General features: G+C 42.0%; 1 protein-coding gene across 1 annotated transcript; it reads right to left on the bottom strand.

Annotated features, from left to right (window-relative positions):
• Nucleotides 1-64,438: 64,438 nt before the first annotated feature.
• On the bottom strand, nt 64,439-113,251 carry CAVIN2 (caveolae associated protein 2). The gene is made up of 2 exons (XM_063430174.1): nt 112,439-113,251; nt 64,439-66,895 (listed from the first exon to the last, which is right to left on the bottom strand). Exons 1-2 carry the CDS (start codon nt 112,931-112,933, stop codon nt 66,128-66,130), a joined length of 1,263 nt encoding a protein of 420 aa, XP_063286244.1. The 5' UTR covers nt 112,934-113,251; the 3' UTR covers nt 64,439-66,127.
• Nucleotides 113,252-144,179: the final 30,928 nt, after the last annotated feature.

Raw genomic sequence — 144,179 nt, 5'->3', positions numbered from 1 at the left:
AACAGACCTCTAGAGAGAAAATATGAGTCATAGTTTATCCTAATTAATCGTTGCCATGGTAAAGGATCTTGATGCCAGCATTCAGATCTTTGCAAAGATAGCACAACAAGTTAAAGTGGATGTTTAAGCAGCTATTGAAAAAACAGTTTGTAAAATGTGTTTTATAAGTGTAGTCATATAATGTAAATAATCTTTAGAATATTTACTGTTTTTAGTGAAATTAGTAGTTGTGTCAGAAACACGTAACAGAATGATAAATATATTGTATCTATAATTAATACTTTTTTTTAAAGCTTTTAATAAGCACACATATTTTTGTTAAATTAAATGTAAATCATTCTCATTAAGCACTACTACTTCACTATCCTGTGACAGAAATAGCACTGTTTTCATAAAGACTCAAAACATAAATGGCATTAGTTTAAGAAGGCTTATACTACTCCAAGAATCTCCAAGCAAGAACCTCACTCCACAACAAACAGGCCCACATTTAATAAACTTTCCAAATGATTCAATACTGTTAGAAATATTTTCCAAATCATGTATCTAGAGGAGTCACTGTTTTTAAAAAAATATATATTTGTAGAAATTTTTTTCATAATGTGAATAGCTTATTAAATCACCCCTCACACACAATGAACCCTCACAAACACCGAACCACACACACACACGGCCCACCTCACACACTACACACCTCACAGACATTGCACCATACACATATATGAAACCAGGGGGCTATATAGGGCCCGGGGATGAGGCACCTGTGACAGGAAGGGATGCAAAACCAAGGAGTTGGCTAGACTCCAAAATACAGACATTAGGCTGTTAGAGTATGATCTGCCAAAGACTGGGTAAATTGACGTTGAGGTAGGCTTATGCAATGTATGATCATATACTGTAACTATACACCCATTATTTCTGCCTAGATTAGAAGTAAAAAAAAAAAAAAACTAATAAAATCTGTCAACATTGAAGTTGCTGTTTAGTGGATAGGTGAGTGCGCTGGATTTTGAGTTTCTCTGTATTGCACCACACACAAACATACACACGGTACCTCTCACACACACTGCACCCCTCACACACAATTAACACTGCACCCCTCACAAATAGTGATGTCCCGAACGGTTCGCCGGCGAATAGTTCCTGGCGAACATAGCAAGTTTGCATTCGCCACGGACAGCGAACATATGCGATGTTCGGTCCGCCGGGCGAAAAAAATTTTTGGGCCAAATTTACTAATACTAAGTAAAAATTACTTAGTATTAGTAAATTGTGCCCCTACTCGCAATACCGCGAGTAGGGGCATGTCTATTAAACAGTGAGTCCCCTTATTGTTATTTTTAGGGCCCCCACCCACCGCTCAGGGGTGGGGGCCGGGGGGACAGTAGGTCCCCCCTTATTGTTATCATTATGGCCCCCACCCACCGCCCAGGGGTGGGGGCCGGAGAGGGGGAGGACAGTAGGTCCCCCCTCATTATCTTTATGGCCCCCACCCGCCGCCCAGGGGTGGGGGCCAGGGGGGAAGGAGAGTAGGTCTCCTCCCCCCCCATTCAACCACTATTGTGGCCAGATAGAGTCCCTGTGGGTTTTAAAATTTGCCTGCCTACTGAAGTCTAGGGCAATTTTATGTTCGCGACATCACTACTCACAAACACTGCACCCCTCACACATACACACTGCACTCCTCACACACATATCCATTGCACCACACTGCACCAAACACACACACACTGCAACCCTCACAAACAATTTACACCCCTCATGCACACATTGCACCCCTCACACACATTGCACCCCTCTCACACATTGTACCTCACACACACATACTGCAGACATCACAAACACTGCACACCTAACATACAATACACCCCTCACAAAGAGTGCAGCACACACAAACACTGCACACTTCACAAACACTTCACCACAGATACACCACACACCTCATGCATAATGCACACCTCACGCACACAAACACAATGCACCTCTCACACACACACATACACACACTGCACCCAGGGCCAGCCTTAGGCCTTTAGGCCCCCTGTGCGAAAAATCTTCACAGAGCCCCCCCCCTTTTGGAAATAAAATCTTGTGCGCTACTTCTCCATTTATCACAGAGCTCCACAACAATAAAACTCACAGTAATGTGGAGCTCTGTGACAAGATCATACACTACACAACAATATAACTCATAAGTAATGTGTCTATTAGTATATCACCGAGCTCCCTAACTATACAACAGAGTAATGTATATACCAGAGCTCCACTGTAATACATCTCACTATAATATGATGTAATGTTTGTGTTGTCTGTGTATGTGATAGGTGTGATGACTGTGTGTGATATGTATGCTATGTGTTGGCTGTGTGTGATATTTGTAAAGGGTGTATTAACTGTGTGTGGTATATGTGTATTGGTTGTATGTGATATTTGTGCTGGGTTTATTGGCTGTGTGTGATGGGTATTTAATTCAGATAAAAATATGCATTTAAGCCTATGTGTGAATGCAGGTGTTATGTGCACACAGTCCCACAGTCAGATGCACAGTTATACATATACACTGTCAAATACACCACATGCACACAGTCGCAGGCAGATAGTCGCAGAAACACACAGGTACAGACAGTAACACACATACACAGTTACAGGCAGATAAACATACTCACACACAATTACAGGAAGACAGCCACACACACACACACACACACAAACACACACAGGCAGTCACACACAGACAGCCACACACAAACACACAGGCAGATAGCCACACACACAGAGGCAGACAGCCACACACAGAGGCAGACAGCCACATACACAGGCAGACATAGAAACATAGAATGTGACGGCAGATAAGAACCATTCGGCCCATCTAGTCTGCCCAAGCACTCTACCTGACACCATAACCACTGCAGACCCCAAGAACCGCCGCAGCTTGGTTGGGGTCTCGCTGTCTCCACCCACTCTGGACCCAAGACCAGGGTCCGGCTTCCAGTAGGTGGACCTCTCCGAATTCTAGAGGGCAGGAACAGGAACAAGCTCTTAGTAGAGCTTAGTGATTATACCCTGGGGAGTATAGTGATTATAGCAATCCCTATACTGTATTGCTCCAATCCCCCAAACATGAGCCGAAACTTCATGAAGGTACAAGATAATCTGAACTTTTAATGACCATACACTGGCTTTTATGCAAGTCCCCATGCAAGGGGACATCCCACAGGGTGGGACACAGTACAACCAATCATTTACAGGCAAACCGTAAAACACACCCAGCACAAACATACAATCCCTCCCCTCTGCCTGTGATATAATTACTGACCACAATGGGTTAATGTAATTTATCAGATAAAATACACTTTTTATACATATACTGTAACTTTAACCCCTTAAGGACCAAACTTCTGGAATAAAAGGGAATCATGACATGTCACACATGTCATGTGTCCTTAAGGGGTTAAAAATATGCATCATATTAACATAAAATATTCGGAATCAGCATACATTAAATATAAACATAACCAAAAATCATACAAATCCCTCCAGTACATAAAAAGTTAGACGGAAGTCCTTTATGACCGACCGCAAGCACATTTTCCTGCCCAAAACAGTTCCATAGATTTGGGCTGTGCGGCAGGTCTATTTCCGATGTTAAAGGCAGTTCACTTAGAAAAACTACAAGGCCCTGTTCGTGCAAATAGCATAGTGTAACATGTCGTTCGAATTGTCGAACGCACTTCAACTTTAGCCGAGGTGTCGAAGTGGAGGAGACGGTAAGGGTCAGTGGTGTTCGTGCATTTGTGTAGTCGATTTTAGTTCCATGGATCTACTAGCACACATCGCTGACTGTGTTCGACTAAATTAAAATGGCAACCACCACGTGTTCCTTTGTCGAATGGCGGCCACTTCGACAACTTCGGCACTTCGGCTGCATCCGAAGTGCCATATAAAAAGTACCAATCCTTCCCCATAGTATTTAAAGGGCCAAAAGTAGTGAAATACTCTCTGGTATGGCTGAATAATGATTTAAAGGGCCCAATCTCCCAGGGGCTATAGTACTGCGGAAGGAGGCTGGCAATCAGGCTCCTCCAACAGCCAGGGGAAAAGGGCAGCTTGTCACCTAACCATCCAGTGACAAAAGGCGTTTTGTCACAGTTCTTAAAGGGCCAGCAGCAGCATAATAAAATACAATATGTCCAAATCTGTTATTTCAAGGGCCAAACTTCCCAGGGACCATAATCACATGGTAAGAGGCTGGCAAGCAGTCCTCTCCAGGCAAAAGTGGCGGGGCTGTTTCCGCCACACATACTATTGTTGTAATATAATATAATTATATATATAGTTTTGTAAATACTCAATTCAGTTTGATAACTTGGGAGACTGGTGTTTTCTTTGTACACAAATACAGTACCAGACACTTTAAAATGTCACCTGTATCAAAGTGTTCTTTATATTATTGATTTAATAGCAATATTTAACTATGCAATTTACATATTCAATTCATTTTGCATCTGTACCATCTAAAGCAGCAGTTTTGTCAAAACATTAAAATGAAGGATAATAAATAGCCTGCATCATTTTCATGTCCAAAGTGTATGCAAATGTAAGAATATCAATGAGGTAAACTAACAAACTTCAGTGACATAAGCAACATTAAATAATGTGTCTGGGAAATATTCTAGGTGATTAATGAATGTTTTTGTGAAGCATAACAATGAATTTAATAATCAGATTTTTACTTGCCTTAACTGATGATGTTTTGTAAAATATTTCAGCTTTCTGAATCCCTTTTATAATCTCATTGATCTATGTCTCAACGCATTTTCAGCTTACTGAACGTGGTAACCATTCTTAAAAGACCAGCCTATGTGCAATATAAAACACTGCCATTTTTTTTTAGAAACTGCAATGTTTACATAGTAGGGTTAAATACACCTCTAGTGGCTGTCTTCCTGACAGCCAATAGAGGCGCTTGCACTGCACTGACCAAGTAAAGCTCAGTCAAATCATGGGGCTATATATATGGTGTAATATGACAACATATGGAAGCATTATGATAACAAATTGGACAGTATAGACCAATATAGTCACTTGTTAATGTGCAAAATAATTACATGGGTTATATTGCGATATATATATTCTTCTAAACTTTATTATTCTATAACTGAAGCTTGACATTTTTCTGTCTATATATAAGACTCAACAAAGTATATTTTAACACTAACTCTATGATAACTAATTAGAAAAAAAATAGCATAACATACCAAAGGTGTTAATTTTTGTTGAAATTCATTGGCAATGAATGGGTTAAATGCGTTATTAAATTTATTGATTAGTCAGGTGAGGTCTCTGACTTATTTCTTAGAACAGTTAGGTGTTTTTTTAAGGCTATTACTGTGTTATTAATCAATCTTTTGGTCTTCCTGCTCTTGCAGTGCAGCCAGGAATTAATTAGCCTTAGAACAACCCATAATATGATATTGATTTGCAAGGTCTCCACTTTCATCCAGCACATCAAACTAGCAAGGTTGAATTCCTGTAGATCAAAATGTTGAAATTCTTTTTTTTTGGCAGGATTAATGACATAAATAAGTAGCAGCATATCTCATCACTACTTTCCTTCCTGTGATTGGCTGTCCTGTTGACGAGACCATTATATCAGAAACCTTCTAGAGGACATAGAGGTCATCTGCAACATTATTTGGTATGAAGTCATAATTTTTATAAACCAGAAAATTAGACGTTCACCGAAAGAAAATGTTAAAATAATCTAGCTATAGCGTTCTCTTTCAGACAGGTTGGAAAAATTAAATGTGTCTGATCCCTGCCAACGAGCACACAAACAAACACATGCACACAGTACTTTATTTTCATATAACGACATGTATGCCTCATTAATTCAATGAAAGAGTTTATAGTGATGTCGCAAACATAAAAATTTCGGTTCGCGAACAGCGATGCGAACTTCCGCAAATGTTCGCGAACGGGCGAACCGGGCGAACCGCCATAAACTTCAATGGGCAGGTGAATTTTAAAACCCACAGGGACTCTTTCTGGCCACAATAGTGATGGAAAAGTTGTTTCAAGGGGACTAACACCTGGACTGTGGCATGCCGGAGGGGGAACCATGGCAAAACTCCCATGGAAAATTACATAGTTGATGCAGAGTCTGGTTTTAATCCATAAAGGGCATAAATCACCTAACATTCCTAAATTGTTTGGAATAACATGCTTTAAAACATCAGGTATGATGTTGTATCCATCAGGTAGTGTAAGGGTTACACCCGCTTCACAGTGACAGACCAAACTCTCCGTTTAACGCACCGCAAACAACCGCAAACAGTCCATTTGCACAACCAGAAACTCCCCATTTGCACAAGGTTGGATACCAAGCTAGCCATGTTCCGTTCCTTGTCCTCACTGATGTCATTGAAGGTCTCTCTTCCTCCACCCAGGAAGCGAGAGATGGAAAAATATGCTTGGTCGGTCCTCCTACTTCAAATTTGGGGCACTGCGCGTGCAATCTAATGTGCCACCAGATAGGAGTGGTGTGTTAAGTAGTACTATTCTTATCAGTTTAATCCCTGTTACGTCCCCTATCAGGGGACGTGTATATAAGGCATCAATTTTAGGAAGCGGGAGATGGAAAAAGATGCTTGGTCGGTCCTCCTACTTCAAATTTGGGGCACTGCGCGTGCAATCTAATGTGCCACCAGATAGGAGTGGTGTGTTAAGTAGTACTATTCTTATCAGTTTAATCCCTGTTACGTCCCCTATCAGGGGACGTGTATATAAGGCATCGATTTTAGATAGCGGGAGATGGAAAAAGATGGTTGGTCGGTCCTCCTACTTCAAATTTGGGGCACTGCACGTGCAATCTAATGTGCCACCAGATAGGAGTGGTGTGTTAAGTAGTACTATTCCTATCAGTTTAATCCCTGTTACGTCCCCTATCAGGGGACGTGTATATAAGGCATCGATTTTAGGAAGCGGGAGATGGAAAAAGATGCTTGGTCGGTCCTCCTACTTCAAATTTGGGGCACTGCGCGTGCAATCTAATGTGCCACCAGATAGGAGTGGTGTGTTAAGTAGTACTATTCTTATCAGTTTAATCCCTGTTACATCCCCCTCATCAGGCCTTTTTTAGTCGAATGTATCGCCCACTGTCAGTCCCTTCGGGATCCATCCCTCATTCATCTTAAGAAAGGTGAGGTGATCTAGACTTTTTTGACCTAGGCGACTTCTCTTCTCAGTGACAATACCTCCTGCTGCACTGAAGGTCCTTTCTGACAGGACGCTTGAAGCGGGGCAGGCCAGAAGTTCTATCGCAAATTGGGATAGCTCAGGCCACAGGTCAAGCCTGCACACCCACTAGTCAAGGGGTTCATCGCTCCTCAGAGTGTCGATATCTGCAGTTAAGGCAAGATAGTCTGCTACCTGTCAGTCGAGTCATTCTCTGAGGGTGGACCCCGAAGGGCTGTGGCGATGCGTAGTACTTAAAAAGCTCTGCATGTCCTCCATCAACAACACGTTTGTAAAGCGTCCTGTCCTTGCCGGCGTGGTCGTGGGAGGAGGAGGATTACTTTCACCTCTTCCCCTGTTAGATTCCCGTTGTGCTGTGACATCACCCTTATAGGCTGTGTAAAGCATACTTTTTAATTGATTTTGGAACTGCTGCATCCTTTCCGACTTGCCGTAATTCGGTAACATTTCAGGCACTTTCTGCTTATACCGGAGGTCTAGTAGCGTGGACACCCAGTACAAGTCGTTCTCCTTCAGCCTTTTTATACGAGGGTCCCTCAACAGGCACGACAGCATGAAAGACCCCATTTGCACAAGGTTGGATGCCGAGCTACTCATGTCCTGTTCCTCGTCCTCAGTGATCTCTCTGAAGGTATGTTGTTCCACCCAGCCACATACAACACCACGGGTACCAGATAGGTGACAACGAGCACCCTGGGATGCCTGTTGTGGTTGGTCTTCCTCTTCCTCCTCAAAGCCACATTCCTCCTCTGACTCCTCTTCCTCACAATCCTCTTCCAGCGTTGCCGCAGGTCCAGCAAGCGATGCTGATAAGGCTGTTTTTGGTGGTGATGGTGACCACAACGCTTCCTCTTCACATTCATCTACGGCCTGATCCAGCATTCTTCGCAGGGCACGCTCCAGGAAGAAAGCAAATGTTATGATGTCGCTGATGGTGCCTTCGGTGCGACAGACTAGGTTTGTCACCTCCTCAAAAGGACGCATGAGCCTACAGGCACTGCGCATGAGCGTCCAGTAACGTGGCAAAAAAAATTCCCAGCTCTGCAGAGGCTGTCCTAGCACCCCGGTCATACAAATACTCATTAACGGCTTTTTCTTGTTGAAGCAGGCGGTTGAACATTAGGAGTGTTGAATTCCAACGTGTCGGGCTGTCGCAAATCAAGCACCTCACTGGCATGTTGTTTCGCCGCTGGATATCGGAAAAGTGCGCCATGGCCGTGTAGGAACGCCTGAAATGGCCACACACCTTCCTGGCCTGCTTAAGGACGTCATGTAAGCCTGGGTACTTATGCACAAAGCGTTGTACGATCAGATTAGACACATGTGCCTTGCACGGCACATATGTCAACTTGCCCAAATGCAATGCCGCCAACAAATTTCTTCCGTTGTCACAAACCACTTTGCCGGTCTCCAGTTGGTGCGGAGTCAGCCACTGATCCACCTGTGCGTTCAGGGAGGACAAGAGTGCTGGTCCGGTGTGACTCTCTGCTTTCAGGCAAGTCAACCCCAAGACGGCGTGACACTGCCATATCCGGGATGTGGAACAGTCCCTGGGGAGCTGGGTTGTGCCGTTGATGTGGAGCAAGACGCAGCAGCAGAAGAGGACTCAGCCGAGGAGGTTATGGAAGAGGATGAAGTAGGAGGAGTAGAGGAGGTGGCAGCAGGCCTGCCTGCAAGTCGTGACGGTGTCACCAACTCCTCTGCAGAGCCACGCATTCCATGCTTGGCAGCCATCAGCAGGTTTACCCAATGCGCAGTGTAGGTGATATACCTGTCCTGACCATGCTTTGCAGACCAGGTATCAGTGGTCAGATGGACCCTTGCCCCAACACTGTGTGCCAGACATGCCATTACTTCCTTTTGCACAGTCGAGTACAGGTTGGGGATTGCCTTTTGTGCAAATAAATTTCGTCCGGGTACAGTGGCGTACACATGACCCATGGGGCCCTGGTGCGAAAATTGATCCGTGGCCCCCCCCCCTCACGCTTACTCTGCGCGGGCCGGGGCAGCAACACATGGCGGCGGGCACCTGGTCGCAGGGGTTGCAGGGCTGCGACCGCGGTATGTACGCCAGTGCATGCAGATGCACACACACTTAAAGGACCACTACAGACACCCAGATCACATCAGCTCAATGAAGTGGTCTGGGTGTCAGGTCCCTCTAGTTGTAACCCTGCAGCTGAAAGCATAGCAGTTTCAGAGAAACTGTTATGTTTCACTGAGGGTTAATCCAGCCTCTAGTGGCTGTCTCACTGACAGCCGCTAGAGGCGCTTCCGCCATTTTAAGACACTGAACGTCCATAGGCACAGTATACGCTGTGAGCCTGACACACACGCTGGCAGACAACTAACTGCTATTCAATCTATTACAGTCAAAAATAATTTTTTATTTTTTTAAATGTACACTACTGTTACACCAGATATGAGTTGCACTGGTGTGACACTGTGCCCTGGCAGGCCCTGAAACGCACACTAGTGAAGGAAACTGACTGCTATTATATTACAGTCAAAAAAGTTATTTTTTTGTTAAATGCAAGCTATTGTGACACCAGATATGAGTGGTGGCACTGGGCAAGTGGGCATAGTATACGCTGTGAGCCTGACACACACGCTGGCAGACAACTAACTGCTATTCAATCTATTACAGTCAAAATTATTTTTTTATTTTTTTAAATGTACACTACTGTTACACCAGATATGAGTTGCACTGGTGTGACACTGTGCCCTGGCAGGCCCTGAAACGCACACTAGTGAAGGAAACTGACTGATATGATATTACAGTAAAAAAAGTTTATTTTTTTTAAATGCAAGCTATTGTGACACCAGATATAAGTGGTGGCACTGGGCAAGTAGGCACAGTATACGCTGTGAGCCTGACACACACGCTGGCGAGGGGGCGTGGTTTAGGTGCCGACCAAGATGGACGCGTGAGAGAAGAGCTCCGCTCCACCATCCCTCGTATCAGCCCTTAACAGCGCTTACCAAGGCTAAATGGGTCGCACGAAGCGACCAGACAACCCCCAGACTCCAAGAAAACAACTTCAAAGACCCCTGGACACTTTTCTGCACCCGCATCCTACCACGAGCGGGGAGCCGAGCAGCCCCAAGATGGCGGCGCCGCCTGCCGCGGACTCTGACACCGCTCCCTTCGAGAGGATCGAAGAAAAACTGCAGACCCTAACAGCAGCAATGGTCACTAAAACCGACCTACAGGCCCTTACCACATCCATCCAAGAGGCGGTACGGGCGGAACTGGCGGGGCTCCGCACAGAAGTAACCGCACACACAGGCCGCATCACTGCCATGGAGGAGTCTGCTGCGGCCCTCCAAACGCGCCTCCAAACTACAGACACAGCCATGGCACGCCAGGGAGGGATGCTCTTGTCCATGAGGAGGCACCTTGAGGATGTAGATAACAGGGGCAGGAGGTGTAATATCCGAGTCCGTGGCGTACCGGAATCGGAGGGCACCGAGAACGTGGAGGGGGTGCTGACGGAGTTATTCCACTCAATACTCCAGACTCCCACCTCGCACGTGATTGAATTTGAAAGGGCCCATAGAACACTACGACCGCGAACTGCGGAGGAAGGCCCGAGGGACATCATCTGTTGCCTACATTCCTTCCCAACGAAAGATGCTATCATGCAAAAAGCACGAGACCGACCGGCATGGCCCTATCGGGGGGCACAGGTATCGTTATTTAATGACCTGTCCCCGTTAACCTTAGAAGCACGCCGCGCACTCCGCCCGGTCACTACTGCCCTCAGGGACCGCCGCATCACGTATAAATGGGGATTCCCATTCGCCCTCATGGCACGACAAGGTAACCGCTGGATATCTCTTAGGGGGCCAGAAGACATACCGGGTTTCCTGGACGAACTCGGCCTCCCCCCGCTGTCAGTACCGAACTGGATATTGGGCCCCCCAGGCCTGCCTCCAAGACCGCAAAGAGGGAGCAGACGCAGGGAAGCCAGATCCCCACCACCTGAGCTCACCAGGCGGCGCAGAAACCCAACCTCACCTGAAGAATAAGACTCCTACCTGATGAAGACTACCAAGGATCAACCTGGATATTCTCACTTTCCCCGACCTGCTCTTTGCCCCATCACAACGTCATTGCAGTTCCAGCCTACCTAGGACATACCTCACTTTCCTACCATGGGAAGAATGTTGCCTGTGTTCCACACGCCCGACGATGAGGACGGACTACTCACAGCTGTCACCCTCAGGTACATTGGGGTTATTTTTTTCTACATGGGGCCCCCTCCGAGACTATAGACTCCTGGCGCTATATCTGATACGGTGCCGCTCCCCCTGCATTATCCTCTCCGCCCCCCTGATCCCGCGGCTACTGGGGCTCTGGAAATATTTCTGGGGTGGGGGGTATCGGGTTGAGGTCTTTGGGGGAATTTTTTTTTTTTTTTGGGGCCAGTCTCCGAGCTGCTTACCGATACCAGCCTTGGGACATCAGTCCAGACGGCAACATAGCAAGACACGTGAATATGCAATCCCGATGTTACTTATATGGACTTTATACTACCTGATATAAGTTTACTTACTGTTTCTCATTTGTATTCTATCTAAATCTATCTCCGTTACATTACTGTTGGGTACTGGGTACGGGGTCTTTAGTATTTCACCCATGCCATACGGGCCACCTGCTGCAAAATGGTTATCTGTAAATGAGCTTTGATAGTGCACGGCAAGACACATACACCTCAGACCTCTATGAGCCTCCCCGGTGATTGATGTCTAACCATAACTATGGGGAATGCCACGCACACACTGCCCACTTCGTGATCACAACGTGTCTGACAACCCATTAGCAATCCCTGCATCGGGTGGGCAGGGGCGACGATGACACTGACCCTGAACTCGGGACCCACACAAACACAAACCCACACTCCTAAGGGGGATAGATGGTTTTATTCCTGGGGTGAGAGGGCCGTACATATACTGCGAAGTTAACGTAGCTCGGAGGGAAGCAGGAACACGGGGAAAGATGCACAGGAATTCAGCGGGTGACGCATAGTCTACAGGGATCTGAATCAAGACACAGGAGTAGTCTTTATTTTATAACATTCTATGATTCATAATTAGTATTCCATGTTTTCTATCTTGTTTAGTACTTTACTTAAAGAGTTGATATGTCTGGCTGTGAAACAATATTGTGATGTTGAAAGCTAATACGATATTGCATATAATGTCTGTACACGTTTGACACATGTGACCATTTACACACGACGCACAAGTAAGCCTAGCACACAAAATAGATAAGAGGGAGGAGACGAGTAATCTCACATTCCCTACATTCCTGACACCTTTCGTTATCCCCTTCACTACTACATCTGGTGCGGACTCTGCACCACGCTACCCACACCTTCACTAGTGCTCAGGCTTCTCAGCCAGGCTGTAGGCTTTCCTGACCTCAGGGCAGGTCCCAGGTCTGGTGCTTATCGGCACTGGTTGCAGCACTTGTTCCTCCCTCCCTCCCCCACCCCCCCCCCACCCCCCTCCTGAGGGAAAGGACCTAATTCGAGTAATTCCCCTAGACTCAGGACGCACCCGATCATTACAGACACCCACTGTTAGTAGTCGGGATCTCTCCAACCCCACTAGTTACATTCATTGACCGACTCAGCTCCCAGCCGTCTCGAACTCCTGAGGAATCCCCCCCCTCTGGTGCCTCACAGGCTAACTCATCTCTTTCCTGCCCCCCTCCCCTTCTTCCACTCCCTGGCGCGGACCTTATTGGGGGCCCTAGACCTGACTGACGCTCGAACCGCATAGATCGCGATTTGGCCATGGCGTACCGTTGCGCCCCCCTGAGGGTCCTCACACAAAACTGCAGAGGCTTAAATGCCCCAGAATGCAGGTCGCATTTACTTAGAGCGCTGAAGAAACAACAGATCTCGATTGCCATGCTACAGGAAACCCATTTCAAGGAAGGCTCGGCACCCAGATTGCACAATAGGCACTATCCAGACGCTTACTTCTGCAACCACCCATCGGCCCACAGGGCGGGAGTAGCTATCGTAGTGGCGGCCGAGCTATCGTTCCGGGAACTAGAGCGAGAAACTGACCCGCAAGGGCGATACCTCTTTTTAAAGGGCGTTATGTACGACAAAGTTTACACTTTAGCGACGATATACGCCCCCAATAAGAAACAGGCCCCCTTTCTACGTAATGTCCTACAAAAACTGGAAGATTTTACGGAAGGGATCCTCCTGGTAGGAGGCGATCTCAACGCTCCTTTAGATCCGACACTAGACTCATCGTCAGGGCACAGCTGCCTGCAACAACGCCACATTAAAAGCATCCGGGACTCTCTGAGCTCTATGAGGCTAGTCGACTGCTGGAGAACCCTAAATCCCACGACTAAGGACTACACGTATTACTCAGCCTTACATGACCGATACTCCCGCATCGATTTCCTCTTTATTACACAGGAAGGCCTATCTAGGCTACGTAAAGCCGATATCGAACCGGCTGCATGGTCAGACCATAGTTCCGTTATAATGGAACTGGAGTCCCCTCTATTTCGGCCATCTAGGTGGACATGGCGACTTAACGAAACTCTCCTGTCAGACCCAGGGACCAGAACACAAATTGCTCAAGAGCTGGAACAATTTTTCAGGGATAATGATACTCCCGGGATATCCCCCATCACCATCTGGGAAGCCCATAAAAGTGTCATCCGGGGAGTACTCATACGCATAGCCACGATCAAGCGACGAGAAGCGATGCAAGCAATGACCGACCTCTACCAATCTATTGCGCTCCTGGAACGCCAACACAAAAGAACTCATCTTAACGCAGTATACGGCGAACTGATGGAAAAGAGAAGAAACCTTAGAGAACTTATCCTGAAAAAGCACCTCAGGACGCTACAGCGCTCGAAAGGCTTCTACTACGCTCACGCGAATAAAGGGGGCAAATACCTGGCAAGGATTCTAAAGGGCCCTTCACCTCACAGACAGATACACAAAATACGACTCGCGACAGGAGAAGTGTCACCCCTACCACAAAAAATCGCTGAGGAATTTAGGGTATACTACCAAAACCTGTACAACCTGCCTTCACCTGGGGACAGTGGATCTCCGACACGACAGACTACGCGGATCCAGGAATACCTACGCAGCACCATCGCGAACACAATTACCCGGGACGAGGCCTTGATACTGGACTCCCCGGTTAGCACTGAAGAACCCGCAGCAGCTCTTAAATCTTCCAAAACTGGCAAGGCCCCGGGACCGGATGGCTTTTCGGTCGGGTACTACAAAAAATTCTCGGATACCCTACTTCCATGGCTGACCAAGGCCATTAATGAAACTGGGGAAGGGGGAAACCTCGGACTGGAATCACTGGCAGCCACCATCACGGTTCTATTAAAGCCAGGGAAAGACCCGCTAGCCTGCTCTAGTTACCGCCCGATCTCACTGCTCAATGTGGACGCTAAACTATTTACCAAGGTCCTGGCCACTAGATTGAAACAACTCCTTCCAGATTTGATCCACGTCGACCAAACCGGTTTTATCCCGGGCAGGGAGGCTAGAGATAGCACTCTCCGACTCTTCTCCATTCAGCACCACGTCAGGCGATCGAAAACCCCCCTAATGCTGTTGTCGACGGACGCTGAAAAAGCGTTCGATCGCGTTAATTGGAACTTTATGATAGCGACTCTCCAACAGATGGGATGCGGACAAAGGCTACTCACCTGGATAGCGGCGTTATATAGCAGACCCCGGGCCACGATTAGAGTCAACGGAGCCACGACAACCGACTTCCCAATCAATAACGGCACCCGCCAGGGGTGCCCGTTGTCGCCCCTGCTGTTCGCAATGACACTAGAACCACTACTTCAATCGATCCGCTTGAATCCTGACATCCAGGGATACGAATGGAAGGAGAGGTGTCATAAGGTAGCCGCTTACGCGGATGATCTGCTTTTCTTTATACGCAACCCCAGAACCACCCTACCTTGCCTCCTCTCTGAAATTGAAAAATACGGGAAACTATCTGGGTTCAAGCTCAACCTTGCGAAATGCGAAGCTTTGAATCTCACGCTACCCTCCTCAGAATACGATTCACTGAAACCACACTTCGCGTTCCGATGGTGTCGGGACAAAATGAAGTATCTTGGCCTCTGGATACCCACTGACCCGTCGGATATATACAGGTTCAACTTCCAACCCATGTCACAAAAAATAGTCGCTGACCTGACCAAATGGTCATACCCGCACATCTCCTGGCATGGTCGTATTGCTGTTCTGAAAATGAACATACTCCCGAGACTCCTCTACCTAATGCAGACCATCCCAATTGCTCTGCCAACATCCTTCTTTTCTCCCCTGAAATCGGCAGTTATCCGTTATGTGTGGCGAGGAACAAGATCCAGGCTGCGGTATGACATACTCACCCGACCCAGACAGCGAGGAGGCCTAGCGTTGCCGGACTTCAAGAAGTACTACCAAGCCACAGTACTACAACGTATCCTGGACTGGCACGCTAAAGCACCTTGGAAACAATGGGTGGAACTGGACAGGGGCCTTATAGGCCCTACGATCGAGGCTAAGATCTGGGGAGGCGATGGGCATACTGTATCACAACACCGAGGGGAAGGGACAGTTCTACAAACGATTCAGGGATGGAGGACCATGAGAGACCAAACTCACATCTCTCCCATTCCTAGCCCGATGACCCCCCTGACACATAACAAGTCTGTGGGTGGAGGGCTCCCGTCCGGCGCATGGCCTGTCCCAACCACTGGGTCATATATCCCAATATACAGAGTATTGGGAGCTGGGAAGCTTCGCACTCTAGACTCGCTGCTGGACGGTGAACCTCAGACCCCCATCATCGTCCTACGGTACATACAACTGACACACTACTACAACGACATGCCCCACAAGGATCGCTTACACCGGAACCTATCTTGGTTCGAAAACCTCTGCTACGAGGGCGACCCCCTGGACCACGCAATCTCGGTACTTTACCAGAACCTTATTACAGCCGACATACCCACCACCGGTACATTCCAACGACAATGGGAAGAGCAACTGGGAATGACCTTCACAACCCCTCAATGGGATAAGGCACTCCTCTGGCAACAGAAGAGCTCTATGAGCTCGCATTATCAAGAGGTAAATTATAAGTTGATCTCATCGTGGTACAGAACACCGACAAGACTGCACCAGATCTTCCCATCCATCTCTCCTACCTGTTGGCGCTGCAATACGGACAGGGGCACTATGGCCCACATCTGGTGGTCGTGTAGAGTCATCACCGCATACTGGACAATGATAAGAGACGAGATAGCGTCTATCTTGGGGGACGTAGTAGACTGGAATGCAGGGCTAGCGTTACTCCATATCTCGACGCAACCAACCCCGGTATATAAGAAATCGATACTCCGGCACCTCCTGAACGCAGCTAAAGCTTCCATTCCGGTACACTGGAAGACTACTAAGATACCCACTAAGGAGGAATGGATACAACGAGTCGAGGATATACAAGCAGCTGAAGCGGCATATGCCTCCCTAACGGACCGTGGAACTAAACACGCAGAGATGTGGTTCCCATGGTTCCAATATATATCGCGATACCGGTTAGACAATGGTACTGCCGGGGCAGTGGAGGGAACGTCTGCGGGGATGGGTCCCTCATAATAGACCGCGACCAACCCTAACCCTCCCCCCCCCCCTCTACCCCGCCTTCTCGCCCTGCCACTTTCCAATCGCAATTTAGTAAAACATGCCTGTGAGGTGCTAGTATAGGGGAACTCGGGAGCGGAGAGGACGGTGGTGGAACACCTGCACAACAATGCACACTACCAGTTCTTAACTCATAGCACACGAGGCGTTATGCCACTACTACCTATCCCCAAAGCCTATTTACTAAAGTCTCAAGTTACACACTGACCGCTACACTGCATACCATAACACACAGAAATACCATGTCCAACCATGGTCCCTACACCTCCCTCCCCCCCCCCCCCCCTCCCCTTTCCCACCCACCCCCCCCCCCTCCCCCCCGTTCTCCCTAATAACCCGAGCACGGGCACTGATGCTTATAATCTCGAACTACCTGCACCATAGCATAAAGAACATAACCTTCTCCATCACGACCTTAATATCACACACTGCGCAATTACGCAGTAGATAGGAAGGAGACAATCACCCACTTAACACGCACTATACCCCTTTAATCCGTACATGACCTCAGACTAGGGGGATTAGGTTACAGTAGAAAGATACGTCGACGAACCTATACCTCAAAATGCGACTGATCACATCCACGACCCATGCACCACTACACCCGAGCACTGACGGACCCGAGACTGGACCGCCTTGGGAGAGAAATCTGAATACCGACCTTAGACGGAAGGGTTACACCTGCTTTCTGCCGACAGGCCAGGGGAAATGGCATTCACTGCTCCCCCGTGGGGTGGTCTTGTTGAGATCAGCGAGACCTAGGATAAGGCCACTTTCACAAACCCAATCGCTATAGCTCGGTCTCGTGGGCAATGGCGGGTAAAAAGACATGGCTACCTGATCTATCCAAATTGTTAACTATAGAACACCAAGTGGACCCTCCTATACTATATCCTTCATTTGAACGATGGAATTATTCTTAACTGCACTTGCAGGTATAAACAGACTGTGATTTAATGTTAACCATGTGCCATACCCTTACCTTTAAATTTCCGATCTTACTATTCATTGTGATATAAATACATAAAAAATGTTCTTACATATATGAAGATAAACAATGACGAGAATACAAAAAAAAAAAAAAACGAGGCAAAGACCAATCACACATGCGAACTGTTAAGTTGTAATATTGATGTTAGCAAACTCATTGTTCAGATGCACCGTCGATTTATTCATGTTAAATTTTAAACATATTGATATTGTCGGTACAACATAAGTCATGTTACGCTGATATTCTTTCCTCAATAAAGATTTACAAAAAAAAAAAAAAAAAAAAAAAAAGACACACGCTGGCAGACAACTAACTGCTATTCAATCTATTACAATCAAAATTGAAGATTATGCTAGCTTTAGTGTACAGATAATCTTAATTTTAATAATGACAGGAGGCGAGTATTTTGCATAATCTTTCTTTACTATCTCCATAGCAGCAAAGAAAAGAGTGACATAACTTTTAACCAATCACAATATAGAATAGGGTATAAGAGGTGTGACCTATGACATCATTTCCTCTTTAAAATTGCGACATCACAAGGTAATAATGTAGAAAATAACAGAACATTAGAAAAGTCCATAAAATAAGAAACTGGAAACTCAATCAGAATAAATTGAACCGGAACAGGTAGAATGCAGATGAAGGCATCCCATTTTCAAACGATGGTCTCCCTAGACCTGATGATAAATCTCCTGATGCGATGATGACGACATCTTGTATGGAGACTTTAATGATTCCGTGTAACTTCTGTTTAAGCTGAAACGAGAGTATAAGGTGCGTTAGAGTCCAGAAATGATTGTCTAAAACAATGAGTGTCTGTCCCGTAATTCAACTCAATATTGTCTAATAAAATGTTAATAAACTAAACGTCCTCCCTTAATGGTGTTAAATAGGTATCCCACCCCAAACAGTATTTACATAGAACCATAAGTGAATGAAAATAAGGCATTGAAACAAGTGCTACCGAGTTAGGCATTATACCCCCATATGAGAGAGCCAAGTGTTATAAGTAGAAGTGAAGATGAAAGGGAGGGAAGATCGAAAGAGAACAGGGAGGGAAAATACTCGCCTCCTGTCATTATTAAAATTAAGATTATCTGTACACTAAAGCTAGTATAATCTTCAATTTTATCACATGACAGGAGGCTTCGTATTTTGCAATTTCAACGCTGTGAAAGAAAAGAAAATGCCGGGTTATCAAGAGGACGAAAGTAGAATGTCCTGAAGGTAGATTCTCTGGTCCAGTCCACCGCTCGTAAGATGTCCGAAAGGGACGCGCCTGCCGCATAAGCGGAAGAGGCCGCTGCGCCACGCACGGAGTGTGCTCCGAAAGCTTGGTCAATACCGGCAAGGGACAATAGCCATCTAACCCATCTGGCCAGTGTAGTAACCGAAACCGGACCATAAGGGCGGACATAAGAGATGAGAAGCTGTTGAGTGGAAGGCTGCCGCAACGTCGCGGTGGCTTCCATGTATTGACGGAGGGTTGAGACCACGCAGAGTTGAGGGTCAGAAGGGAAGAAAGGGTAGAAAACCGAGTGAGAGTTGGACTAAGTGCGACGTGAGATCCGAAAGGTGACACCCGCCGGACAGAAGGTAAACGCGTTGGCGTCAAAGGCGCGTACGTCCGATACCCGTCGGAAAGAAACCAGACAGAGCAGGAGGGTGAATTTTGCGGTAAGCTGGCGGAGTGACAGTTCTTCGTTGGGAGGCAAATTTTGTAAGAATTGGAGGACCACACCAACGTCCCAAAGTCTAGAGTATTTGGGTTCCGGGGGGCGCCGTAGCAGTCTGCAGATGAGCGGGTCCTTACCAACAGGAGTCCCCTGAGTCGGAGTATGAGCCGCTGAGATGGCCGACCGTACCACATTGATGGAACGGTAAGATTTTCCGGCAGTGAAGAGTGAGGTCAGGAAATTCATGATGGAGTGAAGGTGCAGTAAAGGGATTGAGGGCCCGTCCCACACACCAACTTGTCCAGGAATGCCATGCTGATAAGTAGCACCTCCTTGTTCCTGGTGCCCATGAATCCCATAGCAGGTCCTTAGTTTCCTGCGATAATTCCTTGGTTCTCCAAGAGCCCCGGAAAGAGTCCAGGCCACAAGGGGCAAGTGTTCCTGCAGGACTAGTGGATGAGGTAGGCCCAATGGGCTCCTGAGGATGGTTGGGGCATCCGGTAGGAGGAGGGGATCTTCGATTGAAAGTTCCAGAAGGTCCGGGTACTATTGCTGGCTCTGCCAGAGCGGCGTGATGAGAATTATTCTCACTCCCTGTAGATGGATCCGGTGAAGGACCCTCGTTATCATTGCGAAAGGAGGGAATGCGTAGGCACCGTCCCTTGGCCATTGTTGGAGAAACGCGTCCGTTGCGAGGCTCTCTGGGTCTGGGAGCCAGCTGAAGAAAACCTCTGTCTGTCGATTGTTGCGGGACGCAAATATGTCTATGGAGAGAGGGCCCCTCTGTGCATCCAGTAGCGCGAAATTATGAGGGTCTAGCTGCCAATCGCTGGCGTCCCGCCAGTGGCGTGAGTACCAATCCGCCATCGTATTGGAGTCTCCTGGTAAGTGCTCTGCCAGCAAGGTGATGTTGCGTGGAAGGCAGTAGTCGAAGATCTCTTTAGTGAGATCCGCTAGTGCTCGAGAACGAGTGCCTCCAAGGCGGTTGATCTATCTGACCGCTGAGACGTTGGCCATGCGGAGTAGGATGCAGCAGTTGGATCGATCCTTTGCCAGGCTGCGAATGGCGAAGGACCCGGCCAAGAGTTCCAGGCAATTTATGTGCATCGAGAGCTCTTCTGAAGTCCAGACTCCTCCTGTGGAGGTGGTTCCGTCTGTTGCTCCCCAGCCTGAACGACTGGCATCCGATTCCAGCACGAAGTCTGGCTGGTTCCCGAATATGGCCCTGCCATTCCAAGCCTGCATGCAGTTCAGCCACCAGTGTAGTTCTTCCCGAACCTCGGCCGACATTGGAACCGGTTGGTCGTATGTTGGTTGCCTGCAAAGGAAACTTGCCTTGAGGCGCTGCATGGCCCTGTAGTGCAGGGGTCCGGGAAAAATGGCCTGGATGGATGCAGAGAGAAGGCCCACAATCCGTGCCAGTAATCGTAGGGGTATGGTAGTCCGACAAAGAACTTTTCGGATCTCCCTGCGGATTGCCGTTATTTTGGTAGCCGAGAGGTGGAGAGTGCATGATGTGGAGTCTATTACGAATCCGAGGAATTGAACTGATTGAGCCGGGGTCAATGTGGACTTGGGACGGTTGACGACAAAGCCCAGAGAGTCCAAAAGGTGTAGTGTTTTTTCCGTGTGTCTCCGCAGAGTCTCTGCATCCTCGTTGAAGATCAGGATGTCGTTGAGATAGATGATGCATCTTATGCCTTGGGATCTGAGCTTCGCCACTACTGGCTTCATAATCTTGGTAAAGCACCACGGGGCCGAACTGGGGCCAAACGGGAGACAGGTGAACTGCCAGGGAATCCCGTGCCAGAAGAAGCGGAGGTAGGGACGGCTGCTTCTGTGTACCGGAATGGTAAGGTACGCGTCTTTGAGGTCCAGACGAGTGAACCAGTCGTCGCGTCGAAGCAAGTCCCGGAGAAGATGTATACCTTCCATTTTGAAATGACGGTATACCACGTGAGAATTGAGCTCCCTGAGATTGATAACAGGGCGAAATTCGCCGGTTTTCTTCCTGACCAGGAAGATATTGCTGTAGAAACCGGTGGCATCCAGAGCCAGTTGGATGGCACCCTTGGAGCGAAGTTCTCGGAGTTCCGCGTCTATGAGGCGGGCATCTGCCCATGTAGTCTGGATCGGACGTGGAGGGGCCAGCTGGAGCGGGGTCGAGTCGAACTCTATTCGATAGCCCTGCACCGTCTGGAGTATCCATGCGTCTGAAGATAGTTCTTTCCAGTTCTGGAAAAAAAGAGAAACACGACCTGCGATATGACAGGAGGTTAGAGACAGAGTAAGATTCCGACTTACCGTTGGAGAATCTTGCCCGTGAGCGTCCTCGGCTGCCTCGGCCACGATCAGATCCCCTGAATTGGTGGAATCTATGTCGGCTAGATGAATCCGAGTAGTACATTTGCTGAGTCCTTGTTGTACGGGGGCCAGATGGCCAAAAACGGCTGGCGGCACGGCCCCTCTCCCGTCCAGCCCTTCCAAAAACACCATGGGTATGAGAGCCGCGGAAGACTTTCCGCATCGAAGATTGTGCCTTGTTAAGGGATGTGAATATGTTGACCCTTTTATTTAATTCCTTAAGGAAGGCCTCTCCAAATAATTTACCTTGTGCTAAGGGTCCTAATTCCTTGTCCCCCAGTTCGACCAGTTTTTCCTCGATACGGTAAAGTGCTGCTCGGCGCCTCTCCGAAGAGAGCGCTACATTGGTGTTCCCTAGGAAACAGAAACACCTTTGTGCCCATTCCCGGGTATCTCGTGCCCATTCACGCACCGTATCTGGGGTAAAAGTATGAGCCCTCTCGTAGGCTTCATCCGCCATATCCATGATTCTGGCTAGTGGCCCAATGGCATCTAGCAGTTTGTCTTGCGCTCCTTTGAAACCGCGCTCTATGCCCTTGCGCGGATCCCGACCCCCTCGGGACATGAATGTAGTCATATGCGGGTCAAATTCGGGGGTGTGCGTTACTTTGTCTGGGAGACTAGGCCGAGGGCATTCGGATCTCATCCGGTTTCTAACTTCCTTGTCCAGTGATTTTGTGAGCCAGAAGTGCATAAACCTTGTCAGACGCTCAGGTGGTGACCATTCTTCCGAACGGGGGTGCCGGATGTTTCGTGGGTCAAACATTTGAAGTCCCGAATTATCGAGGAAAATCTCCATGCCCTCCTATGGGTTATCCATGGATGTTGCCATGGAGTCCTGGGGCTCACCCAGACCCTGTTCCCTTATACAGTACAGGCTGCCACCTGCCATTCATCCAGCACAGCTAGTGCCTGAGTGGGTTCTACATCTTCCTCACCTGAGGAAAGTTGTGTGAGCTCGTGGGTTGCACGAACCGTGGCTTTCCTGCGATCAGCAGGGGCTTTCCCTTTAGCCTTGCGTGGGGTTACATTGCCCTTCCAATGGCGCTTTCGACGTTGTGAACGTTCCCTGGAGGAGTCGGAGTCGGAGTCCTCGGAGTTCGCTTTATAATGAACCCATTTAGAGATGGGCTTGGGGACTTCAGAGTCTGTCTGGAGCGACTTAGAAGCAGCTTGTTCCATAGCTGCAGCCATGGCTGCTGTTATCATGGCCTGGAGGTCTGAGGTTTGTGATTCCTCCATTATAAGGAATGAGAATTCGGGGCTCACCCGATAAATTGCGTGAGGGCACTTAGGCACAATAAGTGGAGAGGCCTGGGGACCGGGGTGGTATAGTATCAGGACTAAATAACCTGAGGTTAGAGACCGGTAGGTCGTAAAGAGGAGAGGGCTGTTTACTGGGGCTCACCCAGGTAATAGGAATCCTGCCTAAACAGGTCCGTTTAGCAGCATAAAATGGGGGCTCACCCCAGCCAGAATAAGGTGCAGACCAACTGGCTAAACCAACCCCTAAAGTAAGGCACTAACCTGGTCCCACTGGATGAAAAAGGTCAAGATTTTCAATTGCTTGCAGGATTGCTGGAGCAGAAAAATCAGGCAGTGTTTATCCCTTTAAGATGGCCGCCGGACTGACAGCCTAGTGTGGGGAGGATAGTACCTCCCCTAGTTTGGGCGGCAAAACTGAAAGTTTGCAGTTCATATAGTTAAACTGCCGAACGTGCGAAATGTAAAATGGATGTGAATGCCTTAAAGAGGCAATCGCGTCAAACTACCGAACGAAGCGTTCGGTAGAAAGAAACGAAAGTCAATGAGCGATCGCATAGAAGGACCGCGGCATTCGCATAAAACAGGCGAATGCGCCAAAACTACCGAATAACGCGTTCGGTAGAAAACTACCGAAAATGTGGTGCGCGAGCGCACAGAAAAGCCATTGGCAGAAACAGAGACATGGAGGGAAAGTATAGACGGCGGTGAAGCCGTGAAAGACACCAAGGGAGCCAGTCAAGGTCCCATGGTATACAGATAGGGTATGAGAAATAATAGTGTAAATATTAAAAGGTACAGTAATAGAACAAATGCATGAATAAAATATATTAAGTATAGAGAACACAAAATATAGAGGAAAATACATAGGTCACACCTCTTATACCCTATTCTATATTGTGATTGGTTAAAAGTTATGTCACTCTTTTCTTTGCTGCTATGGAGATAGTAAATAAAGATTATGCAAAATACGAAGCCTCAGTCTGCTTTTTTTTTTTTAAAAAATGTACACTACTGTTACACCAGATATGAGTTGCACTGGTGTGACACTGTGCAAATAAAAAAAAAAAACAGACTGATGTTCTAGCCCTAAAAAGGGCTTTTTGGGGTGCTGTCCTTACAGCAGAGATCAGATGAGTCCTTCAGGACTGTAGTGGACACTGAATACACTAGCCTAGCTATCAATTTCCCTATCAAATCAGCAGCAGCTACACTGTCCCTACTCTCACTAAGAATGCAGCTTCACAATGAGTGTAAAATGGATGCTGTCCAGGAGGTGGGAGGGTCTGGGAGGGAGGGTCTGCTGCTGATTGGCTGGAATGTGTCTGCTGACTGTGAGGTACAGGGTCAAAGTTTACTCAATGATGATGAATAGGGGGCGGACCGAACAGCGCATGTGTTCGCCGTCCGTGGCGAACGCGAACAAGCAATGTTCGCCAGGAACTATTCGCCAGCGAACAGTTCGGGACATCACTAAGAGTTTACTTTCCAATGTTATGGACTACTCTTGTCAATTGGCAGCATACATGGATGTTTAATGTGGAATAAAATAAAAATAAAAACTAATCATATTGTTCTTTATGTATTCATAAACCCTAGAACTCAACAACAATAAAACTCAAAATGATGGAATAAAATGAAGAAGAATAAAATGACCTTGTAGGCTTATTGCAGTGACTGAAAAAAAGACAGAGATAGATAAGGGATGAAGCAGAAGTTTACTGCATATTTAGACAGATACCTGTTTGAAAGCTGAAATAGCTTCCTAGTCTCCTAGTTTTTATCCAGATTCCTGTTCACTAGTTTCTTTTTCATGAAATGAATTATTAATTAAACAACAATCAGAAAACTTTCAAAAAGTCCAGACTAATTTAAGCCAAATGTTATTGATCTTCAAGCTTGGCACCATAGCTAAGGTGCCAGGAATGATGCAATATTTTACAATCAATATAATTTTGCTTATGCCAGATTGAAGTTTTTCCAAAGAGGATTGCCCACTTAGTACAAAATAAGCCATGTCTGGGTTTGCCGAGATGGCATTCACCAGAAAAAGCTTATGTATTTATTCAGAAGTTTCCTTTGAAATACATGGATATCAGTGTCAGGTTTGGTATCAAACTTAATTATCAATATAATTTGGTTTAGGTCATATTGAACTTTTTCCTATAGAAGGATGCCCACTTAGAAGAAAATAAGCTACATTCAGGTGAACCAAGATCTTTTCTTTTTTATAAGAAAAGGCTTGAATATTTATTTAGGATATCCCATTAAAGTGCATGTTTGATAATACAGTTGTTTGATGCAAAGTTTGTTGCTATATTTTGCAATCAATATCATTTGGCTTAGGCCACATCTTTGTCATATAGAGGGATTCCCAATTAGTAGAATACAAATTAAATATGGATGAACCAAGATAGGGGAAAAGTATCATTTGACTCAGACCAGAATGAACTTTTGAAATATAGAGGGTTGTCAGATTAGTAGAAAATAAGCCAGATTTAGGTGAGCCAAGATGGTTTTCATAAGAAACAACCTATTTATCTATACAGAATTTCCTAATGTTTGATCTTAGGGTGCTAGGTTTTGTGTCATATTTTAATGTTTCCAATCGAGTGATGTCCTATTATTAAACAAACCATATGTATTAAGGCCATTTGGCCTGTAATTGTGGGAGGGGCTTGTTATTCACTCCTAGCCTACTTAAGGGACACCCCTTACCTGGCTCCATACCGTTTGAGGTCAGTGTTGAATGAGGATCCACTTCCGGGTTCTCTCAGACGCCATCTTGGTTTTCAGTATCCACAAGTATTTCCGCGGCAAGCTGTGTCCAGGAATCCTGTTACAGGCCTTTCATCTGTCCAGCCTCTCTTGGCCCCGGTCATCGTCGTAGATCGCATCCCAGGGATTCCTAAACCATAAGTTAGACCTACCTGTCACGCCAGGATCGGTTCCCACGGCGTCCGGTACAGCACGGGTCCTCACTTTACAGTCTTTTTCCCTGTTATATGTTGCAAATTGGACAGTCTCTTTGTGAAATCATTTCGTGCAATATTCAGCAATTTCATTGTATTGGTTTTAAGGGGTATCATTTCACCTAAAGCTGTTCCGTGTTTTCGGCGAAATTTGAGCTATCCTTTCGGTTATTTCGCCTTTCGGCACTTTTTCGTGATATGCTTTCGCACGCTTGCCTGTTCACATGGGTTTCCATACGCGTAAACTGTTCGATTCATTTCTGTTTTTCCCTTGCCATAGGGTTTCGGTAATTGTTTGTTCACGTATTCGCATAAATCCTTTTCGTAGATTACATACATCATTTCATGCCTATACCATTCGGTTAAACGAGTTTTATGCTTACTGGATATAGACTAATTCTATTTGCTGTTTAACGGTATCAGGGTTGTATTTGGTTTCCATAGCAAACCAGTTCACATATCTGTATGGATTATTTGACTCCCGCGCTTTTCAAGGGTTTTCCATACTTATACATTTCAGTCATGTTTTTCAGCCTACGGTTACAGGCCTCATTTCTGTTTTTAAACTATGACCCACGACATATACATGAGGATATGGTTTCCTTTTCCCAAACAGCGAATTCTCGGGTGGAATCACACGCACTGATCCAACCAATCATATGTCTTTGCATTACAGTACTATCATATACAACTTTACATCATCACTTTGGAGAATTGTTTTCACCCCTTCCCCTTTGTTGTTAATTATATGTCGGCATGGCTCATCTAAGTACAGGCCGTGGCCTCCCCCCCCCCTTATTACTCCACCCCCATCATACATCCCCTCTGTTTCTAGCCAGAATCCTGGCATTAGAAGACGCTGCATCACTTGGCCTTTTAGTAACATTTATGTTGTCATGGCATTCACTACACTTTCGTGCCATTTACCAGTTTATCTCCATAATCAAGTCCTTAAAACACCTCTGCTACGGGCTACACAGACTACACCATCCCCACACAGACCACACTCACTATATTACCTTTTTTACCCATTTCAGGTTTTCCAGGTTTATATTTCACCATACGAATTCGCAGTAATATACTCATACTACCAGGTACGTACGCCTGCTCATATAGTATTCTTACACACATTTCATCCCCCCCAGGTTAGAGTACTGGCAACAGGGTCACAGGCTCCCCAATAGGTATTTACCCCTTCTTGGCATTTGCCATCGGCTAGTGGTCCCGCGAGGCCAACACCCCGCCTCAATGTTCGGAGGCAAACACCCATTGGGCCACACATGAGCTAGTCGCCTCGCATGTCGCATAGAGAGGGCCTCACCTATCACTCCCTTCCCCTGTTTTCTGTGTTACAGTCACCGAGAGGCCTACAATCCTGCCACTACGATGGGTGGCCTCGAATCCCCTAGCACCAATGCATAGATAGAGCCTCTCAAGCCACTTGGCAACTAGCAGGGCCTCACTTGTCACCAAACAGGTTTAATGCTTCGCCATCCGGCTTAGCTAGCCTGCCAGTTCAATCTCTGTGGTTTTCATACACTAATTAATTGTTTTGTTTTTAGTATGTCTCAAGAAGGGGTAGAGGATTTCCTCTGCCTAGCACCCCGGCTAGAGCAATTACTCCTACATGAGGAGGAGAGGTAACCAGTCCAGCATCAATCAGATCCTGGACGATCCCTTGTATAACCACTGAATTTAGGAGATGGCAAATCCCCTACCCCGCTACAGCAAGGAAAGCAGAGCTTTTCAAATTACTATGCACTTCAACTAACATCATGAATGCTGGGAAAGGGCCCAGCCACTCCAACCCGGGAGACATAATTACATGTGGTCATCACTCATGGCGTCCATGAGCAAGGTCAACTCCCGGCTGGAGAGGCTAGAGTCGGTCACCACGGCCCTTACCCTGGCCGGGCCACCCGCTGTTGCTTCCCCAGCACTGGCCGACTCGCTATTAGTTGCTCCAGCCATCACCCATGAGGACCAGGAAGTTACCCCTGCTCATATGATCCCTGAGCCCCTTAAAAAAGATATCCTGGAAGGTAAAGACGTCAACCTGGCTTCTCTGCTTATTGCCTCCCAGGATATTGTGGAAAATAAGACTTGCATATGATATGCATATGATGATGTGTCTGTTGTGGTCAGATCTAGGGATGCCTGCCTAAACAAGAAACTGACTATCCCCGAGTTTGTACTGGCCTTTTATGACTACCATAGGTCTTTTTCTGCAAAAGTGTCTGGGGCCTTCTCCCAGTATGGAACAAGATCCAAATGCCATTTTTGGCAGACACTTTGCAGGTCTAAGAACACCGGCTTGTGCGTACTGCTCCATACGACAAATTTCTGTCCCACCAAGGCGGACGAACATGCTTCCACGCAAGGAACTAGTACCTCTGGTGTTTCAGAGAAATTGACCAGAGACAAACTGGGACGCCCAATCAAGTTTCTGGGCAAGTCCCAGATATGTAGTAATTTCAATGTCGGATCTTGTAATTATAGTGGATGTAGATTATTGCATATCTGTTTAAAATGTTTTAGGGCACATGCCAAAACCATGTGTCCAAATAAAATGTACCCTAAGCCATACCTAACGTCCATTAACATTTCGGTATTTACAGCAACAAAAATAAATTAATCACAAATTCTACAGGCCAGGTAATAAAAAAATAAGCACTTTGGGTGATACCATAATACAATATGTGTAAATTTATAATAATCTATACACTTACAAGAAAGAAACGGAACATTGGCTTATCACCCACTACAGTGTTGCATCTACAGAGAACTTTAAGGCTCCTTGAAAGGTTCTTGAACATAAACAAAAGACACTACATAGTGCACACTGTAACATTTAAACACATCTTTAATAGGTATTACACATAGAGAGTAAAAGTGGTATTCAGGCCTTCCCCACTTTAAAAGTGATACATTTCTGGGCCCTGTTTGGTTAGTTCCAGAGTCAATGATCCACCAGATAATGGTGAATGAGGGTAGGTAAATGACACACAATTAACATATAAAATACATTTAAAACCAAATATGGAAATAAAATGAAAATAGTGGTCCCTACGCATTTCATCTGCCTAGCACGGGCTGCTGCAGGAAAAAACACCAGCATCGTCCAAGTTCCATCTCCCTGGGCATTTAAATTCCCTTATGGTGCAAAACCAAAATGTTTATAGTCCATGTATTTATATGTTTATTAACCCCCATTATTTTTGCCAAGGTGAGGTGTTTTTAAATAAAACCATTACAATCTGTAAGATCTGAAATCATTGTTTAGTGAATAAGCGAGTGCGCTGGATTGTGTATTTTGTATGTTGTGTGTATATATACCGTATATACTCGAGTATAAGCCGACCCGAATATAAGCCGAGGCCCCTAATTTTACCCCCAAAAAATGGGAAAACTTATTGACTCGAGTATAAGACTAGGGTGAGAAATGCAGCAGCTACTGGTAAATTTCTAAATAAAATGAGATCCTAAAAAAAATATATTAATTGAATATTTACAGTGTGTGTATAATGAATGCAGTGTGTGTGTATGAATGCAGTGTGTGTGTATGAGTGCAGCGTGTGTATGAATGCATTGTGTGTATGAGTGCAGTGTGTGTATGAGTGCAGTGTGTGTATGAGTGCAGTGTGTGTGTATGAATGCAGCGTGTGTGTATGAGTGCAGTGTGTGTATGAGTGCAGTGTGTGTATGAGTGCAGTGTGTGTATGAATGCAGTGTGAGTGTATGAATGCAGCGTGTATGAGTGCAGCGTGTGTATGAGTGCAGCGTGTGTATGAGTGCAGCGTGTGTATGAGTGCAGTGTGTGTATGAGTGCAGTGTGTGTATGAATGCAGTGTGAGTGTATGAATGCAGCGTGTGTATGAGTGCAGCGTGTGTATGAGTGCAGCGTGTGTATGAGTGCAGCGTGTGTATGAGTGCAGCGTGTGTATGAGTGGTGTGTGCGTGTGTATGAGTGCAGTGTGTGTGTATGAGTGCAGTGTGTGTATGAGTGGTGTGTGTGTGTGTGTGTGTTGCAGAGCCTTGGTGGGGGGTGGGCAATTTTTTTTTTATTATTTAAATTTTTTTTATTATTATTATTTATTATTATTTGTATTTATTTAATTTAATTATTGTTTATTTTTTATTATTAATTATTTAATTTTTTTTTTTTATTATTACTATCTTTTTTTTTCGTCGCCCCTCCCTGCTTGATACATAGCAGGGAGGGGGGCTCCTTTCCTGGTGGTACAGTGGCATTGGCAGTTCAGTGGGGTGAGAGGGGGCTGCAGAGAGCGTTACTTACCTTTCCTGCAGCTCCTGTCAGCTCTCTCCTCCTCCGCGCCGTCCGTTCAGCTCCCTCTGTCAGCTCCCAGTGTAAGTCTCGCGAGAGCCGCGGAGGAGGAGAGAGCTGACAGGAGCTGCAGGAAAGGTAAGTAACGCTCTCTGCAGCCCCCACAGCCCCATTGTCTGTATTATGGCAATGCAAATTGCCATAATACAGACATTGACTCGAGTATAAGCCGAGTTGGGGTTTTTTAGCACAGAAAATGTGCTAAAAAACTCGGCTTATACTCGAGTATATACGGTATATGTATATATAAATATATATATATATATGTATATATATATATATATCACACAAATGATGGCACTCACCCTTCCTAATAGAATAAATAGTAGAGGTGCCCTGGTGCAATCTCATGCTAATAAATAATTGTATTGAAAAAAGATGCACTCTTCGGTCTTTTTGAAAGTATAAACGGTCTTTAATCCATAGAAGGTTTACAGGTTGCTTGATCAACGTTTCGACCCGTTCGGGTCTTCCTCAGGATCAACATGTAAACATAAAATCAGAATATATATAGAAAAAGATAGAGTGTACTCACCAGTTGTGATTAACTCCCTCATCCCTTCAATCCGAACCCAGAAGTGAAAACCGGAAGTCACGTGACGTGCAAAATTACGTGAGATTGTGATTCCAGTGAACGTGGTTGCTAGGAAACCAATGAAAACATTAAAGAATTGGTCTCATATCAGTCCGTGTATTGCGTGGATTATGGAGTATGTGTGGCTATTTCTTAAATTGTATGGGTATAAACAGTGTACAAGATCTACACAAAATCACTTAGTATATGTGTCAGTGAATAATATATACAAAAATATTGTGAAATGAAAAAAAGTGTCTTATGTGAGTAGACAAACGTGCACCAAAATATCTAACAGCCATAGTGAAGCAGATTTGTGTAGTTAAACATATACATAGATAACACAGAATTAAAACATAAATGCCTGCCATGGACAGAAACTAGGGTATATATGTTGTATATTATATTTTCCATAAACGGTCTACTACTATTTATTCATAGACTTAAAGGCAAAGGTAGGAGTAAATTAAAGAGTCATGTTAAATATAACACAGAATGACACTAAAAGACGCAGAAAAGCTTAAAGGTATTTAGGATGTCATTAACTAAGAAACTGGGAGCATAATTATTTTACATTATGTGAGACAGTCTAGGTTTTATCAGATTTGTAAGAACTTTTCATATATATATATATATATATATATATATATATATATAGATAGATAGATAGATAGATATATGTATATATATATATATATATATATATAATCAAACCAGGAATAATTGGGTTGCACTCACGGTCTTGGATAAAAAGTTATAAATTTATTCCATAAATTGATGCAAAATCGACGTTTCGGTCCTCTCAGGGACCTTCCTCAGGATCAAATGACATACATACATACAACAAATATCGCCTTTATATAGCTATAAAATTAATACTTAATTGACTTACCCCAGGTGCAAAGAGTTCAACCGCGGCGTTCTCCATTCATAATTACGCATGCGCGAAATAGACGCGACCTTCCATAACCCGGAACTTCTCCGTAATGACGTCACTGAACGTCGTTTCCCTGGTTACGCGGTATGCGTTACCTAGGGAACTATTCTACACAGGAAAATCGCTTGCAGGTTATACTCCGTGCACCTTGGGACCAGATCGAATAAACAGACAATTTAAATATTTGATAAAAGGACTGTATGTTATGCTATTAAAGGATACTACATTAAACTAACATTATACATTATGTATTTTAATACAACTAATGAATTAACATTGTACAGTATGTATTTTAATACACCTAATGTCCTTCATTTACTAAATAATAAAGGAAAAAATAAAGAAAAAATTACTTGTGATACCTCCATATTAATATATGATGTACACCTGGATAGTGCTTTGATTTGTATGCACGCCTGCAAAAAGGGGCATACTTAACTGTCAATATACAAAATAATAATTAAACAATTAAAAAATCACTAACTTTGCAATAAGTATGTAAGCAATCTATAAATATATTCAAAAAATAATCAAAAATATTACTATATAGTGATGAATTGTGTAGTGACTTATAATAAATAATATACAATGTATAGGCATCCCTGTATTAATCGGGGATTGCGTGCAAGTTTTATTAAAGCTAACTCTCATTAACTTTGTGTGTTGAATGCCAGTGTTGGAAGAACCTTGTAAATGTTATTCAGTGTTCCCTATATAGTAGCAGTGCATACAGTTATATGACCGTCTCGCTGGATATACTGTGTAGGATATTTTCTTCATTTAGATTAATAGTACATTTATTGACAATTTATTAATTGTAACTATAATGTATCTATCTGAATTACTATGACATATTGTATAGTCTTAATTGATCTTTCTGTAGATATTGTTTCTACATCTAAGTTTCACTTTTTTATAGTGCCAACTCATCGAATTCAATAAAGAAAAAATGTGCCATTAATATTCCTAATCACAGTTATCTACAAGCCTACAACGGTTCATTTTTAAAATCAAAAAACACAAGCAAAAATAGAGCTTATTAGAGAAAGGAATGATACGAGATCATTTCGTTGAGTCCTTTTGGAGCAACTGTGTCGAGTAGATATATCCAATACGTCTCTCTGTTGAGAAGCATCTTGCCTCGGTTTCCCCCACGTCTTGGTTCCGGGATATGATCTATCGCCGTAAATTTAAGAGATGCTAAAGGATGTTGATTCTGCAAAAAATGTTTTGCGACCGGTTTGTCGCTGGTGCCGTCCCTATACGCTGTACGGATATTCGATCTATGGCCGCGTATACGTTCACACAGTAGGGTCTGTGTTTTACCTATATAGGACAAACCACATGGACAGGTTAATTTGTATATAACAAACGAAGTTTTGCAGGTAATAGTATGATTTATCAGGAACTTCTTACTGGTATGGGGGTGGTTAAATGTGCGGGATGGGACCATGTGGCTACAGGTCACACATCCCAAGCATCTGACGCTTCCTCGATGCTGTATCTTCCCCTGCCGTACATAACTTTGTACAGGATCAGTTTTAACCAATAAATCACGCAAATTTTTATTTCGTTTGTAACAAATTAAAGGTTTCTGTTGAAAAGTTGATGGTAGTGTGGAGTCGCAGGCCAACATATTCCAGTTATCTCGGATAATATTCGATAATTGAACTGAAGAATCATTATATGTGGTTGGGCAAATTAGACGATTCTGTGTCTTCACAGAGGTTTGTGGGATAAATTCTCTCGCTTGTTTCAATGCTGTTTCCAATTGTGTGTGGTTATAACCTCGATTAAGAAACTTTGTTTTCATCTGTGTTAGTTGTTCTTCCCTAATTCGAGCATTGGAGTTGTTCCTTATGGTTCTGAGGAACTGTGCTTTAGGTAATGAAGCTTTGAGACGTTCCGGGTGTGCGCTTTGAGCATGAAGAATAGTGTTGCGGTCGGTGGGTTTGGTATATAGTGAATACTGTAAATTATTCTCCTCCACCCAAATGAGTAAATCCAGAAAGTGTACTCTGTCTTTACTTATTTCTGATGTGAATCGGATTGGACTGTCGATTTTATTCAAATCATCTACCATCTGTTGGGCTTCTTGTATTGTCCCGGTCCATAATACAAGCAAGTCGTCGATAAATCTAAAAAATCGAAGTATTTTATCTCCATAAACTGGTAAGATGTTAGTTGTTTCATATATATACATGTAACCGTTTGCATAAGCTGGGGCCATGGCCGCACCCATTGATGTACCGGCCCTTTGCATAAACCAGTCTTCTTCGAATCTGAAATAATTATTAGATAGAGCTAGTTCCAATAATTGTAATGTGTATTCAATAGGTGGACCGCTGTACGCCTCTGCTTGTGTCAAAATTTGTCTCATAGCATCAATACCTTGTGTATGGGGAATGACAGTGTATAGGCTTTTGACGTCCATGGTTATAAGGACAATTTCTTTGTCTTTAAGTTGTATAGTTGACAATACCTTAATAAGTGAAGGGGTATCCTTAATACACGTGTCCAATTCCAGTACGGGTTGTTTAAACAGTGCATCTAACCATTTGGCAATAGGTTCCAACACACCCCCTACCGCTGAAACGATTGGCCGTCCCGGGGGGTGTGTTGGATCCTTGTGCATTTTAGGGATAGTGTATATGACTGGTGTAGTGGGAGTTGTATTATACAGATATTCTGCCTCTTTTGGTTCCAAATATCCAGCCATCAAACCCTCATTCAAAGAGACATCTATTTTAAGTTGTACCTGAGTCGTAGGATCTTGAGGTAATTTCTCATATGTTTGCTGACATTGAAGTTGTTGTCGTATTTCTTGTGCGTAGTTTTCGTATTGCATCACCACAATACCTCCTCCCTTGTCTGCCGGACGTATGATTATACTTGGATCTTGTGCAAGATTCTTAATAAGGTTCCTCTGTTTAAGTGTAAGATTATGTCGTTTTATTTTGTCAATCTTGATATGTTCCTTGGTCTCATGCATAATTGTAGACATATATGTTTTTAAAGTTGGATTATTGGAGACAGGGTCAAATGTCGATTTAGATTTGAAAGAAAAAAGTTGTTTTGGTTCTTGTGTTATCGCCTGGGAAGGTCAGAAAATCCTGGAATTGGAATCAACACATGCACTTCAATTGAATTCGGCTGAAGGCTTAAAGCTACAGCAAACTCTTAAGGAAGAAGTAGCAAGATATCAGAATGAGCTTATTAAATTTAAAAAGCAGAAAATGGAGCGAGTAAAACAAGACTACAGAGAACATACAGTTTATAAATGGTTATCGGGCGGTCACCAAAGATCCAGACGCCCAAGAAAACGTATACAAAAACCTAATGTCTCTACAATAGATATAACATCAGGAGAGTCCGCCTCAGATACTGAAACGAATAAACAAAAGACTTTTTTAGGAGCAGTGGGAGGAGCCAGTATAACAAGAAGCCAAACAAAAAGCCAAGACGAACCAACATCCGGAGAGGACAGGGTGGTAAGATCTATCAGCAACCGCACAAAACCCCCTCTCAAGAAATAATACCAGTATTCAACTTATCATCAAGAGAACTCACACAAGAAGAAAATGAAATTTTAAGCAAAGGATTATCATTCGTACCTACATCGAAACCACAATTATTCAAATGGAACACAGAAATGTTCAAGTTTGGAAGAAACTTACGCCTGAAGGAATATTATGCAAAAAGACCTTCCCAGGCGATAACACAAGAACCAAAACAACTTTTTTCTTTCAAATCTAAATCGACATTTGACCCTGTCTCCAATAATCCAACTTTAAAAACATATATGTCTACAATTATGCATGAGACCAAGGAACATATCAAGATTGACAAAATAAAACGACATAATCTTACACTTAAACAGAGGAACCTTATTAAGAATCTTGCACAAGATCCAAGTATAATCATACGTCCGGCAGACAAGGGAGGAGGTATTGTGGTGATGCAATACGAAAACTACGCACAAGAAATACGACAACAACTTCAATGTCAGCAAACATATGAGAAATTACCTCAAGATCCTACGACTCAGGTACAACTTAAAATAGATGTCTCTTTGAATGAGGGTTTGATGGCTGGATATTTGGAACCAAAAGAGGCAGAATATCTGTATAATACAACTCCCACTACACCAGTCATATACACTATCCCTAAAATGCACAAGGATCCAACACACCCCCCGGGACGGCCAATCGTTTCAGCGGTAGGGGGTGTGTTGGAACCTATTGCCAAATGGTTAGATGCACTGTTTAAACAACCCGTACTGGAATTGGACACGTGTATTAAGGATACCCCTTCACTTATTAAGGTATTGTCAACTATACAACTTAAAGACAAAGAAATTGTCCTTATAACCATGGACGTCAAAAGCCTATACACTGTCATTCCCCATACACAAGGTATTGATGCTATGAGACAAATTTTGACACAAGCAGAGGCGTACAGCGGTCCACCTATTGAATACACATTACAATTATTGGAACTAGCTCTATCTAATAATTATTTCAGATTCGAAGAAGACTGGTTTATGCAAAGGGCCGGTACATCAATGGGTGCGGCCATGGCCCCAGCTTATGCAAACGGTTACATGTATATATATGAAACAACTAACATCTTACCAGTTTATGGAGATAAAATACTTCGATTTTTTAGATTTATCGACGACTTGCTTGTATTATGGACCGGGACAATACAAGAAGCCCAACAGATGGTAGATGATTTGAATAAAATCGACAGTCCAATCCGATTCACATCAGAAATAAGTAAAGACAGAGTACACTTTCTGGATTTACTCATTTGGGTGGAGGAGAATAATTTACAGTATTCACTATATACCAAACCCACCGACCGCAACACTATTCTTCATGCTCAAAGCGCACACCCGGAACGTCTCAAAGCTTCATTACCTAAAGCACAGTTCCTCAGAACCATAAGGAACAACTCCAATGCTCGAATTAGGGAAGAACAACTAACACAGATGAAAACAAAGTTTCTTAATCGAGGTTATAACCACACACAATTGGAAACAGCATTGAAACAAGCGAGAGAATTTATCCCACAAACCTCTGTGAAGACACAGAATCGTCTAATTTGCCCAACCACATATAATGATTCTTCAGTTCAATTATCGAATATTATCCGAGATAACTGGAATATGTTGGCCTGCGACTCCACACTACCATCAACTTTTCAACAGAAACCTTTAATTTGTTACAAACGAAATAAAAATTTGCGTGATTTATTGGTTAAAACTGATCCTGTACAAAGTTATGTACGGCAGGGGAAGATACAGCATCGAGGAAGCGTCAGATGCTTGGGATGTGTGACCTGTAGCCACATGGTCCCATCCCGCACATTTAACCACCCCCATACCAGTAAGAAGTTCCTGATAAATCATACTATTACCTGCAAAACTTCGTTTGTTATATACAAATTAACCTGTCCATGTGGTTTGTCCTATATAGGTAAAACACAGACCCTACTGTGTGAACGTATACGCGGCCATAGATCGAATATCCGTACAGCGTATAGGGACGGCACCAGCGACAAACCGGTCGCAAAACATTTTTTGCAGAATCAACATCCTTTAGCATCTCTTAAATTTACGGCGATAGATCATATCCCGGAACCAAGACGTGGGGGAAACCGAGGCAAGATGCTTCTCAACAGAGAGACGTATTGGATATATCTACTCGACACAGTTGCTCCAAAAGGACTCAACGAAATGATCTCGTATCATTCCTTTCTCTAATAAGCTCCATTTTTGCTTGTGTTTTTTGATTTTAAAAATGAACCGTTGTAGGCTTGTAGATAACTGTGATTAGGAATATTAATGGCACATTTTTTCTTTATTGAATTCGATGAGTTGGCACTATAAAAAAGTGAAACTTAGATGTAGAAACAATATCTACAGAAAGATCAATTAAGACTATACAATATGTCATAGTAATTCAGATAGATACATTATAGTTACAATTAATAAATTGTCAATAAATGTACTATTAATCTAAATGAAGAAAATATCCTACACAGTATATCCAGCGAGACGGTCATATAACTGTATGCACTGCTACTATATAGGGAACACTGAATAACATTTACAAGGTTCTTCCAACACTGGCATTCAACACACAAAGTTAATGAGAGTTAGCTTTAATAAAACTTGCACGCAATCCCCGATTAATACAGGGATGCCTATACATTGTATATTATTTATTATAAGTCACTACACAATTCATCACTATATAGTAATATTTTTGATTATTTTTTGAATATATTTATAGATTGCTTACATACTTATTGCAAAGTTAGTGATTTTTTAATTGTTTAATTATTATTTTGTATATTGACAGTTAAGTATGCCCCTTTTTGCAGGCGTGCATACAAATCAAAGCACTATCCAGGTGTACATCATATATTAATATGGAGGTATCACAAGTAATTTTTTCTTTATTTTTTCCTTTAGTATTTAGTAAATGAAGGACATTAGGTGTATTAAAATACATACTGTACAATGTTAATTCATTAGTTGTATTAAAATACATAATGTATAATGTTAGTTTAATGTAGTATCCTTTAATAGCATAACATACAGTCCTTTTATCAAATATTTAAATTGTCTGTTTATTCGATCTGGTCCCAAGGTGCACGGAGTATAACCTGCAAGCGATTTTCCTGTGTAGAATAGTTCCCTAGGTAACGCATACCGCGTAACCAGGGAAACGACGTTCAGTGACGTCATTACGGAGAAGTTCCGGGTTATGGAAGGTCGCGTCTATTTCGCGCATGCGTAATTATGAATGGAGAACGCCGCGGTTGAACTCTTTGCACCTGGGGTAAGTCAATTAAGTATTAATTTTATAGCTATATAAAGGCGATATTTGTTGTATGTATGTATGTCATTTGATCCTGAGGAAGGTCCCTGAGAGGACCGAAACGTCGATTTTGCATCAATTTATGGAATAAATTTATAACTTTTTATCCAAGACCGTGAGTGCAACCCAATTATTCCTGGTTTGATTCTATCTACAACCCCATGGGAAGTGGCACCCGGCAAGTAACATTTATACTATTTATTTTTTGAGCAAGAGTGCATGGACTATTTCATTTTTTGTATATATATATATATATATATATATATATATATATATATATATATATATATATATATCTCCACCATTGTATTAGCATCAAGGAGAAGTTTAGGTACTTAGACCCCATCATCCTATCCCACATCCAAGGAAATGATGGTGGACATAACAGTGATAAGTGTCCAATGTCAAAAAAGAGGTATAGAGCTGCATCTCAGGTTAAGATTGAAAAAAAAATAGTACGACATAATATCCAGGAATTTCAAAAAATGTATAAAAAAGGAAGATAGAAAATATAAATAAAAATATATAAAATAAATACAAAATGGAGATAAAGGTGAATGTTAAACACATAAAGAAGTAGAACATTCAAGAATCTACAACCTAGAAATGTCCATAACTCCGTACATTAGAAGAGTATAGAACTTAAAGGTATATATTACAACCTTATTTGCAATAGCAAATTAAAGAAAAACTGAGTAAACAATGTTTTCATTAAGTCCTTTTGGAGTCACGGTGTCAAGTCGATGGATCCAGCGTGCCTCTCTTTGTAGCAGCATTCTGGATCTGTCTCCACCTCTAGGTAAAGGAGGGATATAGTCGATTGCTGTGAAACGTAAGGTTGGTAATCTATGTCCAAGAGCGAGAAAATGTTTTGCCACTGGTTTGTCGCCAGGGGCGGACTGAGAACCCTCAGGGCCCCCGGGCAAAATAAATCAAGGGCCCCCTTACAGGCCCCACCCATACTCCGCAGCAAGCGCCACCCATGTCCCGCCTCCATGCACTGCCTCCAGCCACACCCTACACAATCTTTAGACACAAGGAACAAAAGTGCAATAATCCCTTCAAGGCCCCAGTAGAGACTACAATTGAGGGCTAATGGGCCATGGAGGGGGATCTTTCTAGCAGAGGCTATATCAGTGTCCTTTAGAGAGTGTGTTAGAAAGAATACCCTCCAGGCCCTATTAGAGACTACAATGGAGTCTAATAGGCTTGGAAGGGGGTCTTTCTAACAGAGGCCATCTCAGTGTCCCTGCTGGAAACAGTCGCCTCCAGGCCCCAGTAGAGACTACAATTGAGGGCTAATGGGCCATGGAGGGGGGGAGCATTCGAGCAGAGGCTATCTCAGTGTCCTTTAGAGAGTGTGTTAGAAAGAATTTCCTCCAGGTCCCATTAGAGACTACAATGGAGTCTAATGGGGCCTGGAGGGGGGTCTCTCCAACACTCTGGTTCCTATTCACAATATAGCAACACAACATAGCTCGCTGATACCTAGGCCAAGTTGGCTCCTCTTACCTTAATTACTGTTGCTGGCTGGCAGTCTGTGGGCTTGCTGGAAGGCTGTGGGCTTACTGGCTGCGGCTGGTAGGCTGTGGGCTTGCTGGCAGGCTGTGGGCTTGCTGGCTACTGCCGGCAGGCTGTGGGCTTGCTGGCTGCGGCTGGCAGGCTGTGGCTTGCTGGCTGGCAGGCTGTGGCTTGCTAGCTTTAAGCCTAACTGGTGGCCTGTGGGCTGGCTGGCTGGCTATTGGCCAGCCTGTGGGCTGGCTGGCCAGCCTGTGGGCTGGCTGGCTGGCCGGCCTGTGGGCTGGCTGGCTTGCTGGCTACTGGGGCACTCGTGTATTATTTAAAGAAATAATCCATGCACAATAACCACTACTGCTCTGTGTAGTCGTTATGGTGCCAGGAGGGCCGGGCCCCCCTCCTAGAGTAAGTAGTCAAACCGTTTAAGAACAGTTTAACAACTTACCTGGGGTCTGCTGGGATATGAGGCTGTAGTAGGGTATAGGAGCAGTGGTGCAATGTGTAAGGGGTGCAGTGTGTGTGTGAAAGGTTCAGTGTGTGTGAGGGGGTGTAGTGTGTGAATGTGTAGGGTGTGGGGGGCTGTGTATGTGTGTGGCAATGTTAGTATGGGGGGCTTTGTGTGTATGGGTGGGCAGTGTATGTGTGTGTGAGGCAATGTGTGTAAATGTGTATGGTCTGTGTGGGGGCAGTGTGTGTGTATGGGGGGCAGTGTGTGAATGTGTATGGTGTGGGGGCAGTGTGTTTATTGGGCTAGAGTTCACTCTCACCACTGCGACCACCAGGAATACCTGGTGGTCACAGTGTTGAGAGTGAACTCTAGCCCGTAGCTCCAGGGCTAGAGTTTACTCTCGCAAGAGCCGTAACGTTGCCGTGGTAACCGCGGCAACGATCTGTGCTCGCGCAAGAAGGACCCAGAGGAGCTGCAGGCTGAGCTCCCGGGTCCTCTCTTCCTCCCTCCCCTGCCGGCTGCCCGCACGGTGCCTGCGGACAGGGAAGGGGGCAATTGCCCTCCTCTTACTCCCCCCTCCCCCTCTTCTTACCCCCCTCCCCCTCTTCTTACCACCTTCTTACTCCCCCCTCTCTTCTTACTCCCCTCCCCCTCTTCTTACTCCCCTCACCCTCTTTTTACCCCCTCCCCCTCTTTTTACCCCCCTCCCCCTCTTTTTACCCTCCCTCCCTCTCTTCTTACCCCCTCCCTCTCTTCTTAACCCCCCTCCCTCTCTTCTTAACCCCCTCCCTCTCTCTTCTTACCCCCTCCCTCTCTCTTTTTACCCCCCTCCCTCTCTTTTTACCCCCTCTCTCTTTTAACCCCCCCTCTTTTAACCCCCCCTCTTTTAACCCCCCTCTCTCTTTTAACCCCCCTCTCTCTTTTAACCCCTCTCTCTTTTAACCCCCCCTCCCTCTCTCTTTTAACCCCCCTCCCTCTCTCTTTTAACCCACCCTCCCTCTCTCTTTTAACCCCCCTCCCTCTCTCTTTTAACCCCCCCTCCCTCTCTCTTTTAACCCCCCCTCTCTCTTTTAACCCCCACCCTCCCTCTCTTTTACCCCCCTCCCTCTCTCTTTTAACCCCCCCTCCCTCTCTCTTTTAACCCCCCCCTCCCTCTCTCTTTTAACCCCCTCCCTCTCTCTTTTAACCCCCCTCCCTCTCTCTTTTAACCCCCCCTCCCTCTCTCTTTTAACCCCCCCTCCCTCTCTCTTTTAACCCCCCTCCCTCTCTCTTTTAACCCCCCCTCTCTCTCTTTTACCCCCTCCCTCTCTCTTTTAACCCCCCCTCTCTCTTTTAACCCCCCCCTCTCTCTTTTAACCCCCCCTCCCTCTCTCTTTTAACCCCCCCTCCCTCTCTCTTTTAACCCCCCTCCCTCTCTCTTTTAACCCCCCTCCCTCTCTCTTTTAACCCCCCTCCCTCTCTCTTTTAACCCCCCCTCTCTCTTTTAACCCCCCCTCCCTTTCTCTTTTAACCCCCCCTCCCTTTCTCTTTTAACCCCCCTCCCTCTCTCTTTTAACCCCCCCTCCCTCTCTCTTTTAACCCCCCTCCCTCTCTCTTTTAGGGGGGCTCTCTCTTTTACCCCCCCTCTCTTTTAACCCCCCTCCCTCTCTCTTTTAACCCCCCTCCCTCTCTCTTTTAACCCCCCCCCCCCTGCCTCTCTCTTTTAACCCCCCCCTGCCTCTCTCTTTTAACCCCCCCCCCCTCCCTCTCTCTTAACCCCCCTCCCCCTCCCCCGTAGCGTGGCCGAACGGCTTTCCGGTCCGCGGTGCCCGGCCGGAGTGATAGGAAGGTGCACACTGTGCACCTTCCTGTCAGTCCGGCCGGGTACAGTAAACAGAAACGTCTGTTCCGCGCGGAACAGAAGTTTCTGTTTCCTGTACCCGGCCGGACTGACAGGAAGGTGCACAGTGTGCACCTTCCTATAACTCCGGCCGGCACCGCGGACCGGAAAGCCGCTCGGCCACGCTACAGGGGAGGTGAGGTGAGAAGCTGCAGCCGCCTGAGCGCTCTTAGGAGAGCGCTCAGGCGGCTGCAGCATTTAAAGGGGCGGCCGGGCCCCCTGATGGCGGGCCCCCCTCCCGGCCGGGCCCTCGGACCACGTCCGAAGTGCCCGACCGGTCAGTCCGCCCCTGTTTGTCGCTATAGTTGTCACAGAATGCAGTCGTGATAGCAGATCGATTCCCCCGTATCCGGTCCCTAAGGGTGAGGTCAGTCTTACCCACATAGGATAATCCACAAGGGCAGGTGATTAAATAAATTACATGGTCAGTGGTACAAGTGATGTAATGAGAAATATTAATTCTTTGGCCATTATGAGGATGGACGAAAGTGGCTCCACTGACCATGTGACTACAGGTAACACATCCACTGAATTTAAAACACCCTTTTTTGACAATATTAGTGGCACTTTGATAGCAATGCCTGGGATAATTTCTTGTAAGAATGTCTTTAAGGTTTCTGTTTCTCCTGTAGCTCAGCATAGGTCGATTCTGAAATGACTTAGGTAGTTGTTTATCCGTTTGTAACATACCCCAGTGTTTGTTGATGGATTCTCTAACTCTTGAAGTATCCGTGTGGAAAGTTAAGGGTAGAAATATCCTGGATGTCAATGTTGCTTTGGTTATCCTGTTCTTTTCAGATTCCCAAATTTCTTTAGCTCGTTTTTGTGCTGCTTCAAGAGTATGAAAAGGATATCCCCTGACCCTAAATCTATTCCACATTTCCTGAAGTTGTGTTTCACATTTTTCTTTAGTGCTGTTGTATCTGTATACCCTCAAAAATTGAGGTATAGGTAGGGAAACTTTGAAGTTTCTTGGATGGAAACTTGAAGCCAGTAATAAAGTGTTACGTTCTGTCTCTTTTCGATATAAGGTAAATTCTAGCTTGCCCTGTTGTTTGAATATAGTCACATCCAGAAATTCTATAAATTGTATATCACAAGTCATACTTAACTTCACTGGTGTGGGAGCTTGATTGATCTCTTGTATCATTGAATCCAATTCTTCCATATTACCCATCCAAGGCAGGAAGATGTCATCCACAAAACGGTCATAGTGTTTGATCCGATTTCCATACTTTTGTAAAATCTGTGTATTTTCAAAAACAAACATAAAAGCATTGGCATAAGATGGTGCCATTGCTGCACCCATAGCTGTCCCAGATAATTGTAGGAAAAAAAAAATCAAATTTGAAATAATTGCAAGATAAAGCATGTCTTTATGTATAAATGTATAGGAATTCCATTAGGAACTCTATGGGTGGTCCCGAATAAAGTGAAGATGAACTTAAAACATCTCTCAGAGCCTGGACACCATCATTGTGAGATATGACTGTGTACAGGCTCTGGGCGTCCATTGTAACTAGCAGACATGTTTCCTCAATGTCAGGTGTTTGAATAATTAAATATATATAATACAAGATCCAATGTACCCACTCATTCACTAAACAGCAATTTCAAACTTATTAATAAACATATAAAAACATGGACTCCAAACATTTTGGTTTTGCGCCATAAGGGGATTTAAAAGCCCAGGGAGATGGAACTTGGACGATGCTGGTGTTTTTCCCTGCTAGACGGATGAAATGCATAGGAACCACTATTTTCATTTTATTTCCATATTTGGTTTTAAATGTCTTTTATATGTTTTTAAATAAAACTATTACAGTCTGTAAGATTTTAAATCATTGTTTAGTGAATAAGCGAGTGTGCTGGATTGTGTATTTTGTATGTTGTATATATTGGCCCCAGCAGCACCCTATAATGTAGGCATGTTCAAGTAAGTGCAGACCTCTTTGTTTCATTTATATATATCTATAAAACAATTTGGGCATCTATTTTGGGTTTGGTGACTGATATAAAACGTACTTGTATATCACATTTTCGAACTGCGATGCCAAAAATAAACGAATATCCTAGAAATGTGGAGTTTTTACACAATCAGGAGAAACAAATATATTTTGAGGTGTGTTTTTTTGTTGTTGTTTTTAGCTAAAAATATTATATGAAATATATGAACAATTTTATTTTATTTATTTTACAATTGCCTTAGTCTTTAAAGGGTTAAAAAGTATTACAAGTAGATTCTATGTTTGGGTAACTAAGGACATCACTGAGAAACCAAGACTACCGTCATGATGTCAACGTTAGGGAAAGGTATTGAAGATGCCATGTTGGAAAAATCAGAAGCAAGCAATAAATAAACAATACTTAAAGTGAACGAGACCCATGTAGACATGAACGACTTTAATTTAAACTTGATTGAAGATACACCACTCTTTAGAAACAGAATTTATTGTTGAATTTATTCACTGTACAGGCATTCATTGCACTTTATTCTGCCCTGAAGAAGTTGTTTTTATGGCGAGGATTGTCCTGGATTCTCTATCTATAGGAATGGTTGTTGAGCTACTCATTTATTTATTTTTTGTCCATCTATTTTTTTTTTATTTGAGGCAATGATAAGGTCCAAGTCAATCAATTGGGAGTAATAGCATACATACTGAGACTTTAAAGTTTTGAAAGTACAATAACACAGTTAATGTGTAGGTAAATAAACATACAGGAATCTACTCCAGGCTAAACCTGACTCAAAAAACACAAAAAGAAAAAAAAATGACACAACTAAGACACATATATCAACATAACACATTATGCCTCCATTAATAAAGGTGTTCTAATCCTCATAGGTTATTACATCAATATATACAAAAAATAAAAGACAACAGAGTTTCTGCAAAGCTGTGAGGGGGAGAGGTATAAAAATGCTCAGGGGTATATTTGCAGGCATTTATATCTATTTTGAACTCAGGCCTGTTGCATTTTTGTTAGCCATGCTTGCCACAAAGCCTATCTTTTTTAAGCATTCAGGAACTGGATGCTTAAATCTCTTTCCATCCTTAGCTGTAAGAGCATTTGAGCTTTAATTAGCTCCCATGATAATTCTTGCATTTCTTTTCCCAATTGCGTGCAAGTATATTCTTCTATGCAAAAAAAAGTGTATAATAAAGCTCTCATTATTTTGTGAGATGTTTGGCCAATGCATATCCAGCAGTGCGACTTCAGGTTTCCTCTATACGATTACCTTTGTCTTATCCAAAATATATTGAAGGAGTAAGTGTAATGCTTTCTGAATATATGGACAGCTCCACCATATATGAAGGTAGGTCCCTTCTTAGAGGCAACATCGCCAGCACATAGAAGGGACATTCTGATGCATCCGTACTATTCTATTGGGACCACGTACCACCTGCTTATAACTTTATAGTGGGTTTCAACAAAGTTCAAGCATTGTACTTGTTTACGAGTAATATTGAGAGCTTTACACCATTCTCGATGATCTAGGAAACAATTCAAATCTTTTTCCCATACTTTCTTCTAGGACAGGCTGTCTGAGTGATTTATCCTTCTGATTACTTCTATTGCATTCGCTAAAACCTTAGGAACTACCTCATTTAAAAAATATATATTTTAGTATCTTTGGGGCATTTGTGGTGGCTAGAGTTAGTTGTTTTTGTAAAAAATATGTAACTCTGAGATATGGAAAAGTGTCAGAGTGAGGTAATTGGAATTGTTGGACTAGAGTCTCAAATGGCATCAGATTATCTTGATATAATATTTGGGACACCTTATGGATACCCCGCTCTCTCCATCTAGATAGAGATATATCATTTATATTTGCTTCTATTACATCGAGCTTTAAAGAGTCTAAAAATGCATATTTAATCCCTATTTTTCTTTTAATCTCTTCCCATACAGGGAGCACTTGATCCAGTATTTTGTTATTTTTAATATCAACTCCCATTATTTAGATTTTTTTAGTGTTCCAGATAAGACCGGTGGGGTTCTTCAGACCTACATCCTCCATTTCAATTTTGTACCATCGTGGTTTGTAGCTGGGTTCTATAGATATGAGTTATTATATTCGCCCAGTAAATAAATCTTATATTTGGAAACTTTAGACCCCCATCTGTTGGTTTAAGAGATAAAACTGTTCTATTTATTCTATTTTTTCCCTTTGTTAATAAAGGTTTTTAATATTATTTGGAAGAATCGTTAACCAACTAGCTAGGATTTGAAGTAAGCAGTTCCATTTAGGCATAATCTGTCCCCACCATGTAATCTCTATATGCCTCCAATCCTTAAGTAACTGATTTGTTATTTTCAAAAGAGTTAAAAAATGGTCTTCCATCAATCTGTCCATATGTTTGGTGATCCACATTCCAAAACAGTTGAACGTTCTTCCAGCCCATACAAAGCCATATTTTCTACTTGTTGTTTTATCATTATTTAGCTTATTATTTGCTACCTTGCTATTGTCTAGATTTTTGAAGTTTAGAAATAGCAGTTTCTACTTCCTCTGCATTGACAGGTCTATTACGTCGAATTGACTGCATTTGATCAATCTTTGGGAGATTTATTTTGATCAAATATTGATTTATGTTGTTAGTGGAATTTCTACAGGGAGATTGTATAATTTCCCATAGTATTCTTTAAAGCAATTTCCAATATCCATAGGATTTATAAATGTTTTATTGTTAAAAACGGTTTTTGTTATTCGCAAATTGGCTTGTTGTTTTCTAAGCTTGTTAGCCAACATTCTATCAGTTTTATTGCCCCTGCAGTAGAATTTGAGTTTTAATTTATTAATATTTTTTGCAATTTTATTATTTAAACACTGGGAAATTTTATCCTATGTATCTATAATTTTCCTAGCTTTTTCAGGCATAGGGTCCGCCTTATTTTCTGCAGATAGTTTATATAAAAAAATATATAGGTCAGCTAGACTTTTCTCTTTGTTTTTAACTTCATGATTCAATTTAATGAAATATCCTCGTAAGACCATTTAAAAGTACACCATGTCATCAAAAATGATGTATCTAAGGGAACGTTCTCCTTAAAAAAGCAATCAATTAGCCTTTGTAATTTATCCCTATTATTGTTATTAAAAAACAAAGGAAAAAAGTTACCTGCACTCTCTCCTTAATCCCTATGTATATTTGGACAAATGGAGGTAATTTAGTTACTCCAGTGGCCATTGGAGGGAATGCCCGACTGCCAACATCAAGGCAGACCCCCTAAGCGGTTCCAAAATATATCAAATGATTATATACCGGAGATCTTTTGTTCATACTGTTCATTCCCTGAGCATTAACAGATAAAAACGTAACCATATTCGTACAGCTCCAAGACACAATCCCCCAACTCCCCCTCTCGACTTTGCAGATTACATATAACATAGACACAAGACATTTTAAACCTCAGAAGAACCTGTGTACATTAATAAAAATCCTACTCTGCCAAGGGCTCAGAGCACCCTTTTTAGAGAGACCCCGTCTCGTTGGCACCCTACCTCTACGAGTCATATGTCTTATACAGACATCAAATAAAGACATAGAGGTCCGAGATGGGCAGAGATCAAGAGAGAAAACAAAACAAAAACAAAAAAATCAAGCTTAAATTCAGTCATACCAGAAGGGCTAACTAAACAGTAAGCATCAATAGATTTTCTGGAAAATAGGTCCTGGAGTCATCACTCTTTATCCTATCACTAATCTAATAATCATCTTATCCAGAAGGAATGGAAGGTCAGACATTCAGTTAATCTTTACATTTTTGTGTCCGTTCTTACCAAATTTAATGATATAGTCCAAGCAGTAACCAAACCTATCTATTCTCATTTATCCATGTATAGAGAAAAAAAAACACCTCTTATTGGCATATGTATCCATATACACTCCATACATATGTATGCATATTTAAGAATAGATCCAGCCATATCTTCCTCATCTCCCATTATTTACTGATCCTATACCAGCTATTTTGTTATAAATCAACTTGTTACAATCTACAATATAAAGAATGAGGGTAAGTGTCAATGCTATCCAATCATCCTATTTCTCCTATAAACACAATCATAGCTTCTGTCATGGACAGTATGCTACATTAAATGACCACTATAGTGCCAGGAAAACATACCTGTTTTCCTGGCACTATAGTGCCCTGAGGGTGCCCCCACCCTCAGGGTCCCCCTCCCGCCGGGCTCTAAGGGGTTGGAAGGGGTTAAACTTACCTCTTTCTCCAGCACCGGGTGGGGGACTCTCCTCCTCCTCGGCTAAATGCGCATGCGTGGCAGGAGCTGCGCGCGCATTCAGCCAGTCCATAGGAAAGCATTCTCAATGCTTTCCTATGGACGCTGGCGTCTTCTCACTGTGAAAATTACAGGGAGAAGCGCGGAAGTCCTCTAGCGGCTGTCAATGAGACAGCCACTAGAGGCTGGATTGACCCTATTATAAACATAGCAGTTTCTCTATAGAAAAAAGGGCTAATCCTAGCTGGACCAGGCACCCAGACCACTTCATTAAGCTGAAGTGGTCTGGGTGCCTATAGTGGTCCTTTAAGCAATCTAGGGTTGTAGTGGAGATATTTCTGACCTATGCCTGGATGAAAATAAGTATCTGAATAACTAAATAGATAAAATAAACAAATATAGAAAAATAATAACACCTCTGTTTTAAAGCAGTCTCTAACATAAGTACCCCTTTGTCGATATCAGTAAGTGTACCAATGCTTAGTGACATGCGATTAATGCATGAACCTTATAGACCTTATAGTATTATAGACATTTATCTTTATAGGAATATAGTTGTTTTAGTGCAGATTTCGAGGTGTGTACGGGAATCAAAAGTAAGCCACTTGTCACTCCACCAAACCAATAATTTTGAAGGATAGCCCCATCTATATCTGATTCCATGTTGTTTGAGAGGTTCCAAGGAATGATGGAATGTCTTTCTTTCAGACAGAGTTCCTTTGTTTCTATGGATCTTCACCAGTTGTTCTTTCTAGGAATATGAATGGAAACATGCTATAACGTCTCTTGGCAGTTGAGATGAGACATCCTTCAGTTTCATCAATCTGTGTATTCTTTCCAGTATAGGATGCTGATCTCCTGTAGTTAGGCCTAATTCTTGAAAATAGGAATGATGACTTCTGGAATATTCCTAAACCTCACATTGCAGCGTCTTGCGCAGTCTTCCAGGTCTCTGAGCTTCAGATTTATTTGATAGAGTTTGTTGTCTATTTCATTATTAGCGCCTTGCAATGTGGTAAGTTGTTCATCCATCTTGGTAATTTTCACTTCCACAGAGGTTACCTTTCTACTTAAATCCAACAGCTCAGTTTTATTTGCAGTAAAGCTGTTTGTTATCTGCTTAGAAAAAGAGGTCAATTGAGCGTCCAATTTGGCTACCAGAAAATCTTGGGTGACATAATTGGATTGATCTCCAGATCTTGGGGCATCAGACCTTGGGTGTATTCATGTACTGATGTAGCCGAAGTGTCTGCTGTGTTATCCAATCTCTCCTTGTTAGACATAGGGGAGAAGAAACCGGACATTCTAGAGATGGGGTTAGGTGGGGTCGCAGTGCGAGAATTTCCGCTATATCAGCTAGTATAACCTGCCAGTATGATTTTATGCCTGGGCAGCTCCACCAGATGTGTTCCATGTCTCCCAAACCCTCAGAGCATCTCCAGCATGTGTCACTGACGGAGGGCCAGAATGTGTGGAGTATAGCTGGGGTCCTGTACCATCTAGTGACTCTTTTGTAGAAGGTCTCTTTACGGGCCACACTATCAGGGGTTTTGATCCCTGTTTTCATAATGTCTGTCCAGTCCCTGTCTGACATGTGAATGTGGAGGTCTCTCATCCATTTCTGTTGGAATGGAAGTGGTGTATGCTCTTCTTCAGCTGTTTGGAGAATACGGTAAATGTTTGACAGGGGGCGTTTTGGGGCATCCTCTGGGCTACACAGGTTTTCAAAGGGAGTGTTATCCCATGGACGCCAGAAGGGGATGACCGACCTAGTTAAAAAGTTCTTAAGTTGTGTTCTGTCCATTATATCGAGGAGCGTATCCTGTCTATTTCTTCTAGGAAGAGCCTTTAATGTGGGTGGGTTGACCTGACTCATTTTTAAGTAAGTAAAATATCATGATAAAGAATAGAGTTTTAAAGTACAAGAGAGTAGAGTACAGGACAATGTGAAACACAATGCAATTGAGTAAAAACTAATGGAAATAATAATATAACTGTAGCATTGATTTTGATTAGGCATTGAGAGTGCCAATCTAACCATGATTAAATTCAGAAGCTGCACATTTTTAACATAATTAAATGCAAGAAAAAATTAATTAGATTTCATCAAGAGGAGTCTAGTACAATTATTACTAGAAGTGTAAACAATAACAATATAATTTGATTTAATGGTAAATCAATTCAACAATAATGTGTCTTTTCTCAAAATGTACACAATGAAAATGTTTTTCTTGTTGAATAGGAAAGCGTCAGTAAAGAAAATATATAACTTTTCCCTGCCCCCCCACACAAAAAATAAATAAATCCACATTTTATATTTAAATGATATATAGCAATACACAGTTTCATTAATAAGGTTGTGAAGATTTCAGGCATTTGTAATATGATACATTTATTTTCCTTGTAAAATGCAGTCGGCATAGCTGAGTAAAATATTTTCTGTTTTTCTGAATAAAACAATGTCCTATTATCTCACAAATTTAAAGACTAACAAAAGAGAAGCTTTGTTGAAATATGTATTAAAGAAAGATATTTTGTTACTGTTTTTTTTCTTCCTCTTTTTAATAAACTAAATTTGTATAACTTTAGTCGGTTCATTTCACAAATGTAATAATGATAATTATTTTCTGAGCTTTTGGGAACTTTCAGATTTAAATATCTTGTTGAGTTTCTTCAAAATGTTAACTGTTACAAGGCACAAAAAGTCTCTAATCTCTAAAATCTAGTTCTCTAGGAATCCCCCATTCCAAAACTGATTTATAAACTACTCTTATTTTAATATGGTAAATTCAGTATTTTGCCCAAAAGCAATGTGGTTCATTTAATGCTGTATTTAGAGCTTTGAGATCTGTTGCTGAATATGCTGATATGAAATTTACATTTCTGTCGTCACAATAGTCATTACGGACTACATGACATATAGCAAAACTACTACTGGTCTATGTAGACTCTGAATTCTCACTCCTGAAGTATACAGGAGGACACAAAATATTTTAAGATTTGTTTGATTTTAATTATTCACCTAATTAAAATGGCAGACTTAGTTCAGTGTAATAGTTGTTATGCATTGTTTCACGTTCCACTTTTTGGAGATTTGGATGCTATCTAATCTGTAGAAGAAAAAACTCACAGGCACTCCAACTTCAAGCCGCAGGCAGATTTATTATGACAGAATGCGGCTTGAAGTTGGAGTGCCTGTGAGTTTTTTCTTCTTGGATTATTGTACTGGGATTGCTGGTCCTGCTCTGGAGCACCCTTGGCCGTTGGGACTGAGTGCGGTTCTCATCACTTACTCTGCTATCTAATCTGTAGACAGTTCTCTATATTGCGGCAGGAGATTGTATTTTTGAAGTCTGCGATTTGCAAATTATCTGGTAAACAAACTCAGGCTGGAAATTCTGCAAAGCCACTGCCACAGAGACGTACTAGGAATGGCAGATGGATTAATGTAGGTTCTGGTATACTTAGAGTTGTGGATAAAAGGCATATTGCACAGTCTGTGTCTCTACATTATTATTTTCAGCGCTTTCAGAGTATAATGGTGTTATAGAGACAGGCTCAGGCACCAAATGTAGTGGTCTTATGGAGACAGGCTCAGGCACTGAGGGTAGTGGTGTTGTGGAGACCAGCTCAGGCACTGAGGGTAGTGGTGTTATGGAGACGGGCTCAGGCACTGAGGGTAGTGGTGTTGTGGAGACAGGTTCTGGCACTGAGGGTAGTGGTGTTATGGAGACAGGCTCTGGCACTGAGGGCAGTGGTATTGTGGAGACAGACTCAGGCACTGAGGGTAGTGGTATTGTGGAGACAGGCTCGGGCACTAAGTGTAGTGGAGACAGGCTTGGAGACTATGGTGAGGCCTAATAGAAAGCAGTTGTTGTTGGGGGGATTCTATCATAAGAGGTCTGGTGCTGGACAACCGTGGTCTTGTGAGATGTCTTCCCGGAGCTACTGCTCACAGAGACAGGAGACATATTTTTAATATTGTTAAGCGAACAAAGCAGGAAGGAGTATTGGATGTACTTGTTCATCTAGGGACAAATTACTTGGCTTGCAATGAGGTTTCAGAGGAAAAGGAAATTTTTAGTGTTTTTGTCAATGATACAGCAGGTTGCTTCCACACTGTCATTCTGTGAAGTTCTGCCTGTGCATAACACTCAGAACGACAGGCGGATGCGTATTAGGGACTTTAACTTGTGGGTTGGTGAACGGTGTCGGGAGCAAGGATTTGGCTTCATTTCTCATAGGAGCTCTGTTTGGAATGGAAATAAACTGTACAAAAAAGATGGTTTGCATCTTTCCCAAAAGGGAACACATGTTCTCAGTGAGCAGATCAGAGGTTTTGCTAGGATGTATTTAAACTAGATGGGGAGGGCAAAAGGGCGATAAAACATCAATCCAGTTGCCCCCACAAACAAGGACAGAAGGTGCCTGTCGCTAATGTGTTAAAAAATGAAAAGCTTAGAGTCATGTCTACAGTCCTCGCAGTTTAGGGAATAAGATTCATGAACTTGTGGCTATAATGGCAACTGATAATGTAGATTTAGTCGCTGTTACTGATACATGGTATAATGAGAAAAATTACCGGGACATAGCAATGCCAGGGTACTCTTTATATAGAAGAGACAGGGAAGGCAAGAAAGGGGCAGGGGTGGCCCTGTATGTGAAGGATAGAATAAAATCTAGCCTAATAAAAGTTAGTAAGGCGAACATAAAGTCTGTTTGGGTTAAAGGACCACTCTAGTCACCCAGACCACTTCAGCTTAATGAAGTGGTCTGGGTGCCAGGTCCAGCTAGGGTTAACTAATTGTTTTATAAACATAGCAGTTTCAGAGAAACTGCTATGTTTATCAATTAGTTAAGCCTTCCCCCTAATCCTCTAGTGGCTGTCTCACTGACAGCCGCTAGAGGCGCTTGCGTGATTCTCACTGTGAAAATCACAGTGAGAGCACGCAAGCGTCCATAGGAAAGCATTATGAATGCTTTCCTATGTGACCGGCTGAATGCGCGCGCAGCTCTTGCCGCGCGTGCGCATTCAGCCGACGGGGAGGATCGGAGGCGGAGAGGAGGAGGAGAGCTCTCCGCCCAGCGCTGGAAAAAGGTAAGTTTAACCCCTTTTCCCCTTTCCAGAGCCGGGCGGGAGGGGGTCCCTGAGGGTGGGGGCACCCTCAGGGCACTCTAGTGCCAGGAAAACGAGTATGCTTTCCTGGCACTAGAGTGGTCCTTTAAGTTAGAATTTGGTAATCACACAGTAACTCATGTAGGTGTGATTTATAGGCCTCCAGGACAAACAGAAGTGTTAGATAAGCTACTAGTTGAGGAAATAGCTAAAATGACAATGAAGGGGGGAAGTTATTATCATGGGTGACTTTAATCTTCCTGATGTGAATTGGAAAACCAAAATAGCTGCTTGTGCCAGGAGCACACATATTCTAAACTCCCTACAGGGGTTGTCTCTAAAACAAGTCGTTGAGGAGCCAACTCATAAAGAGGCCGTACTAGATTTAGTGTTAACAAATGGAGATTAATGTGGGTGAAAGTTTAGGATCCAGTGATCATTAGTCAGTGTGGTTTAATATAAGAACAGTGACTGAGTCACACCACACAATAAACAAAAGTTTTAGACTTTAGAAAAACAGACTTTTCTAAAATTAGAACATGTGTAAAGGAGTCATTACTGGAGCAATTTAAATGAAGCCCAAGAGAAATGGGATTATTTAAAAGTTGCACTGCTGAAGGCAACAGAAAATTGCATTAGGTTTGTCAGTAAAAGCAAAAAATTCAAGAAACCACCGTGGTACTCCACAGATGTGGCCAAAATAGTAAAAAACTAAAAGTTAGCATTTAGTAATTATAAAAAAAATAAACAGTTTGAGGAAGACAGACAGATCTATAAGATTAGTCAGAGAGAGGCTAAGCAAGTTATAAGAGCTTCCAAATCACACACAGAAGAGAAAATAGCACAGTCAGTAAAAATAGGGGACAAAACATTTTTTAGATACATAAATGAGAAAAGGAAAGTAAAACAAGGATTAGTTAGATTAAAAGCAAAAGAGGGGAGGTATGTAGAAGAGGATAAAGTTCTAGCTGGCTGCCTCAATCAATATTTTTGTTCAGTATTTACAGATAAAAATGAAGGAAAGGGGCCTCAGTTAGGAAAAAGAACAAATTAGTAATTTGTTACATGTGAGTTTACAGAGGAAGAGGTTCTATTTCAACTGTCAAAAGTAAAGACTTGATTGGGTAACTAAAATAATAGATCAGGGTGGTGGAGTAGACATTGTTTACCTAGATTTCAGTAAGGCTTTTGACACTGTTGCACATAAAATGCTTATCAATAAACTAATAAACCGCAATCTTTAAGTTTGGATTTAATTGGTAAGGCAGTGGCTGAATGAAGGGTTGTAGTCGATGTAGTATATTCGAAGCATGGGCTTGTCACCAGTGGTTTACCTCAGCGATCTGTACTTGGACCCATTCTCTTTAATATTTTTATTAGTGATATTGCAGAAGGTCTTGATGGTAAGGTATGTCTTTTTGCTGATGGTACTAAGATATTTAACAGGGTTGATGTTCCAGGAGGGATAAGCCACATGGCAAATGATTTAGGTAAACTAGAAAAATGGTCAGAGTTGTGGCAACTGACATTTAAGGTGGATAAGTGCAAGATAATGCATCGTGGACCTAAAAACCCAAGGGCAGAGTACAGAATATTTGATAGAGTCCTAACCTCAACATCTGAAGAAAGGAGCCAACTCAAGGAGGAGACTATATTTAGACTATATTTAAAAGAAGAAAAACTACTACAACAAGAGGACATAGTCCTAAATTAGAGGGGCAAAGGTTTAAAAATAATATCAGGAAGTGTTTCTTTACTGAGAGGGTAGTGGATGCATGCAATAGCCTTCCAGCTGAAGTGGTAGAGGTTAACACAGTGAAGGAGGCTTGAGATAGGCATGAGGCTATCCTAATTATAAGATAAGGTCAGGGACTAATAAAAGTATTTAGAAAATTGGGCAGACTAGATGGGCCGAATGAAAAGAAGGGGAGCAGTCAAGGATAGGGGTTTAGTGTAACACCATGATCCCGTACCTAACCCACAAAAAAAGGTCATCTAGACCGGAAAAGTAGGGGATAAACCTAGGGAATACAGTAAATCATAGAGAACCAAAGGTGTCTTGAATAGAATGTGACCACAAGATTAAATTTCCAATCCACTCCAATAAGATCTTAAAAGAGAAAATAATAAATAACAAAATAACTTTATTAGTTACTCTAAAAAGTACTAGGACAAATTAAACAGTGTTGCCTGATATGAGGGGGGACAGCCCTGAGTGAGATGCTCAATAATAGATAGTTAATAATAAAGAATACCACACTAGTTCCAAACGGGTATGGATTGGCAGTATGAGAACTAACTGAAGAGATAGCAATCTCCCCCTTTATGTGTTTAAGCCCTCATGGAAGTATATACAGCACTGGTTACGACAGCACTGGTGTGCTTATATCTCTATTTTTCACACGTGGTATAATAGTAACCAGCTTACTAATTGTTTTGCATATATCGCCTTTTTGCATATATGACACTTTATATGGCTGTCCTAATGCACAACTTCTTAGATTTTTCTAAAAAAAAATGTTTTAAATGTTTGTGGATAATACATAGAAATAAAATATGTGTATAGAGAGCAAAAAATAAATGAGGATTATTAACAACAAATATAATAAATATTAATCTGGTAATAACTTCATTGATATCTTCAAGGGTTAGGCAGGGTAAATGTGGTTCTGTGTCACTGGAGACACATAGAATATGCATTCAAGGGTGAATATACATTTATCAGTGTTCATAAGCAAAGGGAGCACAAGTGAATGATACATTGTCTGTAGTGGATGGGTTTAGCATTGAACTGCAGAGAATCCTGGGAAAACTATGTTGATGATATTACAGAAATCAGAGGAGCCATTACCAAATACATTAAAACAAATATATCTCCCAGTAAAAAAAAAAAAAAAAAAAAAAAAATCAATATTACACACTTTATGTCTAACCGCTTCAAAGCCTTGTACAAAAGGCTAAGCCTATGCTATAACAGAAAGAGGTGAAGCCAAGATTCAGATGCCATGTAATTACCTAGAAATAATGGGAAAAAAAGTATGTCCAAAAATGAAAACCGTATTGAACATGATTTTTAACTTCTTGCTACTTAAAACAGCCACAACATTCCAATTTAATATGTTACGTGATATTTATTTACATAATTGCTTGTTACAGTTGCAGAAGGTTTACGAAGCTGTGAATACAGACACAATGTGCATTTTCAGTAGATATGGTGCAATTCTTACTAAACTTAGATAGGTACATTTTGTATCTCTCTTCAATAAACTTCATTAATACAGTTACATTGATGTAGATAAACACATAACAGTCCAATTCTCAGCTGCCTGTTAGCTTCACGCGCACACAATATAAAATAAAGCACATTCATTATTTTTATTGCAATGACAGATGATAACATTTGCATAAGCCAGAAGATAACATTTGCATTTAATTCAAAAGCTTAAAATATGTGAACTCTTCATGAAGTCTAAAACAAAGATAATTCTATTTAAAATTTAGTAACCACAATGTAATTGTGTAAATCACAGATACATGATTAAGGACATGTATTAGTAGTAACAAGTATTAGTGTAACTTCTCTGCATTCTGAGAAATTATGTAGGACTTATAAATTAAACATATTCATTGGGACTACCTAGCTCAGTTTGTTGCTGGTGTCAAAATCAGTCACTTCAGATGTGAAAAGTCAGAAAATGTTTTTTGTATCTATATAATGACAATTGGATTTAGCTAAAATATGTATCTTACTTACTCTGTTATAAATGAACTAGAATAATAATTTCTTCAATGATGATGCTTCACTCTCATTATCTTATCTAGCCTTCGTATTGATGAACAGAAGATTGCAAACAATTTTGAGCATAGGTTCCACAGTATATGGCAAAAACATATCACGGCTGTAATTACTTTAACCACTTATCACAGACACATGCAATATATATACACACACACTTCTATCATCCTCAGTGTAGTATTCCAATATTTGCAATAGGATTATAGACAAGGAGTCACAACGCTCTATAACAGCAAATGGCTCAACATGCATCCGAGCAGAATAATAGTAGCGTGACATGTCCATCTTCTTTTCTAACACACATTTCATATAGCAACACAAGTAGGTTAAAGTTTTGCATATGCCCTTATTTCTTTCTTATCTTGCCTTATACTATAAATTTAATATAATGTTCTTGACTGACACCCTCCTTCAAGGCTAATATGATTTAAAAATAAATGTAAAACTACTTTAAAGCAGTGAAACAGACAGATTTGCATGAAGACATTTTAGTAAACCTATTAGTAAACCTACCCAATGCACAAGCACATAAAATGTAAGAATGTATCATTTTTAACAGCAAGCAAGGACACCATGACCACGGTGATGAGCTAAAATAGGAGGTCACATTTTTTTTTTTACTGAGAGCTTCTACTGAGTATTGACTGCTGTGTTTCAGGATTTGATAGAATTTGTGTTCTTGAATAAAACATTTAAAATCACTCATAACTTATGTTAACCTTTTTATCTGTGAGATTCTCTGTTTTCTTTTCAATTTCTATTAAAGATTTGGCACAATCCCGTTCAGACAAGGCAAGGCCAGAGCAAAAATTGTAAATGAAGTGAAGAGATTCTCCTCTTCCCTTTATGCTTTCTCTGTGCCAGCTAAAAAGACAAAGACAAAGTTTCTCTGTGCCAGCTAAAAAGACAAAGACAAAGTTTATTACAATGAGTCAGGGCCACCCCAAAAAATTGTGCTGCCTGGATCCAAGTATTAAATGCTGCCCTCCCCCCCCCCCCCCCCCCCGTGTGTCTGTGTGTATCCTGGGGATGTAGCTTGTGTCTGTGCACTGCAGCCAATACACTTATCTATACACTGTGTCTGTGTATATGCATGTGTGTCAGTGTTTGTATCTGTGTCCCTGTATCTGTGTGTCAGTGATTGTATCTATTTGTCTATGTATCTGCATGTGTGGCAGTGTATTTGTATTTGTATATCTGCATGTGTATCAGTGTGTCTGTGCAACTGTATGTGTGGCAGTATATGTATCAAAAACTGACACACATGCAGATACTGACACACATACAGATGTACAGACACATTGATACGCCTGTAGATACATAGACATACAGACATACACACAGACACATACAGACACTGACACATACAGATGCACCCACTGCCACACATGCAGACATACAGATACACACACTACACACACAGATAACCATTACACAGATACAGTATACACAAACTACACACTACACACATACAGACACACGCTACACATACACACACACAAAACACACACAATACACACACAGACACACACTACAAACATTACTCACATACAAACACGCAGATACCCAAACTACATACAGATACACACACTACACAGATACACTGATACAAACAGATACGCACACACAATGCACACAGATACACACACTACACATTACACTGATACAAACAGATACACACACTACACATACACACATACACACACTACACACATCCAAACACACAGATACCCACACTGCATACAGATACACACATTACACACATACAAACAGATACACAAACACATATAAACACTCACACACACACATTAAAAAAATTAAGCCACCCAGCAAGTTCTTACCTTCCGCTGGCTATGACTGGTGGGAGTTGGGAGCCTGCTCTCCCTATCTGGCCCCATCCTCGCGGCTTCCTCCTCCCGCAGGGCTGTGTGAGTGAGCAGTGAGGAAGTGATACACTGTCACATCCTCTCAACTCTCTGTGCACGATAAAAGGGTCTCGATTGCACTGTTAAAGCGCCACAGCGCATATGGCCTTGCATATGGCTGTCCTTGCATATGGCCATCAGGTAGCCTTAAGGGCATGGGCCACCTGATGGACCCTCACACAGGTTCCCAACCCATGCGGTGCTGCTGCACTGCCGCCAAGGGTAGGGAAATCCAGTTTTAAATTATGACAGGGGCATCAAAATGCAGCCCCTGTCAGAGTGCCGCCTGGAGCCGTGGCTCCAGCACGATCTATGGATGGGCCAACCCTGCCAGGACTTAAGATGGAGATACCCAGTTGTATTTAAAGAAGTGTGACCTCACAAATACATGCATATCAAATATAGAAAAAAGTAAACATAATATTAAAATTTGAGTAAGTAACAACTGTAAACACAAATGACCAATTTGTTGGCATCATAAGTTGGTTTGAAATATGACATAACTACCACATGGAAACTTTCTGAACAGTGTCCTTATATCATACCCTGCTGCTTGCTCTGATCCTCAAATCAATTTTTTAGGATCACCTCAGTTCTAAAGCAAACATAGCCTGGACAGAATACCTTGTATAGCTCACTATCAAATGAATGCACTGCATATTTTTTTTAAAAGTGGAACTAATACAATACATCCAATTAACTATAATACTACATTAAAAATAAATCCCTGTACTTAAGATCATTAGTCTGAATCACTGCCATCACCTGGAAGTAGGTTAACTTGTTGCCCATTCAGGTACCCCTCTTTTGGTCCATGGAGTCTCAGTTGGTCATTTTAACCCAGCATTGTCAGGCACTAGCCAGTTAACTCTCTTTGCAAGGATTTAAACAGTTACATAGTTGTCTAGGTTGAAAAGCAACTAAAGTCTAAGTTCAACCCTGAAGCCCATTCTTTTATGCTGATGATCCAAAGGAAGGCAAACCCCCCCAAAAAACAAAACACAATTGAAGCCATGTGCAATTATGCCACAAAAAGGGAAAAAAATCCTTCTTGACTCCATAATGACAATCAGATTTCTTCTTGGATCAACAACCTGAAAATGAAATGTGATATTCACTAGCCCACACAGAAGTATTATTTTACTTTGTGTCTTTATAGCAGATTTCAAAGCACTTTGGGCACAAACTAATTTGTGTTCAATGCAGGCATTTTTTGAGACATACAGTTCAGCTATCAGCTTTCTACCTGTGAATGCATTTATCTAAACTACAAATCATATACACCTATGGTGTACTTCTTGACAACATGTACAACTGTGCTAACAGAGAAACGCTGCCTAGAAGTGACGGACAAAAAGGGTAGTTTATAGATCTGTTATAGTAACTGTCCAGGAGCGAACAAGAAGGAACAATTGTAGAATGGGGAGGTGGAACAGAAAAGGCAGGTTAAGATGCAGAATGATGTAAAACATTTTTTTTCACAAAAACTAACGTAAGTGAGCATACAAAAATGCATTTATTTTTTTGTTTTAAAGTTATAAAATGTGTAAAAGGTGTGTTGATGCCAGTAGTCTCCCTTTAAAATATATAGAATTATTCTAATAAGGGATTACAAATATATTGCATGTATTTAACACAAAGTGACATATTTAATAGAGTGAGAATATAAGATCACAGTATGCACCTACAGTAAAATTCCTCAAGGTTACAGTAAACATACCAACAGTTAAAGGGACACTATAGGCACCCAGGCCACTTCATCTCACTGACTAGGTGCAAAGTCCCTGCCCCCTTAACCCTGCAGCAGCAAACAGTGCAGAATTAGAGAACCTGCAAAGTTTGCATTGCAGGGTTAAGACTGCCTATAGAGGTGCTTCCTGCAGTTTCACTGAGTTTGATAAGCTATGCATGAGGATGAGCAGCTTCTTCAAAAACCCCACAGAAAATCATTGAGTCAATGGTTTCCTATGGCAAAGGCCTAATGTGTGCTCGGCATGCACTCACTAAGCATGTGCATTAGTTTCCAGAATGGCTGGGATGTTGGTGGAGGAGGAGCCCAACCCAGCACAGAGGGGCATCAGTTAAGTGATCACTTAAGTAAAAAGGGCTTTTAACCTCTATATGCAGCCACGGGGGAAGGGGTGGCACTAAAGGGTCGCCGCTGCAACCAGGCCCCTCACTCCAGGGGGCCCGGCCGCAGCTACGACCCCTGTGACTGTGTTTCACCTGCACACCTTCTGGACCGGTTCACGGATGCGCTTGTCGGCAGATGGGGAGAGCTGTGCTGTGCTGCTCCCCTCCTGCCCTGTGTGTAGTGTAGCTGAGCAGTCTGACAGGAAGTGCTCACTGAGAGAGCACTTCCTGCATAACCGGGAACCGCAGCGGGCAGTGAGCAGGTACAGGAGGGGGGTGGGTTGGGGATGACACTCATGGTGAGGCTGGGGAGGAGGGTTTGGTAATGACATTCATGGAGAGGTTGGAGAATGGGGTTTGGTAATGACAACCATGGAGGGGTTTGGGAGGAGGATTTGGTAATGACAACCATGGAGGAGTTGGGGAGGGGGGTTTGGTAATGACATCCATGGAGGGGTTGGGGAGGGGGGTTTGGTAATGACATCTATGGAGGGGTTGGGGAGGGGGGTTTGGTAATGACATCCATGTAGGGGTTGGGGAGGGGGTTTGATAATGACACCCATGGAAGGGCTGTAAAGGGGGATTTGATGGTGACTCACATAGAGGGGTTGGGGGGGTTTGGGTGACACACATGGAGGGGCTGAAGAGTTTGTGGGTGACACACATGGATGGGGCTGGGGAGGGGGATTACGGGGTCACACATGGAGGGACTGGAGGGCTTAGAGGTGACACACATGGAAGGGCTGGGGGGGTTGTGGGTGACACATGGAAGGGCTGGGGAGGGGGTTTGGGATGACACACATGGAGGGGCTTTGGGGTTTGGAGGTGACACACATGGAGGGGCTGGGGGGTTGTGGGTGACACATGGAAGGGCTGGGGAGGGGGGTTTGGGTGACACACATGAAGGGGCTGGGGAGGAGGGTTTGGGGATAATACACATGGAGGGGCTGGAGAGAGGGATTTGGGGGTGACACACATGGAGGGGCTGGTGGGGTCTGGGCTGACTCACATGGAGGGACTAGGGGGTGTTGGGGTTGACATACATGGAGGGGTTAGGGGGATGGGGGTTGGGAATGACACACATTGAAGAGCTGGTTCGTTAGGATTGAAACACATGGAGGGTCTGGGGGGAGTTCGGATGGGCAATTTTTTGCACCGGGGCCCAGTGATTTCTAGTTATGCCTCTGGTGTTAGGAATAGAGTTTTGCATTCCTAATACTATAGTGCTCCTTTAATTCAGTTTTTAGATGTCCATACACACCAAATCAAAGTGATGGTTTTTGAAGGCTTTCAGAAAACCTAGAAAACTTCTATTACTTTTATAAACCAATACGAATCAATAATAAATCATAAGTTAGCACCATTTTGAATCTATACAGTTAATGATATTTGTTTTGAAGCTATAAAACCAATATATAGATTACAGCCCAATATATGTATTTTAAAACTGAAACATCTACAGTATTTAAAATTATATTTTTTTATATAAAGCAGGCTTCCCCAAACTCGGGCCCTCCAGATGTTGCTGAACCTCAACTTCCATAATTCTATTAATGAAATAGATAGGCTGAGAATCATGGGAGTTGTAGTTCAGCAACATCTGGAGGGCCGGAGTTTGGGGAAGCCTGATATAAAGCAACATTTTATTAGCATCTGTAATTAAAATATTGAAGTGCTCTTGCAAGGGCAAGTTTCAGTGTTCCCTCCTTACCGACTTGTGCTCCTCCCAGCCTATCTCCATTTCCAAGTATTACACATTTTTTTAAGTTCTTGCTCCCTTAAAGCAAACTTTTAATTGACTAAAATTAGCAACAAATCACCATGGCAAATTACCACCTCTTATAGTCCCAAGCAAGGATACTACAAACACCATTACAACAGCAGCTTGTAGTTATAACAAGGACATTGTCAAACAATTTTTTTTTAATTTTAAAGAAAAAAATATAAAAACATAGAAGATCCTCCAGCACCTAAAGGCCACTCCATGATGATGGGGCATGATATGATGGCAACTTCCTAATTATGTGTTCAACATATTTGTACAGTTGGCAAATCATCATTATCTCTTTTGGTGTCATCACATTGACTCAATATACCTGTGTAATAGGTGAATGTGTGTCAATTTGGTGATGCTGACAAAGTTTAAAAAGGTGTTCCCTTACCCATACATATAATTTTTAATGGACCAAAATTGTATAAATGTTATCAGTACTTATAGTTATATAGTAACTTCAGTTTGTGTGTAAATCGATTTTTAAATTGAATTTCCTTCACATGACATGAAGTCCCATTATATAGGTATACCTAGCTCAAAAAATATCATCAGTCCAAATCACTGAATCTAGCAAAACTGGATTACAAGATCTATGTTTTAAATATATACAAGACAACTTTTTTCCAATTAAATATTGGTAATTTAATTTGTTGCAAAGACTCATTCAGGAGACATTTGATGATGAAGCAAACATTTTTACCATCTCTACTGTAGGGCTACCATAAATTCCATTAAATACAGGACACATATACAATAAAATACAAATAATACAATATTCTTCTGACATACAAAAACTCATTATTTTGAAATAAAAGGACTCTCCATTGTCCAATGAAGACCAAAAAGAAAAGGAACACTCAAATTACCATAACCACCACTACAGCTCACAATAGTAATTATTCCTGCAAGAGCTTTCAGGTCTCAAAGGAGGATGTGAACAATACCTTGCAGACCACAGGTAAGTTCTCAAACAATTAACACATGGCTTGATTACATACAAAACACTCCTTGCACCATAAAAACTACAGTGTCATGTAAGGCTTATGGTGCTTGGAGTGTTCCTTTAAGCCAATCAAACCACTTAACATACATTTTCAATATAACATCTCTTAACAAACCAAACATGAAGTAAAACCATTCTATACCAATCCCCCACACATTATAATTTCTTTATGACATGCTAAAGCTAGAGTTTTCAACATTCAAAACCTACAGTAGTAACAAGTGACTATAAAACCTGCAATACAATATACATTTATGTATATAAATTCTAATGTGTCTTTAAAATATTTTTAATTCAAAGCAGTGAAATTGCAAGGGAGAACTATCTTATATCTAAGTCATTAGGGCACACTATATTAGGCTTTATATTTGTTAATGCCAGATCAGAAAATAATCACATTAAAAACATGTTCAGTTTAATAATTATGCTTTTTGTGAGAAAGGTAAAAAGATAAAGTCATATATAAATATATATATGTATATATAATTTATTCTTTAATATGTAAGAACTATCATATTACTTTATTCTGTTAGAAAAAAATATTTCATTAAAAAGACAGGAGTTCTATGGGTTATGTATTCTCTACATCTATTGGCTAAAGTAAAAATCCATGTATTAGGACAATGAATATTTTAATTGGCAAAGGAAGATTTTTAATAATCCCAATCTTATTTGTAAGTGTGAACCACTTAAGTTACTAACTTAAGGTCAGAGTATTTTCTCTGAGATATCTATAAAGGTATAAGTGTCTTGTTCTTTTGACAAATGGTCGAACTTTTTTGTGATGAATTAATGTCACTCACGGCAATATGGCTGATCATGTGCACACTGACTTCGAATAAAGACCAGGTTATATACTTAGATTGGAAGACATCTTGTAGAAAGTTTGATGTTTAATATTTTTCTTTTTTTTTTTTATGTATTTTTGCTTGGTTTTTCATTGTAAATGTGAAAAAGTAAAGCCACAGTGCAAATAGTAACATAGACCATTATATGAGAAATGCAGCTATCACACAAATGTACTATAAATTTAGTAGGTCTGACTTTATCATTTACATACATGTTCTCAATGTTGTAGTGGAATGAGACATACATATTTGGATTATGTTACACTCAGCCTGTTAATGGACTAGTAATAGTTATCAAATAACTAATAAGGTCCCTCGTCTAAAGATACTGTTCCCAACTAATTTTGCTGCCATTGGTCTCCAATTTAACATGCAAACCACCTATATTTCAACAAAAGAACATCCTAATGTAAGTTACTGTCTTCTGTTAGATACATGAGAACTGATGAAAACACTTAGGCACTTTGGTCTATTTGAAGAGCGGTTGACTGGGTAGGTTCTTCATAGGATTCTTCTATGTCTTCAGGAGTTGGTTTATACTCAGGACTGAATGGATTTTCACTCTCAAAGTCCAGTTCATTTTCTTCTTCATCTTCAACAATAGACAGCTCAATATTGTTGTTCACTATTGGGGTTTCGTCTGCCTTTTTCTCTTTCTCTGCTGAATCAACCACTGCTTTTACAACTTCATGTGGAGATGTCACTTCAGATGTTTGATCATTTGACACATTCACATCACATTCATTCTTGTCTTGCTCTGACTCATCTTCAGCATGTTTTTCCTCACTCTCTGCAGGAGTCTCCTCATCATGTTTTTTCTTCACATTAAAAGTAATCGGCACAACTTTGAATGATGAACCCTTTGAAGAAGGTGTGAATGACTTCTTGATTTTTTCCCTTCTTTCTGGTGACACAATCTTGGTGCCAATCTTGTTCATTTTCTTTTCAATATTTTGACGTGAAAATGCTTTTTTCAGGCTGTCTACCTTTTTGAGGCTTGAGCGCTTTATTTTTTCAGCTCTAGTTTTTTCAAATTTATCCTCAATACTATCATCAATTGCGTCTTCTCCAGGAATGATTTCATCATCTGATGACAGGTCAATTGTGTGCATTGTCTCCTCTTGCAGTTTGTTAGGGTCTGTAGATTCCTCAATTCCTTCAGTTATGCTTGGAACGGGAGTTGGTTCCTTCACAAATACATTAGCAGGGATTTCATTTTCTTCCTGAAACACAAAATAGATTGGTATATTTAGGACAATTACAGGGCATGAATACAAAAATACAGCAACCCATAAAATTTAAAAATGCTGGGAAATAAAATGTACAAGTTGTATTCATTATAGCACAAATTTTGTATAGACATAAATTAGAAGTAATCAGTAAATCATGGACAAAACAAGCTTATTAGACATAAAAAAAAAACTTCTATTTGTCATATCAGACAAAACAATACCAACATTGGTATACTTCTGTCTCTGGGATGAGGAGCATTTCTATCAAATTTATCTAAATATCAAATACCGTCATAATAACATAAGAAACTTTAATACAATCTGCAATACTTCAATTTACAGATACTATTTTAGCAACCTCCATGTGTTAGCTGCTACTCAATGCACAAGAATAGAGGGTCACTGGGAGGACAGTCCCCGTTATTATTATTTTTTATTATCACTACTTTCCACAAGTAAAGTATGGTGAATAAAGATGTGTTTTTATTTGTAATTTAGTTTGTATTGGTTCAAACACAGCTTACACACAGAAACTCAGTGACAGACACAAATTTTGAAGCTATCAATTCCAAACTTAAAAATGACATTGTAGTAATTAAAAACTACAAAACTGACACTCTATACACCCAGATGGAGAACAAATTACAACAGAATATTATCAACTTTAGACACCATCTGAAAGTTAAGAAACACAATAAATTCCAGAGGGATTTTAAGGATTTCAAAAACGGCAGAATTTTTAGACAATCCACGAAATACCAGAGACGACAGTACAATCAACGGGGTTCCTCTTCAGGTGAACTGACTGGTCCGACCAGGACCAACAACCCCAAAACAGACGAAAATCCCTGTTTAATCGTAACACTGACCGTTCACGAGACACAAGTGCCCACAAGAACCCCATCAACAAAAGTATTCTTAAGACTACGGACAAGTTAGTCTCGTTTCTAGACACTCCTATACCTACAGACATTACCAACCCTCAGACATCGTCTAACTCCTCACCTAATCCTTTTTTAGACCAGGACCAGCCCCGCCAACAACGGGGCTGACTAAGAGACAGGGATCGGTGGGCATACAAGAACCAAAACCGTACCCAAAGACAATAATGCCCAACAAAGTGATCAATCTATCCGATTTCCACCTTGAACAACATCACCTCACGCTACTCAATAGAGGATTATCTTTTGTGCCCACCCCTGGTCAAAGGATTTAACACCCCTGGTCAAAGGATTTAAATTTGTTTGGCCGTAAATTAGCTCTTAATATCCTTCATGCCAAAAAGGATCAACTGCTGGCCAATGAAATGGGCCTTTCCCTTGAGGACTTTGAACTTTCAAAAACCTTAGACTCACTCCTAGCCGAAAATGACATCTCAAGACCCCTGACCGACTTTAAACCCTCTAGCTATTTTACCCCTAATTTTGTGGATACACCCCACGTGGATCTCTTTATCCAAATGTCACTGAAAGAGTTAGAAGTCACACCCAATCAAGCCCCAGTTCTTAACAACCTAAATTTTATGGAACGTAAGGCATTGAAAGACCTGAAACAACTGACAACGGTGGTCATTAAACCCGCCGACAAAGGGGGGAATATAGTCCTCATGAATCGGCCAGAGTACGTTGCGATGTGTATGGCACACCTTGAGGATTCACTTCATTACAGGGCCCTTCCTTCTGACCCCACCAAGACCTTTACTAATGAGCTTGACAAACTCCTTAACGACGCCCTGAATGACCAAATAATCAATAAAGACGAATTTCGTTTCCTCTTACCTCACAAAAACCCAACCATTGCCACGTTTTACTGCCTACCAAAGATCCACAAGGGCATTCGCCCCCCACCGGGTAGACCTATTGTCTCCGGCAATAAGTGCTTAACAGAATCACCGAGTAAGTTCATTGAAAAGATTCTCCATCCCCTGGTGGAAACACTACCGTCCTATCTACAGGACACCAAATCCACTTTGTTGAAACTCCAAGACTTAATAGTTCCACCTTACACGCAGCTAGCAAGCCTTGATGTCGTGGCACTATATACTAATATCCCTCATGATAAAGGCATCAGGGCCTGTAGGCACTTCCTGGAGAACACGGCATATACTGACCTTCAGACCAACTTTATTCTTAACATCCTCGAGTTCGTTTTAACTCATAATTATTTTATTTTCAACGGTCAGTTTTACCTACAGGTCTCCGGAACAGCTATGGGGACGGCCTGCGCACCGACCTATGCCAACTTATTTTTGGGGTGGTGGGAGCAGTGTGTTGTCACTACACCACAGTTCCGCCACTTCCATGATTACATCATAAGTTGGCATAGGTATATAGATGACATGCTATTAATGTGGTCAGGATCCGTCCCCCTTTTCCAGGAGTTTGTCAGGTTACTCAATGATAACGACATAAACTTAAGACTGACGTACGTCATTGACGAACATGAACTCGTCTTCCTAGACCTTAAAATCCTGCTATCACTGGATGGCACAATACAGACAGAACTGTTCAGAAAAGCTACCTCGACAAATAGCTTGCTACATTGGGACAGCCATCACCCATTCAAATTAAAAGCCTCCATTCCGTACGGTCAGTACTTGCGAGCTAGACGAAACTGTTCGGTGGACCTGGCATTCTTCAACGAATGCCAAGTTCTAAGATCTCGTTTTAGAGAACTTGGCTATCCACATAGAGTTTTGAAGAATGCCTTCCATCGGGTCTGTCTGATGGATAGGAAATCCACACTAGCATACCACAGGCCAAAACAAGACTTAAAGTCCCCACGTTGCATTGCCACATTCGACCAAGGTTGGTCACCCATGTCTAAGATCCTCAACACCAACTGGCCTTTACTGCTACACAATCCAATACTTTCTAAGGTTCTACCGGAACACCCCCCACTGACAGCTCGCAGGCCCAGTAATCTTCAAGATCAACTTGTCCGCAGCCATCTGGCAACTCCCCCAATCGCCACTAATTGGCTAACAGGGACAAAAGGCACCTATAGATGCGGACACTGTAAAGCCTGCCAGTACGTTATACCATCTAAACATGTTACATCAACACAAACCCACGCCTCCGTTGAGACCAATGCACTGGTGAACTGTAACACCACAAGAATAATTTACCTGATTACCTGTAGTTGTGGCATACAGTATATCGGTAAAACGTTCCAACAGTTTAAACGGAGGATTCTACAACATGTAACTTCAGTCAGAAACACGCTTACACACACCCCGGTAGCGAGACATATCCAAAACTTTCATGGAGGCAACCCGCAGAACCTCACTTTCCAAGCTATTGAGAAACTACTTCCAAATCTGAGAAAAGGTGATTTTAACAAGGTTCTGTTACGTAAAGAATCCCAATGGATCTTCTCGTTCAAGACCCTATCTCCTCTGGGTCTGAACGAGGAATTTAATTATACCCCATTTATCCACTAGGCGATCACCTTAGTCTAGCACCCGACTTTGCCTCATCAGGCAACCAACGTGGTTGCTAATTTCCCGGTGTGGTGACCCCCATATCGCTGCTAGCAAAAGTTGCTGTTCATGTAGCAACTCTATTTCCTCATTTTCTCATGTCTGTATGTACGCACCAATTGAACTGCGGTTTTCAGGTACTATGTCGAATATGTCTAATTTACATACAGCTCAATTCTGCCTACCCAATAATTTGCTACTAGTAGTCTACCACGAACCCTTTTAGTGGTATGTTATTATTATTCCCTTCTCCATCTCGATCTATTGATCATACTATACTTAGTTCTCAAAGAAGGACACCCTGACCCTTATGCTTTGCATAACCATTTACGTCTCAACCAATATTTATACGTATGAGACTTTATCTATATTGTGATTATCTCCTTCAACAGGAGTAATCTATTTTGACAGCCACAGTCACCGAATTTATATATTTCCTTTGTCTCATCTCCTCCACTTTCAACCTTGGAGGGGAACTACTATCCTGACTACATAATAGGGTGTTAGAACCCCATCCCGATATTAGGAATGCGTTCAGGCACCTTTTGAGCCTTTTCGGCCACCGTATTGTGACTCCTCCCCCTCATGCACCCAGGAACCAATCAGGGGTTTGAGCGGGCTATTTAAGTTCCATTAACCCGGGAAGTCTTTTCCCCTGACGAGCCTGGTACACACAGGCGAAACGCGCGTCGGGTTAGACAGCTGGGAGACCATATCCAACTCTGTCAACGCAAATTGACTAAAAAGACCTACTTTGGGTGAGACCTTCACCCGACCTACTGGACCTTACAGTTGGGTCACCACTACCTAACATCCATACTGATTCCCCTTTGGGAGTCCCCCCTATACAATTATTGCATATACTACCCGTTTGGGTCATTGGTACACCAGTACCTAGCACTATACTCTCTCTGAATCTCCTTACATACTTCTTTCCTATACCTGGTACCCACGAAGGCACCATTCTTCTCTACTTCATATCCGGCTCAGATAGATTAGCTGGTTAAACAAGTACCTCTTTACACGTAAATTACGTTTTTGAATAAGCTCCATTTTACAGCTTTATATCCGTCTTGAACAGACTAGCTGGCTAAATATATACCTTTTTATACGTAACTTACGTTTCGAATAGGCTCTACCCTACAGCTTTATATCCGGCTCGAACAGATTAGCTGGTTAAATAAATACCTTTTGACACGCAACTTACGTTTGTAAATAGACTCTACTTTACAGCCCATTGGGCACAGGAAGAGGGTACAGTACATAGTGTATTATACACACCCATCTTTTTCTTGGGAGCAACCCGGTTTCCTACCACCTGCCTTACACTACTGTGGCAGTGATACCTTTCGTGCCAGTGTATCTACACACCTTGCGCCCTGATTATGGGGATACATTTCCACTAGTACGGTTAATCGGCTCACGGGATTCTGTTTGCAATCTGGACAGTAACTTATCACGGACTGTTCCTATTAGCAACTTATCTCGATACTTTAGCCCTAACCTCATGCACAATACTTTCATAGGCGGACTTCGTCACCATTTGCATAAACCTCATAGGCAGTGGTGTACGGAACTATCCAGCCACCTTATGCTCTCACTATAAACTCAAGCACAATATCCTTACAGACGTACTTTGTTACCACTTAGACATTTAACATCCGGTGGTGCATAGACACACTCTGTTACCACTTGTAGATATTGAATGTCCAGTGGTGTACTTGTCAATTCAGCCCCGCTCTGCTCTCATTGTAGGAGCAACACCTTATATATATATAGTTTCAGGCGGTTTCCGCCACAGCTTGCAGCGAGCTGAATAGGCATTTTGTCCACCGAGGCATATAGCCCTGGTACGCCCTTACCCTAGAACTACGAGATCTGACACGCTCTTGGCGGGTTTCTCGCCACTGTAGCACCTTGGTGTTAGCATCCTTGACCTAGTACTTAAAGTTAGGTAGTGGTATTTGTCTCCCTTCCCCCCTTCACCTCCTTTGTATATAGTTCAGTTTATGTTGTGTTGTTCCAATGAATAAAGTTATTATCTTTTAACTGTTTACTTATGACATACGGTGTATATACGTATACACCACAGGACAGACTTTGCTCTCTTTCCGTTCTCCTCCTTATAACTTAGGGTTACCCCCTGTTCTGTCCTTTGGCACTCACTATCCGGCCACCTCTCTCTATATGCTCAGTGACAGACACTTTCACTGGTTTGACACACACTGACAGACACGCTTATTAACAGATGCACACTTACTGACAGACACTCTCACTGATTTGAGAAACAAACTGAAAGACACACTTACTAAAAAACACACACACATTTACAGACAGACACACACATTCTCTCACACACACACTACAAATTATTATTTTTTTTTAATTATTTTTATTTAAATCCACTAAGCCTCTCTGCCTTTGGGAGAGCTAGAGTTGATTCTTTACCTGGAATCCAGTGTGGGGTTTGTGTAATTTGTGTGTTCTTCCAGCACTGCTACCTCGCACCCGGTTTAGTGATTACTAATATATTTAAGCTCTGTAATTAAAGAACTAGATTCTAGGACGCTATACAAAAAAGTTGCAAAGTTGGCTAAGATAAAAGGAAAGATAAAAACCCACTCCCTGTTATTGCCCTTGAATGAAGGGTTACTCTTCTTAAAGAGTTACTCCAAGCATCGTGACTGTCACAAACACAATCTACTCCAAGTGTGCATGCTACTTGAACTGGTGGTGAAAGGGTTAAAGCACTATTTATCTGCACTAGAATGGAAAAAAATTATAAAAATCCCCCTTAACACCACCCACACTTAATTATTATAACACATTATCTCATGACATTGCCACCACCAAGACAATTTAAAAATGGTATTCTTTGGTCCCAACAAGCAAATTAAACCAAAAACCCACACAATCCAATTTAACACAATATCTATGTGATTTCAAATTACTAATATATTGGTCTAATCAAGTAACGTGATTCTTTACTAGACAAAGGCAGAACTTAATAAGGAATATTTATAATTAACAAACAATAGTCACAGTGCATACAAAAAATAGATGACAAACGTTATTTAAACCAACAACTGATAATAAAAAGGGATTTTAACAGAAAACTTCTCACTTAGATGGTTAAGTAATAGTTTTTTCTGTCTGGGGGTCTCTGGAAAGGAAAGATGGTGACATTTGCCCATCATTAGATGATACCTCCTGTATTCATGTTTCCAAACTGGCCCAGAGGTGATATAGGTGGAGGGAAGGTGTACCTATAGGAACTATAAGTAATACCCCCCTTCAGACCTTATAGAACATCAATCCATATAGAAATTTTGATTTAATCTCCTCCTTTGTGCTTGCCACTTCAGAGAAAAGGCAGTGTTTAAATTGCTCTCTAAGGACACCTCCAGTGGCTACTTCTCAGATGGGTCAGTGCTCTATGAGGAGGCGTTCGGCCCCGCCCCACCTCCTTGACGATCTCAGCCAATCCAATGCTTTTCTTATGGTAAAGCACTGGATTGGCTGATATAATCAATTCTGATGTCAGCAAAGAAAGCAGATTGGGGGTGGGGCCAGTGCAGGCGGACCCACGCGGTGCTGGAAATAAGGTAAGTTTTCTTACTTTTTAGGGTGGGCAAGCCACCTAGATGGTGATTTTTAACACTACTGGGTCAGGACTACACGTTTGTCTTCCTGACCCTTTAGTGTTCCTTTAAAGAATGAGTGATTGTGCTAATATTGCAATTGGAAAACAAGTCACAAAGCTATAAACAATTAATATTCAAACTTTTTTTAATTTTAAAGTATGGTTCTTCTAAAAAAAAAAAAACATATTTCAGAAATGACTTAAATGATTCACTTTAAAGGAGCACTATAGCATTAGGAACAGAAATAGCATTATTCTACCTATTTACTTACCTTTACTCCCTGGCTGCGCTGGTCTTGCTCTGCCTACCTGGATGAGACCAAGATTGATTATCTCAGCCAATCCTATGCTTTCCCATAAAGAAGCACTGGGAAAACACTGCACTGTACCAATCAAATGCTCTTTTTTAGCAGCATGTAATTGAATCACCTAGTCTGACTCTGTTATTCCGCTGAAGAGCCTGTAGTGGCTGTCTGGAAGACAGGCACGTAAGGTGTGGTTAACCCTGCAATCATAACATTGCTGTATCTGCTATACTGCAATGTTTTCAGTTGCAGAGTTAAAAAGTAAAGGGCCACAGCAACCAGAACACTTAATTGAGGTGAAGTTGTCTGGGTGCAGGCCTCCCAACAGTCCCACTTTTTGTGGGACTGTCTTAATTTCTTCTATCATACTGTCTCTCTTTAGCTCCCTGGTGTCATGCATCCTCAGAACTGTCCCCAGGCAGCACTGTGAAAACGTATCATCATGTGGGCTCTCAATGTGCAGAGTGCACTAGGAACATGTAGGGAGCGCTTCAGCAGGTTGGGTGCTGGCAGGTGGCATGTCGATGGGTGTCCACCCATTAGGGACAACACTAGTGACATGGGTCTTGTGTGTGTTGGTTACTTTAAATATATCTGCTTGGTTAATCAGAAAACTGAGATTTAGTTCATCATGTCTGTGGGTGGATGAATATTTTCCAAATGATTTAAATACAGCAACATGTGTGACTCATTTAGCTTAAACTACAATGCTTTACAAACTAGATTATAAAATACATTTAAAGCAAAAATGAGTTATTTATGGAATTTGTTATAATTCTTTGTAGAAAGTATTTCAGCATGTATAACTATATAAAGCCTAGCATGTAAAAGTATAATATAAACAAATATATTGCATACAATTATATATAGTATTCGTCTAAAGCAGTGATTCTCAACCTTTCATGGAGAAGTACTCCTGCCGGTCTAAAAGATATTCCTAAGTACCCCTGCCTCAAGATTATAATTTCTATTGATTTAAATTACAAGTAAAATGTGTTGTTGCTGATGTTTAAATTAATCCCGTATTGGAGAACAAGCATGATTAAAGATAGTAAAGAATATTTTTACACACACACACACAAAACTGACACACACTTAAACACAAAGGACATAGACACACATACAAGCACACATTTAAACACAGAGGACATTGAAACACACACACACACACACACACAATTACATACAAAGGAAACTGACACACAAACATATCGTTTTGGGGTAATAGTTGGAAGGCTAGTGGCTGCAGTGAGGGTATAGGGGCTGTAATGGGGACAGGGGCTATAGTGAGGGAATAGGGGCGGCAGTGGAGTAGGAGAGGCACTAGTGGGGGAATAGAAGCGATAGTGGGAGTATAGGGGCTGTAGCAAGGTTATAGAGGGGAAATTGGTTGATAGGAGCTGTACTGGAGGGATACGGGCTGTAGTGGATGGATAGGGGAAATAGTGTGAGGATAGTAGCTCTGGCTCCTGGCATACCCTCTCCTCTGCTTTTGGTGTGCATTCCTCCTGAGGTACGTGTACCGCAAGTTGAGGAACCAGGGTGTAAAGTAGATACCACACTCCCAAACTTATACACACTTCTCTTACTTTAGCAAATAATTATGTGCAGAACCCCCATCACTGTGATAACAACTACATCACGCCTTATGACAGAGAGTCTGGACCTAAAGATGGATATTTTGTCTTTGTTCCCTTTATATCTCCCCACTAGAACTTATGTTAGTTATTCTAGAAAAACTGCAATTCTATCTTGGTTACAAAAGGTGCCTCTAGGTGAACGAAAGATGAGTGATACAAAAGCATAGATTTTTTTGGTGCTGTAGTCATAACTATCAGCAAGGCTAGCACCTCTACTTTCCACCCACTTTTTTCAGTATAACCTCCTTCCAGTGGCGTACACACAATACATGGGGCCTCAGTGCGAAAACTGATCCATGGGCCCGCTCCCCCGGTGGTTACACCGTGCGGGCCGGGGCCGCAACACATGGGCCCTGTCGCAGCTGTGACCCCTGTATGTACACCACCACACACACACACACACACATACAATCACACATACATACAAACACACACACACACACAGAGACACAAATATGCAGACACACACATACAAACACACACACATACATGCAGACACACACATACAGACACACATATACACAGACACACAGACATTCACACATACACACATACATAGACACACAGACACACATACAGAGAAACATTCATACAGACACACACACATATACAAACACGCACATATACAAAATATTTTAGTCACCCTCCTGTTTCCTACCTTTTAGAGGAGGGTGACTTCTCTATGGTCCAGTGGTGGCTCAGCCTGATGGGAGTCAGAGTTCCCATTCTGACTCCCTCCTCTCTTCCTCGCGTGCAACTTCCGTTGTAAGCTGGGAGGAGTGATGGGGCAGTCACTTCCTCACAGCTGTGATATCATCAAAGGGAGCCCGGTCGCGCTGTTAAAGCACCACAGCGCTGACCAGGCCTCCTAGAAATCCATAGTCATTGGGTGGCCCTAACAGCATGGGCCACCCGATGGGCCCCTTAACGTGTGGCCCCGACGGTTATACAGTGCGGGCCAGGGCCGCAACACATGGCGGTGGGCACACGGTCGCATGGGTCTGCAGGGCGGCCAAGCCCACTGAAATATGTACACCACTGCCTCCTTCCTTTATATACCACACCAACAAAAGCCTGGCTAAGAATCATAGGAAATATAGTACACCAATCTAGGATAAAGGAATATCCAGTAAAGATGATTATGCTTGAAAATTGTAGTAATGATGAGCCACAGGACTGCAGATGTTTGTGGGTTACAGCTCCCATGTTGCTAAAGCAGTCAAAACAAAAGAAAATTATAAGAAATCTAGACCGCAAACATATTTGCTACATACAGTCAATTCACTAACATGGTACTGCAAATGTTTAGGCCACATTCATTTTCTATGTGCATAAATGACCCAAGAGCAGCCTGAGAATCATGGGAATCATACATACACACTAGAAGTCTTTAACCTATTCCTGGCCAGTAGTGTCTGTTACAGCTCATCCCTTTCCTGGTACTCAAATAAGGGTCTTTTCATTTACATCTTAAAGGAGCATGATCAGAGCACACATAGGCGAAATAGGCGTAGGGCACCGGCCTGCTGGGGCCGCCCACCGGGATATTTCCTGGTGGCTTCCCCTGTCTGGGGCCTCAGCGATGGGCGAGCGGCTCTTAAGCCGCCCCCAGTGACGGGCCGATCCTCAAGGCGCCTGAAGGTAGGGACGCCGAGAGAAGCCCTATCACAGGGGGACCAGGAGGTGGCCATCTGGCCACCTCAGGGTGCCCCCGATGCTGTGCTATGGTAAGGCAGAGCAGGCACCTGCTTACTTTGTCTGTCAGTGAGTGAGTGACATGAAGGGGCGGCAATATGGATCTTTGTCTAGGGCGGCAGAAATCCTTGCACCAGCCATGACTGGCCAACGCAATCACAGACTGCTAAAAACATACACACAGACTGCTAAATACACATACACAGAGATAGCTGAATACCCCCCAAGGCTGCTGAATACACACCCAGACTGGTGAATACACACACAGACTGCTAAATGCACACACACACATACAGACTGCTGAATACATACACACAGACTGATAAATACATATACACATACATAGACAGCTGAATACACACAGACAAACTGCAATGAGGGATGCAGTGTGTGTGTGTGGTGTGCAATATGTATGGGGGTGCATTATATGTGTGAGGTGTAGTGTGAATGCGGGGGATGCAGTTGGGGAGGGTGCACTGTGTGTGTTTGTGGAGGGGTGCAGTGTTTGTAGGGGTTCAGAGTGTGGAGGGGTTCAGAAGGAGGACAGTCTACAGCAGCAACCAGAGCCAACCTGGTCCTCACTGGACCCAAAACCAAACAACCCCTACAAACACAACACGTTTGACAATCCACATACATGCACAAATAAACATTTGTTCAAAAACAAACTGTCCTTTGAAAAAAATACATCTCAGAATAACAGAACACACTGTGTAACCTGCCAAAGTGGTTTTCCCCTCCTTATACTCCATCCTGAAAAAAACTATTCTACACAGCCAATATGCCATATGTTATAATAAGATACATCATTAATTTGTTACAATAACATGTAGCTGATGGATAATTGAGGATTCATCAGGGGTACTGGAAATTGAAAGTGATCGTCAAAAAGCACTAGAATGGCATTCTTTTTCTTTAAAGGGAAACAAAACCATTAGCACCACTCCCTGTTTTTAAAATAAATAATGCATATAAATAGCAAAAAAATACTTGCCTTCAAAAACTTCTGTATCTGTAGAGTTTATAAAGGCTGACTGCAGGTAAAGGGAGATCACCCTGATGGAGATGATGCAATCAGTAGTCTCTCATTCTGAAATATGAGGTCTGTTCTTATCTTGTCTAGTTTTACTCACCTTTTTCTAGTGGCAAGACTTCCTCAGTGCGGTTTCCCTTTCCGTCTCCTGAAAAATCATCAAGGACGCATATCTTTGTCCAGCCCATTCTCCCAATGTTTCTCAATGGAAAGCATTGAATCCAAAATTCTCCTGTGAGTTTTAATGTATTGCAGCCACTAAAAGCATGTTTAACCCTTCAAGGTAAACATTGATTTTTCTGAAACAAAGAAATATTTTACCTTGAGGGGCTAAACATTCAGGAGCACTGCACGCAGACCGCTTCATTTAGAGGAAGTTTTCTTAGTGACTTTAGTGGTCATTTAAAGTCTGAGAAGCCTGATATTTCACTGTAATTCCACCCAGTCAATACTGAGACAAAGTAAGGACTACAAAAGTCTCAGTATATTTCCTACACAGGACAAAGCTTGACACAAGGCAGAGCTACCACCATCAAGCCTTATCACTTCTCCTAGCCATCACTAGTAATGACTGTAGGGAAATTAAGTGCTTTCTATGGAGGATCTAATGGCTTTGCAGGATCCTCCATAGACCTCAATGCTGTACTTTCGCACAGGAGTAAAGCGCTCACTGGTCTACAGGCAGATGAAGCACCAGGAGCTGAATAGGAATAGATGGAAGATAATAGAGACAAATAAGAACCAATCTAGTCTGCCCAATTTTCTAAATCCTTATTTGCATCTGGAGCCCAAAATTGCACAGCATATTCAAGATGTGGTTGTCACGCCAAGGGTGCAAATTTATTGTTGCACAATAGAATATTGATATTTAATGTAATTTGTGTAGTGCATATATGAATTGGCCACTTGGTTGCAAGGTCAGATAACAGTTATATAAATGATATAGGAATGTGAGAGGGGTCAAAAGGTTTACCATATGGATTGATCCTTTGATTAATCAAAGTCTCTGCAAGGTGTGAGAAGTCACACATACACGGCCTGTAAGTCTGGTTTAAATATAAACTAACTCTCTAATTATCCATATGCCTAGATTCCCTCTTAGATAGGGGGTCCTCTAATATGTTAATGGCCATTAGCCTTGTATTCCAGTATTATATCCAAAAGAAACATTAATACTTACCCACAGATTAATAATTAAGCCTCATTTGTATTATATTTAGAATGGGACAAGCACAATCTCTTAATCAAGCCCAAACATGATATTGGGTCACAGGTAAGGAGTGTGCCATATCTATGGAATGGGAAAATGGTAAATTCATAGATGCAATTATTATTTATGTGGCAAGTAAAGAGAAGATATAACCATATGTTTCCATTTCGATTGATGTTGGTCTGAAACACGATGGGGTGGTCACTTATAAGTACTATAGGTACGCCTTATCTCTACCTCTGGGCGAGGCTTGGTAATCCACAGGATATATATCTAATGATACTGAAGTGTGTATTGTACTTGCTTGGGGGCCAGAATGTAATTCTGAGTGAGTCACCATCTCCATTACCAGAGATCCCCTGGGCAGAAGTTTTACTTTGAAAACCTGAGTAAGTTATTAGGACTTCTGTTATTTTATCCCTTTTGATTTTATCTGTTGTTGGTATAACTAATTTGATTGTCATCTATACATATTTTTAATCATTTGATCAGTTTATTGAAGTTTTTGTCAAATAAACAATCATGACATAGTTACATTTCAATGATTTCTGATGGAAACAGCAACATTTATTATCTTACAGGTTGTCATGATCAGATTTACAGTGCAATGAGACATTGAAAATACAGTATATCTGATAAGATCTACAATGACATTGCAGTAATATGGGAATCAACAGTAAAGGGCATTTAAAAAAGATATCCTTATATATTGAATCGGTTAGACACTAATACAAAGTAATGACATGGGCAGTGAGGTGAAATCTGGGTGATACCAGCAGAGGTACATTCACAGAAGGTGCATAATCAATCGGTATGTGGGTGCATAGGGGCGGAAAACTTCATGAAGTTTTGTGCTCTGAGTTAAGGAGGAAGGATGAAGGATTAAGGATACCTTGTTCGCCATTTGGATGTGTAAGCGATACCCAGCTTGCCCATGTTGTCTGAAATTTCCTAGACTTCATTGAGGAATCTAGGGACATTCTCTCGTACATGTAGAATTGTTGCACTTTGCCTTTAAGTTGAGTGAAAGATGGGCAACCTGGAGTTTTCCAGTTTGTCGATATTAAGTTTCTAGCGGCTAATATAACAAGCGCTATCAGTTGGTGATGGATATGGCTAATGTTTGTATCAGGCAACAGAAGAAGACATGTGGAAACTGTCAACGTGAAGTTCTATACCCCCAAAAATCTCAGCGTTTTCTGAACGTCGCCCCACAGTGGACGAATCCCGCTACACTTCACTAATACACAAATATGTCCCATCTAGGCCCCTACGGTCTGCCGGAGACTTATGTCTAACCTCTGTTCATACTCCTAGGTCTGATGCTCACCTTAAAGACTTCTCTAGGGAAGGCCCTTCCCCTCTCTGTTAGACTCTCACCCAATCTCCACTCCATCAAAAAATCTTTGAAAACGTCCTTCTTTAGGAAAGCATATCAATTAAACTGTGAACAGCTTTCCCTCCCCGCACCCTGATTCCTCTCCTGAAATGGCCATTAAAACAAAATACTAAGCCCTCAATGAGTACTATCCTGTAAGCTCATTGAGCAGGGCCCTCAATCCATCTGTTCCTGTGCATCAAACTTGTCTGGTTACAGAAATGTGTCTGTTAGTCCACCCATTGTACAGCGCTACAGTAATAATAATAATGAAAATTGAAATCTATATATAGTGTAAATTGGATTAGCCATATTAGTCCAGTAGACAAGATGCCAAAATACCAGAGTATTACAGTATGCAACGAGGAAGAGATGAGAACTCTCAGAAGCTTGTGTTTGAAATAATATGTTAGTCCAATAAAAAAAAGGTATCATTGCATACTGTAACACTCTGGTATTTTGGCATCTTATACATACATACATCCTATATCCTTGAACTAATATATTTATTTGACTCTAATAAGACTTTTTCGTTGCAATTCCAAAAATACTTCCAAAATCCAAAAAGATAAATATAAACATTTTACAAAATCCCTACTGACCCATGGAGGGCACAGAGGGCATATACTGGCTGGCACATTTTGCATCTAAACAATGCTTTCTCAACAAGCATTGGCTGTTCTCTTGAGGTGAGCATACTTCAAAATTATGCTGAATACATAATTTATTTTTGTGATATATCATGTATTCAATGTTTTTGGGGATGACATGGGAACGTGATATTATTGTAGTTGAAGCATAAAATTGCTGCCCCATATATACATATTTACACACGTATAATCTTAAACAGACCTTTACCATGGTTTACCCAAATTCTGAACAGATTAGCTGCTGTTTATTATATTTCTCAGTGCATAATTTCACACAGAAACTAATCTTTGCATTTTGGCATGCACAGTTAATTTATTTCCCAGTAAATCTTACTGCTGATGTGCTTTTCCTCTGTGTAACCTGATCTTTTGAACAAAATAAGGAATACAATGAAATACACGTTTCTGTTCTCAGTGTCATACACTTTCATAAGCATAGCGAACATGAAAACATTTTATATAATATAACATCAATCTGCAGATACTTCTGTATGTTATGTTGTGACAGGCCACCCGATATACAAAAATGACAGAGAAGTTAAGATTAACCCCTTAAGGACACATGACGTGTGTGACACGTCATGATTCCATTTTATTCCAGAAGTTTGGTCCTTAAGGGGTTAATTTATAGTTCTATTATTTCAATTAGGCTTTGTATAGCTCAGCAGTATTTTACATTTATACAATGGGGTTAATTACCTATATGTAATTGGTGGACAAATACAAATACAAGGTTACAATCTCTACTTGATAGTTTTAACTATATACATGTTGACCATGCGCAATTTATTAAGTAAAGCTATTGCTCTTTGGTGCACTCATCATTATTATTATTATTATTATTATTATATTATTTATAGAGCGCCGTCAAATTCTGCAGCGCTTTACAATGGGTGGACGAACAGACATGTAGTTGTAACCAGACAAGTTGGACACACAGGAACAGAGAAGTTGAGGGCCCTGCTCAATGAGCTTACATGCTAGAGGGAGTGGGGTAAAATGACACAAAAGGTAAGGATAGTATTAGACTAGTGACAGTTGCAGAAGAGGAATCAGTTGGGAGCTATTAAGAGTTTAATTGATACGGTTTTATGAAGAAGTGGGTTTTTAATGATTTTTTGAAGGAGTGGAGACTAGGTGAGCATCTAAAGGAGGAGGGAAGCGAGTTCCACAGGAACGGTGCAGCCCTCGAGAAGTCTTGAAGGCGAGCATCAGAGGTGGGAGTACGGACAGAAGATAGACGTAAGTCTTCAGCAGATCGTAAGGGCCTAGAAGGGACATACTTGTGTATAAGGGAGGATAGATAGGTGGGAGCAGCATTATGTAGACATTTGAAAGCAAGAACCAGTATTTTAAATTGAGCTCTATATTTTATAGGAAGCCAATGTAGGGACTGACAGAAGGGTGAGGCATGGGAGGTACGGGCGGACAGGAAGATGAGCCTCGCCGCCGCATTCATTATGGACTGTAACGGCGCAAGTTGGGAGCACGTAAGACCACTGAGAAGCGGATTACAGTAGTCAAGGCGAGAAAGTACAGTGGAATGGACCAACACCTTAGTCGCATCTGGCGTTAAGTAGGGTCAGATGCGCGCAATGTTTTTGAGATGGAAATGACAGGATTTGAAGATAGAGTGAACATGAGGTTTGGAGGAGAGGTCGGAGTCAAAGAGAACACCTAGGCAACGAGCCTGCGTGGTGGAGCTTATGGTAGCACCATTGACTTGGAGGGAGACAGATACAGGAGTAACAACACTTGAGGGAGGAAAGACCAGAATTTCAGTTTTGGTCAAGTTTATTTTAAGGAAGTGGGCAGCCATCCAGTTAGAAACAGCAGAGAGACAGTCAGAGACACTAGGCAAGAGGGACGGCATGGTGCAGCACATGTAATACTTTCTAAGATGGACACAAAATGTTTAATAAACTTTAATACCAAAATAGATCTTTAAGAATAATCTGTTTTGATTATTTAGCAGACTTCCGTATAATTTTTTTAAGATAACTTTGCTTGTTTAGTATTAATGTGGTTCTGTCAGCCCCAGTCCCCTCCAATATGAGTATTTAATGAAGGTATCATCTTTCTGAGATACTCATTGACCGTTTTGGAATTTTACTATAATTCCAACCCAATCCAGTGGCGGATCCGGACAGGGTGGAAGGGGGAAGGAAATTGCACCTCTCCCCGAGAAAATAGTACAGCGCTCCCTTTCCCTTGCCTCCATGATGGCTTTCAATGTGGATCAAATGGAAGTGAACCAAACCAGTTTGGGAAGTGTTCAACCACAATATTTATAAGTAAACCCTAACCTAATCAAATAAGACATTGCACCCAGTTACGTGACTGTTTGAGCATTCATATTATTCATGTAATTCTTTTTCTACTGTAAATTTTTAGGAACCAAGAAAACAACAAAATTAAGTCATTTATAAATGGGATTTTCCAGATCACAAATAGCCTACTGAGTTTTCTTTTGAATTATTACTTTTTTCTTTCTAAATTACTTTACTCATGCCACTATATAGTTTAAAGCAACTAATGGAAAGTGATTGACTTTTAGCATGTAAATGCATGCATTTCCTCTTTATTTCTGAACAATCCTGAGCATAATTGTACAAAGTGAGTTATTGTATTTTACAAAATGTTTTTAAGTCAATCATTATTCAGCACAACACTTAAGAACACACAGAATGTATTATTTTCTCCGTAGCCCTGAGTGAGTCAATTTACAGCCTTGTTTGGTACACCAGGCTTCAAACGCTAGTGTTGCCAAGCTATTTTCAACTATTTGCAAGACATTATCACAGTTAGTAATTCCAATTATGCCTTAAAGGAAGCCTGTTTTTCAAAACAGTGATCTAGCCAGAAATAACTCATTTTCATCGTGTGTGCCATCAGGTAAAAATAGCAGGACAATTAATTAAGCTCTCTTCACAGAGTGAATTTACCCTCGGGTAGGAACATTTAATGAGATTACTCCTGTTCGCTGATGTTAGCCTGGCTCACATTCAGGAGTTAATGACCAGAAGAATGGACACAGGACAGGTTCAGTAATCAGTAAACTGAGCTACAATTTATTAAGGCAGTTTCCAAGTTGGTAACATTATTTTGGCAGAGCACTGTGTTACTTTCAGAGAAATACAAGATATTTAATTGCAAATGGTATTCAAATATAAACATTAATAAGGTTAAAATGGAGATTGGTGGTAATTAGAGAAATTAGTTTTGATTTGTTTAATAGAAAAGTAGATAACGTCTCCATTTCTTTAATGCACTCTAATGCAAGGATTGGATTTATTTCTACATAACAGAACATAACAAATATGCCAATATGTAATTTTTTTTAAAACACATCATAATAATGCGACATGATATATTTGTGTCATAATTGTATAGCTCTATTCCGGAAATAATCTTAAGGGGCCCCCCTTAATTCTTGTGAACCTCTGAGCCACAAAAGATATTGATTTTTTGCTTCAGGTAAGATAATTTGCCAGTATTTATTTCATCTGGAATTATTGGAGCTCTCTTACATAATGTGTACACATCTGAAATATTATCACAGAGAATAGTTAGACAGAAGTTGGCCTGGAGGTGGAGTACACAGACATCACCTCTGCAACAATATGTTTAACGTGTTAGATAACCTCTCCAATCCCACCCCCACAAAAAAACAAAACATTAAATATTTCACACAAATAAAATCTTTACGAAAAGCTCATAAAGACTGTGTTGGAATTTCAAACCATTTGAAAGATATGCAAATACAAAGTATTAATTGGATTGGCTGAAAGCACTCAGTTGACACTGCCAAGTTAATGAATGACAGTATCAACAACTGGTTTCTGCAGGAATCATGAAAACCCAGGGAAAGAGCCTTTTACTAAGAAAATCCAATGCCCATTTTACCAGGAGAATACGGGAGCTTTACTTGATGTTATAATGGAGCTTTAGAACTGTGGAGTTTGGAAGTAGCATTCCAAGTGGCAGTGGAACTCGGCAATAATTTTCTTGATTGCACAAAGTGAAAGGTGATTTAATGTTTAGTTATATATTTTGAAAAAATGATTTAGGAATTTTAAAATGAAAGTATATTATTCACGTTTGAATGTAGGTTTACATGCAACTTCCCACAAAACAAGCATCAAAGCAAGAGCTGAACGTAAGTAAAATATTTAGAACTTTTAAGGCTAAAATTTTTTTTTCTAGTGATACCACTGAATTCATTTTAGATATCCTTATTTAAATGTCTTAAAAGCTACGTATGTCTTGAAGATAACGGGCTATCTTTTTTTTTTCATCTTACTTAAATGATAAATCATCAGTCCTCACAATATTAAATCTGTTGTTATTCTCAGATCTTCTAAGGTTGCCTTGAAGCATTTTAAAATATGCCCTTTTTTTCCTCATACATAAATCCATTGTAAATAACAGCCTGAAACTAAACCTGTCAGGACAGGTCCACCTTTCAGAGAACAGCGCCTAAAGCAATGACTATATTCATTCTAAAGATTATTTCAGGATCTGCTCCAGTGCTACCACAATAGCAATGGACTAGGGATCCTGATCCCTCCTGCCTCCTACCATTCAAAATTATCCATGCCTTGTAACACTTTCCCTAGCAGCTCTATTGCCAGCACACTGACATCGGAATGGAGTGATAGAGGTCACCCCATTCCTGTACTTCTCCTGCAATTGCCAGATGCATTTGCTAGTGGAGTGTTCACTGTAACTAAAGTGTGACAAATAGCAGGAGACTGGACAGAAGGAGGATTCTTCTACTCTCCCTGTCACTCAGTTGTTGTCATAGAAGTCTATGCCATTTTCAGAGACCTATACGTCAACCATTGCTCAATAGGTGGAAGGACCTCCCTATTTAGAATCTGTTCTTGCTTAACACCTATATGTTTTCTAGACTTTCTGCTAGCACAATATCATGCTTACTGTTATCCACTGACTATTTTTTTGTGTAGAACTCTCATTGTGTATTTGTGCATTATGAATTAGTCACACACACTATATCCTCTAACATTTATTAAAATGAGCCCTATTTCAACATGCAAACAGTATATTGGGGGTAATTTTGATTTTTTAACTATCTTACCTCAACTGGATTTTTTTTTAATTTTCGTCTATGTTATATTTGGTGTATTTATTAAGATTATATGATATATTGAAATAGCTGAAATAATACAACCAGTGTCTGATCAAGTGGAATGCAGTTCTGAATTTTATATTTCTGTCATTCTATCATTCAGTGGGTTCAACTGTATCCTTTACCATTCCAATGCCAAACTCAGATACACTTTGTTACCATAACAGTTCTGTTATATCAACAGGGAGGCATCCACATTCATCTAATAAATGAAACCAGAGCACAGCTGGACCTGAGGCTGGCAACCCCTTACATAAATTTAGAAAGCAATTTAATCCAGGCACTCAAGATACAAGAAGGTAGCAGATTTATTTGGAGAGTCAGAACATAAACAGCAACATTTTTACCTCCAATCAGGTCTTTATCAATCTTGATCAAGACCTCATTGGAGGTTGAAACGCTTCTGTTTATGTTCTGACTTTCCACATAAATCTGTTACCTTCTTGTACCTTGAGTGCCTGGATCACATTGCTTTCTACGGATATATCAACTTGTCTTGAAGGTGTTAAAACTGTGATCTGCTTACTATGTGTGGTGTAAAGAAGAGCGGGAAAACATGATACCAAAGAATGGCTTTAAATACCAGATGCTGATACTTCAAACTAATGTTAACTTATGCAGTTTAGAGCGTCTTTGATGTTATCTCTTTACCTTCTCATGGGACATTATCTATCCATGAATGACTTATCTCATTGTTTATAATGCAGCAGATTTGTGAAAAGCAACATGCAGAACACTTAATTATCCTTTTGGCAGATGAATTTCACAAGAATGTGCCGCCTGCCCTCCAGTTGCAAAGTATACCAGAAGAATTCTTGCATTAAACATAGCTATCCTTTTCATATTGTCAAATAAAATAAGCTGACATTCCAGATTGCACACTGTGATGGAAAATTATATTCCCAGGAGGTTTTACAATACATTCTCTGCTACAACGGGGTTTAAACAATCATTTTAGGTTGTGCTATTTTGCATTTTTGTGATTTTACTATGTTACATTTCAAGTCATAGCTAGTATAAAAAGCTCCCTGTCCAAACATTTACATTGTGCCTACTTTAATGACATTTGTGTGCTTTGATACGTAATCCTTGGATTCATTTTTTTTTCCATATTTACTTTCAATCCAAAATCTTTCAAAATATGTAGTGTTCCCAGATCAGTGTGTGTATTAAAACTGATGTTGAACAGGAACACTGAAATGAAGGAGGACCTGTGACATTCCCCCTATTATTCATATAGATCTGTGTAGTTAGTTGAGAGTTAAAAGGGAATCTGTCACTTTTGGTTGTCTATGCAATTTTTTACAAAGACCCCTGAGAGTGACAGATCCAGTGTAGGTCCGATGTTTGCTAAGTGCAGGGGAATGTAAGTTTCACTTAATTCAAAAGGTTGCTCAAGGTTGCCACCATCTTTGCTCTGCAGGTTCACTTTAGCTCATGGCGCTTAAGTTGCCAGGAGCCTTGTCAGTGCTGTACTTTGTGGTCTATGGAGGATCCTATAAAATCGCAGAAGCCTCCGTAGACAATGCCTGAATCCCCCAGCTGCCAATTGTGAAGGCTCCTGGAATTTGACCAAAGTTGACGGCAGGGCCTTTAGTCAATCTCAGGCTTGTACAAGAGACAAAGTATGGTGGATTGCTCTCCACCTCCTCTGATGTCAGCATGTCATGTGCACATTAAGCCTTCCCGAGAGGAAAGCATTTAATCAATACTTTCCTATGAAATTTTCCAGATGTTGGATGTCCAGAGTAAAAGTTCATGAAACGCCAGGAAGTGCCTTTTAATCCTGCAATGTAAACACCGCAGTTTCGTACACTGCATAAAACGCTTTGCGAATCGGAGCCCCCGTCTTCTATACTCACCCATCGCAGGGGGACTGCCTGACATCCATTAATATATAATTATATTTATTAATATAGGAGGAACTAGGTTTTTGGATCTACATCAAAAACAAATGTGCGAAAGGCTGAATTTGATATATTTCTCCTTTCAGCTATGTAAACTATGATGCCACATGTACAGGTTTCATAGCTTGATTGTGGTAACAGCTAACAGCATTAGGACATTCACAGTTAAAATGCCATGCAGAGCCTGGAAATAACGTTTCTTAATTTCTAACTCTTTTGTAGATTTTATTCATTAATTTACATTTCATATATAGATACTTGATGTGATGAAAGCCCTGTTTTTCCTGAACAAAATGATATATAAGAAGTGTGGGTGTACTTATTATCAATGAGGTAGATTATGGTTAAACAGGCACATAGTCAAATTCTAGGATTTGTTTTGGTTTTGTTTTGGTCAGAACTTGTACAATTTCCTCCATTCCTCTAGCCTTAAAGGGTTAAGCTAGAATTCCTCTTCCTTTAATCTTCACAATTGTGATGACAGATGTATGGTTTTGAAAATCTACAACAATTACTGACACTTTTCTAAACTCCCCGGTAGTTCCTCTGGAAAAGTAGCAATACATAAGAAGAGTTTATAACATCCATACAGAAGTGTACACAGGCACAAGTAGATGTAGAGAAAAAATTGAATTGTTCGCACAAATAAATTAAGAGGCTGCTGCATACTGAATCAAACACTCTACTATTGGAAGTTATAGGACTACCAGGAGCAACTGAAAAATAAAAGTTGAAAAATCTGTTTATTTATTTTTGAACACAAAACAATACTGGGATATTAAAGGAATACTCCAAGTGCCATAACTACTAATCAGCCCTGGTTCATCAAGTTGTAAGTAGACAAACTGTTATCTGAGCTCCACTGTAATATTATGTTACTGTCACGAACACACCCTACTTCAAGACTGTACGTGACATAGTCGTTGTGGTGAAGGGGTTAAAGTTCACTATTTGTCTCCACTAGAACGGAAATAATGATAAATTCCCACTTAACACAACCCACAATTAAGCATAATCATATAAATATTACTATTTTAAAGCTACCACCACCCAGGTAAATCAATAATAAAAACTCACCAAATGTAATTTAGCACAATATCTATGTAATTGCAAAATACTAACTAGTCTCTTCCGGTAACATGATTCTTTACCAGACAAAGGCAGAGCTTAATAAAGGAATATTTATTATGAGTAAAAAAATAGTCACAGTGCATACAAAAATATAGATGACAATCAAAATTATTCACACCAACAACAGATAAAAACAAAAGGGATACAATAACAGAAAGTCCTAATCACTTACTCAGCTCTTCAAGGTAAATACTTCTGCCCCAGGGGGTCTCTGGTAGGAAATATGGTGACTCGCTTAGAATTAGATTCTGGCCCCAAGCAAGTACAATGCACCCTTCAGGATCATTAGAGATATACCCTGTGGATTACCATGCCTCACCCAGAGGTGGAGTTAAGGCATCTATAAGAGAAACTAAGTGACCACCCCCTTGTGTCCAGATCCACATCAATCCAAATGGAAACATTTGGTTCTATCTTCTCTTATATACCTACCACAGAAATAATAATTGCATCTACAAATGTGTTATTATTTTCCCATTCCATAGATACGTTACACTTCTTACTTGTGACCCAATATAGCAAACATCACAATCCCTTCCCCTATGGTTAAGTTATGCCAGCCATGCTTGGGCTTGTTTTTCTGTTGGATATTATACTGGAACAAGGCTAATGGTCATTAGCATATCAAAGGACCCCTATCTAAGAGGAAGCCTAGATAGTTAGAGAGTTAGTTTATATGTAAACCAGACTTCCAGGCCACTTACGTGTGACTTCTCACAGCTTACAGAGCTTTTGATTAATCAAAGGGTCAATGCATATGGTAGACTATCCAGGGATGTATTTAGCCCAAGGCAAACTAATGGCCAAATGCACACTGAGATGTCCCCTGTGATTCCCCTGTCATGGAGAGGGGGCGGAAGAGCTGAACTGCTGGCCAGCTAATAGAGACCCTAATAGAGACCCCCATCTCTCCCCCCTAGGCGGCGCGGGAACTGTGATCTTTCTGCTCTGCTCCCTCACACAACTTTTACTGATGCCGTGGGAGCCGGAATATGACGTCATTCCTGCTCCCGGCATCAGTAGACAGCCCACGCATGGCGCAACGGGGCAGAGCGATAACAGCTCCCTCGCCGCCTCGAATGGTAAGCCGCCCGCCTCACAGCAGCCCCACTGGACCCCAGGGACAGATCCACACCAGCTCTCCAGGTAGGGAGGCTGGGTGGAAAATTTTTAATTACATTAATACGTTGTGAGTGTATGTGAGTGTGTGTGTGTGTATGTCTGTGAGTATATGTGTGTCTGAGTGTGTGTATGTCTGTGAGTGTGTGTGTCTGTGAGTGAGTGTGTGTATGTCTGAGTATGTGTGTGTATGTCTGTGTGTCTGTTAGTGCATGCGTGTGTCAAATCAGTGAGAGTCTCTGATTGTGTGACTGTCAGTGTGTCTGACAATGAGTATCAGTGTGTGTCTGTCAGTGTGCGTGTGTGTCTGTCAATGAATGAGTGTGTGTCAAATCAATGAGTCTGTGTTAGTCATTGAGTGTATGTGTGCCCAGGTTTAGTCATGCCTAGGGCAGTGCAAACCTAAAATACACCACTGAAACTTTCACATTCCTATGCAATTCACACTACCCCTTCTGTCATCTGACCTCGTGGGGGTCCTACCTTCAAAGAGGGATTAAGGCTAAAAACCTTCCATACAATCAAATTAACCCCTTTTTGAAATTTTCAATAAAACCTCTACCAGGCAGGCAGATCATCTACGCACTACACAACTACACAATATTCCATAGTGCAATAATGAATTATGCACCCTTGCCATGACAGTGTCAGGGTACCTGAGGTCTCTACCTCTGAGAGAGGTGGAGACTTAGAGGTTTATCCATCCGGACGTGCCATTTCTCCCGTTCCTCGCGGTCTTTCCAGTCACTTATACAACGACCGCGAGGAATCCACGTCCTTTTCTAACAGGACGCTCGATACGTGACGTCATGACGCCAATCATGAGCGACCTGCCAATCAAGTGTCCGACACCCTATCGGTACTTGTTGGAGGCGTGGTTGCTTTCCGGAGCCAGGGTATTTAAGCTTACTTCTCCCTTCAGCTCATTGCCCTGTCGTGGTTCTAGCTTGTCTAGTCACTCAGTGCTCTGGTATTCTAGTTTGCTCTATTGGTTTTGACTCGGCTTGTTGTACTACCTTGCTTATCTCTGTTATCCCTTGACCCGGCTTGTCCTCTCGCTTATCTGTCTTCTCGTTTCCTTGACCTCGGCTTGTCTTTGACCATTCTCTATTACTCTCGGTACGTTAGTCCGGCCATTCTAAGGTCCGGTATACGCACCTTTCCACTCTTTGTACTCTGCGTGTTGGATCCCTGTCCCGATCCTGACATTACGACAGGGCCAATGGATCCTGCAGGTACAAACAGTCAGCTTGGTTCTTCTGATCCCAGGTTTGACGCCATGGAGCACAGGATGGATCAGATGGCGCTAGCACTACAGGCATTATTGTCCCGTGCTAGTAACCCACCTGAGGAGACGCGTACTCCTTCTATTTCTCCTGCAGGCTCAGGTCTAGAGGTAGCCACTGTAGGTGCTTCTTCCCGTATTACTCCACCAGTACGTTATGGTGGGTCACCAGAGAAGTGTCGTGGCTTTCTAAACCAGATTAGCATCCACTTCGAATTACAACCCCGCTCTTATCCTACAGATAGAGCGAAGGTTGGATTTGTTATTACCTTGCTCATTGAGAAAGCCCTGAGATGGGCCAATCCTTTATGGGAGAATGATAATCCATTAGTCTATAATTATAATGCCTTTGTAGCTGCTTTTAGAAGAACTTTTGACCCTCCTGGTAGAAAGGTCAATGCAGCTAGATTACTGTTGCGCCTTAGACAGGACAGTCGAACACTTGTGGATTATGCACTAGAGTTCAGGTCCTTGGCGGCAGAAGTTAAGTGGAACGAACAGGCTTATATAGATGTGTTTCTGAATGGATTATCAGATGTAATTCTTGACGAGGTCGCTACTAGAGAACTCCCTGAGAATTTGGAGGATTTAATTTCTTTTATATCTCGTATTGATGAACGCCTAAGAGAGAGGCAGAACACTCGAGATAGGACCCGTAGACCCTCCTTTAAACTAGCTCCTACCTTTCAAAGTTCTGAGCTCGAGGCCTTACGTTTTCCTGAACCTATGCAGATAGGTAATACTCATCTCACAGAGGAGGAGAGACAGTACAGGAGAAGGGAGGGTTTATGTATGTATTGTGGAGTTAGAGGTCATTTACGCCTAAATTGTCCTACTCGTTCGGGAAACGCTCGCACCTAAGTTTCTCTAGAGGACAGGCCTTGGGTGTTTCTATTTTGTCCTCTATTCACAACTACAAAGAGCACAGGCTTCTGTTACCCGTTTCTTTAACTTGGGAGAAGGGAGTAGTAGAGACCATGGCACTAATCGATTCTGGAGCTGCTGAGAGCTTTATTGACCAGGTTTTTGTTGCCAAGCATGCTATCCCATCCCAGTTAAGGGAGACACCACTGGCTGTTGAAGCCATCGATGGCAGACCGTTACTTGAGCCTGTTATTTTCCGTGAAACCATACCGGTTAACTTAACTGTTGGCGTCCTACATAGAGAGGACATATCCTTACTGCTCATTTCTTCTCCGTCTATTCCCATAGTCCTGGGGTACTCCTGGTTGAGGAGACATAACCCTATCATTAATTGGGAGTCAGGGGAGATAGTCTCGTGGGGACAGAATTGTCAAGAGAGATGTTTGCGGAAGGTCTCACCTCTCTGCTCAGCCAACACCTCGGCTAACTCTGTTTACCCTACAGAGACACAAATACCGTCTCAGTACTTAGATTTAAAGGCAGTATTTGATAAAAAGAAAGCCGATACCTTACCCCCACACAGGTCCTTTGATTGCAAAATTAACCTACTCCCTGGTACCATGCCGCCCAGGGGTCATGTATACCCGTTATCTACAAAAGAGAACTCAGTTCTGGAGGAGTATATTCATGAAAATTTAGACAAGGGATTCATTAGGAGATCCTCCTCTCCTGCCGGGGCTGGATTTTTTTTTGTTAAAAAGAAGGATGGTTCTTTAAGACCTTGTATTGATTATCGAGGTCTGAATAAGATAACCATTAGAAATGCCTATCCGATTCCCTTGATTACTGAACTTTTTGATCGTTTAAAGGGTTCTACTATTTTCACCAAGTTAGATCTCAGAGGGGCATATAACTTGGTGAGAATCCAGCAGGGACACGAGTGGATGACGGCGTTCAATACTCGATATGGTCACTATGAATATACAGTAATGCCTTTTGGGTTATGCAATGCTCCAGCTGTATTTCAGGATCTGATAAACGAGGTTCTTAGGGAATTTCAGCAGGAGTGCGTCATTGTATACCTAGATGATATACTCATACATTCTAGTGAGATCGAGACTCATCACAAACAAGTCAGGAGGGTTTTGCACAAACTTCTCCAACATGGCTTGTACTGCAAGTTGGAGAAATGTAGCTTTGATCAAGCCCAAGTAAATTTCCTTGGTTATGTGATTTCGGGGGAAGGATTTAAGATGGATCCAGATAAACTCCAGTCCATTCTAGAGTGGCCTTTACCCAAGGGTCTTAAAGCTGTCCAGAGATTTATTGGTTTTTCTAATTATTATAGGCGCTTTATTAAGGGTTACTCTTCAATTATCGCGCCTATCACCAACATGACCAAACAGGGGGCTGATACTAAGAATTGGACTACTGAAGCTCTCCTTGCTTTCAAAACTCTCAAGGAGCTTTTCGCTTCCGCTCCAATTTTAGTACACCCTAACACTTCTCTGCCTTTCCTACTTGAGGTAGACGCCTCAGAGACAGGTATAGGTGCTGTCCTATCCCAAAGGTTAGGCGTTGATAAACCATTACATCCATGTGGATTTTTTTCTAAAAAATTGTCTGGTGCTGAAAGCAGATATGACATTGGTGACAGAGAATTACTAGCGGTTATCAAGGCTTTAAAAGAATGGAGACATTTATTGGAAGGGACATTACATCCTGTTACCATTTTAACAGACCACAAGAATTTGTCATATATTGGAGAGGCTAAGCGATTGTCCTCCAGGCAGGCTCGTTGGTCGTTATTTCTTACCCATTTCAATTACGTTCTCACTTACAGACCTGGTTCGAAAAATTCTAAAGCTGATGCTCTATCTCGCCAATATGAACCTTCTGTTTCAGCTGAACCGCTTCTGTCCTCCATTGTACCCAAATGCAATATTATTGCTAATACTAGTCTCAAAATCCATTCTCCGTTACTTGACCAGATCATGAAGTCACAACATTTGGCACCCAGACACACTCCTGAGGGAAGAAACTTTGTCCTTCCGGAACTCCAACTGGAGCTCTTACAATGTTTCCACGAAAGTAAAGTAGCTGGCCATCCTGGCATTCGCAAGACATATGCTCTGATCTCCAAGGATTTCTGGTGGCCTTCCTTACGAAAGGATATTAAAGAGTTCATCGCAGCTTGTGAGACTTGTGCCAAGACTAAACAACCTCATACTTCTCCATGTGGCCTGTTACACCCCTTGGACATTCCAGAGAAACCATGGTCCTGTCTATCCATAGACTTTATTGTAGAATTACCTGCTTCCAAGAAACAGACTGTTATTCTCACAGTAGTGGATAGATTCACTAAAATGGCCCATTTCGTGCCATTACCCAAACTCCCGACTTCTCCTGAATTGGCAGAGATTTTTGCGAGAGAAATTTTTCGCTTACATGGTATTCCTTCAGAGATTGTTTCTGATAGAGGCTCTCAATTTGTCTCGCGATTCTGGAGATCCTTCTGTTCTCAATTAGGCATCAAATTGAACTTCTCCTCTGCCTATCACCCTCAGTCTAACGGAGCTGCTGAACGTACCAATCAAAAGATTGAACAATATCTACGCTGCTTTGTTTCCGAACACCAGGACGATTGGGTCGGTTTGATTCCTTGGGCAGAGTTCGCACACAATAACCTTGTTTGTGATTCCACTCGTTCTAGCCCCTTCTTCATGAACTATGGCTTTCATCCTTCTATTTTTCCTTCGGTCTCCTCTTCTCAGGGAGTACCGTCGGTCGATGATCATGTCGCCAATCTGAAGAAGTTGTGGGATCAGACTCGTCAAATTCTTCTGCATAATTCTGCGTTGGTAAAAAAACACGCTGATAAGCGCAGAAGGGCGGCTCCTGTTTTTGTTCCTGGGGATAGGGTGTGGCTGAGTACTAGGAACATTCGTTTAAAAGTTCCATCCATGAAATTTGCTCCTCGTTACATAGGTCCTTACAGGATCCTCACTCGTATCAACCCGGTTGCGTATCGCCTAGCTCTGCCACCTGCTTTACGCATCCCGAACTCCTTTCATGTGTCCTTGTTGAAGCCATTAATCTGCAACAGATTCTCCTCTAAGGTTTCTTCTCCTCGTCCTGTTCAGGTGGAGGGTCGGGAGGAGTACGAGGTCAGCTCCATCATTGATTCAAGAATCTCAAGGGGCAAGTTGCAGTATCTGGTCAACTGGAAGGGATATGGTCCTGAGGAGAGGAGTTGGGTACCTCAAGAGGATGTTCATGCTCCTCGCCTCCGCAGGGCGTTTCACTCCCGCTTTCCATCTCGTCCCGGTACCTTCTGCCCGGTGGGCGTATCTGAGAGGGGGGGTACTGTCAGGGTACCTGAGGTCTCTACCTCTGAGAGAGGTGGAGACTTAGAGGTTTATCCATCCGGACGTGCCATTTCTCCCGTTCCTCGCGGTCTTTCCAGTCACTTATACAACGACCGCGAGGAATCCACATCCTTTTCTAACAGGACGCTCGATACGTGACGTCATGACGCCAATCATGAGCGACCTGCCAATCAAGTGTCCGACACCCTATCGGTACTTGTTGGAGGCGTGGTTGCTTTCCGGAGCCAGGGTATTTAAGCTTACTTCTCCCTTCAGCTCATTGCCCTGTCGTGGTTCTAGCTTGTCTAGTCACTCAGTGCTCTGGTATTCTAGTTTGCTCTATTGGTTTTGACTCGGCTTGTTGTACTACCTTGCTTATCTCTGTTATCCCTTGACCCGGCTTGTCCTCTCGCTTATCTGTCTTCTCGTTTCCTTGACCTCGGCTTGTCTTTGACCATTCTCTATTACTCTCGGTACGTTAGTCCGGCCATTCTAAGGTCCGGTATACGCACCTTTCCACTCTTTGTACTCTGCGTGTTGGATCCCTGTCCCGATCCTGACAGACAGTTACTTCTTTTAATGTTTCTTTAATTACTTATATTTATTTACTTAAAAATATATAATAAGAGGCTTTGATTTTTCATTCAGAATGGCTTATAATATACATGTGTGTGTGTGTGTTTTTGTATATTATATATATATATATATATTTATATATATATATATATATATATATATATATATATATATATATATATATATATATACATACATACATACATACATACATACATACATACACACACACACACATACATACATATCCAGTGACTATAACGTCAGCAATAATGAACATGAGAAGATGGACAAATACCAAGACCTGAAAGAAGATCTAGAAAAGATGTTGGGAGAGTGGCTTCAACAGATTCCAGGTGGGACAACTGAGATTACTGTATAGACGAGTGTAGTTCTAGGAACAGCAAAGATACTGCAAAGAACCCTCAGACTCCCAAGACCCGAGAATGAGGAATACATGTACCACCCAGGAGGGGTGAGAAAATCAATTAAATAATATTTAAATTTACAGTTGTGCTCAGACGTTTGCATACCCTGGCAGAAATTGTGAAATTGCGGTAATGATTTTGAAAATATGACTGATCAAGCACAAAAAAATATTTTATTGAAGGATAGTGATCATGTGAAGCCATTTATTGTCACATAGTTTTGACAATTTTTAAACCATAATGATAACAGAAATCACCCAAATTGCCCTGATCAAAAGTATATTTACCCTTGAATGTTTGGCCTCATTACAGACACACACGTTAAAATTGTAATTAAAGGTTAATTCCCCACACCTGTTGCTTTTTCATTTGCAATTAATGTCTGTGTATAAATAGTCAATTAGTTTGTTAGCTCTCATGTGGATGCACTGAGCAGGCTAGATACTGAGCCCCGAGGAGCAGAAAAGAACTATCAAAAGACCTGCATAATAATGCAATGGAACTTTCTAAAGATGGAAACAGATACAAAAAGATATCCAAAGCCTTGCAAATGCCAGTCAGTACTGTTCAATCACTTATTAAGAAGTGGAAAATTTGGGGATCTCTTGATACCAAGCCAAGGTTAGGTAGACCAAGAAAGATTTCAGCCACAACTACCAGAAGAATTGTTTGGGGTACAAAGAAATACACACATGTAAATGCAGGCAGCTCTGGAAAAAGACTGTGTGGTTGTTTCAAAGAGCACAATACGACGATACTTGAACAAAAATGATCTGCATGGTTGAGTTGCCAGAAAGAAGCCTTTATTGTGCCAATGCCACAAAAAAATCTGGTTACAATATGCTGACAACACCTTGACATGCCTCACAGCTTCGGGCACAATGTAATTTGGAGTGACGAGAACAAAATAGAGCTTTATGGTCACAACCCTAAGTGTTAAGTTTAGAGAGGGGTTAACAAGGCCTGTAGTGAAAATAATTCCACCCCTACTGGTGGTGGCTCACGGATGTTTTGGGGGGTGGGTGAGCTCTAAATGCATGGGGATCTTGTGAAAATTGATGGCAAGATGAATGCAGCATGTTATCAAAAAATACAGGAGACAATTTGCATTCTTCTGCACAAAGGCTGTGCATGGGACACTCTTGGACTTTCCAGGATGACAATGACCCTAAGCACAAAGATAAGTTGACCCTCCAGTGGTTACAGCAGAAAAACGTAAAGGTTCTGGAGTGGCTATCACAGTCTCCTGACCTTAATTTCACCGAGCCACTCTAAGGAGATCTCAAACATGCAAGATGACCAAAGACTTTGCATGACTTGGAGGCATTTTGCCAGGATGAATGGGCTGCTACACCAACTGCAAGAATTAGGGGCCTCATAGACAACTAATACAAACGACTGCACACTTTCATTGATGCTAAAGGGGACAATAAGCAGTATTAAGAACTAAGTGTATGCAGACTTTTGAATTGGATTAATTTAATTTTTTTTCTTTGTTGCCATGTTTTATTTTATGATTGTGCCATTCTGTTATAACATACAGTTGAAAATGAATCCCATAAGAAATAAAAGAAATGTGTTTTGCCTGCTCACTCATGTTTTCTTTAAAAAATTGTACATATATTACCAATTCTCCATGGGTATGCAAACTTTTGAGCACAACTGTCTATATATATAAACAATGAAACCAAGGATGGTGTATATATATGTATATATGTCAAACAGTGCATATGTGTATTATTACCCCCATTTCTCCACTTCTGGACAAAAACAAACTAACACTACTCAAACAATATTCTAAAGTACTTCTTACAAGTACAAATCAGAACAGAGTTTCTTTACTTTTTTAGTTGAATATGTTATAACTTGTTGTAAATATTAAAATATATTAAAACTAAGATAACAAATCCATGATTCAGAATAACCTCTACAATTTCACTGCCTATATATATTTGGAAACCATCATGCAGTGTTACTGTAAAGATAAATATTATACACTCAAAACCTGAATTACACCGTGGATGGCAGGTGGTTTTTATTTTCATTAGCCAAACACTATTTGTACAGGTTTGCAGACATTAAAAAGTATGGGAGTATGATAATATTCCGAAATTGAACAATCAATCACTTCTACAACCTTAGAATTCCAAATCTAGGGAAGGTAATTTGCAGTGGCGTACACATGACCCATGGGGCCCCGGTGCGAAAATTGATCCGTGGGCCCCCCCCAACCCCCCGCGCTTACTCTGGCGGGCCGGGGCCGCAACACATTGCGGCGGGCACCTGGTCGCAGGGGTTGCAGGGCTGCGAATCCTGCGACCGCGGTATGTACGCCAGTGCATGCAGATGCACACACACTTAAAGGACCACTACAGACACCCAGATCACATCAACTCAATGAAGTGGTCTGGGTGTCAGGTCCCTCTAGTTTTAACCCTGCAGTTGAAAACATAGCAGTTTCAGAGAAAATGCTATGTTTCACTGAGGGTTAATCCAGCCTCTATTGGCTGTCTCACTGACAGCCGCTAGAGGCGCTTCCGCGATTCTAAGACACTGAACGTCCATAGAAAAGCATTGAGTAATGCTTTCCTATGGGCGGTTTGAATGCGTGCGCGGCTCTTGACGCGCATGCGCATTCGGAGCTGAGAGGCGGAGGGATCCCCTGCGCCAAGGGAGTCCGGCGCTGGAGAAAGGTAAGTGCTGAAGACACACACACACTCACGAACAGACGCATACACACTAGCTAACAGACACACACATTTACTGACAGTGACACACTCAGCGACAGACATACATACACACTCACAAAACATACACTCTCACTGACAAACACACACTCACTAACAGACATCAAACAGACTCACTAACACACACAAACACACTCAGTAACATACACACACAGTAACACACTCACTGACACTCACTAGCAGTCACACACTCAACAGACACACTCACTCACTGACACTAGCAGACACACACACACTCACACTAGCACTCACACTAACACACACACAAACACACTCAGTAACAGACACACACAGTAACACACTCACTGACACTCACTAGCAGTCACACACTCAACAGACACACTCACTCACTGACACTAGCAGACACACACACACTCACACTAGCACTCACACTAACACACACACAAGCACACTCAGTAACAGACACACACAGTAACACACTCACTGACACTCACTAGCAGTCACAAACACTCTAACACACACACTCACACTCACACTAACACTTACACACACTAACACACACACGTTTTTTTTTTTTATTATTATTTAATCCCCCCAGCCTCCTTACCTTTTGGAGTGCTGAGGGGTTCCCTGGGGTCCAGTGGTGCTGCTGGGCTCCTGGGGGGGCCGGTCACCCGGCGGGCAGTCAGGCTGGCGGGCGCGCGAGGGAGCACTCTCCCCTGAGTGCTTCCTCTTCAGCTCCCTCGCGCGCCGCATACTGATACCGGCGCCGGAAGATGACGTCATCTTCCCGCTCCGGTATCAGTGCGGTGCGCGAGGGAGCTGAAAAGGAAGCACTTAGGGGAGAGTGCTCCCTCGCGCGCCCGCTGGACCGGCCTTGGGGTGACAGCAGGGCCAGCCTCGGGGGGCCCGGAGGTGGCCGGCTCTAGGGCCCCCCAGGAGAAGAGGCTGGCCAAGTGGCTACATACCGGGTCGCAGGGGCGGCCGGGCCCCCTGGTGGGCCGGGCCCGGTCGCAGCCGCGACCCCTGCGACCCTGGTATGTACGCCACTGGTAATTTGATTATCTTATTCACAGAAAATCACTATCTATGCCCATAAATCAAATCAGCATAGTAGACAGAAACATGCCTTTTTATAGTTCTGTCACTGGAAGATTCAAGTTGCAATTTTGTAATACTATGTGCATGACATAATTATTAGCTTCATCAATGCAAGCAGTATCACCTGCATGAAGATTTTTTTTAGTATTTTACTGCTGCAAGTCAGTAATGGCAAAACTTGAAGCTGTAGATACGTTTGATTTACTGTTCTTTAAAGGCTGAATATGCATTAAAGGAGATGTGGAATACAAGCATCTGAATGACCAAGGTAAGGCAAACAGTTTGTTTCCAGAACAACAAATGTACATGATTGTGCCTGCATATTACCATGCCTCTCAAGTGTGCCAATTTAGAAAGAAGAGTGTGTCTTTACCTACAAAAGCATCTGTATATCTGTTCTATTCTCATATCCTACTCTTCTGACAGTTTAAATGAACACTCCAGTCACCATAACAACATCATGTAAATTACGTTGTTATGGTGCCTGGGTGCTCACTGACCTTAAGGGGTTAAACCGTACAACCCCAAAGGTTGCTTCTAGCGTCCCCCAGATGACATCCTGCATCTGTCTGAGTGGAGCTAGAGGGTGGAGCTAGAGTGTCAGCTCATGCTTTAATCCAATCAGTAGCTCCCCATTGATAAAAAAAAGGTACTTTTTTATCAAGGGCAAGCTACTGATTAGCTTAGAGAGTCAGCTGACAGCTTTAGCCAATCAGCAGAACGCCTAACTGGTGGCACTCCGCGCTTTCTGTAACTTTCTGTAATCAGATTTAGAAGCCAGTTGCCGCCTAAGGGACCTGGAGATTGGCGATGGAGGCGACCTTTAGGCTTAAAGCATTCAAGAACGGTTTAACCCTTAAGGTTTAACCCTCCTGGCACCATAACAGATGGGAGTTTTCCTTTAAATTTTGAGATATCACGGGGGGGGGGGGGGGGGAATGAAAATGCCCAATGTATGATGTGTATAGGGTACATGGTGCATTCTGCCACAACACAAGGGTTAGGGGATCATTGCAAGCATCATACCAATCCATACTTATTTCATAAATTATGTTGCAAAAAGCTGTCTGTCCTTGTCTCCTTTCACATATTTGTTTATAAAAATGTTTCAGTTAATAGCAAGGCCACACTTTCTCCAGAATCCAAGAAATGCAATTATTTCCCATGATACATGCAAAGCAACATCTATACTCACAGAAAACACAAGACCATATACAACCCATGCCCACCTCATTTGTTTCTAGAGGTTAATAGAAAAAAAAATACCCCTTTCTTTCTCAGTAACAGTCAACTGTATTGCCCAAATTTTTTTTGCTCTTTTTAAAGAGTATAAAATTCAATGTACAAACTGTAGTTTTGCTAACAAAGATAGATTGGGAGAAAAAACTATGCTTCGGCACAGACTCAATGCTAAAGAGATTAATTGATAAAGAGGTGCAGAAGAGACCACCCATAGGCAGTCCTTCTACTCTCCATCCAAAAAAGCAGCAGGGCATGCTGCTAGCACTGGCTAGCAAGTATAGGAACAGAGTAACAAACCACATCATCCAGAAGCCAACATGCTTGTGTCAGCATCATGGATGAGGTTTTCCCTGCATGAGGAAGTGTCCCCATGCAGGGTAAATAAAAGAAGACTGCAAGAAGAGCGGAGGATGGACCAGAGGTGTGTGTTACATAAGTGTAGCACACATCTTTTTAACCCCTTAAGGACACATGACATGTGTGACATGTCATGATTCCCTTTTATTCCAGAAGTTTGGTCCTTAAGGGGTTAAAGAGATCATGGCGGGAGTGCATAGAGGTAGGCAAGCATTACAGATTTCCTTTAAAGATATTCAAGTTTATTCAATGAAGTTACAATTCAAATTTTAGCCCAAAGTAGGCAAACTGTAAGCATAGCTGACTTTTTTTCTTGTTAAGCTATCATGACCTTAACCCCTTTAATTTGAAGTTAATTTGGAATTCACACTTCAGTGTAACCCTGTATGTCTTATAGTTGTAAGCAGCAAGGTGAAGTGACAGCTCAAGGCTAACAGGTTTATTTAGTAACGTGAGAATTTAAAGCGAATTTCAAATTTAATACCAGAGTAGTTGACTTAGATAATTTTTCCAGTTCAGCTATTTTGATCTTAAGTTTGAACTTTGAATTCTCAGTTTAGAAAAAGAAAATCATTAAATGTACATTTTGATTTGGGAGAGTGTGATGGTATTTTTTTTTTGTTTTGTTTATACTGTTTCCCTGAAAATAAGTGCAGGTCTTATATTCATTTTCCCCCCGAAAAACGCACTAAGGCTTATTTTCGGTGGAGGTCTTATTTCGGGGAAAAATGTGTGCTAGAAAGCAGGTCTTCCCTGACCATATATTAGTTCACTCGCAAATGGAATCTACATAGATATGCTTACTCGCGAATTGAATTCCGCGAATCTATGTTCAGGGACAATTCCCCGAACATAGATTAGCGAAAGGCTAGGACTTATTTTCAGGGTGGGGCTTATATTAGGAGCATCTCTCGAAAATAAGCTAGAGCTTATTTTGGGGGGGAAAAAAGGCATATTGCTGGTGATTAAGAGTAATGGGAGTTTGATTCAACCCAAAATACTTTCATGTAGAAAATAAAAATGAATAAAATACCATATGTTGATTGTGAAAGAAAAAAAAAATCTAGATGGAAACTACAATTTAATAATTCTGGAAACATGTAATGGTACAATTATTCATAAAAAATATCAAATACAAGTGCAGAAATTGCTATAATGATTTGGGTGTGGTCTACCGGAGATATTGTTACAAGCAAAAAGCAAACTGGTCTGTAAGAAAAAAAAAAAAAAAAGAATCTGTGTTACCATGAAAGGATGTGTGACTTTAGAGGCGTAGTTGCCAACTATCTAACTATCTGTGATTACAACACCAATGCATTGTACTTTCTGCACAGGCCTGTGCTCATTTCATACAACGGAATGTAAAGTATTTAAAGTCTGGATTCTACACCACACACAGAAATGTGACATCATTTTCCTAGACCCTGCTGTATGGAAAAAAAAAAGCCTACACAAATATTTGCTAGAATTCACACTGCCTTAATCACTTCACTCACATTGAACATTTGGTCACATCTGATTAACATTGTCTAGTGGTGGTTGGATATAATTTTGGAGAAAAACAATTAACACCTGTAATACATGATATGAACCATGCAATGCATAAGGAAAAAACAGATATATTTATAGCCACCTATGCATGCTATCCACTTTGTATAAAATAATTACACTCAATATATTATAAACTCATGGAAAGGGCCATCTATACCTATAGTATCAGCATATGTTTATTATTTGTCTGTATTCCCTCTATTGTACAGAACTATGGAATATGTTGGCATTATATAATCCCAAATAATAATAAAATAATTACATGACTTGTGTAGCATGTATTTCTGTTTCAAAATCTTAACAAAATATTGTCTAATGTAATCTCATAATGTAATCTCATAATGTACCCCATGTACAAGTTGGGCTGATTCACTAAGCACAATCTTTTTCACGGAGATTAGTGGCAAAGATCAGAGGATTGTTCACTAAACTCTGAATTCCAGAAAGTTAAAATTTAGACAAAAATAAAGGACCTGGAGAAAATTAGCTACTTGCTGCTTATCTATTTTCTGTTTCTGCTTTTAATTTGCTACCATTTGGAGTTTAATGAATACATGTCTTAGACGAAATGAACTAAACTTGCTATATTCACATCTACCAAGACAGATAATGAGTTTTCCCTCTCCATATCATGCAAAATACTAATCTAATACTATCTCTGTTATCTTGGGTTGGCCAGGTTTAACCCCTTAAGGACACATGACATGTGTGACATGTCATGATTCCCTTTTATTCCAGACGTTTGGTCCTTAAGGGGTTAAGAGAATGCCCTGTGCAAGTTCATGATTAACCATGCTTTTTAAAGAAAATGCACACATGGGCTACATTGACATGTTCACCTGATATCATGACTGCACATAGTTACCTCCAGACTCCTTATATTAGCACAAACTGAGGACAACCACATGCCTCCCAATTGTCCCTATTTAGGAAGGACAATCCCTATTTTGGGTCCATATGCCTCCCCCCTTTTCTATCCTAATGTCTCACTTTTCTAGGAGCTCCATTCTGTTAGTGTGTCTAAATGCATAACAGAGCTCCACGACCATAATACTCACAGTAATGTGTCTTTAAACTACAATAAATGTGTTTAGAAATCAGTCTGTGTAAATGAGATACATTGTTCATGTTATAAATTACATTTAAGTTGCATTAATTATTATTAGTAAGTTACCTAAAATTCCTCAGAACAACCCTGCGCTGGCCACAACCCTAAAATTAAAGTATCACTCTTTGTCCGTTGGAAATGTTTGTAGGTTATCAATTCAGGATTTGCTTAGTTGTCAGCACTTTCTGAGTTGATACCTAATTTGATTATTTTTATGTGTGTGTGTGCGTGTGTGTGTGTCTGCGTGCGTGCGTGCCTGCGTGTGTGTGTATGTGTGTTTATATATATTACAAGCCAATGCAGCAGACTAATACAAATCTGATGAAAATGGAACATTGTGTGGATTTATGAACATGTGAAAATACGGATATTAATCAGGGTCTCTTACCAAAATAACAGTTTATTGCATCAAAATCATAGCATTGATCTTCATGGTTTAACTTTTTTCTTTTATTTAATACTATTGGAAATATAAACATCAGAATCTTTAAACCTATTATTAAAATTCATGCGAGTATGAAATTTCCCTGCCACACCCTTATGTCTGTTATTATTTGGCAAAAACATTCTTATTCACTAAACACTTACCTGTAGTTAAAGGGACACTCTAGGCACCCAGACCACTTCTGCTCATTGGAGTGGTCTGGGTGCCAACTCCCACTACTCTCAACCCTGCAACTGTAATTATTGCAGTTTTCTATAAACTGCAATAATTACATTGCAGGGTTAACTCCACCTCTAGTGGCTGTCTACTAGACAGCCACTAGAGGTCACTTCCTGGGTTCTAGCACAGGTAACCTGTGCTAGAGCGTCGCTGGACGTCCTCACGCTGTGTGAGGACCTCCAGCGTCGCTCAAAACCCCATAGGAAAGCATTGAAATTATTTTTCAATGCTTTCCTATGGGGAGACGTAATGCGCATGCGCGGCATTTCCGCGCATGCGCATTAGGTCTCCTCGGCCGGCGGGCGAGATCAGTCTCGCCCACCGGCCGACGCAATCACTGGGAGGAGCGTCGCGGCGGCGGAGACAGCGGCGAGGGACATCGCCGCTGTCCCAGGTAAGTGACTGAAGGGGTTTTCACCCCTTCAGTAACCGGGGATTGGGGGGTGGGAGGGAGAGGGTCCCTCCAGTGCCAGAAAAACGGATCGTTTTTCTGGCACTGGAGTTTCCCTTTAAATGAAAACAGAATTGAAAATAGCCAAGCTCCAATTATAGCTGAGTTGAAGCATTTCTTAAATCACCAATTTTTGCCCAAATCTTTACATTGTCAATTGATTACTAAGTAGGGACATGTGTTTGAAACAGGTTAGAGAATCATTTTGCAAACTTTGCGTGAAGAAGATGAAATTTTGCTTAGAGTAAATTAGTCCTAAAATGATAATTCTAATGTCTGTATAAATATTGCTCTCTGTGAAAAAAATTATAATAAAGATACATGGTATAACATTTCCAAATGTACCATTTACAGGACAAAAACATTTACAAAAAAATCTCAGATGTAAAAGATCCACTCTAAATAAACCTCATTGTGGAGTATATACAAAATGAACTTGCATACAGGAGGTCCTACAAGACCCCATTTAAAACAGCTTATATTTAAAGGGACACTATAGGAATCCAGACCACTTCAGCTCACTGAAGTGGTCTGGGTGCAGTGTCCCATCACCCTTAGCATGTAATTATTGTAATTATTGCAGTCTTTAATAAACTGTAATAACTCCTCCTCCAGTGGCTACCTACCAGACAGTTACTAGAGGGACTTCGGGGTAGATAGGTAACTTTTGGTCACCTAAATGATGCTGGACATCCTCACCCTATGCATGAGGACTTCCAGTGTCACCGGAATCCCTGTAGGAAACCATTATTCAAATGCATTATTCAAATGCTAATGCTAGCGCGGTTGCATAGTTTAGTGGAACTAAACTCAAGACATATTCAATTTCTGAGAGCACCTGCTTTGCAAAAACTTCTCATTGAGCTGCATTTGGAAGTCTGTGATTGAATAGTCACAGAAAGTATAGGCTGGGTAAGAATAGGAGGGCTTGCAAAGGCTTCAGATAAGAGATCTAGCTATTTTTAGATATACCCCCTATGAAAAAGGCATAATTAAATGCATGAAAGTTTTCCAATGGGGGTAAATCTCTAAACAGTGATTTTTATTTTTAGGGGCAGGAGTTTGGGCAGTGGGGTGTCCATTTAAACTTTAGTATCTGTGGCAGCACTGTCCGTGCTAATGCAGAACACAACCTTCTCTCGTCTTCGAATTACTCATACCATGACAATGTCTGATTCTGTCTTTCATGTAGCTGTCCCCAAGGTAGCCTTGCTTATGATTTGCTTAGTCTAAATAGACTTAAATTATTATTTTCAATCACATCTAAGTGGGGAGCTATTGCATGTAGACGAAGGGGGAGATTTCTCCATATTTAATGAAAATGCCCTCAGAAAGCAAATTTTTGCATGAGATTTATAAGATAGTATAGAAATGCCATAGCCCTATGACACTCCTGCTCATCTCCTCTACCAGACACTACTTATTCCCACTACTTATTTATTTAAAATCCTTGCATTCCAAAAGAGAAATCTAGTAAGTGTGCGTATATCAAAAATGTCTTGATCCAAATTTGTCTATAAATATAGGAACATGTAAAATGTGCAGCATCTAAGCAGTATACAATGTAAAGTAATAGTAGCTAAACACAAGGGGGAGGGAAGACATACTACATGCCAGAGAGAACTGGACACATTTTATGTCTCCACTAGATGCTACTTCAACTCGCTGCAGTGGTTATATTGCCGTGAGAACCCTGGCATCCTTGACTGCAAGTCTTACCCCTCACTGTAAGTAGTCAACCATTTCAGAAGGCTAACTTACTATGGTGAGCTTGAAACTCATACGCAGGGAGGAGTTTTAGGTCCACTACTGGGCTTAGCTCTGAGAGAAAGCTTCTGGTTCTCCATAGGAAGTAGTGTAGGTGGGGGTGGCACCCGACAAACTCCAGGTAAGAAGTCATAAAATTAAATCATTAAAATGTTTGCACCCTTACAATTGTGGGAGACGGCAAACTCCTTGTTCTATAACCATTACAGTGGGCTGGAGTGTTCCTTTAATACAACTATTCATGCATTTTACTTTTGCAAGAATAGATGTAAAAATACCCCAATGAAGGATAGAACTGAAGATGACTGCTGTAAAGGCCCTGTAGAAAATCACCAGGAAATATACTAAGCTTCTGGTAATAAATACCAGGTGATATTGCATTTTAGATTTTGCCATTATTTCAAATGCAATTTAGTTGGTAATAGAATTAAAGCAACTTGGGTCACTGGCAAATACTTATAGATGTCCAAGTATATGCATACATGCATATACCTGCAGCTGAGTAAGCCTAAATCCAAAAATGCATCAAATACCTTTTCTTTCTAGGTGTAATGTTAAAAAAAATAAAAAAATAAAGATGATTGATTTAGCAGCACACCTTTTGAATTCATCATAAATAAATAATACATTAAATATACACAATACATAATATGTAGTCTGGGGCATAGCTCATTGCATAACCCGTGCAGGTTATGCAGTGAGCTATGCCCCAGACTAGAAGGCAGCTGACACATGTCAAACAATCCTGGCCTTCCTATTATTTTGCCATGGTTGCTGTCAGCTAATCAGTTGCTTCATTCATGCTTGTATTAATGGAGGTACATATACATGTTTATGTACTCAGCACTGCTTTTAGCACTGTAAAAAACTGTAAAAGAATATATGGGGACGTGTATAGCTATATATGCATTTGAACAGTTATATGTGAAGTATAGCTTCCGCCTGTGACATATCTGAGTTAGGGAGTTAACCTCCGATCCAGTACCAGCACTTTATTTAGTCTACCTCAATACAAAAAGAAAGCAGCCCGATCCTCCTCCTCCTACAGAGCGCTGCAATTGTGGAACAACCTCCCGCACACTTTAAAATCTTCCCCAAGCCTAAAGTCCTTTAAGAGATCCCTCTCTACATACCTCAAAACAGAATGCATGTGTCATTGTTGATTATATACTTCCTACCTGTTCTATGTTAAATGTTGTATGTAGTGTGTATTAACCCCTTAAGGACTGAGCCAAACGTACACGTTGTGATCAAAACAAAAAGTAAACAAAAACTTGAATTTGTGCTATATGTCTGTTCAGGCGTAATTCGCCTCTTTCATATAATGTGCACCCGCACGTATTATATATCATTTTATTCAGGGAAAACAGGGCTTTCATTTAACATAAAATATGTAGGTATGAAACATAATTTAATATGAATAAAATATTAAAAAATGGGAGAAAATACGAATTAAATTTTTGTTTTAGTTCTACGTGACATTCTAACTGTAAATGTCATAATACTGTTTGCTTTTACTGCAATAAAATACAGATATTTGTATTTAGCGATGTCTCACATGTAAAACAGTACCCCCTATGTACAGGTTTTATGGTGTTTTGGAGAGTTCCAGGGTCATATATAGCATGTTACATTTTTCATTTTTTTTCACACTGAAATTTGCCATATTGGTTACGTTGCCTTTGAGACCGTATGGTAGCCCAGGAATGCAAATTACCGCCATGATGGCATACCATTTGCAAAAGTAGACAACCCAAGGTATTGCAAATGGGGTATTCCAGTCATTTTTAGTAGCCACTTGGTCACAAACACTGGCCAAAGTTAGAGTTAATATTTGTTTGTGTGTGAAAAACGCAAAAAACTAATTTGAACGTCAATTTTAGCAAGGATTTCGCGATCACATGGCCCAGGGGGCTGAAACTGATGGACGGGGACTCCCTGGGCTCCCAGGTAAGTCCCCACACTGAGATCGCTGGCGACCGGGTAAGTACCCTGGATGGCGGGGACATGCTTTTGTTTTGGTGACTATAATGTCCCTTTAAATTTCTAAACAATTTTGCTGCAGTTATAAGTCCACTACCTCTTCAGATCTGCTATAGAAGGAAGCTATGCATGCCCCTGATTGTTCAAGTACTTGCAGGGCATAAGCAAAGCTAACAAGCCGCACATCTCGAATCACTGTAATTTTAAGACAAGCTTCTTAACATTAAAGCTATATTATGAAACTGCTGAAATTGGGTAAGTGCCCTGTGTCTACAAAACACAGTCAGAGTTATTCTCTAAAGTGAGAACTGTTTGGAATGTAACTTGAATTTCAAAGCTAAGGCCAAAATAAAAGAAGTGGAAATATTCTCCAAGTCTACTATGCTTCCAGTTCAGCCGCTTTAGATTTAAATTTGAAATTTAATTTGATTTCCCAACAAATCTCACTTTAGTTAAAAGCCTTGAAAATATGTATAATATTTATATCAATGGAAGTCTGGAATGCAGTCTCAATAGTAACTTGGAATGCCCTACTACTGCTGCTGCTTTACACCTGTCATCTTATATAAACTATATGCATCCATTTTTCACTTTTCTCAATTCCATGCTCTGCAGTCTACATAATCTAAAATGGTCTTCCCTCAATACGTTATGTATATTTTTAAAATCTTTTTTCCACAAATGTGTTTAAATATACACCCATATCTATAGCGTATTCATTTTTTGATGTTTTTGGGTCCCTAAATAAAGGACACACCCACGGTTTACTAACACAGAAAATTCTCACATGACATTGTAACCACATTGAGGCTAGTCAGGCAGTGTTCATTAAGAAGGACCCATTAACTGTTAACCTATTGTTCGTGCATATCATTTATGTGCAGTCACTACTCACTGTGGGGTTTATTATCTTAACAGTGAAATGAGGAAGGCTGATAAGTGAGTTAGAACATTTTTCTGAGAAAAGAAAAGAAATAAAAATAAACCCTATTTTTCCAACCAATGAGACTATATAGGCCTGAATCCTTCCATTTTTGTTTTAAATAAATTAACTCAAGGCACTTTTTAGTGAGTCAACTTCTAGAATATTCCCTTGTTTCATGTGACCAGACGTTCCCGTTTTGCAGTAACACTGTGGAGTTGACCAAATAGCCATATGTATTTACAACTAAGAATATTTTGCATTGTTCTAATTTTCAGGGAGTATATAACATGTTGAGCAGATATAATGTCACCATATGTTAGAGTGAAGTGATTAATAGTGTTTAATATCTGCACAAGTCAATTATACATCACGTACAATGAAGGAACCCCAAAGGTATACTTTCACATTTTAAAACCGTATGTAGAGTCTTAAATGCAAGGGCCCGACTAAAATGCTGAACTGCTTCTAAATAAGTAAATATTTGTATTCAAGATTCCATGCACTATTCATTACATTGTTATGGTGCAATAAAATGCTTTTTGTTTTGATTTTAGTTTCATTTTTTTGTTGTTGTATTTTTACTATAGTACACTACATGCAGGTAAAGCAATAACACATGGTACAGTCGCTTTTGTCGACACTGGGTGTTAGTGAGACCCATGCATGACAGGACCAAGGAAGGATTAAGTAAGAAATACCATCTTGCATATTTCTAACTGGACGCTGTAGGAAAATGACCATTTTCACCAAATAAGGATTGTAACTGTGTCCAGTCATGGATAGGGAGTGTGTTTGGAATATGTAAAACATACCTGAAAGATGAGAACTTTAAAGTTGTTCCTCCTTAGAAGTTGGGTGTGGTTATGTTCCAGCTTCTTCACCTGGACCGTCTGCTTGTCCATGCGATCTTTGACATCTCTCATGTTGGCACTGACCTTACGAGACTTCTCCAGGAGTTTGCTGACAGTGTTGCTGGTGGAGGTGTGACTTTTAGACAGCTTGGTGATATCATTCTGGATTCCCTTGACCGAGTTTTCTATGTCAATTTGCCTCTTCTCCATCTTCTGCTGGTTCTCCTGCACTGAATCCAACATGTTTACCAGTTTGTCCAGTAGGGTGAGGACAGTGATGGCGTTTACCTGGTTGCTGTCCTTGATGGAGTCCACAGCATGCTGCTGAGGAGTGGGACTAGAGCTTGGGGAATCTACAGGGCTGTGGCTAGGTACCACCAACTCCTGGCTTTCATGGTCCCCACTTTTCTGGAACTCCTCGCTGTGCTTCTCTACTTGAATTGTATCTTCTTCCATGTTTGGTGCTGGTGTCTCAGCTCCTGCTCACTAAAAGAGAACTGCTGTGGTTACTGTGTAACTGCTAAATAGCTCCAGAGGCAGCAGATGTGCAGTCCCACAGCTTGTTTTTCCTTTGATCGGCGTTTGTTCAGTTAGGACAGTATGAGACACACCAGTCTGCAGCTCAACACTGCCAGCAACTACATTCCTGTTTGTCTTTTAAGCCTCTACTCCACCCAGTGGGAGGTGAAAGTTGAACTATCCAAAATGTAAACGCTAACTTTTATACCCAAGGGTGTGTTTCACTCCTCTCTCTCTATACCATCCTTTTCATGCCACTCCTAGATGTGCAGGGTTACATATTTTTTTAGCATGCCATAGTTCAGAAATGACTTCATTCAGGCATAGAAATACACCCTATGTTGGCAAAGAGCCACCACTCTGCTGTTGGCTGCAGGGGAAAAACTTTTGGCTTGCTGCTATGATACACTGGAACACTGAGTATGTTATTTTCCTGGATGAAGTTATTTTCAGAGGAAAGTATTGTTTGAATTTGCCAAGGGAATAACTCTTGATTTGTTTCACATCTACAAATCCATTTTTTTTTCCATTCTCAGTAGAAAATATAGGTTAGAGATCTCAGTTTTCACAGAGATGTTATTTTAAAAGTGGGAGGAGGGCTGTATCAGTGTCACATTATCTGTGCTTTGGTATATTGTTTCATAGTATTTCAGACTTCCCCTTAAGCGCTAACACACAGGTGGCCAAAAGGTAGATTCTTATACATTCTCATATGTAGAAGAGATACAACTCCTTTTATGCTTTATCACGCTAAAGGCTGGTAAAGCATTATGGGAGTTTCAGTTCTACAACATCTGGGGATCTACTTTTTGAGTACACCTGCACCACCAGCATGTAAGTATAATATCTGACTAGATTCATTGTCTTTATACTCCAATTTAATATCTTGCATAGGCAAACAGATGTTCATATTAAAGGGAGACTATAGTCACCAGAACGACTACAGCATGATGTAGTTATTCTGGTGCCTACTGCCTGCTGCCTGTCCCTGCATGCTTTTTAAAGGTACACAATTGGCACCCAGACCACTTTGCCTCATTGAAGTGGTCAGAGTGCAATACCCCTTTCCCCCTTGATCCTGCAATGTAAATAATTGCAGTTTTAGAGAAACTGCAATGATTACCTTGCTGATCTAAGACTGCCTCTAGTGGCTTTTAATCAGAAAGTCACTAGAGGCACTTTCTGCATGCAAAGCGACTTTTGGTTGCCTAACTGACGTTGGACGTCCTCTCTGTATGAGGACATCCAGCATCAGTTAAATCCCCATAGCGATTTGAAATTCAAATGTTTTCCTATGGGGAGGGCCTAATACGCTTGCAGTGCTTGCCGTGCATGCGCATTAGCCCCCCGTCAGATGACGTTGGAGGAGGCAGAGCACTGACCCAGTGCCAAGGTACTTTGGCAATGGAATCGGTAAGTGTTAAAAGGTTTTTTTGTAATTTAAAAACTGCCTTTTTAGAAAACTGTCAGTGTGCATTACTGCCTAGGGACACGTCTAGTGGCAGTCACCAAGATGGCCACTAGAGTTGCTTCCTGGGTGACGTTCAGCGTCTCTACGTCCTGCATGGAGGCACTGAACGTTCCCCATAGAGATGCACTGATGTTTTGCTGCTCAAGAGCGATAGCCTCCCATTGCTTGACAGAGATCATCAAGTTTGATGATCTCAGCCAAGGAGGCCAAGCCTGTGCTATGCTGGAAAAGGTGAGTAAAATCACCTTTAACTTTTTGCACACTAAACAAACTGTTATTTTAGAACTATAGTGTGAGGAATCTATGTTTGCGTTCTTGAGACTGTAGTGTTCTTATTATGACAGATATCAATGAGTATTTAGACAGACACTATAGTCACCAGAACAACTACAGCTTAATGTAGTTGTTCTGGTATCTACTGCCTTTCCCTGCAGGCTTTTGATGCAAACACTGCCTTTTCATTACTACCTAGTAACAGCTCTAGTTACTGTCACGCAGACGACCACAAAAGGAACTTTTGGGTCAGTGTTGTTCATCGTCTCCACACACTGCATGAGCTGAACAGTCCTAATAGATATACATTGATTCAATGCATCTCTATGAGGAGATGCCGATTGGCGTAGATAAGGGGGGACCTATTGTCCTCCCCTCCGGCCCCCACCCCTGAGTGGCAGGTGGGGGCCCTAAAGGATAATGGGGGGGGGGGGACCTATTGTCCTCCCCGGCCCACACCCCTGAGTGGTGGGGGACATAAATAACAATAGGGGGGACCTATTGCCCCCCTAAACCCCCACCCCTGAGCGGCGGGTGGGGGCGCTAAATAACAATAAGGGGGGGACCTATTGTCCTCCCCTCGGCCCCCACCCCTGAGCAGCAGGTTGGGCGCCCTAAAGGATAATGAGGGAGGGGACCTATTGCCCCCCCCCTCTGCCCCTACCCTGGAGCGGAGGGTGGAGGCCCACAAGGATAATGAGAAGGGGGGGACCTATTGTCCTCCCCCATGGCCCCCACCCCTGAGCGGTGGGTGGGGGCCCTAAAGGATAATGAGGGAGGGGACCTATTGCCCCCCGCCCCCCCTGCCCCTACCCTGGAGCGGAGGGTGGAGGCCCACAAGGATAATGAGAAGGGGGGGACCTATTGTCCTCCCCCCAGCCCCCACCCTTGAGTGGCGGATGGGGGCCCCAAATAAAAAAAATAATAATCCCCTACTTACACCCCTCACCCAAAAAATAGTGAGGAGGGAATAAAAGAATTAGGTACCTGTAAAAAAAAAAAAAAAACTTACTATTTGATGTCTTCTTTTTTGTAAAATCTTAATTTTTGAGCCCCAAAAAAGGCTAAATAAAAACCATAATACCCGTCAAAGTTGTAAAAAATAAAATAAAAAACCCAAGCGCCCCCCAAAAAATCAGATAAAAAAGAAAAAAAACTGACGTGAAAAAATTAATCCATCTTCACCTGGCGAGGGCACGGCATAGACTGAGCTCTGCAGGGCGGGGAAAGGCTTATAAAGCCTTCCCACGCCCTGCAATTTGACTCAGAGCACTCCGAGGTCCTCGAGTAGGGGCAGAATTTACTAATACTAAGTAATCTTTACTTAGTGTTAGTAAATTTAGCTGAAAGACCAATTTAGGTCTTTCAGCCTTTTGGTAGATAGTTCCCTAATACCGTGAAATTCCGATCCAAACAAAGTCCCGAATTGCATCCTAACATGAATGAACAAACTGTTCTCATTCTGTTAGGACGCAATTCGGTAGTTTCGCCGGCATCCTGTCTAAGTGAGAAATAAAACTAAGAGTTGTTGGAAAATTTCTCTGACCACCAGAAATGAAGAACACTTTGCTCCTCAGCTGGTCAGAGATGGTCAGGTGTAGGAAACCACCATAAGACAAATAGTCCCTACTTTGTCTTATGCTTTAAAGAAAACTAGAGTAGACGGGAAGAAATGAAGAACAGATCCTGAGAGAGGGAGAGAAGAGGAATCGATTAAAGAAAGATAAGTTCAGCATGACAGTGTCGCTTTAACAGGGGGAAAGTGGGCTAAAAACCTATACAGTGATTTTACACCCATAGTCTCAAGAATACATGTTTTTAATCCTGACACTATAGTGTTCTTTTAATTCTGCATAACCAATTTAAGATTTTGATGGAATCTGCAAATCACTGAAACTAGTATATTATATATGTACACTTACTTTTCAGTGATTTGCAGATTATATATATTTTTGTATGATGATGAAAATGTTTAAACAGATTTGGTGAGTTTACTGCTGGTTGAGAAGGCCTAATTTTACTTTTAGTTTGATATAGTTCACATTTAAATTATTATTGACAAGGTATTTTGACACACTGAATAATCAGGACTCGGATCCAGCAGAGCATACAGAGCACACACCAGTAGAAGTCCGGATCCATACAGGACCATTGGCACACTTGTAAAACTGAACTGTCTGCAGTGCACGTCCCCCGTAGTGAGATCTTTGTCGGGACGCACACACAGAATCACGCCGTCCTCACCGGCGGTCGGATTTCAAGCGCAAGTTTGTCAAGGCAATCCACATCAATCCAAGCCAAATTCGAAGGTCCTTGCACATTACTGACTCTCATATGACTGGTAATAACTGTATGAATTATTCCTGATCTATCACACACAAAAAACAGCTATCCCTTTATGGAGATAGTGATACTCTAAAGTGCCTGAATTAAAGAAGCAGCTCAACACAAAAAGTGGAATACCCTAATCCACAATAAAGTGCAAGTATTCAAAGAGAAGGTATAGGTTATATACCAACATGTGGAGCGCTATAAATATAAATAGTGTGGGGTAACACTCAGCCCTCCAGTGCAATGACAATCTCGAAATGTAATATCCGAAATTATACAAAACAAGACAATAAAAAAAGAATATAGTGCAGATGGTTAGAAAAAAACAGTGAATAATAGTAGGAAATGGCTTAAACCACTCACATGGGCTGGAGCCTATATGGTATTGGCTCCGTAAGTATCTCATTTTTGCTTTAGGAGATACTTACGGAGCCAATACCATATAGGCTGCACCGCAAGTACTGCTGGGAGGAAGTGACGGCCGGTCACTTCCTCCCAGCTTACTAGGCATGGGGGGAGAGACAGCCGAGGAGAGGCATGAAAAATGAGGTGTGTGTGTATTTATGTATGTGTCTGTATGTATGTATGTATGTGTATGTATGTATGTCTGTTTGTCAGTATGTATTTGTGTATATATCTATGTATGTATGTGTGTATGTATATATGTCAGTATGTATGTATGTCTGTGTGTGTGTGTGTATGTCAGTATGTATGCCTGGATGTATGTGTGTATGTATGTACATATCTATCAGTATGTATGTGTGTCTGTATGTCAGTATGCATGTATGTCTGTGTGTGTGTGTATGTCTGTATGTCAGTATGTCAGTATGTATGTATGTATATATGTGTGCATGTATGTCGGTGTATTTGACTTTTGCTTTGTTTTGACTTCCCTGATATCTGGTGTCCTTGACTTTTGGCTTTCCCTCATCTTTGTTTCTGATTCTGTGTCCCTGACCTCGGCAAGTATTTTGACTATTCTTGGAGACGTTAAGTCCGGCCATTCTAAGGTCCGGTTTACATTATCCTTAGTCCTAGGTGTGACACAGTACTGCGTGCTGGATCAACTTGGAATCCTGACATTACGACATGGCACATATCTGCTTGCTAGAGAAAGCTAGAGGAGAATGATCACCCTATGGATCAATTTGCCCATTCTTTTAGCACACTCCTTACTAGGACGGCTCATTTACAGCCTGAGGTTTCATCAATTATGTCACCACTGCCTAATGTACCTCTACCTATAGAATATAAGGCACCTACGATCTCCTTATCTCCTCCCCTGCATTTTTCTGGTAATATCCAGGAATGTAGGGGATTTCTCAATCAGATTGAGTGCCACTTTAAGGCCTCACCTGGTTCATTTCCTTCAGATAGAGCTAAGATTGGGTATCTGATGAACCAACTTATAGGTAGGGCCTTAACCTGGGCTAATCCATTGTGGGAAAGTAATAGGAGTATCGCTCATTGTTACCAGGAATTCCTGGCGGTTTTCAAACTGACGTTTGGTCCATTAGGCAGTGAGGAAGACGCCTCCACTGCCTTAATGCATATCATACAAGGGAACCGGTCTATCTTGGATTATGCCATAGATTTTCGTACCTTGGCATCTGAGGTAGACTGGACTAACAACGGATTAATTGCTGCTTTTAAAAAAGGATTATCCAAAGTTATACTTGATGAAATTGCTGCCAAAGACCTACCTAAGGGGTTAAATGACTTTATTACCTATGTGATGCAGATCGATAGTAGACTCAGGACCAGGGAAATTACTAGAAACATAACTAGATGTTTGAATATGTCACTAGCACCTCGATTCTCCAAACCTGTTGTCCCAGACCTCTCGACGCTGTCTGAACCCGAACCTATGCAGTTAGGGGTTTCATGACTATCTGAGGCAGAGAAACAGTATAGGAGAGGGTCTGTGCTTATATTGTGGCAAGAAAGAGCAAGAGGTGAAAGAGGTGCTTGTCCTATACGTCCGGAAAACTTCCGCACCTAAGAACCTTAAGGGGACAGGTCTTAGGTGTAATAGATACGTCCCAGAAAGTTGGAGTGCATTAGCAACTGCACTGGAGTCAGGATCTTCTCTGAGTGCTCTAACAAAATACATACAGTATATAGTTCAGACTATATGTATATACAGAGTATACAAGATTAAAAGTATATCTGGGGATCAGCTCACATGGACCAGAGCCTTATCACCCCTGGCTCTGGGTTTGAATTGCTCCAATGGAGAGGGATAAACCCACAATATAGCAAGACAGGATACTCTTCTGGATCAGATGTATTATCTAGGCAGTACAAACAAATAGGCAGAAGCCCACATTGAATAGTATCAAACACAGTATTTTTTTATGACAAAAGGTTAAAACTCTCACCTGAAGTAGTGGGTTTGCCAGCAATAAACCCACAACTTGCTAAGCAGGAATATACACATAAAAACGATAAAGCTTGGACACTTCCGGGTTCCGGCTGCGTTCCGGTCACGTGATCGCTAGGACCGCCTCTCTCTGTTGTCAAACATGACGTGTTTCGCCCGCTTCCTGGGCTTCTTCCGACCAGGAAGAAGCCTGACATCAGAGAGAGACGGTCTATATACATAAATCATCCTCGCCTGCTGGTGCAGGGTTCTTTTTTGTAGCTAAGAAAGATGGAGAATTACGACCTTGCATAGACTACAGGGCATTAAACAAGATTACTATCCAAAATGACTATCCCATTCCCCTTATATCCAAATTATTTGATAGACTCCAGGGTGCTAAGATCTTCACTAAGCTTGACCTTAAGAGTGCGTACAATTTGGTGAGAATTAGGGAGGATCATGAATGGAAGACGGCGTTTAACACTAGCAAATATCTTGTTATGCCTTTCGGGTTATGTAATGCTCTGGATGTATTTCAAGACTTCCTTAATAATGTACTCAGAGACTATATTTACTCTTTTGTGCTTGTATACCTGGATGATATCATTATTTATTCCCCCGACATCCAAGCTCATCATGAACATGTCAAACAAGTTTTACAAACTTTGCTGAAAAATGTTTTTTATTGTAAACTTGAGAAATGCGTATTTGATCAACATGAGGTTCAGGTTTTGGGGTATAACATTTCTGCCTCTGGTTTCCAAATGGATCCTCGCAAACTAGAGGCCGTTCTACATTGGCCATTACCCAGTGGGTTTAAAGCCATATAGAGATTTATTGGTTTATCTAACTATTACAGGAGATTCATCAAAGGTTTCTCTTCGGTAATAGCTGCCATCACCAATATAACATGCAAGGGGGCTAATTGTACTATATTGCCTAAAGAAGCTAAAGAGGCTTTTGAGCTTCTTAAACAAATGTTTGCATCTGCTGACATATTAACTCTTTTCTACTTGTAAATCTTTTCTACTTGAGGTTGACGCCTCCGAGACAGGAGTCGGGGCTGTTCTTTCTCAGAGAGACAGTCAAGATGCCCCTTTGCATCCATGTGGATACTTCTCCAGAGAGTTATTGCCTGCCGAGCGTAACTATGACATTGGTAATAGGAAACTGTTAGCCATCATACTAGCGCTTAAGGAATGGCGGCATCTTTTGGAGGGTTCCAAGGAACCCATTCTGATTATTACTGATCACAAGAACCTGGCATGTATTGGGGATGTTAAATGACTGTCTTCTAGACAAGCTAGATGGTTATTTTTTTTTGTCACGCTTTAACTTCATTATCACTTACAGACCCAGTTCTAAGAACATTAAAGCTGACGCCTTGTCTAGGCAATATGACGTTGAATCTGATCTGAAGCAAGAGACATCCCCTATTACTTCTTCTGAGTGTATTATTGCATCCACTGTTCTTTCTTTATCATCCCCTTTGCTTCGTGCTATCATGGCTGCTCAGCCCCAGGAACCTTGCAATAAACCTCAAGATGAATTGTTCATTCCATTGCTTGAAAGGACAGAGGTGCTGAAAGTATTCCACGACAATGTGACCGTGGACACCCGGGTATTAATAAAACTGTTTCTGCCATTCCCAGGTCATTTTGGTGGGAGTCACTCAGGAGGGATATTAAAAAATATGTAGAGGCCTGTTCTGTCTGTGCAGTTTCTAAGGTTCCTCATAAACTTTCGTGTGGTTTATTACAGTCACTTCCTATACCCGATATGCCGTGGTCTCAATTGTCAAAGGATTTCATTGTTGAACTTCCTAGTTCCAGTGGTTATACCACTATTCTCATGGTGGTTAACCGCTTTTCCAAGATGGCACACTTTACACCTCTTAAAAAATTGCCTTCTTCTCAGGATCTGGCTCACGTATTTATACGAGATATTGTCAGACAGCATGGTATTCCTCAAAATATTGTTTCTGACAGGGGTCCCCAGTTTGTGTCAAGGTTCTGATGAGCATTCAGTAAACAGTTGAACAGGCATTGAATTGTCTTTTTCCTCCGCTTACCATCCCCAGACTAATGTTGCTTCGTGAACAGTACTCAGTCTAACTGGGCTTACTTGTTGCCCTGGGCAGAATTTGCTAGAAATAATGCTACACATGACTCCTTTGTGCATAGTCCGCTCTTTGTTAATACTGGTCGTCACCCTGCTGTTCTTCCTGCTGTATTTTCTGACACGGTTATTCCTGCTTTGGATGATCACCTTACCTCTATTCGTGATACTTCGACCAAGGTTCACTCCGCTCTTGAAACTGCGGCTGCTCGCTTTAAGTTTCATGCCTATAAATGGCTTAGTGCCAATCCGGTTTACCAAGTGAGTGATCGTGTATGGTTGTCCTCACGCAATATCAAGTTGAAAGTCCCCAGCATGAAGTTTTCTCCGAGATTTCTTGGTCCTTTTCGTGTGGTTAGGAGAATTAACTCTGTTTCTTATGCTTTGGCCTCTTTGCTCAAGCCACTTATTTACAATATAAGTATAAGTCCCTGTTGTTCCCTCTCCTCCTTTGATCGTTTCTGGACAGGAGGAGTACGAGGTTGCCTCCATAATTGATTCCAGGTTCTCTTGTGGTTTGTTACAATATTTGGTTGATTGGAGGGGGTATTGACCTGCCGACCGTTCTTGGGTTCCTGCTTCGGATACCCATGCCTGCCGTAAAGTACGTTTTTTCCACGCCAAGTTTCCTCTCAAACTTGGTCCTGTCTTCAGGTGGGAGGTAATGTCATGTATTCAGCCACACATATAAATGTTATTGATGGTATTTACTGTCCTGACAGAAACAGTTGTGCCGCTCGACAATCATTCACCCAGATGCCTGGTACACACCCATTCTGGGGTCAAGGGCCGGTTAGGGCCAATCAGATCCACAAGAGTTCTATTTAAACCTATTTCTCCATCCTCTAATTGCTCTGTTGTGGTTTCATGCCTATGGTTATCCGAGAGTGCGTTCCTGATCTTGACTTTCTGGTTTGACTTTTCCTTTGTTTTGACTTCCCTGATATCTGGTGTACTTCACTTTTGGCTTTCCCTCATTTTTGTGTCTGATTCTGTGTCCCTGACCTCGGCAAATATTTTGACTATTCTTGGAGATGTTAAGTCCGGCCATTCTAAGGTCCGGTTATACGTTATCCTTAGTCCTAGGTGTGACACAGTACTGTGTGCTGGATCAACTTGTAATCCTGACAATATGTTCTAGTGGACATAGGCCTTCTTCTGTCTTTTTCCATGTGCACTCAAAATGAAACACACAACAAAAGCAAATAGCTTCTGGAGAAGTACAGTAACAGAACCAGTGGGTGATATTAGAAAAGATGAACCTTGCTCACCTTTTCCAGAGCCAATGAGACCTGGCTCTGGGATAATCAGCTTGTGTGTCTCTAAATGGGGACACATTCCTTCTTTGCAGGAAGCAGATGGGATTGAGGTATCAGACTAAATTATATAGAGTGAAAACTACATTTATTTGATAAAACAAATAGTACTAAAAACAATAACATCAATACTGTATCAAAGTCTGTAAAAGTTCCAATCCGCCGAGACGCGTTTTGCCACGTTCTGTGGCTTTATCAATCAGTATCTGCTAAAAGGCAATGCTAAACAGGACTCAAATGCCCTATAAACTAGAAGTCTGTTGGGGTACCACGCCTCACTCAAGTGTTGCAAAACCTGTATGAGTTTAAATCCTTGCAACAAATGTCTTATTTGGCCAATAATACCATTAAAAAATGTAAAAAATATTTATGATATGAGAGTTTGTGGATCGATAGTACTAAACTGTAATGTAGTAGTACCGGTATATGAATCTCTGTTTATCAATGAAGTAGACTGAGCCTTTACTGTGATTATAATTACAAATTTACTTGTATTGCACTCTGCCATCTACTTTTTTTTAAATGGTTTAACGCTAAATGGAATGATGGTTCCAGAGAATTCTTGACACGAAGCAGTCAACTGAGATGAAGCAGTTACAGTGCCTACTGTGTTTCTTTAAATTTGAACTGCAGAGAGCGGCAATATTGTGAATATCCCATGTAAGTTGCTTATCTGGTAATAAAAGTTATGAGATTGGTATAGAATAGGATCTTGCAGACAATATGGGATTAGAGGAAGACATTATGGGATCCTTGCAGTGTGTTAAATAGAATGTCCTTTTGTGCACACAGTTAACAGAGGAGGTCGGGTGGCACACTGTTGGACAGAGGTACTTCAACAGACACATTGTCTTCATTACTGGGACCACTAATGGCATTTATGACTGCTGGTGTTGTTTGACCTGACAACTACTGAGGTCCACAGAATCTGTAAGTCCTTTTTGGTTCCTTTTTACATAAGGCTCCACATCCTTAAAGGCAAAGTAGAAGTGTATATAGGCATTGTGCGCATGTTAATGCTCACTATTTAATATCTATTGTCCTTACATATCTTCATCCTCCTTATGTTCCCATCACCCCCCTTATGTTCACCCAGATGATACATAACTCTTTATTATAAACTATTATGAGCACATGATTTTTCAACCACCCACTGTATGAAACGTCTGCTACTTGAACCTCATGTATTGCCACATATTCCTGTGTCAAGGTCATATATACATATATGACAGGACGAATAGTGACTATTTTTTTTTAGTGTTCAGGTAATCTTCCTTCTACTTAATTTTACTGACCTCTTCAGGCTCTACCACAATCTCCATGTACACCAGAACACCCATGATTGTATCACTGAATATGACTGCTTGCAACATTTCTCCCAGTGAATGTCAATTAATTTATATAAATAGAATAGCACACACTATAGAATATAATCCAAAGTATCTCCAGACCAGGGCAGACAAAATCAAGCAAACCAATATCAATGAAAAATATGAAGATGGTTCAGGCAGATTTATTAGAATAGTCGATTTGCAACATTTCGGCTTCAAAAGAAAGCTTGAGAAAGCCTCTTTTTGGGCGCTTCTTGAGGGAGGGCAGTGGCTTAACTGCTTGTTTGGGGTGCCCCTCTATCAAGTGGGACTGATTATGTAATGCATGCCACCAGCCATGTTACCAGGCACTAGAGAGCACTTACATGGCTGCTTACTAGCACCCAGTAGAACACCAGCATCCACTTCACCCCGCAAAGCCAGGCTCCTTCCCAAACATCTAATGCAGCAGCAGTGCAAGGGTGCATCATTGCTCGCTCCCACCCCTTGCCCTGTACGTAGGGACAGGTGGGCGGGAGGATAGCAGGCAGTGGGTCTCAGAGGGTCAGTGTGTGTGTCTGTATGGGTCAGTGTGTATCAGTCTGCTTGGGTAAGTGTGTGTCAGCCTACATAAATAAGTGTATATGTGTCAGTCTGCTTAGGTCAGTGAGTGTGTATGTGTGTGTCTATATGGATGAGTGTGTGTTTCTTTATGGGTCAGTTTGTGCGTGTGTGTGTGTGTGCATCAGTTTGCATGGGTCAGTGTATGTAACACGCTTTATCATTCTGGAATATGTGAGTGCATATTAACCACTGCAAGTTTTATAATAGTTTTGTAGCAATATTTGCACTATGTTTTGTCCTCTATTATAGGTATACTAGCAGATACCCAAAATAGCCCATCAATTACACAGTTCTGTTATACGGTTATCAGCTGGGAGATAACCCTGGGAAGCAGTGTACCTATCAGCTAAGTTTTTGTTATTATATTCTTTTCACGGGTGTCCGTGTGTTTGCTATTTGTCAGTGTATGTGAGTCAGTTTGCATGGGTCAGTGTGTGTGTGTGTCAGTTTGCATGGGTCAGTGTGCATGTGTGAATCAGTCTGCATAGGTATGTGTGTGCCATTCGCCATTATTTAGTGTGTATGTCTGCTTGGGTCAGTGTGTGTCAGTCTGCATGAATCAGTGTGTCTACTTGAGTCAGTTTGTGTGTTTCAGTCTGCATGAGTGGATGGAGCGAATGAGGCGGCAAAAATCCTTGCACCGGCCCTGATTCTTGGATATGGTCTTGTGTCAGCTAAGTTAAGGTTTTATTAATTTTTAAGACATTTTTTGCTTGAAAAATATTATCTGCTAAATGCATACATGCTTTGAACCTTGCCTCTGTAACCAAGGTACCATTACTATTTTTAGAGGTAAATTATTTTTACTTTTCATTCTTTTGTTATTCAAATAGGATTTAACACAGCTTTTGTTTGCTATAATTTTCAAATTTTCCACTGGATAATCTGATTATTTCTTTTTAATAACAGTGGCTTTCAAATACTACTAACCCTTCTGACTTAACCCTTCATGGCAAGGGTGTAAGCAACCTAATTTATATCAAGTCCTGGCAATCTGGCACTAACCGGTTAAAATATTTTAAAAAGATATATATATGTTTTTTGTTTTTTAAAGCTTTGTTTGACCATGGTATAAAATACCATTATGTTCCACTTTTGCATTTTTATTCAAATGCATAAACCTTCTCTCAATTGATTTGAGAAAAGAGATGCAATTAAGAGCTCTAGTGAATCTATACATCATATAAGTACACTTCAAAATTATCCCTGTTTCAAAACTCTTTTCTTACTTGAATACTTCCTTTGCAAAGTCTTTGCGCAGTCTATGATTTCCAAATCCAGATTCATTACTTGTTCTGCTCACCCACAAATTTAGACATGAAAATACTTTTGGACATATCCCCCCCCAAAAAAAAACTAAAAACAAAACAAAAAAACTATTATACCTGTTACCAAACTTCCGTTTTGATATCTGATGGTAAATTAATTGTTTCACCTATGCAATACTTAGTGAATATTCCCCTAGACATACAGAGGTATACATATATGCATTAACCTATAAATGTATTGCATACTGAGACATGGATTTAATAACATATATTATCCTGTATCTGTCTAAGGGGGAGGATTGTGAACTAGCGGTGAGTACAAAGCTATTTACTTTTTCTGTCTTTCTTTGACTCCTCACTAGAGCTTCACGGTTTTCTCTCTTGAACCTGTATTAGGTTGTGAGAGAAATCTGTCTGTTGGACAGATAGGGAGAGGTTGATAATGGGTTTGGCTGTTTGCCTCTGTACCAGATTCAATATAGACTTAGGAGTTCTTGAGATCTTGATGAGAGAGAACTAGCTCTGCAGTAGAGAGTCACCAGTAGGGTGATTTCTGTTGTTTAGGGTCACCCTAGAGGGGGCTGATGCCTGTTATTTAGAGTCACCATTGGGGTGATGTCTGTTATTAGATCAGTTAGTCAGGGAGACTCTCAGTGAGTCTATAGATGGATTTATTATCTGTTTAGCTATTTAGAAGGGATTTAAAGTGTGATACACTTTGTCCCTTATTGGATTCAGTAAAGAAGGAACCTCCTATGTTAAAAGTGTTAATCCTGCTTTCCTTGGAACTCTTATTATTTTTAGTGCATAAGATTTATGACTTGCAATGAACATCTTACCGAATGGAGTATGATGCAAATGTTATCAGAATGTAGGATTTGTATGTTTGTTATTAATTAACCCCTTAAGACCGCAGCCAAATGTACAAGTTGTGATCCAAAAAAAACGTAAACAAAACCTGGCATTTGCGCTATATGTCTGTCCAACCGTAATTCACCTCTTTCATATTAAATGCACCCACACTTATTATATATCATTTTATTCAGGGGAAACAGGGCTTTCATTTAACATCAAATATTTAGGTATGGAACATAACTTAATATGAATACAATATAAAAAAATGAGAGAAAATAAGATTTTTTTAAATTTTCTTAGTTCTATGTGACATTCTAACTGTGAATGTCATAATACTGTTTGCTTTTACTGCAATAAAATACACATATTTGTATTCAGCGATGTCTCACGTGTAAAACAGTACCCCCTATGTACAGGTTTTATGGTGTTTTGGGAAGTTACAGGGTCAAATAAAGCATGTTACACTTTTCAGTTTTTTCACATTGAAATTTGCCAGTTTGGTTACGTTGCCTTTGAGACTGTATGGTAGCCCAGGAATGAGAATTACCCCCATGATGGCATACCATTTGTAAAAGTAGACAACCCAAGGTATTGCAAATGGGGTATGTCCAGTCTTTTTTAGTAGCCACTTGGTCACAAACACTAGCCAAAGTTAACGTTAATATTTGTCTGTGTGTGAAAAATGCAAAAAACTAATTTGAAAGCCAATTTTGGCCAGTGTTTGTGACTAAGTGGCTACTAAAAAAGACTGAACATACCCCATTTGCAATACCTTGGGTTGTCTACTTTTGCAAATGGTATGCCATTATGGAGGTAATTCTTATTTCTGGGCTACTATACGGTCTCAAAGCCAACGTAACCAATCTGGCGAATTTCATTGTGAAAAAACTGAAACGCAAGCCTTATGTTTGACTCTGTAACTTTTGAAAACACCCTAAAACCTGTACATGAGGGGTAATGTTATACTCAGGAGACTTTGCTGAACACAAATATTTGTGTTTCAAAACAGTAAAAAGTATTACAGCAAAAATATCGTCAGTGTAAGTGCCGTTTGTGTGCGAAAAATGCAATAAATTTCACTTTCCCTGACGATATCATTGTTGTAATACATTTTACGGTTTTGAAACACAAATATTTGTGTTCAGCGATGTCTCCCGAGTAAAACAGTACCCCCCCATGTACAGGTTTTATAGTGTCTTGGAAAGTTATAGGGTTAAATATAGTGCTAGCAAATTAAATTCCCTATACTTTCGGCCTGGGTTGTTAGGCAGGTCCCGCTAATTGTAATTAATTAGGATACCTAATTATGTAAAATTATTACATAAATATATATGTAAAATTATTATATATCCACGTGTGTGGATATATATATGTATATATATATGTATATAATTTTTTTACAATTATTTTTATTTATATATAGGTATACATATAGTGATGTATACGTATATACTTAGGTATATACATATATATATTATTTCGTTCTACGTGTATTTTGATATCAATATATATATATTAATATCAAAATACAGTTAGAACGAAATTACACACATATATATTTTTAATTATTTTTTTAAATTTTTTAATTTATTTTTTTTAACGTATTTATATATTTTTTTATTATAAAATATATATATATAATTATAATTATGTATATATTTAATCAATATCCTTCTACGTGTATTTTGATATTAATATATATATATATATATAATTATATATATATAAATATTAAAATACACTTAGTGTGTGTGTATATATATATATATATATATATACATATATATATATATATATATATATGTATATATATATATATATATAAATTTAGATCATATATATAATATATATATAAATGATCTAAGTATATTTGATGTGTAACTGTAATTTATTTATTTTTTTAACTAATATTTTATTTTTATTACAGGAGAGGGGCAGAGACAGTGTCAGCCAGTGATTTTACATCACTGGCTGACAGACAGGATCAGTGATCACAGTGACAGGCTGTCACTGTGATCACCTCCTGCAGATCACGGTAATTGGCCACAGGGGGAGTGCCTGGGTGGCCAGGCATGCCCCCCACCGTGATCTGCAGGGGGATCCTGCCTGCAGTTACTATGGGTCAGCCAATAGGCTGACACATAGTAACTCTGATCGCAGTGACAGGCTGTCACTGCGATCAGATCGCAGGGAGAGGCTGTCACTGCGATCAGATCGCAGGGAGAGGCTGTCTCTGCATTCAGATCGCAGTGACAGCCTCTCACTGCGATCGGACTCTGCAGATCGCGGTCACTGACCGCAGGGGGACTGCCTGGGGGGCCAGGCATGTCCCCCGACCGTGATCTGCAGATTGAAAATGCCGCGGCTCCATGTGTCAGCCGATTTTAAAATCGGCTGACACATGGTAAATACCGATCGCAGTGACAGCCTGTCACTGCGATCGGAAGCTGCAGACCGCGGTCCCCAGGCACAGGGGGGCTGCCTGGGGGGCCAGGCATGCCCCCCGACCGCGATCTGCAGCGGCCATGTGCCGCCGGCCACGTGGGGGGTAAGACAGGATATTTCCAGATAACAGGAAATATGAAACTAATATCCCTATAAGTGTTTTTCTAATCTAAGGCAAAGTCCCAGTCTTTTAAAAAATTGTACCAGGCTCATTTAAAATGTAACCACTCGTTCAGATTACAAATTCTGTCACAGCAAACATAGCTCATATAGTTAACCCCTTAAGACCGCAGGACGTACTATGCCGTCCTTATTTGGGCGGCTCTAAACTCCGCAGGACGGATATTAGTTTCATATTTCCTGTTATCTGGACATAGTTATACAGCACCCCCATCAATGAATCACATGACGGTGCATTTTTCACCTTGCACCACAGCAACATGGCTGTGTTTTCTCTCTTCCACAGGAACTGACTGATATTCTCAGCAGCCAATCTGTCCTCACTGACAAGCACTCATGAGGTTAAATTGACAATATACCCAGTGGTAATTTAAGTGCCACAGTACTAACCCCCCATTTCAGTTGATTCAGCTTTAAATGAATACACCCTCTTGGGTTGTAAAAAGTTTTACCACTAAGGTATCTCATTTACTGGGTTCTTTTAAAATTGTAAAAGCGTACTAAAATATTGAAGGATATTGGTTTGATTTTTTTTTATTCCTTGTCACCACAACTATTGACTCCAGGTGCGTGGGGTTTGAGGTTTTGGTCAGGCTTGTAGTCTGGGTCAGTTAATCACGCACAACCGTGTTTTCAGCTTTTGTTTGACCCTTGGTTAGTCAACTTTGACCAGTCAATTCAACGGTAGCCACACCGTTAAAGGGACACTACAGGCACCCAGACCACTTCTGCCCATTGGAGTGGTCTGGGTGCCAACTCCCACTACTCCTAACCCTGCAAGTGTAATTATTGCAGTTTTCTATAAACTGCAATAATTACTTTGCAGGGTTAACTCCACCTCTAGTGGCTGTCTACCAGACAGCCACTAGAGGTCACTTCCTCCTTCATAGCACAGATTATCTGTGCTAGAGCGTCGCTGGACGTCCTCACGCTGTGTGAGGACCTCCAGCATCGCTCATTTCCCCATAGGAAAGCATTGAAATTATTTTTCAATGCTTTCCTATGGGGAGCGCTAATGCGCATGCGCGGCATTGCCGCGCATGTGCATTAGGTCTCCCCGGCTGGTGGGTGGGATCAGTCTCGCCCATCGGCCGACGGAGACAGTAGTTTTCATCCCTTCAGCAACTGGGGATTGGGGGGTGGGAGGGAGAGGGAACCTCCAGTGCCAGGAAAACTGATTGTTTTCCTGGCACTGGAGATTCCCTTTGACATTGCATAGCTATAAATATGTTGAATATCTAAAAACAGATAAAATGCTGAGGATGCCAGTTCTGTGTCACCTGATCCAAATACTAGCTAAATGTTCATTAGGTTGATGTAGCATAATCTGAGAAATATAAAAATCGACCTTGCTTGGCCGGTGTAGTCGGCATATATGCAGTTGCTAAATAAAAGTTATAAATAAATCTAAGAAAAAGAGCAATATATAAGGAGACCCCTCCTTTCTAAACGTTACTAAACTGTTTAAATAAATACAATTAAACACAGGTAGAGAATAGGAGAAAATAATAATATAATGGTATACCGTAAAATATGTTCTAAAACATTCTACAGCTGTTCCATGTTTATAACTATATGTTAATGCTTGGTTTGAATAGCGTTGTTAAAGCTGAGGTATGAATATATGGAGTATGCAACATGACTGACAACTATTATTATTATTATTATTGCCATTTATATAGCGCTAACATATTCCGTAGCACTTTACAATATTATTAGAGGAGGATTTAACTATAAATAGGACAATTACAAGAAAACTTACAGGAACGATAGGTTGAAGAGGGCCCTGCTCAAACAAGCTTACAGTAGGAGGTGGGGTATAAAACACATTAGGACAAGAAATAGCAATCAAATTAGGTGGAAGTGAAGCAGAGCTGGAGGAGAGAGTAGAGTGCTGTATGTGAGGTAGAGGTTAGTCTGGGAGGCCATAGGCAGTGGCGTACATACCAGGGTCGCAGGGGTCGCGGCTGCGACCGGGCCCGGCCCACCAGGGGGCCCGGCCGCCCCTGCGACCCGGTATGTACCCACAGGGCCAGCCTCTTCTGCTGGGTGGCCCAGGAGCCGGCCACCTCCGGGCCCCCCGAGACTGGCCCTGCTGTCACCCGGCTGGCGGGCGCGCGAGGGAGCACTGTCCCCTGAGTGCTCCCTCTTCAGCTCCCTCGCGCGCCGCACTGAAATCGGAGCCGGAAGATGACGTCATCTTCCGGCTCCGGCATCAGTACGCGGCGCGCGAGGGAGCTGAAGAGGGAGCACCCAGGGGACAGTGCTCCCTCGCGCGCCCGCCAGCCGGGTAACAGCAGGACCAGCAACACCACTGGACCCCAGGGAATCCCCCCAGCTCTCACACAGGTAAGGAGGCTGGGGGGATTAAATTAAAAAAAACAACAGAAAAAACGTGTGAGTGTGTGTTAGTGAGTGTGTGTGTGTGTGTGTATGTTAGTGTTAGTGTTAGTGAGTGTGTTAGTGTTAGTGAGTGTGTTAGTGTTAGTGAGTGTGTTAGTGTTAGTGAGTGTGTTAGTGTTAGTGAGAGTGTGAGTGTGTTAATGTGAGTGTGTTAATGTGAGTGTGTTAGTGTTAGTGAGTGTGTTAGTGTTAGTGAGTGTGTTAGTGTTAGTGAGTGTGTTAGTGAGTGAGTGAGTGAGTGAGTGTGTGTGTTAGTGAGTGTGTTAATGTGAGTGTTAGTGAGTGAGTGAGTGTGTTAGTGTTAGTGAGTGTGTTAGTGTTAGTGAGTGTGTTAGTGTTAGTGAGTGTGTTAGTGAGTGTGTTAATGTGAGTGTTAGTGAGTGAGTGAGTGTGTGTGTTAGTGAGTGTGTTAATGTGAGTGTTAGTGAGTGAGTGAGTGAGTGTGTTAGTGTTAGTGAGTGTGTTAGTGTTAGTGAGTGTGTTAGTGTTAGTGAGTGTGTTAGTGTTAGTGAGTGTGTTAATGTGAGTGTTAGTGAGTGAGTGAGTGAGTGTGTGTGTTAGTGAGTGTGTTAATGTGAGTGTGTTAGTGAGTGTGTTAGTGTGTGTGTGTTAGTGAGAGAGTGTGTTAGTGTTAGTGTGAGTGTGTTAGTGTGAGAGTGTGAGTGTGTTAGTGTGAGTGTGTTAGTGTGAGTGTGTTAGTGTGAGTGTGTTAGTGAGTGTGTTAGTGAGTGTGTTAGTGAGTGTGTTAGTGAGTGTGTTAGTGAGTGTGTTAGTGTGAGTGAGTGTGTTAGTGAGTGTGATTGTGTTAGTGAGTGTGTTAGTGAGTGTGTTAGTGAGTGTGTTAGTGAGTGTGTTAGTGAGTGTTAGTGAGTGTGTTAGTGTTAGTGAGTGTGTTCGTTTGTGTGTGTGTTAGTGAGTGTGTGTTAGTGAGTGTGTTAGTGTGAGTGATTGTGTTAGTGAGTGTGTTAGTTTTAGAGTGTGTTAGTGTTAGTGTGTGTGTCTGTTACTGAGTGTTTGTGTGCGTCTGTCACTGAGTGTGTGTCTGTCAGTAAATGTGTGCGTCTGTTCATGAGAGTGTGTGTGTGTGTCTAAAGCACTTACCTTTCTCCAGCGCCGGGCTCCCTTGGCTCTGGGGATCTCTCCGTCCCGATCCGCCTCTCAGCTCCGAATGCACATGCGTGGCAAGAGCCACGCGCGCATTCAAACTGCCCATATAGGAAAGCATTACTCAATGCTTTCCTATGGACGTTCAGCGTCTTCTCACTGTGATTTTCACAGTGAGAATCGCAGAAAATCCTCTAGTGGCTGTCAATGAGACAGCCACTAGAGATGGATTAACCCTCAGTGAAACATAGCAGTTTCTCTGAAACTGCTATGTTTTCAGCTGCAGGGTTAAAACTAGAGAGACCTGGCACCCAGACCACTTCATTGAGCTGATTTGATCTGGGTGTCTGTAGTGGTCCTTTAAGTGTATGTGTTTATGCATGCACTGGCGTACATACCGCGGTCGCACGGGTCGCAGCCCTGCGACCAGGTGCCCGCCCGCCATGTGTTGCTGCCCCAGCCCGCGCAGAGTAAGCGCGGGGGGGGGCCCACAGATAAGTTTTCGCACCGGGGCCCCATGGGTTGTGTGTACGCCACTGGCCATAGGATTGGGTTGGGATAAGTGTTAAATGGGTGTTAAGGCACTTCTTAAATGATTGAAGACTAGGTGAGAGTCTGATGGCAGTAGGCAGACTGTTGACAATTGAAAGGAGTTGTCACTGTGTTCTGTTTTGTTTTGAATCATTCTGTCCAATTCTTTAGATGTAGTTAGAAATCTCTGCCTTATGGCACATTGAATATATGTTTTATGGACAGTTGTATACCATGGCAATTGTGGCTGCTATGGATTCGTCAGTTGTGATGTCCCGAACGGTTCGCTGGCGAATAGTTCCTGGCGAACATCGCTTGTTCGCGTTCGCCACGGACTGTGAACATATGCGCTGCTCGGTCCGCCCCCTATTCATCATCATTGACTAAACTTTGACCCTGTACCTCACAGTCAGCAGACACATTCCAGTCAATCAGCAGCATACCCTCCCTCCCAGACCCTCCCACCTCCTGGACAGCATCCATTTTACATTCATTGTGAAGCTGCATTCTTAGTGAGAGGAGGGACAGTGTAGCTGCTGCTGATTAGATAGGGAAATTGATAGCTAGGCTAGTGTATTCAGTGTCCACTACAGTCCTGAAGGGCTCATCTGATCTCTGCTGTAAGGACAGCACCCCAAGGGCTAGAACATCAGTCTGCTTTTCTTTTTTTCTTTGTAATGTAATTGCAGTTGCCTGCCTGCCAGCCTGTGTGTCAGGCTCACAGCATATACTGTGCCCACTTGCCCAGTTCCACCACTCACTCACTGGTGTCACAATAGCTTGCATTTTAAAAAACAAAACTTTTTTGACTGTAATATAATAGCAGTCAGTTTCCTTCACTAGTGTGCGTTTCAGGGCCTGCCCAGTGCCACCACTCACTCACTGGTGTCACAATAGCTTGCATTTAAAAAAAACTAACTTTTTTGACTGTAATATAATAGCAGTCAGTTTCCTTCACGAGTGTGCGTTTCAGGGCCTGCCCAGTGCCACCACTCACTCACTTGTGTCACAATAGCTTTCATTAAAAAAAAAACAAATCTTTTTTGACTGTAATATAATAGCAGTCAGTTTCCTTCACGAGTGTGCGTTTCAGGGCCTGCCCAGTGCCACCACTCACTCACTGGTGTCACAATAGCTTGCATTTAAAAAAAAACTAAACTTTTTGGACTGTAACATAATAGCAGTCAGTTTTCTTCACGAGTGTGCGTTTCAGGGCCTGCCAGGGTACAGTGTCACACCAGTGCAACTCATATCTGATGTAACAGTAGTGTACATTTTAAAAAAAATACAAATTTGACTGTAATAGATTGAATGGCAGTTAGTTGTCTGCCAGCGTGTGTGTCAGGCTCACAGCGTAAACTGTGCCCACTTGCCCAGTGCCACCACTCATATCTGGTGTCACAATAGCTTGCATTTAAAAAAAAACTAAACTTTTTGACTGCAATATAATAGCAGTCAGTTTCCTTCACGAGTGTGCGCTTCAGGGCCTGCCCAGTGCCACCACTCACTCATATCTGGTGTCCCAATAGCTTGCATTTAAAAAAAAACTAAACTTTTTTGACTGTAATATAATAGCAGTCAGTTTCCTTCACGAGTGTGCGTTTCAGGGCCTGCCCAGTGCCACCACTCACTCACTGGTGTCACAATAGCTTGCATTTAAAAAAAAACAAACTTTTTTGACTGTAATATAATAGCAGTCAGTTTCCTTCACAAGTGTGCGTTTCAGGGCCTGCCCAGTGACACCACTCACTCACTGGTGTCCCAATAGCTTGCATTTAAAAAAAACTAAACTTTTTGGACTGTAATATAATAGCAGTCAGTTTCCTTCATGAGTGTGCGTTTCAGGGCCTGCCCAGTGCCACCACTCACTCATATCTGGTGTCCCAATAGCTTGCATTAAAAAAACAACAACTTTTTGGACTGTAATATAATAGCAGTCAATATCCTTCACGAGTGTGCGTTTCAGGGCCTGCCCAGTACCACCACTCACTCACTGGTGTCCCAATAGCTTGCATTTAAAAAAAAAAACTAAACTTTTTTGACTGTAATATAATAGCAGTCAGTTTCCTTCATGAGTGTGCGTTTCAGGGCCTGCCCAGTGCCACCACTCACTCACTGGTGTCACAATAGCTTGCATTTAAAAAAAAAAAACTTTTTTGACTGTAATATAATAGCAGTCAGTTTCCTTCACAAGTGTGCGTTTCAGGGCCTGCCCAGTGACACCACTCACTCACTGGTGTCCCAATAGCTTGCATTTAAAAAAAACTAAACTTTTTGGACTGTAATATAATAGCAGTCAGTTTCCTTCATGAGTGTGCGTTTCAGGGCCTGCCCAGTGCCACCACTCACTCATATCTGGTGTCCCAATAGCTTGCATTAAAAAAAAAAACAACTTTTTGGACTGTAATATAATAGCAGTCAAGTTCCTTCACGAGTGTGCGTTTCAGGGCCTGCCCAGTACCACCACTCACTCACTGGTGTCCTAATAGCTTGCATTTTAAAAAAAAACTAAACTTTTTGGACTGTAATATAATAGCAGTCAGTTTCCTTCACTAGTGTGCGTTTCAGGGCCTGCCCAGTGCCACCACTCACTCATATCTGGTGTCCCAATAGCTTGCATTTAAAAAAAACGAAACTTTTTGACTGTAATATAATATCAGGCGTGTGCGTTTCAGGGCCTGCCAGGGCACAGTGTCACACCAGTGCAACTCATATCTGGTGTAACAGTAGTGTACATTTAAAAAAATATATATACAATTTTGACTGTAATAGATTGAATAGCAGTTAGTTGTCTGCAAGCGTGTGTGTCAGGCCTACAGCGTCTACTCTGCCAACTTCTGCCACTGCACAGTGGCACAGTTGTCAGAGTAGCTTGCACGCATAGTACCACTAATCGGAAAAAAAATGACAGGCAGAGGCAGGCAACCCCGCAGGGGCCGTCGTGGTCGTGGTGCTGTGATTCCCTTTGGCCCTAGAATAATGCCCAGTGTTCAGAGGCCACGTACCCTGAACTTGAAAAGTTCTGAGTACATAGTTGACTGGCTAACACAGGACACCAAATCTTCTACAGCTTCCGCTCGGAACCTTGACGCACCATCCTCCTCCAGTTTAGCTTTGGGCACCTCTCAAGATACCACTAGCCCGCCTGCCGCCATCACCAACACTTGGTATGTCAAAGGAGTTATTTACACATCAGTTGGAAGAAATGAGTGATGCGCAACCATTATTGCCAGAGGATGTAGATAACAGGGATATGTCTCAGTCAGGCAGCATTACACACGTACGGTGTGATGATGATGATGTTGTACCCGCTGCTGCTTTTTTTGCTGAGTTGTCAGATACAAGTGAAGCGGTTGATGATGACGATGCGTCCGTGGATGTCACGTGGGTGCCCGCTAGAAGAGAAGAAGAACTGGGGAAAAAGTTCAGATGGGGAGACAGAGAGGAGGAGGAGGAGACGAGTTGGAAGCAGGGGGAGGTCGTCGTAAGGAGCTAGTGGCACAGTCAGACGGCATGCATCGGCACCCGGGGTCAGCCAGACAGCACGCCAATCAATGCATGCTGTTGCCACCACCAGAATGCCATCATTGCAGAGCTCAGAAGTGTGGCATTTTTTTTGTGTGTCTGCCTCTGACAACAGCGATGCCATTTGCAACCTGTTCCAAAATAAACTGAGTCATGGGAAGTCCAACACCCACCTAGGTACAACTGCTTTGCGAAGGCACATGATCGCACATCACAAACGCCTATGGGATCAACACATGAGTACAAGCAGCACACAAACTCAAAGCCGCCATCCTCCTCCTGGTCCAGCATCTTCAGCCACGTTAACCACTGCTGTCCTCCTTGCCCCCTCTCAACCATCCGCCCCTCCATCTCTCACCTTGAGCAGTTCCTGCTCATCTGCCCACAGTCAGGTGTCTGTCAAGGACATGTTTGAGCGTAAGAAGCCAATGTCACAAAGTCACCCTCTTGCCCGGCGTCTGACAGCTGGCTTGACTGAACTGTTAGGGGACGTAACAGGGATTAAACTGTTAAGAATAGTACTACTTAACACACCACTCCTATCTGTTGGCACATTAGATTGCACGCGCAGTGCCCCAAATTTGAAGTGGGAGGACCGACCAAGCATCTTTTTCCATCTCCCGCTTCCTAAAATCGATGCCTTATATACACGTCCCCTGATAGGGGGACAGGGATTAAACTGATAAGAATAGTACTACTTAACACACCACTCCTATCTGGTGGCACATTAGATTGCACGCGCAGTGCCCCAAATTTGAAGTAGGAGGACCAACCAAGCATCTTTTTCCATCTCCCGGTTCCTAAAATCGATGCCTTATATACACGTCCCCTGATAGGGGACATAACAGGGATTAAACTGATAAGAATAGTACTCCTTAACACACCACTCCTATCTGGTGGCACATTAGATTGCACGCGCAGTGCCACAAATTTGAAGTAGGAGGGCTGACCAAGCATCTTTTTCCATCTCCCGGTTCCTAAAATCAATGCCTTATATACACGTCCCCTGATAGGGGGACAGGGATTAAACTGATAAGAATAGTACTACTTAACACACCACTCCTATCTGGTAGCACATTAGATTGCACTCGCAGTGCCCCAAATTTGAAGTAGGAGGACTGACCAAGCATCTTTTTCCATCTCCCAGTTCCTAAAATCGATGCCATTGTAACCCTGTAACCCTTTTTTTGTATTTCCTTTCGCTGTGCAAAGTATTTTCTCCAAGACTGGTGTATAAGATAGGGAGTCGGGGATGTAGCTCAGTGTTGATTACGAAGGTTAGGAATGAATCTGATGCAAGAATAGAGAATTATTTGGACGAGTTGAATGTAAAGGCAAGTGTGATTTGTTGCAATACTATGCAATGTGGATAGAGGGAATATGCAAAGTTGTTAAGTTAGTATGTGAAGTGATTAATGGCTGTAGGTAAATTGGTTGAATTCCGTGAGTTTATTTTGCATCATGTTATTTCAAAGTATAGAGACAGCTTTACGGGCTGTTAGATGTATAACATTCACAACTGTCTTATTTAATCCGTCAAGTCTGTCCATAGTTTGGTATTTCATTTTTGCTGAACAGAATGTTGCTTCTCTGATTTATTTTGTTAGGCTGTAATATAGTGTAATGTATGTCACCTTTAACCCAACACAAGCCAGTACACTGATGAAGTCACTCCCTGACCCTGAAAAACAGCCCATGCCCTTCTACAGAGCAATAGTTCAGATCCAGCAAACTTACTCCGCCGCTTGGCGAGACTTACTGAGCCTTTGTGCCATTAAAGCTGGGGATGCCTACTGGCCTAGCATTGCCCGTCACCTCTGTACTAACTGGTTAGTCAGTGACACTGATTATATGTCCGGTATTGAGTTCTGTGACCAGCTTAAGACCTGGGCTAAGGATAAGCTTGCAGATTTAGCAGCAGGTCTTAACGACATTATCCAGGAAAAAGATGAATCTGTAGAAAGATTTCATGCTAGACTTTTCCAAGTGTTCACTGACCTAGGGTTTGAACTCAGTAATAAAATACACGCTCAGATGCTTTCCAGTGCCTTTGTCCAAGGCATCAAGGACTCTATACGTAAGGGTATTATTGCTGCCCGCCCTGAGTATAGAGTGGTTCCCCTTGATAAGCTGCTCCGAGTTGCCAGGCGCTTAGAAGCTGCACAGGTTCCAAGGAGACCCATCCCACTCCCCTTATGGTATCACGTCCACCCATCCCCAAAGGCACTAAGCCTGCAGATGGAATCTGCTTCAACTGTGGAGAGAAAGGCCATTTTAGGAGTGACTGTCCTGCACCCCTTAAACCCCAAAGATCTAACAGGCCCATATCTACCACTAATGCCCCAGCACCTCCTTCCCCTGATTCAGCCCAAGAAAATTAGGATATTGGCAAGCCTGTATCATTAACCCCTGTTATGGCAGTATCTGCAGGGGAACAAGGGGGGCCATTAGCCACTGTCACTTTACCCATTGAAGGCCACCCCACCACATTCCTTGTTGATACAGGTGCAGCCCGAAGTGTTCTGCGAGAACAAGACCTGCCTGATTCTTCCTTTTTGTCCAATATTGATGTCTCCTGTGTGGGAGTGGATGGTCTTCCAAGACAAAGCCCATTAACTACTCCTTTGCGGGTTGGCAGCTGCCCTAGTCTGCTTGCCCGTTTTGTGGTGTCATCCACATGTCCCATTAACCTGTTAGGTGCTGATGTACTTTCCCGTCTACAGGCATCAATCACTTTCACACCTGATGGCCAAGTGGAATTATCTTCAGCCCTCTCTGATTCAGATACCTCAGCCTTGTGTTCCTTACCTCTGATGCTTCACCTAGAGACACCACAGGGTTATGCAGAAGGCATGAGAGAAAATTTCCCTGCATCTCTAATGAACACTGTCCCTAAGACCTTGTGGTCCTCAGGCCCAGAAGATATAGGCCATCTGAAAGTCCCACCAGTGGTGGTCAAACTCATTCCAGGGGCAAAGCTACCCAGAAAGTCTCAATATCCATTGAAACCTGCCCAAGCGACAGCCATTACCAAGCAAGTCCAAGCACTGCTGGAGAAAGGGGCTCTTGTTAAATGTGAATCTCCATGTAATACTCCTTTATTTCCTGTGAAGAAGAAGACACCAAAGGGTGAACCAGAGAAATACCGAATGGTCCAGGACCTCAGAGCAGTAAATGAGGCAACAGTCCTGGACACCCCAATTGTGCCAAATCCGCACACACTCCTCTCTGGCGTTCCACCTTCTGCCAAATACTTCACAGTGATTGACCTGGCCAATGCATTCTTCAGTGTTCCCCTGGAACCAAGCTGTCAATACCTGTTTGCCTTCACACATGAAAAACAACAATATACATGGACAGTTATGCCCCATGGGGCACAGAATTCCCCAAGCCAGTTTGCAAAAGCAATGAGTATCATCCTTGACCCCTGGCAGTCTGACCATCCAGAGGTTGTCCTACTCCAATATGTAGATGACTTGCTCCTTTGTGGGGATGATGTTCCCATAACAGAAAAATGCTCTCTGGATCTTCTCTGTTATCTTGCAGATCAAGGATGTAAGGCGTCTCTCATCAAACTTCAATTCTGCCAGCCTACTGTGATCTTCCTAGGCCACTGCCTGTCACATGGCACCAGACACCCCACACGTGACCGTGTCAGGGCAGTGTTGGCCATTCCACCTCCAAAGAGCACAAAGTCCCTACATGCTTTCCTAGGCCTCATCTCATACTGAAGAGCCTGGATCCCTGAGGCCTCTCTGCTCATGCAACCCTTGTATGACGCTCTCAAATCAGACCCCTTCTGCCTGTCACCAGGGGCACTTGACAACTTCTATACTCTTCAACGAGCAATTGCCTCTGCCCCTGCTCTTGGCCTACCTAATTATGACAAGCCTTTCAAATTGTTTGTGTCAGAAAGACAAGGCCACGCTACAGGCGTCCTCACTCAACCACATGGTCCTGGCGGACGTCAGAGGCCTATTGGATTCTTCTCCTGTCAACTGGATATCGTGGCCAGAGGCACCCCTTCCTGCCTTCGTGCTGTTTTAGCAGCTCAAGAACTTATTGACTGTACTGGGGACCTGGTTCTTGGTCACCCCCTTACTGTTTTGGCACCTCATGACATTTCTGCAATCATTAACCAGGTCCAAATCAAACATATCACAGCTGCCAGACACCTTCGACTCCAGTGTCGCCTCCTACTGCCTGACAATGTCACCCTTCAAAGGTGCCAGGTTTTAAACACGTCCACTCCCTGAGGGGGGTACCTATTATGGATTCATCATGGATGAAGGATATGTCCTACTTCTTACACACACCCTGGCAAAACTGCTTCCCAACTTGCCTCCCTGTGACGGGCCTGAATATGCTTTTTGCCCCATGTGGTACAAACCAACCATCAACCCTGAACCTCGCTATGAAGATGAACTTTTCCAATTGGTTGAGATAACACTCACCTTACAGGACTTTTACTATGATACTGAAGGTAACAGCATGACTTTAGTCCAACTGCCACATGAACTTAAACATCTGTACCATCATTGGGACACAGCTATTCCACACGTCCCTGTAACCAAGTCAAAGACTAAGTCATGGGGTGATCTTGGGCCCATGGCAAAACTATGGGCCACCATGGACGATTTACAACTTCAAGAAATAGGTGTTGCCAAGTATGCATCAACTGAACATGAACCTGTAAGAGCATGGCCACGTTACTTTCTGGAAGAAGAATTTGAAGACCTGGTCATACAGCATGACTATGATCCAGAAACCCCCCATGACTGCTTTGCACAGATGAAAATGGAAACAACGCACCTACCAACCGTGCATGAGGATCCACTAACAGATCCTGACATCACCCTGTTTGTGGACGGCTCCAGATATGCTGATGAAGAAGGAAAATATCATACAGGATATGCCGTCACCACAACAGATGAAATTATTGAATCATCATCTCTACCATCAACAAAGTCCGCACAGGAAGCTGAATTACAAGCTCTAACTTCAGCATGCAAGATCTCTGAAGGAAAACGCGCCAATATCTACACAGACTCAAGATATGCACTGGGCGTGGCTCATGACTTCGGACTGATTTGGAGGATTTCTTACCACCGCCGGTACACCAGTCAAGCACAGTCTTGCAATCAAGGAGCTGATGGATGCCCTCCTACTTCCAGAAGAAGTTGCTGTTTTGAAGATAAAAGCACATGGGAAGTTGGACTCGGATGAAGCAAAGGGCAACCATCTAGCTGATCAAGCTGCAAAGCAAGCTGCAAGAGGACCACAGGAAGTGGAAAGAAGAGTGTCCGGAAAGGAAGAAAGTCCAAGAAATGAAGAAATTCCAAGAAAAGAAGAAATTCCAAGAAAAGAAGAAATTCCAAGAAAAGAAGAAATTCCAAGAAATGAAGAAACTCCAATATTCACTCTGCAGACTCTTCCTACTGACCTAAGAATCCTACGGGAACAACAAGCTGCAATTGCCCCTGAGGAAATACAGAAATGGAAGAAGAAAGGAGCAGTCCTAAAAGATGGAGTATATTACAACAACCTCAGATTCTGTCTTCCTAAGAGTTTGTACCCAGCAGTTGTTCAATGGGCACATGGCCCTGCACACTTATCAAAAGATCTGATGAATGCCCTCATACAGAAGTATTATGAAGCTCCTGGAATTACCACGCTAATCAATAACTACTGCAAAGCGTGTGTCATCTGTGCTAAATGTAATCCTGGGAAAACAGCTAAAGTCCCCTCGAAGCACCTGGCTAAGCCCATGTATCCATTCCAAAGAATCCAGATAGATCATATCCAGATGCCAAAGAGCGGCAATTATGAATATGCACTAGTGATAGTGGACATGTTCTCAGGCTGGCCAGAAGCCTACCCAGTGACTAACATGACCGCCAAAAGAACAGCACGACGTCTACTTACAGAAATTGTGTGTAGATTTGGATTGCAGGAAGTCATTGAAAGTGACCAAGGTCCGGCCTTCACAGCATCAGTTACCAAAGAAATTTGGACTGCTCTAGGAGTAACTCTTGCTTTCCACACCCCTTACCACCCACAGAGTAGTGGTAAGGTGGAGCGTATGAATGGTACCTTGAAAACTAGAATGCTAAAAATGTCACAAGAGACAAAAATGCCCTGGCCAGAAAGCTTGTCAATAGCCCTGTTCAGTGTCAGACATACACCCAGGGGAAAGCCCTCATTGTCCCCTTATGAGATTCTATTTGGTACTGCACCCAGGCTAGGTTGCTATTTTCCCCAACAACTACAGCTTCAGACTGATGTTTTAGTAGATTATGTGACTGAACTTGCAAGTGCCTTAAACAAAATCCATGCCCAAGTTTTCTCTTCAATTCCAGATCCTGATTCTGACACAGGCAACCACAGTCTGCTACCCGGTGATTGGGTCCTAGTCAAGAAATTTGTGCGAAAACACACTCTGGAACCAAGATTTGAGGGACCATTCCAAGTTCTCCTGATCACCGCTACCTCTGTCAAGCTGGCTGGTAGGCCACATTGGATCCACGCCTCCCATTGCAAAAAGACACCCGCTCCAGAGGAAGCTGATTCCGCACAACCATGTACTTCTGGTACCTAATCCCATTGATTGGTCTCCTTAAAGCCCAGCAGGTGGCCATCACTAAAGATGCTAGTGGGTACACCTTCTGGTATAATTCATCATGTACCCGTGTGGCCACCTTTACCTTTGATTACTGTGATATTGTAGATTGCTCATTTCCTAAATCACAGTTTCAAGCCATTTGTAAAGATATACCACAAGCAAAAGACCCCTACATTTGTGTAGTTGACGAACAGTGGGGGCACAATTGTAACCATTGGGCGGCGGCGGGATGGAATACCGGGCCTGCCTGGGGTTACAAACCAGAAAGTGCTTTATCAAAGGTAGATGATCATGGCAGATCCCTCCTCCAAAGAATGACTTTAAGAAAGCCTGGAGGAAGTACACTGTAACGGATCGCCTGGCACCCCGACTTGGTACCTCCGTTAATGGATGCTCCTAGCGCTTCCTGAGGACTCCAAGCACTCTGGCAGACACCATAATC

This window comes from Pelobates fuscus, chromosome 8, assembly GCF_036172605.1.
Source record: "Pelobates fuscus isolate aPelFus1 chromosome 8, aPelFus1.pri, whole genome shotgun sequence".
Lineage (NCBI taxonomy): Eukaryota > Metazoa > Chordata > Amphibia > Anura > Pelobatidae > Pelobates > Pelobates fuscus.
Note: the sequence above shows the minus strand (reverse complement) of the source record. Positions and strands in the feature narration are given on the sequence as shown.

Excerpts from the sequence above, each read along its gene's own strand:
- CAVIN2 (XM_063430174.1), bottom strand. The coding sequence starts at position 112,933 with ATGGAAGAAGATACAATTCAAGTAGAGAAGCACAGCGAGGAGTTCCAG. Across the intron at positions 66,896-112,438 it reads TTAAAGTTCTCATCTTTCAG|GAAGAAAATGAAATCCCTGC; the intron begins GTATGTTTTACA and ends TTTGTGTTTCAG.